We start from the raw sequence: 144,179 nt of genomic DNA on the forward strand, positions 1-144,179 counted from the left end.
ATAGCTTGTTTCAATGTAATTGCTTGGTTCATCAATGCTGTTGATAATTTGTTGCAATGTACAAACGTTGATAGTTTATATTGCTTCAGTAGTAGATACAATGTAGCTTGTTTCAGTGACACACACATTACTTGTTTCAATGTGCCATGCATTATACTATCAGCGGTAGATAGCTTGTTTCAATGACATGCACATTGCTATCAGCAGTAGATAGCTTGTTTCAATGTACTATGCATTGCTATCAGCAGTAGATAGCTTGTTTCAATGACACACACATTGTTATTAGCAGTAGATTTAGAATAGATACATGTAAGTTAGGTTAGCATGGTAAAGTTTAGAGCATCAAGCCTCAAAATTAAGTGAGGCCACAAAAGCATCTTTTTCATTTCAAATTTGGCCTTGGTACCAAACCTGTAATTTATATAGTATTCCCTTTCTTGTAACCTCACCAACTGACCTTTTAACAGAAGTGCTGATATAAGTGTTTATTTCAAGGCCTGGGTTTGGTCATCCAACTGATCACACTATTGTGATATGATATGCTGAACAAAACCATTTGTTACACAGAAGTTCCTGTAAGAGCTCTCCTGAGATATCAAAAGTATCTTGTTACACCATAGCAAAATCTGAAAATCCTCATTTTTGAACCTCTTAAAAGGCAATCAGGAGGGAGTCATGCCAACAAGGCCATACAAGGTTACCTATAGATGTATGTTTCACAAGCAAGTCAATCGATTTGTTGTGGCTGGATAGAGCACTACATACTTGGACCCTAAGGCATAAACTCTCAGTCCGGCCATAGCTTAACCTATCCTTTGAAACCGTAGTCACTGTTCCCCTTCAGAATACTGAAGGGTTTGATTTGGTTGAGATGATACAAGGGGAAGGCAAAAGGTAGTAGTGGACATGGTCATGTGTACCATTAACCGCAGACATGGATAAAGATTTTGTTTGTCAGATTGACCAGATTTCTTTTTAGTATATGGGTACATGGAAGTGTGACTTCATTCAAAATTTCAATTTTATGTAATTAAATATGCGTGCAGTGAGCTAAATTTCTTACTAATTATATCTAGTCTGATAAGCAATTCTTGTTAAATGCTTAATGCTGAGGATTGAAATATAAAAGAAAACCATGTGATAACCTAGATATTATTACACAGATCTTGTACCCAAGACAATAAAGGAGAATGCTCAGGGGGTACATAACAAATGACCATATAAGGATATGCCGTAAGCGTGGGTCACATATTCGTCCATTGGGTATATCAATGACCCCTTTTCTTAAGCAATTTTGGAATATGGATGGGTCATTTTTTTCCGATTTGTTATCCCAATTTTGCCTTAGAACTGTAACCATAATTTTTGCAATTTACAAACTTAGGCAATGTTTTGACACACACATTGCTATCAGCAGTAGATAGCTTGTTTCAATGATACACACATTGCTATCAGCAGTAGATAGCTTGTTTCAATGACACACACATTGCCAAAATCTTTGAATGTTGGTATAACGATGGGTCCAATTGATTTAAAAAATTGGTATATGGATGAGTCCACTTTAAAATTCTCAGTGGCACATTACTACCCAAACTTGAGTACCCCAGGCTGATGGAATGCCATATCAATTTAAGTGATGACTGCTATGCTGACTGCTTACTACAGAGCAATGTGAGTAAATGTACAATTCTGGAAGTGCCCCTTTAACTCTGATGAATATAGGTCAGGCTGCTAGACTACTCACAAATAAAATTGACAATAGATGTACAATATGGCTACCACTCTTTCCCATATCATATTTGTACACATTTCAAGGTATATGAAAAGTCCAATAAAATGGTGTTGAATCTGGTGTTGTATCAACAAAAATCACGGAAATGTCCTCAAAGCCATGACACACTATAATCAAGTTCATGACTAGTACATTAAACAGGTTAGTAAGGGTGCATAGACAGCCAGGCAGTGTTCTGATTGGAACTGGCTACAAAGTCTTGTCAACTGCCCCACAATTTAAATAACAAAGAGAGCAGGTAACACTTCTTTGATATTTGCCTCCACTGGGAGTTGAAACAGGGACCTGTTTGCAATGAATTGGGTTTGAAAAGGCCCCATAGATATATTGTACTAATCTTATAGTCACATAAAGATAACATTAACTATACAGAAATGAGGACATCCATGAGGGAATGTACCTAGCAATATCTCACAACTGAATGACGATGAGATGAGTGCTGTCTGGATTCTAGTAGGGACTACATCGAGTTTCCATGGCAACCACATCTAGCAAGGACATTTTTGACGAAAAATTGCATGCTTCACAAGTTATTGATGAAAGGCTAAGATGTTCTTGATTGATAGTAGAGTGGCCTAGGGTATGTCCATATTGCTGTAAGGACATGATTAGGAAGTGACGTTGATGCTTGAGTTAGCAGGGGGACTAACAATGAGTGTTTATCTAGAATGTTGATGGCTGATCATATTTGGCTATTCCAATTGAAATCCATTCACCCCTGTGGAAGACATAGCCTTAATCTTGCACATAGTGTGAATTTTAAATGGGGTTAACCTGAATGGGAGATTCCAATTGAAATCTATACACCCCGGTGTGGGGAAAATTAAGATCATGTCTTCCATAGAGGGGATATGGATTTCAACGGAAATAGCCCTATTTGTGGTAATCAATGCTGATTTGCTCATTGTGGGCAAAAGTAGAAATGGAAATATGGAAAAAAAGCACAATTTACTATGATTGGGTATATTCTATCCAGTGAAAGTCAGCAATAATAATACTATTTTGTTCATCACATATTATTCTGAGGTCTAAGGTTCAACTTTCATTTATAAATGCATCTTGTTTTCTTGTATGGTGATGGTGAGTAATACAAGTTTTTGTTTGTAAAACAGAGCAGTCTCATTCTATTTTATTTCACCTTTTTGCCCTTCTTCATAACATCTTTATATTTCTTTCATTTTTTATCTTCTTTTTCTTCTCTTAAGCAGGTTCACTTAAGCACATAACACATAATAATTAACACAATTACTCTGTTATGAAAACCCATCTCTTTTATTATTATCTAACCTGAAATGATCATTCTTCTTTTTCAAAATACCTGTGAAAATATCAGTATAAAAGAATTGTTTATCAGCGTACTATAAGACTGAGCTGGCTCTTTACACAGTACTACATCAAATCCACCACCTGCAGGTGATTGGGATATTTATGCAGGAAATAAAAGAAGGTTTTCTTCTTGTTTGCTTGATCCACTTAAAGAGATTTGTTTTTACATGTGAATCATAACACTAGCTTACCTTATATCCAGCAGAATATGAGTTGTCAGAATAGTCATAAATTCATCAATAAGAATATGAGTTGAATGTTCAATATATTGTTTCTGCTATCAGCAATCAGTCCAATCCATAAGTTCATACATGTATATCAATGTCTTGCTTGCTATCAATAGTACTGAAATAGCTTGTTTCAATGTAATTGCTTGGTTCATCAATGCTGAAGATAATTTTTTGCAATGTACAAACGTTGATAGTTTACATTGCTATCAGTAGTAGATAGCTTGTTTCAATGTACTATGCATTGCTATCAGCAGTAGATAGCTTGTTTAAATGACATGCACATTGCTATAATAATAATAATAATAATAATAATAATAATAATAATAATAATAATACTGCTATCAGCAGTAGATAGCTTGTTTCAATGACACACACATTGCTATCAGCAGTAGATAGCTTGTTTCAATGTACTATGCATTGCTATCAGCAGTAGATAGCTTGTTTCAATGACACGCACATTGCTTATTTCAATGTGCCATGCATTACTATCAGCAGTAGATAGCTTGTTTCAATGACATGCACATTGCTATCAGCAGTAGATAGCATGTTTCAATGTACTATGCATTGCTATCAGCAGTAGATAGCTTGTTGCAATGTACCACATATTCCTATTAGCAGTAGATAGCCTGTTTCAATGACACACACATTGTTATTAGCAGTAGATTTAGAATAGATACATGCAAGTTAGGTTAGCATGGTAAAGTTTAGAGCATCAAGCCTCAAAATTAAGTGAGGCCACAAAAGCATCTTTTTCATTTCAAATTTGGCCTTGGTACCAAACCTATAATTTATATAGTATTCCCTTTCTTGTAACCTCACCAACTGACCTTTTAACAGAAGTGCTGATATAAGTGTTTATTTCAAGGCCTGGGTGTTGGTCATCCAACTGATCACACTATTGTGATATGATATGCTGAACAAAACCATTTGTTGCACAGAAGTTCCTGTAAGAGCTCTCCTGAGATATCAAAAGTATCTTGTTACACTATAGGAAAATCAGAAAATCCTCATTTTTGAACCTCTTAAAAGGCAATCAGGAGGGAGTCCTGCCAACAAGGCCATACAAGGTTACCTATAGATGTATGTTTCACAAGCAAGTCAATCGATTTGTTGTGGCTGGATAGAGCACTACATACGCATACCCTAAGGCATAAACTTTCAGTCCGGCCATAGCTAAACCTATCCTTTGAAACCGTAGTCACTTTTCCACTTCAGGATACTGAAGGGTTTGATTTGGTTGAGATGATACAAGGGGAAGGCAAAAGGTAGTAGTGGACATGGTCATGTGTTACATTTATGCAAGGACATGGATAAAGATTTTGTTTGTCAGATTGACCAGATTTCTTTTTAGTATATGGGTACATGGAAGTGTGACTTCATTCAAAATTTCAATTTGATGTAATTAAATATGTGTGTAGTGACCTAAATTTCTTACTAATTATATCTAGTCTGATAAGCAATTCTTGTTAAATGCTTAATGCTGAGGATTGAAATATAAAAGAAAACCATGTGATAACCTAGATATTATTACACAGATATTGTACCCCTAACAATAAAGGAGAATGCCCAAGGTGTACTCAGTACAAATGACCATATGAGGATTTGCCACAAACGTGGTTCACATATTGTCCATTGGGCATATCAATGACCCTTTTCTTGGCCAATTTTGATATATGGATGGGTCATATTTTTCCAAATTTTGCCTAACTGTATATAGCCATAATTTTTCTAATTTACAAACTTTGGCAATGTGCATAAAATTTGGCCAAAATCTTTGAATTTTGGTATAACGATGGGTCCAATTGTTTAAAAAAATTGGTATATGGATGAGTCCACTTAAAATTCTCAGTGGCACTTTAAAATTCTCAGTGGCACATCAATCACCTACTTATATTGCTCAAATGTTCTCTTCATATGTTACTGCTCGCCCACTCAGATCTTCAAATGATCCTTCACGTCTTGCAATTGACAGATTCAACTCTGTTGCTGGAGAACACAGGTTTCCTGTTGTTGCTGCCAAAGCATGGAATGGTCTACCACAACACATCAGGGGAGCCTCATCTACAATCACTTTCAAGAAACTCTTAAAAACACACTTGTTCTGACTTTCTGGTTGTTATTGCTTATGTATTTTGCTCATGTTATTTTTGTAAACGCAATGTTGCTTTGGCGAATTGCGTCCTAAGAACTTTTGTATGTAAGTATATGTATTACTACCCATTATTATGTTTTGATGAATCCAAGTGTGTGAAAATATTGGATCCAAAACATATTAATGATAAAATTGATGCTTTTACGCCTAATATTTATTGAATCTCGCTATGAGTTTTAAATATTGACTCGACTACGCCTCGTCCAACATTTTTAAACTCATAGCTCGACCAATAAATATGGGCTCAATCGATCCAATTTTATATCAAACTTGAGTACCCCCAGGCTGATGGAATGCCACCATATCAATTTAAGTGATGACTGCTATGCTGACTGCTTACTACAGAGCAATGTGAGTAATGTACAATTCTGGAAGTGCCCCTTTAAAACTCTGATGAATATAGGTCAGGCTGCTAGACTACTCACAAATAAAATTGACAATAGATGTACAATATGGCTACCACTCTTTCCCATATCATTCATATTTGTACACATTTCAAGGTATATGAAAAGTCCAATAAAATGGTGTTGAATCTGGTGTTGTATCAACAAAAATCACGGAAATGTCCTCAAAGCCATGACACACTATAATCAAGTTCATGACTAGTACATTTAAGAGCAAGAACAAATTCTGTGGGGATGGGGAGGGCCTTGAGATTATATTGTACACATGCATGACCAATAAATTTATATGCAAGTTATATACTATAATATTATTTGCTTTTCTGGGTTTTTGTTGTTGTTTTGTGGGTTTTTTCTGTGTGTTATGCATTTAGGAGTTGCAAAATACCCATTTACTTTCAAGAAAAGGTAGTTTTCCGATCATACTATACTTGGAGTTTTTCAAAATATGTAAATTGATTTAAAAATGGGTAAATTTTTGTGCACAAACTTGCTCAGACAAAAAATGGTTGAATTAAAAAAATTGTTCATTTGATTTCACCAAGATTATTGAATTCACTTAGACCTATACAGACGAGTTACCAAAATATTGTAGCAATTTACTTCACTGCCTTTTTATTTATGAATAATTACAGGATCACTTACTAGTACTAACTCATTCTTGAAATGATCATTAGCAATGATGAATTATGGCAGATAACATACAGGCCTATAATACTAGGATGACATTAGTTAATGGATGTGTGCATTTTAGTACTAATTATACACTTGTATGGTAAGTGTTACCAAGTATCTTGGTTTCAAATGAACACGAGTATTACTTGCCCTGGGATTGTTTGTTCAAACTTGCACTCAAATTTGTTTTCTATATTGTCCCTCTTTCAGTACAATGTATTTGTCATATCTTCAAGAAGAGTTCATTTATAGTAATTTCAATGCTCATGAATTACATCAAATTAAATCACATATAGGCCTAAATGATAATTGGTATATGTGCATAACACAAGGATGACAAAGTAAAAACTGCAGTACCTATATTAATTATTCACTAATTTGAAGTGACATTAATGCACTTATCAAGTCTTTCCCCGGCCCTGGGGGACCCGGGACATAGCGGGAACATGCCGGACGTAGCCGGGATGTACACAAATCATTGCCCAAGAGGCGGGAAGTTAGCCAGGACTTGGCCGATGTACAGCAGATCGCCCTTGCTATGCGGGGCCAATCATTCATGTTAGCGGGGGCTTTTGCAGGGGTGTACAATTTTTTTCCCCCACACTGCCGAGACATAGCTGGGACTTTCACGAAGAAGTCACACCATTAAAAAACATCAGTATATCAAGAACGGCCAATTTTGAATACTCATCTGTAATGCGCTATTTTCACGATTGTGGCACTACAAAGCAAACAGAGGAGTGGGGTAATTACTTGTTTTAAGTAACCAATATTATATTAAAACCAATTTCGTGCATCTATAAATGAAAGTCTACTTTTTTTAAAACACTTTATTTTGTTGAAATCCTTATGCATGTAAATTAAGGCTCAAACATGTTGATGTCTTAAAATTATCGGCATGCACTATTAAATCGGTCGTGTCTTGTACGATCACTGCTATCCAAATAATCCAATCGATCTTTTTTTATTAGGCCTATATTGTGTCGTTCATTCAATAATCGACACTGGTATACCACGCTGCAAACTTTAGCATGTGCTATTAAATTCGTTGACCCCTCTCCCGCTACTGACGAAATGCAATATTATTGCCCTAAAAAGTTGAATTAACTTTGAACTTTTCTTCTTCTTTTTATCTATGCCCATATACCGTATATCAAACTCTGCAAGATAGGCCAGGGCATATCCGGGATTGTACATTGTTTTAACGCAAGTCCTGGCCCATGGGGTCGGGGATTGTGCCGGGATTGTCACACTGTAGCCCAGCTAGCGGGGGCCGAGTCATAGCGGGGGACGTACAGAAAATTTATGCCCCGTAGGCCGGGACTTTAACAGGGTCAGTGCCGGGGATGTCACGCTGGCAAAATGTACTTCCCCGGCTAAGTCCCCGCTAGTCCCGGGTCCCCCAGGGCCGGGGAAAGACTTGATAAGTGCATAAGATCAAGAGTAGAATTGAGAAATCAAGGATTCAGAACCAGAAAGCCGTAACTTACTATGACCAGCTCTCACAAAATGAGCAAAAAGATGGCTCCTTGCTTTTTGTCTTTAAAAATCAGTATTTCCTTTTGTTTTCTATTGAATTTTGTCATAATTAATTAATAGACCGCATATCTTCTATAGTGCCCTGCCGACTTTATGTTCATTTTGCGGGAGCAGGTGATTGTGAGTTGAGGCTTTCTGGCTCTCAACCCTCAAAATTTCCTTGCAGATCCCCAGTGAAATATTACAGATTTACTATAGCCACCCTAAGATGGGGGTGTCTAATTGACATTTTTGTTTGATTAAAAACAATCAAGAAAATTAACCAAAATGTAGGATTTTTAAATGATTTTGTATGGAAAAGTATGTCTTTTCTGTGAGCCATTGAGGATCTACCCTTTCTAGTCACACATACCCAGATTCCAATGAGAACCCCTCTCCCATGTCTAAGAAATGTCTATTATTTCCATAAGAACCCACCTCCACCCTCAAATAACCTGGGAAAATATTTCCAAAAACTGTTGAAATCATCAACCTGAGCTGTGTTGGTAAATGCCGGGGGTAGCATTTTCGGATTTGGAATATCAATGAGCCCTTTTCTAGGCCACTTTGGTATACAAATGGGGCCTTTTTCAAAATGTTCTCAAATTTGTTTTGGACAATAGGTAAATTTTGCCTCAATGTAGCCAAAATTTTCCCAACATTTGAGGAAAAAGTTGGAAAAACTAAGACAATTTGTGTTAAATTTGGCCAAAATGTTTGAATTGTGGAATATCGATTGGTCCAAATTTCTGTGAAAATTTGTATATATATTGATAGGTTCACTTTCTTATTCACCTACCCCTACCCAAAGCAAACTTAAGTACCCCATTAGATGCTTCAAGTTTAATTTCATCCTCCCATCACAGCCCATAGTGGTGTAGTTGCTATACCCAACTTCCGCTAGTCTTGGATAGAAACTATCTCCATCACATATCTAACTTACTACATTATCTATCAAATTTCAGGTATCATCAATTACCATCTAACCAATTCAAAATCTTAAACAGTGATATCATTCCCAACATGAATACCATTCAAAGAGCACCCTTGAGGAGGCAATTATTCTCCTGGGGTCAATTTCACTGCAATGGTATAAATACTTATCAACCAGATCAAACCTCCTGGGATTTGTTGTCAGTTGTGAAGAATTTTAAGACAGATGGATTAAGCATGGAAGAAAGAGATAAGAAGGAACCACAACGAACACATTCACTTTGTCCACTCCCTTTACCGACATTTAATTGACATTGTTATTCATGAGGATTTACTTTGATCAATACCCCGCGTTAAATAGGTGATTGGTATTGTCCTCTATGTATTTGCATGTCTTCTGGAGCGTGTCTGAAGGATGATTTGAACTAATGACCTTCCGCAAGCACTCTATAGGATTTTCTCTGGTGACGTGATCATCGGTCATTGATGGCCTACATCTTTTTCTTCCATTTCGCCCAATTTTCCTAACTTTGATGACTTTTTTCTCAGAGTTGGCAGTCTTTGGCACTGAAACGAAGTTAGCTAGTTACGATTATACACATATAAACTATTAAATTAAACAGGTTTCATGTACCGGACTCAACCGAACATTGTGCATTATTTAAGAACATTTTGCATCTATTTTTCATCGAAAAGTCACTAAAATCTTACCTTATTTGCTAAAGATGAAACTCAGCAAATAAACGGCCGATTTTGATGACCTTTTCGATGTGTTAAAGGACATTTTCTACACAACACGATCAAGAAAACAGTTTGACTGTAGATCCCAAAACAAAGCTACTATACATGTTCAGAGCATCAGTGAAATTCCATAATCTTACTTCTGGGTAGCGTTTGTTTGTTCTTGGATGGGTTTGTTATAGTTTTTTTCCAGTAATGATTTCACCAAGCATCGATCGCGGTAAATGGATCATACATGAAAGTAAGTACCATTGATGGCTTTTTCTTTTCATGCGCCAATGGATAAGCGGATTAAAACTTGGCCGATCGAAGTCGTTGTGGTTCCTTCTCATCTCTTTCTTCCATGGATTAAGTGTGACATACATTGATCTGGGTATGGCATGAGAACTGAGACAAAAGTATTTGATCTGGGTATGGCATGAGAACTGAGACAAAAATATTTGTGGTTGTATTAAGGGGAATACAGGCCAGGATTTGAACAATTGTATTTTTAGGGGAAGGGAAGTCTAATATTTTGCAGATGGGGGAGGGTGGGAGTGTGCAGGTGCTTCCCCACAGCCACTACTGGTACATATATGTCAGAATGACAGTTGAATTTTCAGTTCCAACCTAATATTTCAAGGGGAGTTATTCCAAATTGTGACAATCTGCTAAATAGGGCCAAAGCAGGCATTTTTTTAAAATTGAATTACTATAATTGTTACCTTATAAAAACATTAGGTTATCATATCTGAAAAAATATACTGAAAGGTCTATTATACTTGATTTTAAAGTGCTGAAGTTTTGTGATGTTTGTTTTCTTATGTGTTTTATTGTTGTTTTACTCCATATTTGTTACTTTTATCCCAATTTCAAAGTTGCCACCTTTGGGCCCCCATGGACCAGATCCAGAGGATGATTTAAGCACTTCCCAGCAAGTCTTATGGTTAGCACAGCTGTGTGAGTGAACATGACACCACTGCCCGCCCACTGCATACACACGTGCATGGTTAAATTTGAATTTGGACAGATATATTTACAATAAAAACACCTTCAAAAAGTTGGTCGATTTCACATTTTATGTTATCTACAGAAGGTGTGAACTATCCTTCATGCATACATCACTTTAAATCTGAAATCGACCAAGTAATAATGACACACGGGCAATTCTAAAACAACATCTTTTGCACAGAGTTCAATGGGATTTGAAAAGTAAAGTGGCAGTTGAAACTCAAGTGATAACACTTTTACAGTGCATGATGGGGCTTCCTTAAATCATCCTCTGGACCAGATCCTGTCACAATTGAGGAAAACTCTAAGTATAACCCCATCCCGAACCCTATCAGTAACCCGTACCACAACCCAAAATTTTGGGAATAACACCCTCTTTGGAATAATGCCTGTTCTTCTAATTATAGTAGGGATGACCAATGAACCATCAACTTGATTAGAACACTCCCATAGACATGCAGGGAGCTCAACTGTGCACTGCTTGCACAGACATTTCTAAATTGAGCTCATTCTTTTATTTTTCATAATTTGTCTGTAAAAATTGGAGATGTTAATGCCAATTATGTTTTGTAACTATCCTGCAAATTACAGCATCATAACTTATTTGGTTTTTCTGTAAGTGTGAGTCAAAATTGGTCCATCGCCACAGTGCGCTTTAATTGCCAGTGGCCCAGTGCAGCACTGCTCAGAATGGCACAAAATATTCAGATGAATAAGATCAGGTGAACACCTTGACCTACTGAGCTGTAATTTGGCAGAGTTGTTGTTATTACCTCTATCATACCCTCTGTAAAAAGGAAAAAAACCCGGACAAGTAGATCTCGAGTTAAAAAATAAATCACCAGCTTCCCTTTGGAATTTCCAAACACCTTTCGAATCATGTTAAATAGACACCTTTCTGAACATAAATGTGAAGTTTCATGCTCATTTGTTGTATTAATCACCTGATCTCAACCCTAAACATTTTCTTATATTTATACCATCTGCACTGACTTGTTGCTATACACGCACAGGAGCTGTACTTTTAAAATACGCTACCTAATCAATAATGAGTCTTTCACTCCATTGTTAAAGTACTGTGCTCCTGTAGCATATGGAGTGACCGGGCCCTGGAGTGTGATGGTTTTGTAGCACATGACAGTATTCATTCAAGCCTATCAAGGTCAGTTATTAGCCACTTGCTGAATGGCTGGGCATTATCAGCTATCAAAGAGATACCTTATGCTGCTGCCAATCACAATAGAGGTTAAACATTTTGTTAAAACCCCAGAAGTGATATCAGGACAAAGCTGTGCATGTTGGTACTTGATTGTTTGGATTCCTACATTATGTTGAAAATCCCTTGTAGTACATTAGTATTTTTCTTATGTGTAGTGTATATTGTTGTGGAAAAAAAGTTCACCTGGACTTTTGATTTTGTGCCACTTTGGCCATTATGGATGATTTTTGGCAAATGTTTTCTAAAAGCATGATTTCAGTGCCTGGTTTGAAGAAATACTTCATGCTATTGACTAGTAAAGTGCCATTTCATAAGAAACCCTTTGATACTTTCACAATATGCTTGTTTCATGTTTGCATATATATTAAAATAAAGAAATATAAAAAGGTAAATATATGCTTATAATACCAATTTTGCTCACATTGCTATATTTAGACTTTGTCAATTTATTTCGTTCCAATGACCGGTCAGAATGGGAAACTTTGAAAATTCATAATTCAAAAAGTTGTTGACCGATTTTGACCATTTAACCACCAAAATACTTCTGTTGATGAGTTCTTTCCAGCAAACAATCTTTTGTAGCAAAAGGGGCAACATGAAATTATGATGGTCATCCCTAATATAGGTTAATAAATTTGATCACTTGCTGGGAGTGAAAAAGTACAAAATAACGCACACGTACTGAGATGTTGATGATGCATCTAATGCACTCCCTCCTGCGGGGCTCAGTACAATGTGTGTTATTTTGTACAATTTCTGAAGCAACAATATACATTTCCTTTGGAGGCCTGCGGATCGAGGATTACGTAATGGTCAATTCAGCGGTATGCATGAATTGTGTACAGCATGGTGTGATCAAGGCATTGATTGTTGCCAGCACCGAGGACTACGTACGTCTAATTTCCAGCGCTGGACTTTGTGTACACCTTTTGGTCAAATTCTATAAGGATGGCGATTTAGTTCAGATAAAACAGATATGAGCCTAGTAAAAATATTACTATCAAGCTTGTTGTAGGCCAAGTTGGAATCGGGGTTTGAAAAGTACCTATGGTATGTATGGCGGTTGCCTGGGAGACCTGGTAAGATGTTTTTGATTGACAAGAAGCAACAGATGTAAGGAGGTAGGTGATTTATTCCTCAAAATACATAGGCCTTGGAGGCCTATGGGGCTATGGATAGGCCTTACTGAAATGACTCATGGCCAGTACATTGGATGTGAATTGCATAGGAGTTGGTATCAACATTTAGGATGGTATCAAACATAAATGGTGGTTATACACCATGTCATCAGTATAGTAATTGTCGCCATCCCTGGGTCGCCAATTTCCCGCATGAACGGTTTTCTGTGGTCTCCGTCACAGCCGGATTTTCTGTCGTTATCTTTACGATGGGCTACATTTAGTCTGGGTACAAGACTGCTTAGGGAACGCATTGAGATTGTATATTGATTGATCAGATAAATTAATAGGCATCATTATCATATCGTGTGATCGATGCGGGTACTTAATATGGTTTTGCTTTCATTTGATTTTGGGGGTTAAGGTTCTAACCCGGGGTTCTAATTGTACGCGACTCGCTTGACGAGGTCTAAAAATCAATATGGATAAAGTATAAAACCATAGATAATACCTGTGTACGTTTTTAATAAAATCTTGTTATACGGTATCTTCTAATAATTGTTATATCATATTATGACATAAATGCGGTTGTGCTGTCAGGCAGAGAGGTTGTTCTCGCTACCCTTTTATCATGATCATGTACATAGGTTTCAATCTCGACTGCGATAGAGTAGTAGTCATAATAGAGATTGTAGATTGGTTTAATGGTATTGACATCTCGATTTCTTGGAAGCTTTTGTCATACTTTTAGTACGTTACATGATTAATTTTGCCGTTGGAAACGCACCGATATATTTTTCTTGCGCAAGTATTGATTTTCGCATGTATTAATTTATTCAAAAATTTCTAAATTAAATTTGATCCAGAATAACACCTGGCTTACGATTGATTAGTTTCATACCAGTTTGAAGCTCGATGGATTGCGAGATTGAGATCAAGAAGGGCCGTTATTCAGAACGCTGCACATGTCAGGGAACGCTGCTTTATCATGTCAGCTTGCATGGCTGTGTTCAGTTTGGCCTTTCGTTGGTCTTGGGCCTCAAAGCGGGAACTTTAATATAAGAACGTTAATTTGAAGCTTTTGTGCAGAAGTAGAATGCAAATTCATACTGATTATGCTTATGGTAATGTCGCATAAGAATGTAGGTACTTATTAAGCCTATATGCTTCAGGATGTTTTTCAACATTTTCGTCATTTTCGGTTTTGCTTAGGTTAGACGATTACCAGTGTTGTTAGGCGGAATTTAGGAGGAATTCCATATTGGCCTTTATGAGATCATTCCTCTCACGTGGATTCATTGAGGCATATAGGATCTTTTCCATGGGCGTGAGCATTGTCGCCTTTTACCACCTAACGTGGTCTTAAAAATTTCGAGTAAATAAGAAATTAATGAGCTTGGCATGAATATGTTTGTTATGTGGGCAATATGAATATATGGATTTGTATTACCATGGGAGTATTCCTACAGGAAAATGTAGATTCGCATAATTTCTGAGGTTTGCAGAGGCTAGAGCTTTCTGATCTTGGGAGCATTCCCGTGGATGAGTAAAGTACTTACTGTGGGTAAAGGCAGCTTCCCAGGGACGTATTGGAGATTTCTCACGGAATGTATGTGAGGATGTGCATGCTTGGTAGCAGACGCATGATTATATATGGGAGATTTCCCATGAACGTACATGAGTGTGTATGGGAGCATTCCATGGACGTGGATGGGAGCATTCACATGATTGTGTATGGGAGCATTCCCTTGAATGAGTTTGGGAGCAATTTATGTTTATCATGAATGTGCGGTGTCTCGGTTTGGCATCTGATAAGCTCTATCTGGAACATCACGCAGAGTGTATGTGAGCATTTCTATAAATGTATATGGGAGCTTTTGAATATTAAGTGTATGGGAGAATTCACATGAATGTGTCTGGGAACATTCCATGAATGTCTATAGGAGCATTCCCATGAATTTGGTATACATAGGAGCATTCTCATGGGAGAGTTTATGGAGAGCATTCCAATGAACGAGTACATTGTATGGGAGCATTCCCATGAACGTGCATGGGAGCATTTACATAATGCGTACGGGAGTTTTTCATGTGTATTGGAGCATTGGAGCTCATTGGGATGAATGTGTATGGGATCGAGTATCTCGTGGATGGGAGCATCCCATGGGTGCATATATGGGAGCATCACATGGGTTTGTATGGGAGTTTTCCCCATGGATGTGGATGGGAGTATTCTCATGGATCCTGGCTGTAGATGTGTATGGGAGCAAGGTCCCAAAGGTTGCGTATAACATAACATTATTTTATAGGAGCATTCCCATATGGATGTGTCTAGGCCTTTTTAGGAGCAGTATCATCGATGTGTATGGAATTTCCTATTGAGGTGTATGGAGCAAAGGAGGATGTATAGGCATATCTGGGTTCATACATACAGAGGATGTGTTTAATGGAATTTGATCATTCCCATTAAAGTTCCGGTTGGTTTGGTTTTTTCTGTGCATAATGGATGAGGACATTCGGAATGAGCAGAATGGATGATAGAGTATAGAAGGAAGCATTCCTTCAGATTTATACGGGAGCTTTCCATTGATAAAGCTTAGGACAGTCTCGTGGATATGAAAGATCTCTGTTGGAGCTTTTCCATGGACGTGGCAATGCAAGAGTATTTACATGACATGGATCGTGGACTTGGAAGATTGTGACAATAGTAAATGTAGGTTCTAATAGACCATAGACTAAATCAATTGATTTGTCCCTCAGCCGGTTAAACTAGGGCTAATATCTCGATATTTGGGTGACTGTTAATGAACTTTACTCCGTAGCGGGTAGTCTTGGGTACACCTCATCATGATCATAATAGACGAGCCCCGGAGATGAGCAAGCTAAGCATTTATAGCAATATGTTTTATACCATCATTGTGTCGTCATGAAAGATTTTGGAAGTGCATCACTTGTAGGGGTAAACGGATGAAATGGATTATACTGTATTACCAGCGGCATGGATTGGGATATGGATACGCATTTCCACAGCATTACCTTCATGATTAGGATATATACATGCATGTTGTATTGTTAGCAGTGAATGTGTGTCTTCGATGACATGCTGGGTTTCTGCTTATTATTATCAAAGATCATGAAGATCATGGAAGGTAGAAATTCGTAAGTTTCGTGCATGGGTTAAGTGAGTGTATTGGAGATGGATATTCGAGTCTGTTCATGTTTTTGACGCTTATGATATGTACAGCTTCACCAAGTTGGTTTTTTTTGAGATTTCTATATAGGCGTTCTCCATGTTCACGAGGTATTCCTAGCTGAGTAGATGTTAACGTATTCCTTAAAGAATACATTATAGGTACGGTGTTTTGGTTTGTTTTTCAAGATTCAGTAATTGGATTATTCCTGAAGACAGATGTGAGCATTTCGGAGAGTATTCTCATTATATTATTCATGGATGTCCATTTTTGTTTGCTTATGTATAGTTATAGTACATGTAGTATGCACGACTGAGCTAGATTTACGTTTACTATATAGGTCTACATAATATTTTTCTATATAGGCCTATATCTTAAGGATATCGTATGTGACAAGGGCAGTGTTTTGTGAAAGTAAAATGTCAGAAGAATTATTTTATTCATAGAAGCACTTGGATCTGAATATCCACATATTTAGTTGCGGTTCTGCTCTTCATATTAGGCATATATGTGTTCATGTTTCACCAGTAACTAGTATTTTAGTAAGTAAATTTGTGAGATGCGCCAAAATTCATCAGACGTTGCATCTGCCTTTGTGACTACACTCAAGGCAGTATAAATAAAGCTGCAATAGCTTCTTGTACTGAGTTATAGACCTTCTGCTGTTACACAAGTATCTGTGGCGTCGGAGTTCATGAACCTGTTGATTGTCAGTTTGGCAGAAGCGTTTGAGTTTCTTCGGTAGTGGTTCTTATTAAATGAGACCATAGGGTCTTTGATTAGTCGAGATATTTACACAGAGAGTCAAAGTGACTTTATTGGTCCAAGCTCTGTACATTAGTGCAATGTTGTATGTTATAAATATGTTGTATGCTTACACCACAGATCTGTGCTTACACTAAACATGCTAAACGCTGGTGATTTTCATGTATATAGTTAATATATATATAGGCATCTTTTACTTTAGCTAAAAGAGCATTGGTTTTTACAGTCTCAGTACTGAGGTGGCAATTTATTTGGCGATTCAGGGCCGAGGGGGCCCGAGGTCCTGGGATCAGGACTAAGGGCAATGTGATTTGTTTTTGTTTTGACAATGTTTGAGGGCTGGTGCGGGGGAAATAAGAACTAGTAGCATAATGTCTATATATAGGCCTATAGGAGTATCACATTCATCGAGGGGCTTTGTAGCTCGGAATAAATTTTTCCAGATTAGTTTGAGTTTGAGCTCTGCATGGCAATTATTCAGTGTGGACCGCTTGCCGCCTGCTTCTTTATATCTTGATAAGGGGTAGTTCGCGGCTGACTAACAATATTCCCTGGTAAGATAAACTGTATCATTGTGTGTTTGTTTTGCAGGTTGATAGATCCTAGAGAAGTAGGCTAATTGGAAATGATTTATTTCCCATTGAGCTTTCATGCGAATTAGGAAATAATATACATTTCCTTTGGAGGCCTGCGGATCGAGGATTACGTAATGGACAATTCAGAGGTATGCACGAATTGTGTACAGCGTGGTGTGATCAAGGCATTGATTGTTGCCAGCACCGAGGACTACGGACGCCTAATTTTCCGTAGGCTTATTAAAACTTATGTTCAGTTATCTCTTTTTGGATTGTGTCCAACATGTCCAATGGCGTATGGCCTAGGCCCTATGGGACCTGCTTGATGATATTTGTGATAGCTTGGGTTGTGTCTGATCCGTGTCACAGTCCGTCCAGTAATTTGGGTAGATGGGAGATGTTTGATGCTCAGAATTCATATTATTCGAATCTTCTGATTGTTAGGACTTTGGTTCCTTAGGGCTAAAGAATTGTGATTCTTATTCGCATGGCATAGATTGATTTGTTTAACAATGTTTAAGTTCATGTTATAATAAATACATGTGACGTAAACGTTTTCTGCTTTCTGCATAGAAATAGTATCTATGTTGACAGGCGTTATATGGTTTAAGGCTATGCCTATATTAGGCCTTCAATGAAGAAACGATTTCTTGAGCAGAGCATAGTGAAGGATAATTGGACCTAGCATATAGGTCTTGTTATACTATTCTTTATGAATCGCAGACCTATCAGTAGGTCTTCTAGCTTCTCACGGTTACACCCGTTATAGGCGGGTCTGACCGCCTCGATGTCCGTCTCGTAGTTCGCAGCTGACGAACAATATTCCCTGGTAAGATAAACTGTATCATTGTGTGTTTGTTTTGCAGGTTGATAGATCCTAGAGAAGTAGGCGCAATTGGAAATGATTTATTTCCGATTGAGCTTGCGAATTAGGAAATAAGTGATACCCATTACATACACAAGAAAACAATTCCTTGATTTTGCTATTTTTAAACAAAATTGTCACTAAAAATTTTGCAAAGTACAAGCAAGGGACGTGTGCGTTCATATATACATAATAAATGCATGATTCGCACATTTGATAACATTTGTGACATGATCAAGGGGAATGAGTCGCATGTCCACCCTGGTTGAAAATGAGTTTTACATAGGTTCCTAAAGAGGACATTTAGAACTTTCAGAAACTGAAAACCCCATGTTGATGTGACTTTGTTTTGCAAAGTTACGTCAATTTAACAATCGCTGAAAACAATGTAAAACAAAAGAATTTGAACACTTTCTTTGCCAATATCTCAAAATCAATATTAGCGACATGCGACTCATTTCCCTTGATCGTGTCACATTTGCTCTGATTATGATTGGTTCTCGCTATCTAAGACTGTATGAAATTTGGAATAACACCTCTTCGGAATAACAGTCGGTCCCAAATTTTGCGATATCACCACGATTATTGCAGACCACAGAACATCCAGGGCTGTGTTTTATTTGCACCACAGCCAGTGCTCAATATGAAGGTCATTGTGAAGTTGTCTTAATGCGGCTGTCCATATGAAAAAGTTGTGTGTGTTTGCTCTTTAAACTGAGATAAGTACCCCAGTATACTTACAGAGATAAAAGCACCACTCCAACCTTTTAGAGTGTTTTCCCATGTCTGGTTCCTTAATAATATCCCTGTTCCCAATGCCATTTCTATGATTCCATTACATGACCCAGTAATCATCATTCAATCCAATATGTCTAAACTCAGCAGGCTATTTTGACATCAAAATTGCTCCATCATGCAGGGGCATAAACCAGGATTTATTTTTCAGGGTGCATATTTTTGGAAAATGGACTTTTTCAAGCAATTACAACAACTGAAGGAGGTTCTCGAAGCATGAGTCTTGCCTGCTTTCGCGACCGCTTACTTTCGAGATTACTTTTGGCAGAAGTAAATGAACCTACAACAACCAATAGTGATTTGCCTGTTCAATTTGAGCTTGATTGGACCAATATTGAAATTTGACCTTTGACCTCTAAATTTTGGCGAAAGATTTTTAGTGTAACAGCATAGAAATACAAGATTCGTAATTAAGTTGGATCAACCCACAAAGGATTGTAAATACAAAGAATATGCAAATAAATTCATTAATATTCAAAAATATGCAAATAACCTGATACAAAACTATACAACACAAGAAGTGATCATAGCCTATCATCCTACCAAGTAAGAAGTTTAAGCCATATTGTGCAACATTTTCATAAAAATAGATTACAGTATTTTTCTTTTCCACAAATGTTAGCTTTTACAGTCATATAATATGTCCCCTGTTAATTTTGAACCTACATGACCATAACAAAGTTTAGTAACATAAGTTTTATACAGACCGCAGAATACCTTTTTAATAATACGGTTTACATCAGAAGAATTGGTGCAATTATGTATCTTACGACTGAAATGGCTCTGGATAAGCTACATGTAGGATCAACATGTCTGTTAGTTCTGGTTCTTTTTATTTTAATCCTATCAAAAACTGAAAGAGCTTGCCGGAAGATATTAGATCTGTTTCACTGAAATATAAGTTTACAAAAGATGGCAAAGCTCACCTTTTAAATCAAATGAATGTCTAGTTTGTTGTTTTTGCTCCAATGCTTTGTTTTTTTGGTTTTTCTATTTTGGTGTTTTTTACCAGTCTTAACTTTTAATATCTTTTTTCTGTAATATAAGGACCCCTTTGGAAATAGGTTTTTAAGCTTAAAGGGCTATGGTGTTATGGATTATGTATGTAAAAAATTGTATGTTTTTAATAAGTATTTTACCTGTAAGTGCAATATAATATTTGTAATGTGTATCCATTTTATCATGCTGAATAAAATAAAATCAAGCAATGTTTCATATTCTCATTTGGACCATGGAAAAGGATCTACTTTAATACTTTTACATGTTCATACACTTTCCGTACCCCTCAAATCAAAGTAAAAAGTCCAACGTGTACAAAATCTTGAAAATGTACGTGTTCACATATTCAATGAAAAACCCGATATTTTCATCTGGTCATGACAGACGAAGAAAATATAGCTTATAATTTAGTAGTGAAACTTTTGGTTTGCACCCACCCACTTTTTAGATTTCGAGTGTATCCTGGCCAAAACAAATTTGGGTCAACAATTCAGTGAATTAGAGACACACATTGTTAAAATAAAAAAATACCCCCTGGGCAATGTTTTATACCCCTTCAGAGGAAAAATTCACAATAGAAAGGGTCCAAAAAAAACCAGGAAAATACCTATCCCTGCAGTGGGACATTTTTGTAATCTATAAAATAAGAATTTCTTGGTGAAAATATAGATTTGATTTTAAGTATTCTTCAAAATTTAGCTTATGTCTTCAGAAAATACAGGATGTGAGAGGTGGAAATATGGATTTATCCTGCATAAATAAGTCATGAAATCAATCACAAATTGGATAAATTGCCTGTTTTTGAGAAACCTAATTCATCTGAACCTTTAAGTAGTTCCTAGCACCACCATTGGCACAATCAATGAACTGCTACAGCATGACATGGTTTAATACAATTTACATGCAACAATTTATCATGGATTTGATTTCATATATCTTTTAAAGGTCTATGCTCTACAAACTATAACACTTTTTTCTGCTCTCACTTATTTTAAAGAAACAATCATATAAAAGGAGTATTTATTAAAATTATTTTGTCTTTGGGCCTATAAAGAAGCATTTACAAGCATGAAGCACTCTACCAAGAGCACAGCCCTTTACAATGAAAATTGTTCTTTTCTGCTGTCTAAAAAATCACCCCGAGTGATTAAAGGCTAAAATCGCCAAAAACGGCTGATTTTACATGATTTTTAACAAAGTGTGGGGGCTTCAGGCCCCAAAGGCCCCCCCCCCCCCTGCACACCACTGCAGATTGTCCAAACTTGTAGTTTTGTATCAGTGGTTTTGTACATGTTCAACAGACATCTAATACTTGTATTAAAGTAGCAGAAAGCAGGCCTCACAGCTTTCCTAGATATTAAACAAATGACATCAGCTTTTAATTATGATTGTCTAATTAAGTGGGATTGTGATTTTAAAAGATCTACCAGATCCTACTATTTTGCACTGGAGTCACCATGACAATATAATGCACACATATTAAATAGAATACCGGTACTAAGAGTAATCATATGAACAATTTCATTTCACAGCCCTCCCCTTCCCTCACAAAACTCAATTGGGATAGACATAGAGGGCACATGTCAAAATGCAGACTCAACAGCTTTGCTTTCCTTGAGTTAAAGTCTAGCAATTTCTTCAGTTCATAGCCTTTCATTCCTCGCCCACACTTCCAAACTGTTTCAAGTTGACAATTTTGCAATATCTATACATCTATAAAAAGGCATCGTTTTCCAAATCTGAAGAAGGGAGAAACGTTAATGGATCCGACACTCAAGAAAATTGCACGACTGTCTGAGAATCATGCAACCTGGTGAAACAGAGTCTAAAGACTAATGCATTCATCTATATACATGTATGGTGTCCATTTTATGTATGTTGAAACCTATAAATATACATGGATATCCTGACAGCACTATGTAAGATTTGAATTGACATTAAATAATATTAGACCATTACTCATCATAGTATCATGTCTTGCAGTTACAGATCCACATAGATTGGAACATGCTGGCATTTCTGGTAAAGGGCGGCCAAAGTTCCATTACCATAATTTCATAGGTTTGTGATTTCAAATTATATGTAGGCAGAGCATAGATTTGTTGTAGAAAGTGGATGAGGGATGAAGCTGGGGGAGTATGGGAAAAGTTGAAATGCAGGTATCATGGCATGGGGGTCAAGTGGGAATGCCCCAGAGTATCTACAGAATTGAAGATGCAGAAATAATGCCAAACACAAAATACAATCATTGTTATGATTTTTATAACCAAGCATGTCAATATTAATAATGAAATGAAAGAGAATCTCTTAATCATGTGATTCAATGATTGGTTAAAAATAGCCCCTAATGATGAGGGGATAAATTACATCATTAGTCATCACCAGGTCAAAATTTGGGAGGACCCCCCTCCCCCATGATTTAAAGTGGCATGATTTTGAAAGCTAAATGAATGATTTACAGAAAAAAAGTCATGGCAAATTTTGAAATATCACGCCACAAGAATTAGCACTACAAACTTCAGATTATGGGCCAATCATGCCATCACCCTCAAACAAACATAAACATATCCGATGTTGCCAGAGAATCATGATCTATACGAGTAATAAAAAGTGTAATCAGTGCATCAACTCCTGTTTATATCTTGTATATCTGCATTTATGTATGATGTTCTCTACATTGCCAGCCCATGCAAGTTATAAATTGACAACACATATATACATGATAAATGATGTTAGATTTCTCACAGTACCAGATAGTATCACATCACACAGGAGAATGTTTTGCAGCCTTCCTCAGTATAGAGCTGAATTGTGTGGGCGTTTCTGAGAAAGAAGCTATACAAAAGTTACATGACACCATATATAGTGGTTTTTAATATCATCAATTTCCAAGATTTCAAAGAATAGATATTTCAGTATCCATCAAGTCATATTTCTTAAGGCCAATTAGAGTAGTTAGCTGTTGTGATTGGTCAAAGCATGGTATTCTGTGAATAGTAATGACATCTGGGAAAAATTGCTGTGGTTATTTTAACAAAGAATTCAAATATCAGTTACACTTTCATAGGTAACATATCTCAAGAACAATAATACATTATGCAATGTTTGAAAGCGCATGTTTTGCATTCCATTCCAGTTCAAATCTTCAAGGTGTAACTTTTCATTAATCCCCTAATCTAGATTATTTTTATTTGAATGACTATGATTACTCAGACACTCCTTAAAAGTAACTTAATGGATTTATAACACGCGCATACCATCAAAACAAGATCAGAAAGTGACTTTTTAAAAGTAGTGAAATACTTAGTAAAATGCAGTACTGCCAAGAGCCATTACAGGCCCGGGGGCAATGTGAACGCGCGGACCCCCTTTGATCAGTGATGATGGTGCAGGACTTCTTAAGTGTGTGTGTGTGGGGAGGGGGCATCTTAATAAGCAAAAAAATGATACTTTACTGGAATCATAAAAGAAAACAGAGACCTCGGAGGGCCCGTAAAAAGCAAAGAAAAGATACCTTAGGCCTAATGGACAAGAACAGAGACCTTTGTTGGCCCGTATAGTAAAGCAAAGAAAATATGCCTTAATTACAAGGTATCTTTTCTTTACCTTTTACAGGCCATATGGTCCCTTTTCTTTGCTTTTACTGCCCCATAGTGAAGTGTTTTCTTCAATTTTTACCCCCCTTGTCGGCGGCACTGGTAAATTGTTTTTTCTTAGCGCCTGTGTCTTTCTGTTTACCATGAAACCCATACCCAGATTTGGTGCAGTTCAGGTTAATAAAAAGAATTCATTGTTTGTGAATATGGTTTGAAATTTCCAACAGAATGAAATTTGCTGGAATTTTAGGAAATAGAGATTGCACTCATTTTGGTTTTCAAAAACTTGAAAATAACCTTTCTTATCTGTAACAATTGCACAGGTTTGTGGTTGTGGTGGAAGGGCCAAGAGGGGTGGGGTGTCAGGTAAATACCTGAAAAGTAGCAGCTGGGAGAAGCGCTCATACATTCTGTGATCTGTTTTTCAGGAGAAAAGATTTTCATTCAACTGCATAACACCCCAATGTGAGCAGATCTAACAAATGTGTTGATTAGATCCAACAAATATGTTAATTTGGTAAAGAACTGTTTTGATTTGGTTGAAGTTGTATAAATACTTAAATGTTTTTATATTTATTTGAGATAAAAAAAATACCTGGTTGTTATTTACTGCAGACCAAAGAACATCCCTTGACATTATAAATTTTCACAATTCCCTGTATCAAAACCCGTATCAAAGGTCGATGACGGTCAAATTAATTTATATTGCCGGTTTATTAGTTATCATTTGAAATCGCTTTTATGTGTGTTTGCTTATATTTTATTACATCATTGTACAAGAACAGACCATCATGAAGGTGATCACTGTTAAAACTCCCCAATTTTCATGTACTAACTTTTTCTGTTGTCACATAAAATGATATGATTACCAAATGGCAGACTTAGACATTCACACACAGCTATGATCACTTATGTGAGGTTTTGACTCAGTGATTCTTGTATAATGAAAGACAAAGATAAGAAGACTAGTTTGCGTCTGACGTCACTGTCAATCAAATTCTCTACGATCCTTGATTGGCTAATAGCGCGTATAAGGAAGGTCGATTCATGGCTGGTGACGATCGGAGAAAAGGAATAGCAGTGAATGGCGAAAAATACGTACTCTTACAAGGCAAAAAGCAACTTTTCTAGGCATTGTGGACATGGTGCCTTCGCCAAAAGTTTCTTACTATTAAGACCTAACTTTTGAGATGGTTTGTATGTTAAAAGGTGCAAAATTAACAATAAGGCGCCCAGTTTAACCGCCGTGTTCAGCAACTCATATCATCACGACACTTGTAAACAAACCGTGCTCGGAGTTTGATTGACAGATGACGTCAGACGCAAACTAGTCTTTTTATCTTTGTCTATCATTATACCTCTGACAAATTGATGCCAATGATCTTGATGGTCACATGATTTCATGGTCACATGACATCATGCAACAGTCTCATAACTCATGCCATTGGTGATGTTATGTGACAAAATGGGTTGATACACTGGTGCAAGTTCATTGTGATCATTCTTGGTCTATTCAGTGAGCTAATACATACTTGTCTGCCTTCTACAACACAGAGGTCAAGAAGTGATCCAATGTAACTTTTGGATTACCAGTAAACCAGTACCAGATGCCAAATTGTGCAATGAAGGTATGGCAAAGCTAAAATTAGTGTCCAGTTTAAAAGGATCAACAAAGAAATGTTACATCTCATTAAAACACTAGGTAATTATGATCCAATGGACGGACGAGGACACAAAAATCATCAAGGATCAATAAATGATACAAGAGGGTGCCTTGAATATGCGAACAAATGAAAAGAGAGCAACAATCTTGGAAATAAGTCTTGGAACACCCCCTCTCCCCATGCAATGTTGCAACAAATTCAAGTAAAAACTAGTTGCAAGTTCAAATTGAACAAGCAAACAAGATAACAAGCTCAGAGCAAAATAGGCTGTGTCTTCACTCAATGAAAGTTAGTTCACTGCATAGTGTGTTATTTGTTTATGTAGAGAATATCTTTAGCACATTCACACTATTTTTCTCCTTCTTTGGAGATTACCATATATTATAAAGCAAAATAAAGACCAGCTCTATAAGAGACATTGAAATCAAACATCACATTAATCTTCCAAACTGTACTTTCAAGTTATTTATTTTCTATCACATGTTCAGTTTTGATTTCCAACTGACAAACCTTTCACTTAATTAAGTTTACTGTGAAACTATTATATTACCTCCCAAGAGTATGGGATTTGTGTTCATGAGTAAATGTTTCAAAATAATTTCACCTTTTATTTTTATAGAAACAATGCACAATGACCTTTTTACAATTAAGTTATTTTTATCATTGTCATCACTAGCTTGATTCACTTTAAGGCTTCCTTGTTTCACAGAAAGGTTGATATAAATGGTTACCCTTTTTGATTGTTAAAAAATATTATGACAGCTTCCAGAAAAAGCAACATCAATCATCCTTCTTGCTTAAAATAGCTGAAAAAGATGAAATTGCATCAAAGCCCACAATTTGCTGAAGCTGCATCAAATTAGACTTACTGTTGACTAAAACAATATCTAAAATATAGATGTGACTTGTCCCACAAAACCAAGAACATTGCTAAAATAAGTATTTGTGGTATGGCGTACACAATAGGATGGCACTGCACGAAGTGCTAAAGTCTTTTGAATTTGCCGGGTTTTACCCAGATTGAAGACTGCCCTCAAATGGGGTACGCCATGCTTTGAAAAGGCTAAAGAGATTGAATTGAATACTTTGGAAGATATGATAGCATTTGCCATAAAATACTTCAAATACTTGTGTTAAGAAGGGTACTACACCCCTCGATAAATTTGTGTCTATTTTTGCATTTTCTTAAAACTAATAACACAGTGGTAACAAAAGTTATGTATATTATTGGGGCAGGGTATCCAATTACTACACTGGAATTCCAGTGACCCAAGACAAGCGGTTCGTTATTTATGATAAGAAATAGGGTACCGTTAGGATGTACCTCATTTCCTATCATATATACTGAACCGCTTGTCTTGGGTCACTGAAATTTCAGTGTAGTAATTGGATTCCTTGCCCCAATAATAATATACATAAATTTTGTTACCATTGTGTTATTATTTTTTGAGAAAAATGCAAAAATAGTCACAAATTTACCACAGGGGTGTAGTACCCCCTTAATAGAAGCCCTGCATGCTTTAAATATGATTTCAAACTTGTGTCCCAAATCATAATGCTGTTTATCCAATATATGTGACACAATCTGGTCCATGGGGGCCAAGGGAGGCATTTTTTGAAAATTGATAGGCTATCATTTACTGAAAATTTATTGTTTTTTTACTCCATATTTTTACCTTTATCTCAGTTTCAAATTTGCCAGCTTTGGCCCTATGGACCAGATCGTGTCACATATAAACTAATGAATGAAGGGAGTAAAGAAAACTTGGCTGAAGCGGGATTTGAACCACCGACCTCTGGTTTGTGTAATAAACTGTTATGTATATTAGAGCTATTAGCATGCACCTGTTGAACAAAGATGAGCATTCAGCCATAATTGCCGGTAAATATGTCACATGCCAGGCTTCTATGTAGTTCTGAGAAATAAGGCAATTCATTTTTCTAATTGTACAAAATTGGATAGGGGTTAACAAACATCAACATGCATTTAATGATTAAATAATCATCATTTTTTTTTAAACTGCTTTGAAATGTAACATGTATTATCGCAACTAAAAACTTTACCAACTCAATTTTAAAACATGGCAAACTTTTAGAGAATGTTTTATCTTATAAATGAGGTCTACTGACATGTCCTTGGTTTTGTGAGAACTGATCACATATAGGGCTATTACAATTGAAATCCAAACGCCCCCTATGGAAGACATGACCTTAATTTCCCACACAGGGAGTGTGAACTTCAAATGGGGTTACCTGAATGGATAGCTCCATTTGAAATCTACACCCCTGTGTGGGAGATTAAGGTCATGTCTTCCATAACAGGTGTATGGATTTCAACTAGAATAGTCCATTTGGACCATATCTTTAAATAATCTACACAACAAACTGCTTGGTTATTTGGCCTGTCACATTCCAATATATTAGGATACACTTTAACAACATAATATATTGTAATCCTGTGAAGTTCATCACTTAACACATATTCGTTCTGTTCTAACTAAAAAGAATATTTCAAAATAGAACATAAGCTGGCAAGCACATAATTCCTTTGTATAAAACTATATTTCATGTTTACAAGATAAAGTACAATTTTTAAATTGTTTCAATACACAATTAAAACAGGGTGGTTCCGAGTCTCAACTCAGCTTCAGTTCCAGCTTCTTTGTAAGTAAAATGCACAGACAGAAAATTTACACATGTGCAAATTTTGAAAACTAAATATTCACAGTTACTTTGTTGTCTAGCCAACCAATACAAAGCAGTTTTGTTTTTGAATAGGGTTAATATCAGTTGATGCACTGCAATTGTAAATCCTTAAACCAGACCTCAATTACAGGGCCCAGGTATTCCAGGGGTACCTGACATATGAGAGAAGAAAATTAGTAGACGAAGGAAACCAAAAGAAAGAGGGTGAGGCCACCTGATGCATCAGCCACTATTTGATGCAAGAGCCTCCTTGGAAACCCATGTAAACCAATTGATGGTAGATTTCACTTACATCACATGGTACATTGCATGCAGGAATCGTAACTCAAATATACCGTTATGATTTGGTGGGTTGATTTTGCAAAGAAAATTTATGATTGCATCACAAGTTATAGTGATTTATAATAAAAACTCCTGATAGTTACAACAGGTAGTGAAATCCATCTCTACATCCATAAAACATTTGTTCAGGTGACACATAATGGTTTACATTCTTAAAGGGGTGTGGTCCAATCATTTCATGTTCTCTTTTCTATAACTATGCCCCATTGGGAAGTCACATACTTCTGGTGTGGTAACCAGAATTCACTACGTTTCTGTTTCTGTTCACACCAGTGGCGTAGCGATTGGGGGGGTGGGGGGTGGGGGCCACGTGCCCTGGGCGCCGAAGTGACCAATTCAGTATCAATTTTGCACCCTCTTCAAGCGATAAAAGTCAACATTTTTCTCAGCACAAATACTCATTTGAAAGATCAATTTAAAACAGAAATTCACTGCACTTCATTATAACCAAAATATTTGCGCGCTCCGTGCGTAATTGCTTCAAGAATGGGGCACCATTATGTATCCTTGGCCCTGGGCGCCACAACCCCTAGCTCACACCATCTAAATGAAACATATCTTGGATATACTGGGGTAATGAGAAAAATGTGCACTTTCTTCCGATACCAAATCATAATTTTGATGATGATATATGCAAGATATGCATGACTCTTTGCATGCACAGAATATGTCTTCGTGCACTCTTTATACAGGACATGCAATGGCAAACATACATACACCTGAAGATAATGTACATACTTTGTTGTGCTGTTGACTTATCAATGTATCTCTCTTATAAAAGGTTGACAGGTCTCTTGATGAATCACTGTATACTTTGTCATGTTTAACAATTGCGTCCGATTTCAGGCAAAGAATTGCAATATTAATAAAATACAATAATATTATCATAATTATTTTTATCTTACTTATAAATTTAATATAATTATTTAAATGTAGACTATAAGCACAAGTGTATGAAATTATATATTAATGATATATAATGATGACATAACAAGTAATTACAAGCAATTCCAGTTCACATATGTGATGCGATCAAACAAAATCAGTCGAAACTCGGAAATATTAAATTTTCTTTTTCTTATAGGGAAGCAAAAACATTTACAAAGTTCTATTTTGCAGAAAACCCCATTGAAATTGAACAACCAGTTCCAATGATATGACCAATTAAAGATTTTCCAAAACAACAGGAAACAAAAGGAAATGTTTCCTTTGTTTCGCCATATCTCAAAATCAAAATTTCACAGTTCCGACTGATTTTGCTTGATCGCATCACATATTATTCTTCCCTTTTGTAAACCTGACAAAGTTCTAATGCAAACACTGAAATTTTGCCAACACTGAAATTTTGCCAATGTTCATAACATCGGTAGACCTGTTTACAAGTATATTTCTTTGGTTGCATTCTGCTTATAAACATAACATTTCCTACCCTCAAAGACCAGGCCTCAACTTTTGATGTGAACAAGAGTAATCACTTCCTTACCTCTCTCCGTAACTACTAAACAAGGAGAATAGTGTCCAGCTCACATTATACCTTTAATACTAGGGTGGTCACATGAAAATTTCAATCCCTTTTGAAATTCACACTTTTTGTGTGGAAGATTAAAGTCATGTCTTCCACAAAGGGTGTATCATGGATTTAGTTACTGAAATAATTCAATCCAACCACTACCTTCCCATCCCCGTTATCATTTGGTTCATATAACTAATGAAACCACACACAGGATACAAATCAGTCAATTTTAGGCATACCAGACATAAGCCCTTGCACATGGGGGATGATTTCCATGATCAAGGGTAGAACTATGCTCTTTGCATGTTAAAATTACTGAGTATATCTGTGTATTTTTGATGACAAAATAAGACATTTTGTTGTAATTGCCAAGTGACGGTCATATATTACCATTACAACTCTTGAAGATATACGATATGTGTGTGTGTGTGTGATGTGTCAAAGAACAAAAATCATGATATTTAGTTTAGTGTTTAATTTATCCTAAAATACAACATAATTTGCATTTCAGCTTACTCATAATTTTTATATACAGTAATATAAGATTTTGTCACTTTACATAATACAGTTATGGAATCAACTGCTGAATACCCCAGACACCACAATATTTTAATAAAACTTTTAACCTAAACTACAGGGTGCCTGCGATATTCACCAATTAAGCCCATTCATAAAGCTCAGTACTACGCTACTGAAAGCTATAATTGCACACTTATTGGGAAGTCAATCCTCGTTGTTCAGCATCTGTTGTCAAGGTGACAGTTGACCAGGTTACTGCGTTGTGGTACCAACATGCCATCCTAATACTTGTCTGTCAAAGCCACAGCTAAAGAGATTGCAGTTAGTTGAGGCATCATTCCAGGCTGTGCAGCACACCATGCGGTGATGACCCTGCAATGCAAAATTATACACAGCATAATATTTAGACAATCAATACATTTTCTCTGCAATAATTCCAATAAGGAATGTCATTTATGTACACCAACACCTGTTTAATACAAGGGCAAGTGGATTTTGGTGTAACAAGGGTGTATATTATCACACCTTCCCACTTAACATTTGTACGTGCCACATTCAGCATAACTTGGGTTATTCCTTCATGTAATTTTACACGAAATTAGGCTTGCAAAATATAGTTTGGATCAAAAGTGCAGCAACAACTCCTCCCACCTTGCTTAAGTGGAGGTACCCTAAGGGCATGATCACATCAGGCACTTTTGATGTAGGGACGTGGAGTCGACCCTACATCGAAACCACTTCCCCGTGTAGTGTGAACACAAAGTAAGTGGATTCGACCCTACATCAACAATGTGGATCGAAACTACCTGGTTGAGGTAGTTTCGACCCTAGGAGGTGGGTTAAATTTCCGTAATGTGAACGCGATAATGTGGAGTCGATCCAGATCGACTCCACTTATACCGGAAGTGGCCGTGGTCGTACTGGCCGAAATGGTGAATGTCAATGGAACAAAACGAACTGTATTCACTGGGAATTGACTTCATGACATTTAGCACCCAAACGCAAATACCGGCGCCCGGCCAGCGCGATCAACTTTATGCCACGCTAGGCGCCCTGCAGCGGAATTGCCAGCTCGCAGTACGCGTTTAGTTCCTCACGGTGTAAAAAGTAAACAAAAATGTGAAACAAAACAAAGATTAATTTTCAAATAGCATGACGGTTTTTCCGTATCTTTTGTATTTTGTGGTATCAAAACAATCTGAAACAAAGGTAAGCAGTATACGGTTCCCTTTAAAATATTATTTTATGGAAGCTAATGTGAAAGATGACAAAACAGGGGAGAAAATATGCAGTATTTGGTGTTTTCACACAGTGGGCATGTGGGACATCCGAGACCCCAATATCGATTAGGTGACGTCATCAGAAAAAGGTCTATTCGGCGCTTTAGCCATACAATGTTACCGCTAATCGCTTCTCTGGGGTGATGGCTTTACTAAATTTGGTATCTATGCTGCGTGGTAACGGCACTTTACTTCTGGGTTGTTCTAACATCCGTGTATGTGGATTCGCTCCACTTACGTCATAACCCACTTTCGATGTAGATTAGCTTGGTAGTGTGAACGCGAACTCAATGTGGATTCGATGTGGATCGACACCACTTCACTACCTAGGTACGAACCCACATTGTGTAATGTGAACACGCCCTAAGTGATCTTTTCTTATATTTCATAGGGTAAGGGCTGCGTATTACCTTTTCAGAAATGTATGATTACTATATCAATAATTTCACTTCAATCAAATTAGAACTCTATATTGCATTTGAATAACAATTATTTTGTTCTTTCACCATCATGAATATCATCTTCACTATAGTAAATGAAACAATTTGCCAGTGTTTTCGGCTATAGAAATTACGAAGGAGATCAAGGCCTTGAACAAAGATTACATGACTTGCTCAAGGACTCAAATCATTGGCCATGATGTGACTCGAACCCACAACCTTGTGATCATTAGTCTGATCACTTAACTGCTGGGCCTCCACCCTGCTTGCTGTAAGGTACACTGGCCATGATGTGACTCGAACCCACAACCTTGTGATCATTAGTCTGATCACTTAACTGCTGGGCCTCCACCCTGCTTGCTGTAAGGTACCAGAGCCAAATTTGTTTCATCTTTGGATCAAGCATTGTTATTAAGGAACTATCCATTAACTGATCAGCATTATTGGTAAATTTGTATTGCTTAAAATCATTACATGCAAATATTCAAATGCTACTATCATTAACAATAGTCACTTAATTGATTTCATATGTAACAAAGATCGCCCACCCATCTATGTTCGATCGAAATAAAAAACTCATTTTTGCCAGGCAAGAACTGCCAGGCAAGCACTGTAGTTGATAATCAAAACTTACCATTCTATTAGTTCTCGGTACTCTTCCAATGCGCATACCATTGAGATCAAATAACCTGATGTGTCTATTGTCATGTGGTATGGCTATGATGTTTTTGGTTTGAGACACTGATAACCTGAAAAGATACAGAAATTAATTATATATATTACTTTTTATATCAACAATTCTTCACGTTACTACATATCTACCAATATCCTGTCTTTATGTACAATTCTATTACCCCCACGACCCATTATTCAAAATCGCGCACTGTGATTTGTTGAAACACGTCACGTGAATGACCATTAATTAGCAATAAAGTGGCCAGGGCAACAAACTTTATGTTCTTCTCGCATCTCAGCGCACAGGAAAGCGTGATGCAGTATATTAGCGTCGTTACGCATTCTATGCAAAGCATTACGCTTGGTTTCACGGTTGTTTGATGTATATAGAATTAGCTTCATTATTAAGTAAATGCAAACTATAGATGGCGCTTTTTATCCTAAATCATATTTCTTTATTTGCAAGGGGCAGGTGATTAATGCTGCCATTAAAACAGCAGGAATAGGTGAAACAGGTAACAAGGAAATTTTATAAACATATTTTATCAAACAATAAAAGGAGTTATTTGTATTAAAAGCTTGAAAGAGTAATTTCCGGTAACTAAATAGCGCCACAAATTTTGTCATTAATAGATACATTTTATATCCGAAAAAGCTAAACAAATGATATAAAAGTGAATAATTGTGTAAAAGAGGGGAAATTAAAGTTGAGAATGACTCAAAAGCATCTGTATACATTAGCATGATATCACATTTAGCTGTTTAAGCCTAAAATTTGGTTGTACATGATGTTTTGATTGAAAAACTAATAAATGATCCCATCAAACAACCGTGGTTTCACTTTCTGCAATACTCGCTATCACTTACGCTTTGGCTACGTGTAGGCCCTCCACTTTCAGGTAAACAACTTGAAATATTTGGGCAAAAAATGTGACATTTTCTCTTTAAATCGCACTATTTTGTGGTAATAGAATAGAAATAAAGGGTGCAGCATTATCTTTTACACGCAAATAATGTGTCCTCGGCAGTAAAAACGTTTAATGGGTTCTGCTGCGACTCACCCATTATTTACGTTTTTACTCACTCGGACACATTATTTGCGTGTGTCAAGGATAATGCATTACCCTTTATTTCTTAAGTAAACACATGCTAATGCAAGGGATTCATTCCTGTGTTTAGCCGGAAAAAACAATTCCATCACTCGCTTCCAGGAAATGAAAAAAATATATCCATTTGACCACCATACAGATCTACAGCAGATGATTATGTGCAATGTGAATATTTACACTCCACTTATTTTTCTAATTCATTCTCAGTGAGACTACTACACAGAGCCGAGAAGAAATGAACTCCTTACCTGTTTACCCCGGAGTCTGTACGTATCATGGTGATTGGGGTACGCATGTTTTTCAGATCCCAGACTTTGACAGATCTATCATCTGATCCACTTACTACTTTGTCGCCTGATGCAAACATGGCCGATGTTACAGAACTGCAATCAAAAAATCAGTATTTCACTTTAATTTAAATGGGATGACCTTGTAACTGAATTAAGCTGTACACATATACAAATCTTTGTAACACTAATGTTTTAACCCTAACAGCCCCTATGCTATTTGGCAAAGGGAAATGAAAGGAAGGAAGAAAGAAAGAAGCAAAGATTTTTAACCGGTCCGGTTTTGAACCAGGGATCCTCAGGTGCGGAACACAAGATTGGGGATAGCAAGCCATGAGTGTTTACGCTGCCCATGCAGTGTTTTTGCATATATAAGTCCATTCGAATGATTGCACAATCCAATCATGTGGGATGCTTTAGGCTTGCAATCACTTTGTAGAGTAGTATTGAGGGCTGTTGGGTTAGATTTCAGGCCTTTTCCAAAAATACACAAGGTACACTATTTTGGTCTTGTATAACAATCCAATGTGGCATAATGCTATGCAGAGGTCAGTTTCTCCTTATCTAATCTCTATGGCTATACCGATAGAAACTGGAGTTGATTTTGACCTAGTTTTACTTTTCTTAGTTAGTTCTAGGCATCATGCACAACTTACTCTGTATGTCCCTGGAACACATTAACAGAATGGATACTTGGATCACGGAAATCCCATAGCCTGAATGTAGTGTCTGATGATGATGTTACTACCAGCTTCTGAGTTGGGTGTGTACACAGATGATTTAACTCTTGATCGTGACCTGGATTAATAAGCAAAAAGTATGAAAGAACATCATGGTAAGTACTGAAACAATGCTGTATTCTAACCCTATACATTACATGTACTGCTGTTGTTGAGATGAATTTTTTATGCTGACATGTCAGACTAATTACACACAGGGAGTGTAGATTTCAAATGGAGTCCACCCATTCTGGTAACCCAACTTGAAATAATATTTGGCAGATTTGAAACATGACGGCAACTTAGTCAGTGATAGCACAAAGAAGGCAGAGATCCTGAACCAACAATTTGCCAGTGTATTTACCGTGGAAAAACAGGTGATCTTCCTGATCTTGGGGATAGCCCGTATGAAAACATCAGTCGGCTAACAATATCCAAGGAAGGTGTTTTGAAACAGTTACGTGAACTTGATGGCTCCAAGGCTCAAGGACCAGATGAAATACCACCTTGGTATTTGAAGCTTGATGCGGAAGACATCGCTCCATACCTCACTGACATTTTCCAAACATCCGTTGACTCTGGTAAAATCCCTGCTGTCTGGAAAGAAGCAAATGTTGCTCCGGTTTTTAAAAAAGGTAACAGGAGTGAGGCAGCCAACTATCGCCCTGTTTCGCTGACTGTAGTTGCATGTAAGATTCTTGAACACATCGTTGCCAGCCATGTTATGAAGCATGCAGAAGCTAATTCCATTCTGAACAACAACCAGCACAGCTTCAGAGCACGTAGGTCCACAGAAACACAGCTAATCCTAACGGTTGATGACATAGCTAAACAGATGGATGGAGGCAAAATTGTTGATATGGCTATTTCAGATTTCACAAAAGCCTTCGACAAGGTGCCACATAAGAGACTCATCCAAAAGCTTTACTGGACTCAAGATTTTCTGACTGGCAGATCTCAGCGAGTGGTGGTGGATAGTAAATTCTCTAACCAAGCTCCAGTTCTTTATGGTGTTCCACAGGGAACAGTGCTGGGTCCCATCGCATTTTTATTTTACATCAATGATTTGTCCTCTAACATCACTTCACAAGTACGTTTGTTTGCGGACGACTGTTTGTTGTACACAGCTACAGAGGTGGATAAGATTTCGCCCTCTCTTCAAAGAGATCTGAAGCAGCTTGAAAAATGGCAGGATGACTGGTTAATGTCATTTAACCCAACCAAGTGTGTCACCATGACGATTGGGACCAGACATCCTCCGAAGCACACTTACAATTTCTGTGGACAACAACTTCAGTCTGTTGACTCGCACCCGCATCTTTGAGTTTGTTTTAACAGCACTCTCACCTAGAATGATCACATACAAGAAATCTCTAAAAAAGCTCAGCGTGTTTTGGGTCTAGTCCGGCGTAACCTGTGGGGATGCAACGAGAAGGTTAAATCATCTGCCTATACCACCCTCATTAGACCATTGCTTGAATATGGAAGTTGTGTTTGGGATTCATCCAACCAGTCAAACAACACCAAACTTAACGGAGTTCAACGCCAGGCAGCCCGCTTTTGCAAGAATAACTACATCAGGGAAGAAGGCACAGTCACCAGATTGATAGGAGAGTAGAATTGGCAATCCTTAGAAGCTCGTAGGAAGGTGAAAAAGTGTACCATGATGTACAAAATCCATCATGGGCTGGTAGACATCTCACTTCCCAACCATCTTGTGTACCAAATCAGGGAGTCGCGGTCATAACAAGAAACTGCGGCAGATCCGCTACAAGACCAACCGTTATGGAGACTCATTCTTTCCTTCCACAATCCCCATCTGGAACAACCTGCCTGCATCAGCTGTCAACGCCGTTACTTCAGAAGCCTTCAAGAACCAAGTCACCAAAGTCTATGTAAACTAAACTAAAATTCACATGAAAAGCATCCATCCAAGTTGTGCTCGTTAAGTCTAGGTTGGTGATGTTACCCGATGAAGGACACTCTACCGACATGACAGATACAGATACAGAATTTTCACACTCTGTGTGGAAAATTAAGTTAATGTCTTCCATAGGGGTGTATGGATTTCAACTGGAATAATAACCCAATGTACGTACTATTAGATCTTCTTGTATCCACACCATAGAAGTTATTGTTCCACCTCCCTAAAAGTATTGGGTTTTAACATGACGTATGTCAATGTATGTACCATATTCTTGTCTTTATTACCTCACTACAGAACTATCTTACTATTGTGAAAGGATATAGGGCAGCTGTCAATATCTGTACAATAGCCTTTATCTCTTCGTCATACAAGTTACTCATTTCATCTTACTACAGCCTTGATTTCAGTTTTTAAATTGACATAGGGCAGCTTTCTAACTGAATTGTCAATGTATGTACAATAGTTCTTGTATCCACATCATACAAGTTTATTGTTCCACCTCCCTAAAACAAGTCAGGTTTGAACATGACGTAGGGCAGCATGCTAACTCACTTGTCAATGTATGTACAATTATCTCTATATCATACAAGTTACTCATTTCATCTCACTACAGCCTTGATTTCAGTTTTTATACTGACATCATACAAGTTACTTAGTTAGTCATTTTATCTCACTACAGACTTTGTTCCTGTTTTTACACTGACATAGAGCAGTTTTGTAACTGACCTGTTAATGTATGTACAATAGCCCTTGTCTCTACATCATACAGGTTAGCTGTTCTATCCCATGATGCTGTTACTATCTGCTTCCCATCAGCTAACCAATCAGCAGCATTGATTACAGATGCATGGCCTTCTAGCTGACACTGCGGTGATTTCACATAGATTATATTCTCATTTTCTGCTCCTATATAGACAATAAGAAGGTATAATTTGTAGAGTTATGTAATTTACAAAAATACAATGTACATTTGGGTGAAGTGAAGGTTAAGTTTGCACTTGTTCTCTAAACTCAAAAAGTAGATTTATCTTCTTACACCATTTCACCAGGGCTCATGAGCACTTCACCTCATATTTTCTAAAATAGGGTCTCTAAAATGAGCAACTCCACGGACAGGGCGATTTATCTGAAGAAATTTGATAAAATAGCCCTCATAAAAATATAAATTCTTTGAGTATAAGTATTCTAAGTATAGCTTGCCCATGTGTGCAAGGATATCAGCATTTAAACCCTTGAAACTACTTGCCCTTAAAAGACCCATATTTGTTGCTTATACCCTAAGATGAATTGTGTTTTTTGAACAAAACTATGGACCTTTTCAAACACCATTCAGAAATCATCAGAAATTGCTTGGAAATGAGAGCACATGGAGCTTGAGCAACCAATTACATATAAGGTCAGGCTAAAAACTCCTCAGTGAGCCGTATATGTTCAGTAAGGTCAAATTGGTGGACAGGAAGTGTCATGAATCATGGTACAGTACCTGTTTGAGTGAAAATACATGGGGGCATCAGGTAACATTATTTCCTAGGTATGAAAAGCCTGTCAATAGTGTTATACAAACAAAGTTATTTCTTTCTTGCTACATATAAGTTAAGTATTTATAATAATCATGAAACCAGGTATCTACTGAGATAGATAAGATCTATTGGGAAGACAAGCTCAATGACAACCCACTCTCATGGTTCAATTACCCTACTATAATTGTATAAATGTATCAAATGGGAGTGCAACTCTAAACTGAATGCTTCCAACAAAATTCTGTATTTATTTTCCCCAGTCATTATCACGCAAGTGGTCATACTGTGGAGTGAACTGAGTGCAGCAGAAAGCAGTGCATGGTACCATGCTCTAACAATCATATAGCTTAAAACAACCTGTAACCTGCCAATAAATGTTGAACCAGTTAGTAATCAACTTTTATTTACCTGGAGATTGAAATGATTAGTAACCTATATTTATTTATAAAAAAACCACTAATATATTCAAAGTAGTTTAATTATCATCATTATTTAGAGTATTTAAAACAGACTAGATTAGTCTAAAACAATGCCACAATATGGAATTACACATTATTTTCTAATAATAATCTTCTAATTACTGGACAATATTTCATTATAAAACACAATGGGTATACTTTGATGCACACTTTACAACAGGGCATAGTGCTTGATGAAACTTCATGCAGTAACAGATATATAAAATAAAAGAGAAACAGTATGATGTAGTAATGGATAGGGGAAGAAATCATTTTTACTAGTCATTCCATGTGAAAACATGCTAAAGTCCTGATAGGAATATATAGCCTACAATACCACAGGCCTTCTGGCCAAGAACAGTGGAGATTAGAAGCAAAATTGACTGCAGATAGATTGCAGGAAAGAATGACAACCCTTAAACTACACAAATTACAGTTAGTTTTTGGGTAAAGAAAGAACCAAAATATTAAATCTCAACAGTAACGTTCACAACAGTATATATGTAGGACCTAAAATTAACATGGTTTATGAAAATTTCTGATGATACCTTATACCCACAGTAATGTGATTATTATTCTCAGTATTATTTCCCTATATATAACTCAAGAAAAGCATGTCCACCACCATTCTTGCAAACAAAAGCATCAAAATAAAGTGTATCATGCATCAAATGTAGCCTGTGTATGATAACGTAATATAATTATACTGATGAATATGCAGCATACATGGAGTGAAGTCATGCAGGAATTTGTGCAATGATATATTAGAGACATTAATAACCCCCATTCTCAACTAGACTGCTACTATTCCATTATTGCCAAGGCAAAATGTTAAACTGTTTCTTTTACCAGCCAAAGTTTGCTTCATATTAATGGATCAGCGGCACAAAGATGAATCTCCATCAGCTGCTGTATGTATGATTGGCAGTACATGCCCTGTAAAGGAGTTAGGCCTGTTATCGATACAGTTTTTTGAAGTCGATATATCAGAAGCAAATTATGCGACATATCGATACAGTATCGATATATTGACACATTTTCAAGATGCAATTTACGCTTCTTCAATGTTTATTATACAACAGAATAGGGCCCCAATATAACAAAACAACCGTGCAGGCTCTTTTGGGGGATCTTCAGGAGGGGTTTGAGACGACATGATGGCTCAGCTTGGAATTGGGAGACGACAATTTGTGATAATCTAAGCATATGTGCCATATCGTTTGTGTATCGATACTACCATTGAGTGTACCAACATGTCGGAAGTCTATGAATTTTCTGACTATCGATACTTTCGACAATCGATAACGGGCCTAAAAGGAGTGCATGAGTACATACATATCACAGGAAATCACACATACATTAGCTAATGGAAATATGTCTTTGTGCCGCTAGATTTGGACCAATTTTCAAGCAGGTCAACCAAATTTCCCTGAATATTTGAGAAAATTGTTTTCATCTTGTGACTAATGCAGTATAATGCCATTATTCCAAATGTAAGCTAACAACTATCTATGATCTGTATTAAAGTTAATGAAAATGTGCATCCTTGGTTTAGACTACTGAATAACTAACTCTATACAGATCCTATAAGTATAAGCAGAATTCTTTAATCAAATGATAATGAATATGCAAATTTATGTTAATTTAGAATATCAGGTCAAATGTTAGTCCTCTTTTCAGTACAAATGCAATTATTTTTAGTTGATTTGATTTTGTTTGGTTTTACTAAATATCACCTCTTTTGGGCCTGTCCCAATCTGTTGATACTTGTAGTATGGCCATATAGCCATCTGCTTGAGTTGAGTTGAGCGATGGCGGGGACCTCATATCATAATCGGCAGCACCTAGGAGACATACAGGAGGAATGAACATGTGTGTATGTGTGGTGTGGTCAATGGGTGAAGCAAGCAATAAACAAACAAACAAAAAGTGTGGTAAAAACAACATAATAATCAAAAAGGTTGGGGAGAGTGACATCCAATTTATAAGTGTTTTCATCCAGTGTTACCGTTAAGCAGAAAAGAAACCGTTTCTACTAATCTTAAGGATATATTTTTATACTACTCTTGATGTTGTGAATTTTTGATTGGAAACCAAACATATTACTGGTTCAGACACAGGGGAAATGGATCAAGTGATTAATAGGAAAAAAAGAGGGTAGGGGAAGTTGGAATAAATATAAATCAACAAATAAACAAAAAAATGAATAAATAAATAAACAAACATTGAAAAATATATTAAAACTGTTTGCTGCCTCTAGTACACCCAACTTGACTACATAACCAGGTGCTTTTTCCATGGGTTACTGATTACATGACCACATACACATCTGTGTTGATAGAGTACATAATTACACTTAGAAATACCTTTCCAGATTACCTTGGAGAGTACAATTTGTGTATTAAGTAGGCACTTACTTAAAAAAATATAATTAAAGCTGACCAACCGAAAAGCCAGTGCGAAAAGCACAAGATAGATTTACTTTAATTTATACAGGCCAACACAACTTCTTCTTCTTTTTTTTTTTGCCTAGCATTGGGCCATGATATAAAAGAGATAATTGATGCACTGCCAAAAGGAACAAAAAGGTACCCATAGGACATACCATAAAAACTCGATAGTTATCGTATGTGCTTACTATCAAGCGGTTTTGAAAACATGAAATTGCAGGTTCACTTGTTCGTATATAACTAGATGTGTATGGATGATTTGCTCAAAACCCTTTACACTTTTGTAGATGGGGCTCTTCAAGTTTGCATGTTTTAAAAGCACTGGATAGTAAGCACATATGTTAACTATCGAGTTTTTATGGTATAGGCCTACAGGTTGGTATTTGGTAGGTGTGTAATAGGCAACCCAAATATGAAGCATTCTGGCCACATAGAACATATATGATTAATGCACAAGTTTTGGATCTTTCCCCAGATGGTCCTGTGCGTTGAAAACATTGAAAAACAAACAACGACACATGAGAACTCAACTGGAATTCAAATCGACTCCCTTTGGATCTCTTGACCGATACTTTAACCACTAAGCAACTAGTACTGAGTTGACATTGGAAGGACTAAATTACATCTATATGGCTTAGTGGTTTAAGTGTCAGTCTACAGACCCAAAGGTTGCCAGTTCAAACCCGGCAGAGTAACATGTTTTTTTTAAAAATTTGTATGTGTTGACCAACCTGAGGAAACTTGTACATCCCAATCACCCAGATTACCACTATATTGTCTGTAATAAACATTCCTCTAATCAATGCCTCCCTGCTATTGTCTGTAATAAACAACCCCTCTAATCAATGCCACCCTGCAATTTTTCAATGAATAAATACGGTAAATGCAAAAGCTTCCATGCCATCTCTTGTGAGTAGGCTGAAAACTTACATCGGTGCTGGCTGTCACGGTCGCTAAATTACATAGACAAACTTACTCTGGTTGACTTCTACCCAGTTCACTGCGCCAAATTAAGGTAAAATTTCACAAAGTACATCACATTCATGCAATGCACTTACAGATGTAATTTTGTAGTATTTACTGGGCACTGCCATATTGGATTTGAAATCGGAAATAAACCGGAGGTAAATCATACTTTTTGATTTTCGACCTGATTTATAAGTTTTCACTGAAAATTTGCTTGTAATAAATGCTTTCCTTTTGAAAAATTTATTTACATTTACATATTTACAATGCATTTATTACAGACAATATGGTATGTAATGTCTTTATATAATTATTAATGTACAAAAAACCATATGATGGTATCAGGAAGGAAAGGTAGTAAGCTCCGCATGGAATGTGCCTACTGAAAATACGCCTAATTTGCATAGAAAATCTAACACTGTCATCAAAAAGGAGATACTAATATAATCAACATCTTTGGCCTTCAGTAAGTTTGCAACATATATTAGTGTGTGCAATACAACTAATAAACTTGACTCTACAGTATTACCAACAAAGTCATCACAATGGTTGACTAGGGCTATCTTGCTTACAAGGTTTTACAATATTATATGAAAGGTTTTGAGAAACCAATTACTCTATAGTGTTTTATCAGATGGTGAACATCAACCTTACCGGTATCAACATCATCTTCTGCTGATCCATCAACTCCTTCTTCACCAGAGGATGGAGCAGATTTCTGGAAGGTGAGTGGATAAAACAAAAGAAACATGATAATATCTATATATAAAGATGGCCTCAAATACAGCAACAGAATTGACCAAAACAATTTTCATACACTTCCCTAGTAAACTCACTTTACACATTTTGAATCTCTTGGACATTATCCTTGATACAGGCTGTTGCTAGGTTTTAACCTTTGGAAATATGTATTTGCTAACTCACATCTCACCAAGAGGAAACTAGCTGGGTGCCTTTAACAGGGTAGGAACACTTCCTACCTACAATGGAAAGGTTCTCACCTTTTTTGGCCTTTTTATAAAAACATGACATTTTCTAAAAGGCCATATTCAATAATTATGAATGGGAAAGACTTGCAACTTGAGGTCACACAACGCAGAGATGAAAACCTCACATTGACCTATCAATGGTATAATCAGTGCTAGAGATAAAGAAACTGATTTGCATCTAACGATAAACTTCCCAATAAGGTATATTGCTGATAGCAATTGATAGGCAAAAGTGATGCATACTGGGAATGAAAAGTCTCAAATTGGCCGTTGTGGGTGATGAATTCAATAACTTTTGACCCCTTTTCATTCCCAGCATGCATTATGTTTGTCTATTGATTGCTATCAGCAATATACCTTATACACAGGACTTGTTAATAGTATAGAAAATGGTGCAACTTTTACAAGTAACTTTTGTATGTATAGAAGGTGCAAAATGAAGTACAGACATGATGTTTTTCTGCTACATTCAGAAATTTCAATCATCACAACAAATCGTGAATAAATTGTTTCTGAGTTTGAAACAATATCCCATTTTTAGAACTTTTTAGCTTTGATAAAGATAACTTGTGAGAAAGTGTTCAACTTACATTAGATTCTGCTATGACCTGCGATGGTGGAGGTAAGGTAACAGTGGACTTCCAAACATGTGCTGTCTTGTCACCAGACGCTGTCAGTCATATAAATGAAACACACATAATGGTCAATAGTTTAAGAAAAGCTAAGTAAAAATATGCATCTTGGTATAACCTTTAGAATACAACTCTCTATCTAAATCTAACAACCTTTCTGTGCATTTCAACACTAAAAATCTGACACTTTTTTACTTTTTTGCCGTAAAATCATGAAATTCTGAGACAAATTTAGAAGAAAAGTTACTTGATTTGATACTCGCATTATTTAGGTATAAAACAATTGATATTTGTACTTCAATTGTGTAAATCAACCACAATTTTATGCTGTGAACTTTCAAACACTTGAAAATGACATCTCAATTCAAAATTTTGTTTTAAAAAAAATCTTGAAAAAAACCCCCTCATTCCGCATACGTTTTTGAAACGGCCATGGGCTTTGAGACATATCATTATTTTTTAGCCTTACCATGCTAAATCCCACCTCCTAGAGAGGTGATGTGGACAAGTAAACGATATGTTTTTGCCTTACCTGTGAGCACAAGAGGTTCAGTGGGATGGAAGCGTAGAGAATTAACAGAACCAAGGTGACCAACATATTCCAATACACAAGCACCTGTTTCTATACACCATAGTCTGGCTGTACGATCTGTAATAACAAAGACAATGAATACACAGACACTGTTACTGATACACCAACAGGTGTACATAAGACTAGAATCACTGCATCCATTCTTGTTAAAAGGGGTATTGTGTGATTTAACTTCCTCTTTTTAGGGTATAGTCCATCCACAAAAATAGCTTATTTCCCAAATTTGATTTGATTAGGATTGAATTTGGGAGTTACGCATAATTGCATGTATTGTAAATTACATACTGATCAATGTCTTTGCAAACAACTGAATCTGCAAGACAGATTATGAACACAAACACCATGTAGTCCTAGGTTTCTGTTGCTATGAAAAAAATCTCAATATTTTGGGGGTAGTGTGTGGATGAGGCTGTCAATCAGAGTGCCCCTTTAAAACTGTTACCTGATATGCAAAAAACAGGTATTTCATTACCTGATAATTATACGCAAATTTACATATTTCATACATACTAATAATGGCACATGCAGTAAAAATTGATAAAGTTTTGCATATTATGCTAGCACATGATTCTCAACACAAATGAGAGCAAATGGCTATATTCTCAAGAAGTTAAGTTTCAAAAATCTGACCAGAACCCTGCAAATGGAACTTGCAATTTTACAAAATGAAACACCCCATGTACTGTAATGATATCACTGGGAAGAATTGATTTTCTAAAGTAAGTTATAAAATGTAGTGGCAAATTATCTTAAATTTTCAAACATTTTCCTTGGTTGAAAAAAATATTGGGATAAAAAATCTTACCTGCACTAGCTGTTCCTAAAAGTGGCATATCCCCTCTGGAAACACATACTTCCCATACACCATCTCTATGCCCTCTATAATGTCTAACAAACTGACATGGAGAATTTCCGGTACCTTTGAAACTAAATACATTCTGTACCAAAATAAAAGAAAGATTGTTTCAATTGTAATATTTCACCACTTATTCACAAATCAACTAATTCCATAGTTATTGTACAGTACGGGCTCTGTAACCCACTTTGCACAGTATTTTTTGCTGGACCTGAGAGCACATCAGACACACCAAATTGAATTCTGAATACGAAGAATGTCCTTCTGATAGCAAATAATTTCGATATAATACACATTTTATGGCCAATTATTAAAAATTTACATTTTTGACATTTAACAGTCCTCAAAGTAAACTTTATAAATCTAATGATATGTACTTAAAGTATAGCTGGGATGAAAAACCGACCATCATATAGTCTTGTTCAAGATGGTCTATATATACTAATGGCCAGCTAATCTCCTCAGGCCCCAGCCGCTTTATATGGCCAACAAAATCAAATGTTTTTACAAACCATCGCTAGAGAATTTATCACCGTCTTCAGCTGTTACTTCCACGCAATAACTTACGCACAACACAGCACAGCATGCTGCAGTAACCGGTGCAATAACATACAGTATGTGGCCTCGGGTGGATATGAACAGGCTTGAATCAAGACTAACCATCATATGAAATATGAGCATTTTGTCCTTTCGTATCGAAGATATGGGAGTACATGAAGTTTCCCAAAAGACCTAAAAATGTCCATTTTACTAATTTCTTACTAGATTTGTATTATATTGCAAATTAAAAAAGATATCAAAATTATTTGATATCAGAAGGACATTCCTCGTATTGAGAATGCAATTTGGTGTGTCTGATGTGCTCCCAGGTCCAACAAAAAATACTGTGCAAGGGTGGGTTACAGAGTCCGTAATTTAGCAAGCAAATGAATTGAACATTTAACACAGGACTCCATCCATCTTGCTTTATATAAATAGAATAATTTTATAAAAAATTTGTACATTGCAAATATATTGTATCCTGGATTCAAACAATGTTGCACATAACACCACAGTGCATACACTAGCAGTGGTAGGGCATTTTTGACATACCTAAATCAGTAAAAGTAATATGCATTGCAAAAAAATGGGCTATTCCAGTTGTATTCCATACACCTGTTATGGAAGACATGATATTAATCTTACATACAGGGGGTGTAGATTTCAAATGGAGTCATACATTCAGGTAACCCAACTTGGAATTCACACTCCCTGTGTGGAAGGTTAAGGTTATGTCTTTGGCGTTACCTGAATGAGTGACTCCTCTTGAAATCTACACTCCCTGTGTGGGAGATTACAGTAATGTCTTCCATAGGGGTTATATGGATTCAATTGGAATACCCCACGGACTTACCTTACTAGCTGCTGATTTATACTTTGGTTTCAGAATTAAATTGGTTATCTGACTTGATGTAGAAACTGCTGAAAAATTGAACAATGGAAAATATAACTTTATGAACATGAAAGTACTTCTGAAATTGAGTGTGTCAGTTTGATGCTACAAACTGGAAATAAGTGATTCTGTTACACAGATGTAACACAGGTACTTGTGTTGTTGCTAAAATAACATCAATTCCAGAATTGTTTTTAAAAAAAAGCAAAATGTGTTTTTTTTCTGGTTTTTTTTCTTTTGTACAAAAATATGTGGATGGTAAATTTCTTTTCATCTCTCTGACATTGTTAGTAAATTGAATTCAACTACAACAACTAGCATTGACATTAATAAACATCCAACATATTTTTGTGGAGAAAGTGTCAGGTGGAGTTAGAGTTGATGACTTTTGAGTGGATTCTGAATTTCTATTTTCAGACTAAATTATAAAGGTAGAGCTTGTAAATGAAAATGGTACCAATGTCATGTATAAACCTTTGTAACATTCATGCTTTGAGGTGCAGATTATAGTTCTACTTCAGGGGTCCATTTCACTAAACTTTACGAAGCTTCTTATGTCTTGAAATAATTTTCACTAAACTTACTTACGAACGGTACCATTCGTAAGTAATAGGGCTTTTCTACAGGGACCTTTCGTAAAGTTATGTCTAGTATTGGGTATTTGTAACTTTACAAGTGTTTATTTGAGTTAAGAGGAGTTAAAGGTTTAGTGAAATAGACCCCAGGTCTTTGTCAAAAAAGTTGAGTTACACTATTTTGGTCCTCATGAGTTACAATCCAATGACAGAATTACACAGAGTCTGGACTCTCCATGTCTAACATCTTTGAGTTGACAATAAATCATTATTTTAAGTTTACACCATACCTTTACTCTTTATACTGCCTGATTTGACAGAACCATCCACTGCATCTGTTCCCTCGGGAATGGCTTTACCACTCTGAATAGCATCTAGCTTTACTGTCAATGCTTCAACTTTGTCTTGTACTGTGTGCAAAATAACATGAAACAGTTTATCATATCAGTCATAGGTTCATAAAAGTTACTACTAAGGCCTAAAAATATTGTTTGATTGGCGTAACATAAAAAAAGGTAGGGATCTTTTTTTAAAAGTATATTCAAGGACATTCTTTGTGATAAAAAGTTAGCAAAGTTACCAATGCCAACTTTTAAAGCTGTAAATTGCATTTGATATAAAAGCCTAGGATCTTTTTTATTTTTTTATTTTTTTTTTGTAATTAAATTTTTCATGTCCTTTTTTTTTTATTAATTAATTAATTTTTTTGCAAAAAAAGAAAAAAAAGTCTAGGGTCTGGCCTAATTTTAGGATAGGTCGGGTTACGCTAATCAAACAATTTTTTTCGGCCTAACTAAGCAGCATTTGAGTGCTTGTCCAGTTGCTTAGGACATCTAAAGTTGGGCTACTCCAGTTGAAATCTATACAACCTCTATGCCACTCAATTTGAAACCTACACCCCCTGTGAATGAGATTAATATCATGTCTTCCATTAGGGGGTGTATGGATTTCAACTGGAATAGCCCATTGATTGTCTGCATATATGTGCCTGGTATTGTGATGTGATGCACTAAAGTTAATTTTTTATTACTTCCAATTCAGACAATTGCGACACAGGAAATTCAAATTTAACTGTGCTAAAACTGCAATTTGCCAACAAGTTAGCAACATCAACCACTATCTGCATCTTTGGTCAGTGTAAGGTCTTGAGGGACCAGAGTTACATGGTATAATTGAAATCAAGGTTGTAATCAATCTTACACCATATTAGCTTTGATTACAGGGTAACGAAGGTAGCTTAACAACTGTGTATTACTTTTATTACCTGCGCATGTTTTACCTGCGCATCAACATTTCAGTGCAACCACTTTTCTGATTGGGATATTCTAGGAGTGTACAAAATGTACTTACATGCCATGTTTTCAGCATACATTCCCTCCAGCTCTTGCTCGATCTGACCAAACAACTTCCACAGTCGTGAACGTACATCACCTGGCAAGTTGCTGTCACTCCCTTCACACGAGCGAGACCGCTGATGACCAACAGCAGCGGCACGCTCAGCATCGCGAGCACGTCTGACAGATAGTCTCTCCTTGCTCGACTTCTTTAAAATTCTTTCTGTTGGCATCATCTAGATGGCGTTTTCTGTTTTTCCTATTTGGTAAGAATTCTAGTAAGTTTATTCTGAAATGGAAAATAGGTACAGACTTTGTTGAGAATTGATGAGAAATTTAGAGGTTAATGTTAACACCATGTGCACATACTATGGATAAGTACACATAAATGCACATGACATAAACACACACAAGTGTACCTCAGCACCCCAATAAACACCCATACAATGGATTGTATACCTGTGCAAATAAAAGGAAATACATATATGGAACACATAACATTGCTTTTAGTAGCCAAAATACCATGAAAGAATTAAGTCCTGAGGCTACCTTTAGACTTCCCAGATACTGCATGAGTCATGATAGCCATTACTAAACAATATGAAAATTTAATAACTCTGAATCACAAACACCTTGTCCATTCCTCATATATAGGCCTAAAGGTTAACTGTTTAAAAATACACATGCAAAATGCTCAAGAAACCACACATGTATGTAGACCTTGAGGCATGCTATTCTTTCAAAGCCACTCAAATGTATGCACTGAACATAATATACATTCCAAAGACTGACTTTGTATATACAAGGCGGTTCTCGAACCACGAGTCTCGCCTGCTTTCGCAACCGCCTGCTTTCGCAACCGCCTGCTTTTGTGATTACTTTTGGTACAGGTAAATGAATTTGGCGGTTATCGGCTAGGCACGATTATCTGGCTGATGGTGACTGTGCCCACCAAGTTTCATGCCCATGCAACAGTTTCTACTAATTTGACCCCTGGTGACCCTGAAATGACCTTCCAAAACTTTGGCTCTAAATGTTGACTGTATCCACTAAGTTTCATACCCACACAACAGTTTTTACTAATTTGACCTCAGATGACCCCTGGTGGCCTCGAAAATGATCTTCCAAAATTTGGCTTTAAATGTTGACTGTACCCACCAAGTTTCATGTCCATCAACAGTTTTTACTAATTTGACCTCAGATGACCCCTGGTGACCTCGAAATGACCTTCCAAAAATTTGGCTTTAAATGTTGACTGTACCCACCAAGTTTCATGCACATCCGATAGTTTTTACTAATTTGACCTCAGATGACCCCTGGTGACCCCGAAATGACCTTCCAAAAATTTGGCTTTAAATGTTGACTGTACCCACCAAGTGTCATGCCCATCCGACAGTTTTACTAATTTGACCTCAGATGACCCTGGTGACCTTGAAATGACCTTCAAAAATTTGGCTTGAAATGTTGACTGTACCTACCAAGTTTCATGCCCATACGACAGTTTTTACTAATTTGACCTCAGATGACCTCTAGAGGTCCTCGGTGACCTTGACCCACTAACCAATACAAACCGGTTTTGTCTCGGGTCAAGATGCACCCACCCACCAAGTTTGAGAAACGTGCGACTCCTAGTCTCCGAGAAAATAGGCGAAAACCAAAACTTTAATCAAATTTGTCACACACGCACACACACCCCCACCCACCCCCACATACATACGGAAAAGTGATTATATAGTCTCCTGCCTTATCAGGCGAGACAAAAAGGAATACTGTATTGTCTATAATAAATGCCCTGGGGCATTGCATTTTTCCAAAAGGGGGGCATTTATTGAACGTGAACCATGAGTGAAAAAAAACCACCCGTAAGTGCATCAGTAAGCAAGAATCTGGTGAAATTCTACCATAATTAGGCAATGCAATGGATGGAAGTTTGAGTTATAATAGGTTTTGTCCATACAATTTAGCGATCGTCGCTGACAAGTCTGACATGACTGATGCAAGTTTTTTTAAAGCTTTCTCACACGATATAGCATGGAAATGTTTGCATTTTTGTCAATTTTTCACATTGGAGGGAGCATTTATTACAGACAATACGGTAAACCTTATACATTGGTCTAAAATAAAATATGTTCAACTTATCAAGCATCCAGTGGTTATACTGTAATAATAGTTAGCAGCTTTGAAATCTTCAAAAAATGTTATGAAGAAAAAAAAACCCATGCACTTTCAAATGAACCCTGTGTACATCTACCATGTTTGGTCCACTAACCGCCCAGGGTGCTTTATAACAAATTCATTTTGGGTGGGGGTTATATTTTATATTGTTTACATAATTGCATATATGTAAACAATGGACAAAATATGGATTTTATGTATAGATGGTTGAAGATGTTCCATGTTTGATACATGCTTGTGTAGTTAGATCCTGCACAAGATGATGGAGGATCATTTGTAGTTGGATACTGAACATAAAATGATGGACGATCATGTGTAGTAAAGTCACTGGCTGGGTGCTTATAGGGGCATAGGCAGAAAATGGTATAAATATGGTACATGTTAACCTTGAAACCAGGAACCACAATATGAAAACATTTCCTTAGTTTCACATGAACTTCCTATCAGATATAGTCTGGTGATTGTGAAAAACCTTTTTTAGAAGATGGCTGTGCATGTATATTGTATAAGATGCCTTTTCATGTTACTAAAATTTGTTGATAACAAGAAGTCACTTTTGCCTTTGGCAAAAAAGACCAGCTGTTACTACTACCGTACAATAAAATATTCAGACATTTTATTTCTAACCTACCACAAGAGAAAGTAAATAGTAGAAGGCTTTCAACCAGGTTCAATGATTTAGCATCACCATCACAGTGAAGGGAGCAAAATTATAAGACATAGGGTGACAATTTACCTTTTAATAATCCGGACTGTCCGATCCTGTTCAGCGTATCTTTGTTTGCAGATTCAGAGGTGTTCAGACTTATCTTCTTACAGATTGGAGATTCTCTTCATATTCTGAGGCAAAAATAAATACACAAATGATTATTGAGTCATAATATGGTCATACACTGCTAGCCTGTAATCATTCCAATTGCGTACAGTACAACCAGCCATTATCGTTGGGCTATTCCATTTGAAATCAATATACCCCCATAGAAGATGTAGGGAGTGAGAGTTTCAAATGGGGTTACTATAATAAGTAATTCCATTTGAAATCGACCTCCCCCTGTGTAGGAGACTAAGGTCATGTCTCCCATATGGGGTGTATGCATTTCAATTGGAATAGCGCATTTGGTGAAGAAGCAAGGAGATGCATTTAGTTATTATCATCATTAATCAAGGGCTGTTGTGAATATGAGAACACCTGTTCTCTATCACCGACTAAATGACGGCAGGTGGATACAAGTCTTCCCATAAGTCACTGGGCACAGAACATCTAATGAAGAGATACCAGAGGTATGGTTTCTTAGGATGGAGGGGGGGGGATGCGGCCGCACCAAATGTGCAAAAGTATACAAAAAGTCCCAAAATATGACAATTTGCGAACGTAGTGAGCAAAAAAATTGGGGTTTTTACGCTTTTTTGGTCAACAAAGGTCCAATTTTTTGAGGAAAAGTCCACTTTTACAAAATTGCCCCCCACCCTTAGAAAAAAGGTCCACTTTTTCAAAATCAGCACCCCCCCAAAAAAATCCTGCGTACGGGCCTGCACTGATGGGAGCCTACTTATATACAGATAGGGTCGCATGTCACAAATAGGTCACCCAAAAATGGAGGAGCCGTAACATGAAAATGCTTTCTTCCCACTTCAAGTTTAGTTTATTCTAAAAGTATGATACCTATTTTAGAAAGTTTGGTGTCATTTTGTAGATAATTATGTTCTTTGTCAAATACAAAAAACCCCAAGTCAATTGGACAACTACTTTGAGATTTATACTTCAATATGTAAGATGTGTCAATGGAGGAGCTGGGGCGGGTGAGCCGGGGCGGGTGAGCCGGGGCGGGTGAGCCCCATAGGGTTGTACACAAAATTGTGAAAATATGGCAAACTTCAAACCTTTGTATCTTAAAAAGTACAACTAGCATGGGCACCAAATTGCACATGTATCATCCTGGATTGTTAATCTACCTCATAGTAGATCAACTGTAACAAAAGATGTAACTAATTAATTGCCTAATTAAATACTAATTAAGACAGTTTTCCCTATATGTTACTGTACAAAGTGTGCATGTAATGCTCCGACATTTCTAAATGGCCTATCTCTTGCCCAAGTCACCCTGCTTATTCAAAAGTACACATATTTTTAAGGAAATTTGATGAGGAATTCAATTATGCTATTAGTTTTAGTGTCAGACATGGAGGAAAAAAGTTTTGATTGATAATGTCATACGAATTGTAAAATTATTTTACAATTTTTGACCACCCTGTATGTTTAACGCAAGGGATACCAAACTCTTTCTTCCTAATTTGTTGGAAGGGCCCATGCAATGTCTTTCTGAATCCATATTTATTTTGAGCTACATAGCTTTCAGAAAAAAAAAATATGGGGTTTACCATGACACAAAAGATGTTAAATTTGTTGATGTTCCACCCTGTATATTTCTTACCCACCCTGTATTATGATATTATACTTTGTTGATTTGGCCTCCTTGTAATATAAGCTTTCCAGAAATGTATACTTTTAATGGTCTAAAATGTATTCGTTAAAAGTTGTGTTGAAGTGAATCAAAATTGGTGATATTTTTATCATAAAACATTATGTTACACAAAAGATGACCAATTCATGACATGCGACCATAGGACTATCTTACAATCACATGAAAAAATGCTGGAAGTTGCATTGAATTGTGGGATTGCAGCAGCAATTATGCTATAACACAGACTTGGTAACTATATACTGTAAGGGATGTATCAGATGTATTGGGTTATGTACCTGGATAAAATGGTGAAAACACTGCACATACACAATGAATATGCCCACGCTTGACATGTATCTCTTGACACAAAGTCAATACAATTTAGCCGCTACTAGAAATATACACTGACATTAAATAAACCTTGTTGCTATTTTTGTAGATGTAGTGATGACATTATATTTTAATACTGTACCACTTGAAATTGACACTGGTGGATGATAAACACAGTCAAGTGAACTCAAAATGATTTGTTTACAAAGAGCATATACATGTGACAAATAAATTGTGTTTGATTACTTTGCAGTTTTAATCATTGCACAAATTATTCTCCTGTTTTTTATCTCCAGTGATCATGGACAAATAATATGTGACATGATCTGGTCCATGGATGGGGGCTAAAGGCGGCAAATTTGAAACTGAGATATAAAGGTAAAAATATGGAGTAAAAAACAATAAAATACATAAGAAAATAGACATCAAAAAACTTTAGAAACAAGTATGCTAGACCTTTGGTGTTTTCAGTATATGATAGCCTATTGTATGTAGAATGTAGTAATTACAGTAACTCAATTTTCAAAAATGCCTCCTTTGGCCCCCATGGTCCAGATCGTGTCACATAATGTCAAAAATTCAAATATGGAATGCAGTTCTCCTTATCATTTGTCCAAGATCAAGAATTCTGTGCACATGTACCCAAGTTCTTATATAAATAACCACTATTTGGAATTAATCCATCCATTATGATTCCATTTAGGTGTCAGTTGGGACATGTGTAAACAATACAAATATGCCAAAAAATCAGGTTTGAAACTAGAATTACACGGTTCGTAATTAAGGTGCCCCCCAAGTTGTGTAAATACCATAGGTTTGTAAATACAAATAATATGCAAATAACATGACAAAACTATATGCACATCAGGCCACCATATACTATCACCATACCAAGTTTGATATAATATTGGATGGCTGAGCATGATACCATAACATATCGGATGAGTCATAAAAATATCGGATGAGCCAACGGCGAGTTTGATATTTGTATGACGAATCCGATATGTTATGGTATCATGCTAAGCCATCAATATTATCATTATTAAACTTTCTTAACTCCTAATAACCCTGAAAACATAATAATGAAGTTGAATTTGCTTCCGCCCAGACAACCAGGCAGGCAGCCATCCAAACAGACATTTGGATGATAATAAGCCCCACACATGTGTGGGGGCCAAAAAACCAACCAATTTCATATTATATTTTATATAACATCGTACATTATGGCTTTAATGAAGCGAAAACAAGTGCATGAAACCTTACCTCAATGCATTTAAGTAAAAACAGATCCTGAGACAATGCTGACAAAACACATTTGATACCGTAGACCAAAGTTTCAATTCTGAAAACAAAATACGGAAGACAAACAAATAGATGAGTTAAAGCTGCATGAACATTGTATACAGGGCAAAGCAGGAAAGTCACAATGATCCAACATGTTCCACTTGATGATTACATATAAAAGTGTTAACAGTACGTTACTCCATAGATAAGCCCTGGTACTGTGTGCATGACCTTTCTTGGAAAATTTCCTTTTCAGCTCAACAATATTTTGGTGTAAATTTATTTTATCACTGAAGAGGCCCATTAAAGGAAAAGCAAACATATAGGCCTATTATTGAGGTTTAGAATCTAGAATATAGTGCTATCTTGTATATAGCCCAGCTACCTATACTTAATAGCTCTGGACCAAAGTCCACTTTCTTGCATCTGTACATGCAGGGTATCAAAAAACAAATCTATCTGACATGTAATAATAGTGACTTTAAAAGGGATCGGATAGCAACGTATGCACAGTATTTTTTGTGGGACCAAGAGCACACCAGACCAGGGGTAGCGCTAGAACTAAACACTCCAGTGTCCGCAGGGACCCCCGAACTTGCAGAAAATTAAAAAGTAGGGGGTCCGGAGTAGGCCTGGCATTTTCGGGTAATTTTGTACCAGGCGCATTTTTCAGGCGGGTAACGGGTACCGAAATTGCAAAAGAAAAAAAGTTAAGTTTTTATTTTTTCGGTTTTGTAGTGTCCCTGGACCTAGACCTAAATGCTAGGATTATTCATGTTTTTTTGTTTTTGTTTTTTTTTAATTTGGTACCGGGCAGGGTATTTCCTGCCGGGTAATGTAATCTCGGCGGTAATAATATTACTAAAGATGAAAATATGATTTTAATTTTGCTATGGTGACGTCCGTCCAAATAATTTGGTAACTATATCACTTTTTGTTTCTAGCGAGAAATGTAACCAGTTGCAAGATTTGAAACAAGACGGTCTTTTCCAACATGGCGTGAGGTAGAACAAACAAAATGTCAAGGGAAGGCAGCCAAGATATGTACACTCTTTGCAGAGTATATACTCAAATATGTCTGTTAATATTTTTATAAGTTATAATTTCACTTGTAACAATAGCACAAACCGGTGCAATGTTTAGGGTTGAAATATGTGAAACTGGTGAAAAAATCTGGTCAAAAAGTTAAGTGATCACATGTGACTGATATCAGTATTTATTAATGTACACATGGAATGGTGTACCTGCATTCAGGGGTAGCGTTAACTCCCGATCGGGGGGTGAATGACCCCCTAAATTTAAAAAGTATTAATTTTTCACCCCCTAAATTGGGAATATGTGCAAGCTCGGGGGTGAACTCTGACCCTCTACTTTTGGACCTTACTCCTACCCCTGACTACACTGCAAAATATTTTTCACCCCAGAGATTTAATTTTCATCCCATGTATTTGGATTTTCTGCAAGCTCGGGAGTGAAAAACACGGGAAAACAACCCCTGACTTTCGGACCTTAATGCTACCCCTGCCTGCATTTCACTTAAAAACGACAAAGGGTGACTGAATACAAAATTCATGCGCACGTGACTAATGTTAGGACAGTAACTGACCAAAACAGTGCTATCATTACATCTCTTTTGGACATGTATTTATGTTAATGTGACAATTCCTTTGACAGAAACTGTTCAATGGTGACATTTTTTTGGACAGCATTTTGTCTGCATTGATTAATCTGTCCAGTCATAAGTCTGATGATGTGAATGGATATTAAAATTGCTTATTGTTCTTGTCAATAATAACGATTCTTACTAAAAATCAGATTGAAAAGGTCTATTTTGTACTTGAAAGTTAAATCAGCATGTCCAAGACCTTGTCACCATAACACAAATTTGGGAATTGTAGGCAGCCAAATTAATGAAATGCATTAAAATCAAAGAATATCCATTCATGCTAATATACACAGTTGCAATAAATTTTAAAGACATTAATTTGAAAGATAAATAAATAAGAATTCTGCATGATATTAATATAAATAGTGATGATAGATTCATACAAATAATGAGAAATATGTCCAAAACTCTCAAAATGAAGACCTATTTGAAGCGATTTGGTGGACCATTTTAGCACTATTAGTGAGAAAAGTTTAGTTTGAAAAAGCCGAAAATTTGTGAAATGACGGTCTATGAAGCCTTTCGTGGACAAGTAGTTTTCCCTATTATTGTAGGCAAGGTCTTAGCCAGCCATGCGTCCACCCGTCTTTAAGACGGGCTAATCTAATTTTAGACGGGTGGATTTAATGGATTTTACAGATGTGATAGGTCTAAAACAGATGATTTTAAGGTTATATGAACTTGAGAGTAATTCAGAGTGACATGTAAAGGCCAAATCAGGACATATTTGACCCCAATGTCCCTTCCATGGGTAAAGACAAGTTGTTATATAATTGAGGGTCAAATTTTGGTATCTGCTTGGACGGGTGGTTTCTGATTTCTGGCTAAGACTCTGATTGTAGGCCTATAAATTCTGTTAAACATAGGGCCTAAACTGGCAATGTTGAAAGCAGAAGCGAAAATGGGCACTTGTTTACCCACTATGCAGGGGGTGTTTGAGGGGATGTTCCCCCCTTCAGAACTTGGGAAATTTTGCAAAATGAAGGGCCAATTGAAGCCATTTTGGTGCCTCATTTTTACGCTATTTAAGTTAAGACTCAGCATGGAGTCCGTCTTAATAATGCCGACATTGTTGACAAAATGTGAAGGGCCCTGCAAATCGGGCTGGCAGTAATTTTCACATGCTTTTATGACAAGGACTCGCGCACCTCCCAGTTCTGGCACTCCGTGTATCCGCACCGGTTGCACTAAAAGAAACGCGATTCGCGAAATACATTAAGAAAAAAGGGGTCATTTTTCATACACTTGTTCACAAAATTGAAAAAAGGGCACCAATCACATGTAAAAATAGTTTCATTATTCAATTCATTTACGAATTTCAGTTTCATTACGGTATTCCGTTTAGTGCACATTACATTAGGTCACATAAATTATACGATGCATATACAACCGCGGGTGCCGGATGCCGTACATTCATTAACGCGTTTCCATCAAAAAGGGGTATATTAGAAATATTATTCGTGATTTAGCAAAAAAAAGTGGCATTGTGGCAAAAAATTTGCGAAATTGCTTTTTTATCCTGAAAAGTTCGCAAAATGAGATTCAAAAGGGGGTGTTTTCAAAGTTTGCCGATGAGTATGAGTGACCCGGTGTATACACGCAGGGCTATATCATAAGACCTACTTCCGATCGCCCTGACTGCGCGGTTTTTTAGGCCTACTATCACGACTATACGCGCAACTTTTTTCTCTCCTCCTTTTTTCCCTTCTCTTTTTCTCCTTTCTTTTTCTCTTCTCTTCTTTTTTTTTTTTTTTATTTTGTACTCCCATGGCCAAGCCGGCGCGTTAAAAAGTACACAACAAAATAATTTTAGAATTTCAAGAATACGACATCAAAAAGTCTTAAAAGGCTCCAATGGCGGGTTAAAAGCGAGAATCAATGAAGAAGCAAGTAAAAATCCAATATGGCAGTCATACCTAGAAAGGATAAAATTCAAATTGAGAAAATATTCTAGGTATGACTTATTGTACTATATTTTACTTGTCAAAGCTTTGAATTAATTCATCACTGAAAATTAATGATCAATGATTGAAAAAATGGGTAATGGTGAATCCAACGGACGAGGACACAAAACACATCAAGGATCAATAAATGATACAAGAGGATACCTTGAATATAAACAACAGAAAGGAAAACGAGCAAGGTACACCAACTTGATGTGGGGAAACAAGTAAAATACAGACTATTAATTATGCAGGGGGGGCAAAACCAGCAAATGTAGGCATAGGAAGTACCGGTAAGCAAAGTTCGATAGCCAAAAATTACCAGTTCCAAGGCTCACAAAAGTGCTAAACCTGCAAAAACAACAAGGATCAATGGCAATACAAAACTGCACTAGAACAAGTGATGAAAGTCACTGTGCATATAAACAGACACGCTAAACATTTGTTGGTTTTGCCCCCCCCTGCATATGGTCTAGTCTGTACATCAAGTTGGTGTACCTTGCTCGTTTTCCTTTCTGATCAATGATTGGTTGATGCATTCACGAAACTTGAGATTTCTTCAATTCGCAAAAGCGACATTTTGCTTGGCGATTTGTATCGCGTATCGATTGATCATGTGATCGGCTTGAACGCTCTGAAAACGGAAGTAAACATCAATGATCAAGTTGAGCATGCATGAGATTGAGAATCGCTTTTCAGCTCTCAGTATAAATTCAGCTGGGGAACCCTGGGCCTGAATATAAATTGTATACAATTTTAATACCACTGATTTACAATACAGTAGTCATGTCAGCATCAGTACATGCATGCACATACACATGAGTATTAATTTGACAGTGCAGTGTCACACCGTACACATGCACAATGCAATACATTGACTGTCAACAGTGACTGAACAGTGCAGTGAATGATGGTCGATTGCCAATATTTACAGCAGACTGCATTTGCGATCATGTTACTATAATCATTCTTGTCAGTATATGCACAATTGAAGAAAAACATAACGTACACTATGAGCATATTACCTTATACCGATTACCTTGTCTTGAAGTTCAATACGAAGCTTTAAAACAATATTTTCCACCCAAAACCATTACGGCCATTGAAAATCTCATGTCTTGTCGTGTGTTATGATGACCTGTTACATTATTTATTAACCTTATGAATATTCATATTTGAACCCAAAGGTCAACCAATCGTACTTTGAGAAATCCAATTAATTATCTCAGCTGACCAATCACTGATTGGAATGTTCCAACTTATTAGCATCCGGACGCAATAAAGGTCAACTTGTGGTAGTGTGTCATCGCCCGGCCTTAGAAATATCAAAATACCAGCAAAGAAACAAGAATCTAATGAAAATGATTAATTGCAGTACATAACAAAATATATTTTGTACACCAACATTTCATGTCAACACTTTTAAATCAGAGGCATGTAAGCAATAGAGTGTTTTTCGGACGCACACAGACACTACCCATACCATTGCACTGTAGACTTTCGTGGGCTGTGATGGCGTTTCAATAGGGGTGTTCCAAAATAAATATATTTTATTGTGTTTTAATATTTTCATGTGTTCATGTAATTTGATGAATTGACGCATTTAAAATATCTAACAATGTCAGCACAGTTTGTTTATAAGGTACAGCAAATACTGGTAAAGCAAATATGAATGAATAACAAGGGGACATTGAAAAGTAAACGACAACAACCCTTGCACCACTTGCTCATGTCGGTATATGAAATATTGTTTCACCCTGTATAGTTTTTATTTGGCCCAAAATAAACCTATTTGTAGGATTCGACAAGCCAAAAAAGAGCTCAAAAGACTTGGAGAAGTAACATATCTACATTTTTGTAAAGATCCCAATGCATGAAATGTTTTTGCTTTCGTGTAAAACGGAATTTACATGCAAAGTACAACTAACTACAGTCCACATAGGGAGGTTGTAGTAGTCTATTGTCTGATGCGATCCCCATCCGCAAGCGAAATTATGCATAAACCCTGTACGCAAACGCATGAAGACGTCCGCCATTTTGAAAGCTAAAACTGGACAAATATTTCGTGATTTTTCGACACTGTTTACACCACGAAAATCACATCGTATTTACGGTAGGTTATCCATGATGTTTTAAAAATATATTGGATCGGTTATGAGTTGGAAATCTTGGATAATAATTCGTAAAAAATGGAGAATACGGGACGAACTTTCGCTACGATTTCGTCGTTCATTTCCGGAAAAACGTGCCTGTCGTCAGGGAGTTGCCTCAAAGAAATTACCAAAATTACATCGTTATGTCACCTGTGAACAATTTTACAATTTTCAATGTCTTAAATCGTTGGTAAAAACATTGAAATGTGATAAAAAGCATCCGAGGTTCCTAAGGGCGACTTCCGCGTGGCAGTATGGCGACCGCCGACTTTAAAAATGGGGGCGGGTGTGATCTGATCGGATTCGTAGGCACGAAATGTTTGTTTATTCGGGTCTTTATTGCATTATCACCGGCATTAAAGACCGATTTCGGCCAAAATATCTCATTATGGAATTTTAGGGATCAATAAAAGTAAATATAAATGCTAAAACGCCCTCGAGTTTGCATTTTAGGCCTTAAGTAATGTTTTCCGCGAACTTCATTTTTTTCTGGACCAGCGCATATTTTTTTTAGGGTAGGCCTTGTTTATTTTTCAAGAAGTGCGACGTATAAAGTACGATTATCGTATATCCAAATATGTCCAAAATGAAAGAAACTACTGTGGAAAATAAAGTTTCGATTTCGTGTTTAAAAATCCTTCTGTGTCCTGATCAACGATTTTTATTTTTAGTGTCAACAAAAAATTGATGTGCACCCCTCGTGTCCTTTGACCAATGGCAATGAAAAAATGTGGACAAACTATTGTATTGCTTTGTCTGATCAAATGGGTCTGGCTGGACAAATGCACAACACATGCAAATATAATATATAGATACAGATTCGTGTAAAACTGACCTTATTTGAATTATTTCAATTATAAATCATCTTGTAAAGTTGTAATTTGTTTGCAGTCAGTGACAGTCCTGACACCTCCAGCTATTGCATCACAGTGCACTGCCACTGCCCTTTGTTTTGTGACATGACCTTTGTTATGTTCTGTTTTAAAAAGTACTCTGTAGTGAATGTACCAAATTATAGTCAAAGTCTGACCAATAAAATGTGTAGGGTATATTTCAATAACTTGTGTAGGCCAAAGGCGTACGTAGGAAATTTTGGTGATCCAAATCATTCAGCTGGGCGCTGGTTCAGAACCCGAAAATATTTTGTACACCAGGAGGGTCTGGAGTTATGGAGTATCGAGTACTGGCTACCGGACCAGACTGATGTAGACTACATTGGTCCATACATGTAGATGGTATATTAATCGAATCATAATCAAAGATCCCTACTGTATTTTATACGGTATAGATATGTCATAAACATTAATATTTGAGCTCGAGTACAGTGAGGCTTGTAGACTACCGGTCCATACCTAGATATGTTCCAGCTAGCCTACATGTACATGTACTTCGATCCCCTGTGATGTCACGCTGGACCAGGCTGGGAAATAGAAGTGCCAGACCAGGGGCTACTTTGTAAAAAAAAGCCCCTGGTTCACAGGGTTTTACAGGGAACCAGGGGTTATTTTAAATGAACCAGGGGCTATTTTTTGTTGTGTACATTTTGATACCTCACTCATGGCCCCACTTATAGTCCTAACTCCTAAACATATCTACCTCTGGCAGCGGCACTAGCTTTGAAGTTCAGCCTGTTCTATGTGAGCTTTGCGTTACTTGGTGCGTGTACATAGGAGCATGATCAAAGTGGCCCGTAGGTACATGGAAGAAACAATGCTAAGTTAAAGGGGGGTAACCCTATTGGTTTTGGATATGGATTGTCTTTAAAATTACATAATAATATCAAATATCGCCCCCTTTATGCTGCTTTGTGAAAAAACGAGAGCATTTTTAGCGTAATGTGAATAAATAGCCAAATTTGCAATCCAATACCTTGCTATACGTGAATTGCATTCTGGGTAGGCAAGTAACAACAACCATTTCCGTTCGTATGACAAATTTTAAATGCTGACATGCTGTACAATCAATGCCCGGCCCGTATTGAACGAAAAATATTTGTTTTTTTTCGTACCGTTTCAGAAAAAAAGGAAACAAAATATATTTCCCCTTGCAATATGTACATTTCGAATGAATATAAAAAAAGTTTGGGTTAAAAATGGAGAGGAAAAACACATTCCGATACGGATTTTGAACCGGTACCTCTCGGTAGAAACATGAAGCGCTAACCGACTAAGCTAATCGGCCCGCTGCCTCCATCGTGGAAATTTTATAATTAAATACGGCACACCGTCTAGACGCGTCTCCTCAGCAGTTAGTGTGGTTCGCTTTTTTCACAGAATGTGTATGACGTGAAACCAAAGTAGCTGTTGAGGAGACTGATATTTCGAGCTATTTCGTTCATAATTCCCGCCCCAGAAATCCAAAGTATTTACCATTGTTTACAAACCGGTAGCCTGTAAAAGCCGCTGTGTTTCATGATTTCTCCGGAAATACATCGACTTGGAGCGTCAAATTTCAGGATAGTAATGAGAAAAATAGTATCTATTATGTGATACCAAAACCTCATCAACAATGAAAAAAATCGGGGGATGATGCTGTCGATCGGGTTACGGACCTTTAATGCAGCACACGCTGAACTTCAAAGCTAGTGCCGCTGACTGGCGGTAGATAAAGACTATAACTTTGAACATCTTTTAAACATAAACATAAGATATGTATACCGGTACCGGTACTGCAAATGTAGACTGATCTTACTAAGCTGAGAAGCTAGAACTGTATCAGGCCACGCAAAATAAATAACATGTATCGTCCCCGCCCTCACCGATTTTTGAAAGCGCTCGATAATAAGCACATATGCTTCTATCAAGTTTTTATGGTATGGTATTTATTTTACTTGGCCGTATCGGACTATCTGCATTGATAGTCCTACTGTATTTAACAAGTTTACAATTATGTGTATGAAATCTAATCTCAAGTTAGTCCAAATATATTAAATTTTAGAACAATTCCAGGATGATTTTTTCAACCTATTTTTGACAGGTCTGATACATAATTATGCACAAGTATGCAAAGGAAAATGTGTGTGTTTTTGAGCTCAATTTTGGTCATATTTTAATAGTCAATGTCATTTAAGCCAATTCTGCTCAGTATTCACTTAAGGTGGTACTACACCCCTTGATAAATTTGTGACTATTTTTTGCATTTTATTGAAAAAATAATATTAAACACACTGGTAACAAAAGTTATGTATAAAAAATAGGGGCAAAGAATCCAGTTACTACACTGGAATTTCAGTGACTCAAGGCAAGTGGTACATGTATGTTATTTATGATAAGAAAAGAGGTACCGCTAGAATGTACCTCATTTCTAATAACATAAATATATAATGAACCACTTGTCTTATATCACTGAAATTTCAGTGAAGTAATTGGATTCCTTGCCCCTATAATATACATAACTTTTGAGAAAAATGCAAAATTAGTCACAAAATATATCTGGGGGTGTAGTACCACCTTAAAGTTTGATACAAGTTTGTGTTACTTGATACTTTTTATTTATCACGTTAATGTGCTACCGGTACCGGTACCTGAAAAATGTGGTAGACACCGTACACGATTATGTTTACTCTTGTCATATCTCGGACATGGGTGTACATGCCTGGGGTTGTGCATTGCACATGTGCGTACAGACCCTCCAACCTTGTCACAGCGCGATCGATTGCAGGCCTTGTCTTTTGAAAATTGCTGGCGAGTGACAAATCACTCTCCTCATCATTTCAAAACTTGCCAGGTTGAGCTGTAGGCAAGTGATTTTAATCACTTGTATTATTATTACACCAAATGTAGGCGAATGATAAAAAGCTCTCCTCAGCTTCATTTTAGGCGAATGATCACTCTCACTCACCTCAAAAGACAAGGCCTGCGATTGTTTAAATTTCTTTGAGTTTTGTGTAATTTACAATGTCATACACTAACACACTTGTTACTTATGTTGTGTCCAAGAATTAAAAAGACAGTTTACTGTTTTTACAATTATTTTCTATATTGAGAACATTTTAAAAGAGAATGCCATTATACAATATGTGTCAACTATCAGGCCCCCAGCCTCTGAAACTTGCTCAGTAGAGCCATTTTAGGTGTATATCAGTACCTTTTTCATTATGGCATTAATTTCAACAGTCCAGTAATTACCTAAATACCAGATAATGTAGTCATACCGTAAACGTTCGCCTAATGGCGCTATGGGCTCCATTGACATAACTGGAATTTTATACACAAACCAAAAGTGCACTCCCATAAAAATCCCACCAGCAAATAAGGGCACATACCCTTAATTCTTGAACAGAGCTCTCTATTTGTACATGAAATTTACCCCAATGCAAAGGAGCCCAGGTGCGCCATTAGGCGAACGTTTACGGTATGCAACAAATATTGATTGAATAACCTTAAATGCCCTGATCTTTTCCATTCATTCCTGTAGCCAATGTTGGCAGCCAAGTGATGTATGAAGGCAAAAACATACACTTCTCGGAGTTCGACAACAAACCATTATGCTCCTTCAGCACCAAGCTATGCAAGCAGAGGCGGCTCAATGGCTACGCATTCTGCATCAGGCACGTTTTGGAAGACAAATCAGCACCATTCAGGCAGTGCAACTTTGTGGCCAAATATAATAGGCTACGATGTACTAACCCCATCCCCGAAGATGAAGACAGAACGTAAGCATGATGTCATTATCACTAATTATGATAATATTTTAGATCTACAATGTATTGAAAAAAAGATTTTATGGTTTTAATATTATATTATAGAGGGAAAAGAGATCTTATCCACAGTTATATAGTATTGTTCATGTAGTTCATACAGTATTTATTCCTGAGCATTAATTTAAAGACCAACAAGGCAATTTTAGCCAGAGTCAGGAATACCTACAAAATACATTCAAAGTATTCCTGACTGCTGACTCAGGGCATGAACATTTATTTCTAAAAGCTATTTTGCATTTTAGAAAACAGGCATATACATATATCAGGCAGGTCAATCCTATTGTGTTCACTAATTGGTCATTCTTTGTTGGATTACCCAATGGGTTAAACCCCTTCCCCCTTCCGTTATAGCCCCATCTGGCCAATGGTTTTGCGCTATGGTACACCAATTTTGGCGATTTTTGGCCAAATTGGCTGTGGCTGCAAATTTTCAAATGACAATATCTCTGTAAGCGGCGGGCCAAATTTTTTTGGAATTAGTGTCTTTAGAAAGTTAATTAAAAACAAAGTGAAAAGTAAAATTGCCAAAAATTGTTGTGCCATATACCGTAGAGACTCTACGGCCAGAGCAAAAAGACATTGGCCTGATGGGGCTAAAACTTGAGATATCTGCTTTTGCAATCTAAATTTGAGCCAATTTGAAAGGGGTCAAGTTTAAAGTTCCAATTTCTTCTTTCGGTGATTTAAAAAGACAGAAAGGAACAAACTCATGGTTTGGTCCTTTTGATCATAATATAGACATTGTTCATGGAAGAGTCCCAAATTCCATTGCAAAAAACAAACAGTGTGGGTTTTTTTTCACTTAGTAAATAATAACATTCAGTTCAAACTATACGAGGAAATCGTGAATTTAGGTAATAATACTTGTGACTGTACCGGTACTCTTTGTTTCTGCCTGAGCATATCAAAATTGTATAATTTCTTTCTTTTTTAAACATGTTAAATGTTTCATGAGTTTATTTGTGTGCCTGGTTTTCATTGCATGTGTTTAGAAAACTCTGTCACTTTTTATTTGTAGGCTCATAATTTTCCCTAATGTGTTGCAAAGCTATCTCAAAATCCTACTCTTCCTAATTTTCTACTTCACAGTCCTTCTCTGAGGCAGACAGGTGTCCCATCTAACAACAAATAAATTGTAATTCTTATTCTGTTTTGTTCACTCTACAGATATTGTAATAGTCACCTTCAAGTTCTTGGGCTGGTCCCAAAGAAGGTCAAGAAAGTTAGGAAACCTACACCATCATTACCACCTGGAGAACGGGGTGATACTCCAGAGTCATCAAGGGACGATTTGTCGCTTGAAAAGTTACACAAAAAAGGCAGCAAAGGACAAGAAAAAGAAGAAAAAGAAAGACAAAGACAGAGATAGAGATAGAGACAAGCATAATAAACATGCAAAGAACAAGTCAAAATCAAAAAAACATAATCATATATCACAGTTACTAAATTCATCCCCTTCAGAACATGTTGATCTCAATGCCTTGTCATCATTATTATTACATCAAACGCCGCCGTCTGCACTGAACCATCATGGCACAAACTTTGATGCAGACGGCAAACTTACCAAACAAAATCACAATGGGGACAAGGCAAGAACTAAATCCAAATCTGACAAAGGGTCTTTACTGCAAGACCGGCTACAACATAAACTTGAAAAAAAATAAGCAGAGGATAAGACTGCAGAGAGATAAAGAGATTGAGGCTAGGGCAGTACAGGGGAGACTGGCCTCACCAACGAGACATTCACCTACTCCTATGCAGCCCTCGTTTAGTGGATTATTATCCAGTTTATTACATCACCAATCAAATTTATATTCTGGATACCACCTACCTGTGTTACCGTCATCATCATCAACAATGCCAGGGGTACCTCATTCTTTAACACACTTAGGATTTCCCAGCATGCCATTTCATTTACCACCTCCCCTTGTGCCTCCTAGTGCAACTGTGGTACTATCGAACACTAGAAAACCAAGGGAACTATACAAGCATAAATTGAAAATACCTGCTGTGGATAGACTTAGAGATGCATTTCAGAAAGAAGAGAAAAGGAGACCAGATTTATTTCCATTAGGTAAGTAGTCATTTTTGTGTGTCGCTACTTGTACAGTGTATTTTTAGTTGCCGTCAAATTTTCTGTACATGTCAACAAATTTGTTGTGCAAAATACAACTTGCATTTAACAAAGAGTGTTTTCCAATTAAATACATTCATGGCACTTTATGTTTTGCCCATTTAGATACAGAGACGTTGAAAAGGAAAAACCTTGCAAAAAATGCAAGTTACAAATCCAAGACAGATCATCCAATTTTGAATTAATGTTTGATGCATTATAATTTCAAGAACTTGAAGGTATAAGAATTATGTAGTTAGATTTCGCAAGCTGTAACCTTACATTTTATCAAGATCGGTGAACTCCAAATATGCATGAGTTTGGCAGCTCGATTGAATTAATGTAGCATGAGGAAAAAAATGAGCATACTGTAATTGGAAACATGTACAGATATGCGTGATATTTAACATCAATATTCATACATATTTATGTAACTTCATATGTGTATCAAAATGCTCTGCAAATTCCAGTGTCATTGCCCTTCAGTTATGCACGTTGAATGTAAAGCTGAAAGGATCTAATATCCTTTTGGTAATATTAATTATTTTAACTATTCTTGTTATTGAAAAACAAAACATGGCGGGTAGTAAAACACCCTTGAGCATTTCTCCTCTAGAGGAAAAAAAAAAGAAATCACAAAATAAAAATCCAGTATTTTAGGCAAAAAAAATGCAAAATGTAAACTAATTTTCTGATTCTTGCCACCCCCTCCAAATTCCTCCCCAAATGACCCCAATGCTCCCCCAGCCGGTATATGACACACGTTATGTGACATACAAGGCTGGCGAAACTAAGGCTGAATGCAAAATTAGCACAATTTTGCAAATTGAAAACAACATGTATACGGTACTTTACTTACATTTACAGTTGAGTTTGTTGTTGAACTCCAATGGTTTTAGAATAAAATACTCATAATTTTCCTCGTGACAAATTACAACATGCAACACTTAGAATTGTTTTTGAAGATTTCATGATTACATGTTTAAATCTAATGGCGACGTAAAAAATGACAATATCACATCCAACCCCGGGTCCAACCCCGGGTCCAACCCCACCCTCCCAATAAAGTGGTGCTGCCACCATTAATTTAATGAACTGTGCGAATTTAGCCAATTGCAAATATTACACAGTTCATCCTTCCCAGACAGAGTTCAATTGTGTACAATGCAGCAATTTAAATTTTTAGCAAAAACATTATTTAGGTGATGTTTTGTTTACATTGTAAAAAATTGCTATGCAAGCTGAAATTTGTGAAGCATATTTTCCAAAATGGGGAGCATAAATGGAACACTGGCACTCCTAAACATCAGTCTAGTTATTAAAAAGATGTGCTTTGCTATTTAAAAGCGACAGAAAAAATGCTACAGATGAATAGACTCAAAGCCAAGTTGGTTGGTCTGCATTTTTTTCTGCAAAAAGGCTAATTAACCTAAAAATCCGAAAGCTTGACAAATCAGGCAATTTTTTGTAAACATATTCAGGGACTGTCTTTTGAGGAAAGCGAGAGCAATCGCTCACTACTGCTCTCCTTAAATCTGATATATAGGAGAGTGATTTTTAGCTCTCCTTAGTTCAAGTTAGTTGACCATTCTCTCCATACATTCTATTGTAAATGCTCTAAACAGCTCTCCTTGAAGGCTCCACAAGAGCTACAGTAAGCCAAAAAATTAAGGTACCAGTTGTGTTCACCCCAGTATATCCTAAATAAAGACAAATGTGTCAAAATTAAAGCTCTGATTTAAGACCTTATTTGTTGAAATTGGTTGAGAATTAAAGAAACGGTAGTCCAAAACCTGATGAAGATACGAAATAAAAAGTTGCACTTTTGTGTTCTAATCAATGAAAGCACAACGCCAGTTTTTCGTGCTAATCAATGAAAGCACAGCGCTAGTTTTCTTGTTCGCGAACGCTTTGTGTACAAATCAATAGGACATGCAATGTGGCAAACTGCAACTTTTAAATTAGCATCTTCCTTGGGGTTTTGGATCGTCGTGTCTTTATTTTTTAAACAATGTCAACGAATGAGGTCTTAAATTTGAACTAAAAGATGCAGCTATTGGCTGTTGGTTCCAATTATTACATACCTGCCTTTGTTTAGGATATACAGGGGGTGAACGTAACTGGTACCTTAATTTTTTGGCTTACTGTATTTAATGCTCTTCTGCAAATTCCATAAGACAGTCCCTGCATGATATTTTCTGTCAAAATTAATGCACTTCGGCCACTAAAAAATACAAGTACCGTATCACTATGATGGTTTTACCAAATAGCAAAATTTTGTGAAAAAGCAGGCGTGCCAGATAGATTTTGAAAATTTGTTGATGTCTGGTGAAAACTGAATATAGAGGAAAATTTGTGTTGACCAGACTTGACTACAATTTCTACAAATAAACTAATAATACATTGTACATGTACTGTACAGTTTTAAAAAAATGAAAAAAAAACACATAAAAACAAAAAATATGTATGTTAAATGTCAAACTGTGTAGACTTTCTTTCATCGGGGTATGTTAAAATTAAGATTTAATTTAAATCTGGTCAACCAGACATACCTATTTTGGATGGATGAACTAACGTTACGACTGAAATCCTCAGGCTTCAGCTGGGTTGTGATGCAAAATGTCCCTTCGTCCCTAATCAATGTGATTGACATGTTTTCTGTATGGTACTTGTTATTTTCCTTACCTTACATGTTCTTGCTACATCATCAAACATGTAACTTGAAATACATGTAGAGCATCAATGTGTTTTGAAGAAAGTATTGATTTGACATTTGGGTTAGTCCATGTCGAAACAGATTGAGTGTACACCCACCCTCTTGGATTTTGCTCTCCTTTGGCTCAGGGGTACCTTTCATGGATCCCTAGGTGAGGTCACAAGAAAAAATTCAAATTCCATTTCGTTTATGCGAATGGCGGGCAATCAAAGTTTGGCGACCTCGACCAAAATTGTGAATTTAAAGGGGTCCAAATGACAAAGTGCTCTCTTTGAGGGCACTTTCTTCTTAATTGAATCAGTTGTGATCCTCTTTTGAATGTGGTCACTCACTGGCTGTGTCTGAAATACCTAATGCCAAAAAAGATAGATTTCGGATTTTCGTTGGGATTTCAGAGGGGGTCAAAATCAGCACTTCGTACTGTTCAATCAAATTATCTTGATTTTGAAGGACCCATGATAATGTCACAGTGCACTTATAGGTCCTAATTATGTTCAGAATGGATTAACCATATGCCAATGTCTATGAGCAATTCAAAAAAAAGAGAAATTTCTGGACCCCTACAGAATTTTAGGCCACCCCTAAAGTGGTTCAGCCACAAATGGCACTTAAAGTCGGCAAATTTTGACCCCTAACTTTAGGTGTACACCAGATATGAATTTCTAGTCTTTTGCATCTGAAAGAATGTAGTTTAATGTTACTAGGAACATAACATTTGTTTTGTATTTTTGTGTTTTAGTATTAAGTTGGCGCTTTCAAAAATAGTCATTTTGCCTAACATACCATGCATACAGGATACGGTACAAAATGCCAATTTTAGTATGATATTTTTTTATATTTTTGATCACTTTATAGCCATTTGTATTATTTATCCTGATATTTCAAGTTGCTCTTGAGTCGAGTAATAAGAAAAAACTACTTTCTAATCCTCTGTATGGATTTTTAAGGGCGTCAAAAATGCACTTCCTGGCAACGATGCACATGCAAAGTACAGGTTATGGGGTCAAATTGTCAGAATGCTCCCAATTATGTCAAGTAATATATCAAATTACTCGTATGGTCATGAGGATTCCAAAATGTATAGTTTGTTATGTGTCAGACCTTTCAGGAGGGCGCTATGACGAAAAATGTTCATAGGTCAACGACCTTTTTTGAAAGTATCAAAACACAAAAATACAAAACAAATCTTATGTTCCTAGTAACATTAGACTACATTCTTTCAGATGCAAAAGACTAGAAATTCATATCTGGTGTACACCTAAAGTTATTAGGTGTCAAAATTTGCCGATTTTAAGCGCCATTTGTGGCTGAACCACTTTAGGGGGGCCTAAAATTCTGTAGGGGGTCTAGAAATTTCTCTTTTTTTGAATTGCTCATAGACATTGGCACATGGTTAATCCATTCTGAACATAATTAGGACCTATAAGTGCACTGTGGCATTATCATGGGTCCTTCAAAATCAAAGATAATTTGATTGAACAGTATGAAGTGCTGATTTTGACCCCCTCTGAAATCCCAACGAAATTCCGAAATCAATCTTTTTTGGCATTAGGCATTTCAGACACAGCCAGTGAGTTACCACATTCAAAAAGAGGGTCACAACTGATTTAATTAAGAAGAAAATGCCTCTCAAAGAGAGCGCTTTGTCATTTGGACACCTTAAATTCCCAATTTTGGTCAAGGTCGCCAAACTTAGATGGCCCGCCATTCGAAACGAAATTGAATTTGAATTTTTTCTTGTGATCTCACCTAGGGGTCCATGAAAGGTACCCCTGAGCCAAAGGAGAGCATAATCCAAGAGGGTGGGTGTACACTCAGTCTGTTTTGACATGGACTGACCCATTTATATTTCTTTACCATTGTGTATGTATTTCATTTACCATGTTTTCCCATACATGATACATACTATGATACTAGCATACACATAGTCTTGCACCTGCGGAGTATGGAATAATGCAATTAATGTGAAGTGAAGACTGGAGAAAACATTCTTGGTTAATTTAAGCCCTGATTTTGCCCAAAGTTAACCCAATTTTGGGAAATTTTAGCATTAAAGTTGCGCATAGTTACTTACATGCCTCGCAAATTTGCAAACATATGTCCTAGTATAAAAACCTTCAAGGAGTCAGAAATAGAGGATTTTGCCATTTTGGCCCCCTATAATACATGCTGGCAAGTGGCTATGTATAAAACAAAATTAGAGTCTGCAATTCTATTAGAGTTGTCATGAGTTATAAGAGAAGTGATAAAAAATTATAGAAAAAGTACCATACAGTGTCACTTTAATTTTAAATTTACATTCCTGTAATATCAGTCTTCATATTATTAATACTGTTTTTTTTAAAAGAAGCTGTTGATGTCTAGTGAAATTTAATAAACCCAAGTCAATCACCTTTGTCATGTCCAATACATGTCTTTAATGGACAATTTTAAGCGCTGCCATAAATTTTCTCTGGAGACTAAGCAACAGCTCTTTACTCATGAATGTGAGAAAAAAGAAATTGTGTTTCACTTCTAATGAGGAAATGTAATGTCGTCTCCAAACAAAGGATTTATGATGTACATCTGATATACCTGTGGGGCTTAATAACTGTTTGTTACAAAAATGAGTAGAAAAATGATATTCCTCGTTGCCCTTATCTGCAGGTGGTTCAACCCAACGAATTTGTCACAAGTGAATGGGGGAAAAGAAGACAAATGTCTAGGGAGTGATGATTAATCTTGCGCTAAAAGCTGTTTGGATAAGGTGCAAAAATTAATCACAAACATTGTGAAGAATCAGATGAAGTATTACATTGTGTAGTATTTTATACAATTTAATTTTGCACACAAATTTAATGATGACAAAATGGGAAAAGAAAAGAGGCTTTGTGATTTTAAACTTGTGGCATATTTTCACGTACTGGTACAGAGAAAATAAAATTGAGAAATTAGAAAAAATAATTTTGATAAAATATATAACATCTTGGTAAAAAAAAAAAATATCCTTAATTCAATACTGATAGAAAACTGATTGATTAATCTTGCACTAAAAGCTGTTTTAATACGGTGCACAAATTAATCACAAACATTGTGAAGAATCAGTTGAAGTATTACATTGTGTAGTATTTTACTCAAATTAATTCTGTGCACAAATTTAATGATGGCAAAATGCAGACGTGTAAAAAGAGACTATGAATTTAAAGTGACTTTTAAAATCTGTCCAGAGAAAATGAAATTACAAAAAAAAAATGAATGCTGAAAAAATATTGAATATCTTGGTTTAAAAACATAATATTTTTTTATTCAATAACAGATAGTGATAAAAAAATTACTTTGACAGCACATGTATCAGCTTGATTTTTCCTTTCACTATTGATAAATTGAATGATTGAGCCAAATAGGGGGAAAGTAATTGGGATGTTTTCCTTTTTGTCTGTATTCATTTCAATTTCTGCTATCAAGGGGTTTTCAAGAACAATTTGACATTTACAAATTTATGGCTTTATGGGAGCAATTTGTACAAATTGACATTTGTAAATTCAGGCTTAAAAGATACTTTGTGGTGGTACATCGCTCGGCGCTCAAGACAGTAAATGTGTGGGTGGGGGAAAATGATGGGAAATCATCAAAAACACAATTGTTATTTTGATGTGTCTAATAATAGGACCTAAGCTTTGAGTAAAAATATCATGAACAAAGTCAGATTGAATGCAAGTAAAATATTTATTTTTATTTATTCTAGAGCTGATGTCAAACATAAATTTATTTGTAAAATATTCATACAAGAACTGGGTAGGTACATAAATTGGTTAAAAAGATAAATATATAACTTGAGAATTAATAGAACTAATCAATACAATCATAATAGGAAGAAGTACTACACTCAACAGTGCACTCAAGTGAAAGGCTTGGTCTTCAATTTTGTCTAATTTTAAGTGTTTACAGCTTAATTATATTATTAGTACTATCATTCATATTTCAAATTTTAAAAGGAGGGTGCCAGTAGTATAGCCAGCGGGGGACAAAAATGAAAGAAAAAAGTGCCCCTCTGACAAAAAGTGAAAGAGAAAATCTGGAAGGCAAGGAGGGGCAAAGAGCCCTTTTTCCACCAAAATTCAACCCGAAGATAGAGGGATGATGACGCTGTGCAGTGTTCAGTTAAATTATAACACAGGTTTATTGCCATTATTATTTCCTCTCACTTTTAAAATGGAAACAAACATTAGAATTAAAAATCTACCTGGGTTCAAACCCACCACAATCTCTGGATCCATAGTCCAGAGGCTGTCAGTATGCTAGGGGTAGTTCTGTCAGAAAGACATTCGTTTTTTATACTTATCAATAAGCGCATACACACGAATGCCACGATATACTTAGTATAATACGTATATAATCTCTGATCAATAATGAACCTTTCCTCAGACTATGTGGTTCCTATACAAATGTTAACTACAGAAATAAATATTGCCCCCTGGCCCTGCTGGATTCAAGACACTGACTTAACTTTGTAGTGTCATTAAAAAGTCAACAAAAACAAATATTTGTGTTAGCTTTAACACATATTTACCTGCAGTTGAGATGCATTTAACCATTATTTCCTCTGTTGTGTTGCAGGCTTGGAGTATTCTGAAGATGAGAGGTCAAGTGAAGATGAGGCATTAACTGAATACAACATGTAGACACACATACCTTGATTTTACTGATTCATCGAGTTGTAGGTAAGTAATAAAGTTATCTACAGGTAGACACCTAGAATCTTTCATTACCGGTACTGTACTTACAATATATTTTTATTAAAACACCATTTATTTGGTACTAACAATTGACAGTTTAATTTATTTATATTTTGCGATCCCGTGTTCCGAGCAGCAAACTGACTTGAAAGACAGATGAAAAAATGCTGTAACTTTGGTAATATTTATCAGAATTAACCGGGGTAAAAATATTTTGTAGAGTAGAGCTCGGCTCACATGTAAGAAAAGACAACACCGGAATCTGGTTTGCATTGGCAATCAATGTTTTCCAATTGGGAGATTGATTGATTTACCCAACACTTGGATTTTTCTTGGATTTTCCCAAACATCGATGACGTCATTTAATGAGCGGCGCTTTAAAAAAAAAATATGATCTGCCTTATTTGGATAATGATCTGCCAAGCTATTTGGATAAGATCTGCCTTAATTTGGCATAATTTATGTTCATGAAATTCTGTACACAGTTTTGTGCAAAATTGCCGCAAAAGTGGAAATTTATGTGATTTTGGTATTTTTGCCTCAAAAGTGTGTGGGGGGGACAAGAAAAATATTTGGGGGTGGCAGTGGTGCAATGAAGCAGTCATGGTTGAGAGGGGCAGAAGTTGAGAGTGAGGATAGAAAAGAAATAACTACACACTGGCAAACTTTGCTTTCAAATATTTATAATAGAATAATTATTGGATTAAATCCTACATGTAGTTGAAACTTAGTCTAAAACAAACCACAGTAACTAAGTACTTCCTATTAGATTGTTTCCGGAAGAAACTCAAGACACTTTGTAAACATCTGCTTGTACTCTTGGGTATTGTACATGAATTAATGAATGGATACATCACCCACTTTTTTAAACTTTAAATTATTATGCAAGAATCTGTCAGTGCTTTTCAAGTGCTCCACATCTTATAACTTGCTTAGTCTTGCTCAAGACGCTATCTTATATTATGTCCAGCCGATCACCCCGGCCGGTACAAAACAACATTTGAGACATGATCAAGGGAATGAGTCACATGTCAGCAATTTTCAATTAGAAGTTTTTACTCCATTTTCGGCAGTTCTTGAATGCTACATTTTGATTCAAACCCCATCAAAATCGGACATCTGATTAGTGCTGTAATCGATTGTCGTAAGTATCGATAGACGGAAAATACATAGACTTCCGACATGTCGAAACACTCAATGTCAGTATCGATACACAAACGACATGGCACACATTGCCAAAGTCATGTAAAATTGCGGATTTGCAATACCACTTTCGCTTGTTTGATGCATGATCCATGTAGTTTTAGCTGTTAGGCTTCAATACACTTGTTGTTAACTTGTTTCTGGAACTTACTGATAATAAAATTGGTAAACTCAAATCCGTGTTTCAAACTGCGTGAGTATCGATAATAGTATCGACATGTCGGATGTTTGCCTCCCGACATATCGATACCCAGAAAGCTTATCGATTACAGCACTACATCTGATTACCGAGTTATGACTATGAGCAATTTATCAATGCCTGAAAACATTTTAAAAACAAAAGAATTTGAACACTGTTTTTACCGATATCTCAAACTAAATATTAGCAATTTATATCTGACTCGTTCCCTTGATCATGTCACATTTGGCCTCCTTCTCTTTTCTATTCCACAAAACGTTCATGTACGGTATTTCATTATGTCCACTACATGTGATCTGGTTTCAAAATAAATATGGCAAAATAATTGTTTAAATGAAACCGTAATAAAGAAATCAGTTACAGGCATCTAGCAACATACATGTACACAAACAAAATTATGGGTGCTGAGGATTGGTGTTATACAGAAATACTAATAAAAATAAAATGTATGCTGACCATTGAGTGTGCCAATTAAGAAAAAAAGCAGGTCATCCTGCAGATGACCAGGTCATGAAATCTGGTCATTCGCCAAAGTTTTTGGTAATCCATATATCCGCCAAAAATAAGATTTAATATAAAATATCATCCGACGGTAAATCTGGGCATCAGGATGCCAGGATTACATGTACCACTTACGGAGAGTAATGGAAGAGTTCTAACATGGACCTTTGCTACAGTATATAAAAACTCTACATTTTTGGAAAGGAAATGGGTCAAGGAATCATAATTATCATATGGTAACGTCAGATTTACACAAAAATGTTCGGTTTTTGCAAAAATACCTCCTTTTACCTCAAACCTAAATTGTGATGTGCACCCCCCTACAAAAAAATCAGTCCCGAATAGGATTTTTTCAGCTATAAATAGATCCGAATAAGCTTAAATTTTGCCTGTTGTTGCAAAATGCCATTTTCCGTTTTCTACTTCAAATTCCGTGAAATTTCTCTGTTTTCCGTAAAACGGAACACTTCGAGCTCTAGGCTATTGCATGATCATACAATATTTGTGTAACTACAATGTAATTTGTAAATTCATTTTTAAATTCAGTGAACCTATTTACATCAATCATATATTATTACAAATGATGATGATATTTAAAAGGAGTGATCGGTCCCTGATAGTATTATAACCTGCAGGTACCAGTATAGTTTTCCAAAACCTATGTAAAGCCAGGTACAGCTCATTATCGCTTTTTTACCACATTTTTAAAACTTCTGTAGGAACATTTCACTTTTTATCTGTGCCCCCCCCACACACAGCCTATCACATGTTACCCTCAATAAAGATTCAAGTAACTGAAGTTGTTGTTTGATCAGAGATGAGACTTATCCCTGGTTTGTAGAAAGTTCAATTTCTCTGTGATGTGCAGACAATCAAAACATGCAAATTAAAATTTTTATTATTTGCAATATTGCAGGTGTAGTGAAATTTTATTGACTACATGATGCAAAGAAATAAAGGTCAGATCATGAATTAAATTCTGTAATTGAACAAGACCACCTGAGTACCAAAACTATTGCCTGAAAGGAACACATTTATTGCCTGGGAATTTTTTTTATCAGCACATAATAATTCAAATAACATGAAATATGTATAATTATGCAGACTGTACTGTGGTACTTCTAAATTATTTTACATAAACTACGAAATGTAGAAGAAATTGATTAGACTACGGTTTTTTTCCATTATATTAATCATGCATGTAATTTGTTATCCTCTTTTGATAGTGAGCTGTATTTAGCATTTTATGTTTTTAAAGCGAGATGATAAATTAAATTTAATAAATAAGAGTCTCTTTTTTGATGAATTACAGGTTTTTAAATTTTGTGAAATTTCTGTGTGTTGGTGTGATAATCATGTTTTGGATCTTACGAGAGATGAGAATCAATTTAAGAATAAATTTAAATATCAAATGATTGATTTTGAACATTTTATTTTGTAAAAGATCAATCACATTCAACAGGTGCTTAACAAAAATTTCAAAAGTTAAATTTCAAAATTTTATGCATGCCTGGCATTTTCGGGTAATTTTGTACCCGGGTACCCGCCGCAATTTTCGGGCGGGTAACCGGCACCAAATTGCAAAAAAAAAAAAAAAAAAAAAAAATGTATTCATTTTAAAATCATTAATAGACTATGACATGAATACAAATTATCAATTTTCATATTAAAAATAACAAAATATCTTGAAATTTTTATTTTTTTAAATTTTTTTTTAGGTCAACCAATAAATGATCCTAGCATTTAGGTCTAGGTCCAGGGACACTACAAAACCGAAAAAATAAAAAACTTTAAAAAATTGAATTTGGTACCGGGAGGGTATTTCCTACCGGGTAATGTAATCTCGGCGGGTACCGTTTACCCGACCGAAAATGCCAGCCTTAATGCATGATAATATTTTTAGTCACAAAAATTATAATTTATTAGTGTTATGTTGCAACTCAATGTACCTGCACAATTTCCAAATATCTTTATAATCAAGGAAACTACTTAATTTTCATTCTGCAAAAAGTATGTGATGATTGGTAATATGATGACGTAAAAAAGCTGAGATGCAAATTTACGTACAATCTACATGCTAAAAATTGTTATAAATGCAAACAAAATTAAGGCACAGAAAATGACAATATTGTTCCAACAATTTGCAACTATATCCTAGCCTTTTACACATGGTGACGGGTCAAGCAAGTAATATATGCCGCAGCAACCGCACTTCTGCGAAATATAGTATTATATAATACATGTCATTTGCTGTTTGTTTTTGTGAGTTTTTTATGTCAAAACTTGTCAGAGCATGCATCTAGGATTAATCGAAGATACACTGATCGATGCTAGAATAATAAATATCAAACCAATATTGTTTCCAAATATTATCCTAGCTTTGTGGGTAAGATAGGTTTCATTTATTTGTCTAATGCTGATGTAAAAATAATAAATTGACAAGAGAACACTGCCGTTGTTATCCAAAAAAGGGCATTTCGTGATCCACAACATCATCCCCCCACTTTTCTTTTAAAAAGTTGAGATTTTTATACCACTGGAAACCTCTGGCTACATTGTACAAAAATTTTCTTGCAGATTATACGTTTAGCAAAAATATTGTGAAATTTGAATTACATTCTGGCACACCAGAAAGAAATTACAACACATTGTATATGGACTGGTGAAAATAAACATAATCATGCATAAATCGCAAAGGCAAAACTCGGAATCAACTGAAATTTTGGAAATTAAGCTTAAATTCCACAAATGCCCATTATTTTCACCAAAACAGTGTGTCCAAAATTTGACCCTGAAAATGTAAACCAGACCTCTGCACCTTCCTGGCAGAGACAGTCAGTTCAATTCTTATATCGTTTGTTTTGAGGATTTATTATGCCGATTAATACTCCCAAAAAAGCGGCCCACACTTGTTTTCATGTTGGAGTCTCAATTCCTGGTTTGCGATTTCGCTACTGTATACCTGGTCTAGAGATTAACACAGAGTGCGAATGTGCTCTCTCGCACCCACACAGGTGTGGTATTTAAAAGAGATCGAAAAAAGTAGAAGATCGTTACTTGCAAGTTATTCGATGCACAACACGGCGCATGCATCACTAATATTTACACTGATTGCGCAGGGGTTCTCTGTTGAATATTAGTAACCACATTTGCATTTTGGCAAATAAATACAAATAATTAGATTGCATGTGTCACATTTATTCACGAAGTTATGAATTAATGTTGATAAGGGGTGGTGCAATAATTATGTGTACCGGGGGGGTGAATTATTGGGGGGGGGGCAAAGATTTTTTGGCAGGCCAAAAGGGGGGCAAGCATTTTTGGCAGGTCGAAGGGGGGGTCAAGCGATTTTGGCAGGTCGAAGGGGGGGCAAGCAATTTTGGCAGACCATTTTGAGAATTCACCCCCCCTGGGTACACATAATTATTGCACCACCCCTAAGTCTGTGATCAATGTTCAAAAGTATGGGTACTGTATGTTATTTTTTTATGGAACAGTTTGGTTGAAAAAATATAGTGGGGCATTCAAGGGAGGATTTCTAAATGACAAAAGTTTGAAAACTGATAGAAATAAAATAGACTAGAGGCAAATGGTGGTCATAGACCACAAACCTAGCTGGGGCATGTTGGTGTTGTGGAGGTATCTGACCCCTGCAAAATGTTCCAAAAATGTTCCCCTGTCATGAGGCTTGTTGTCACCGAGTTTTGAGCCCGGTACTCCTCACAGATGTCCAGAAAATGCAATTCTAAGATTTGACCCAGATGACCTTTGACCAGACCCCTGCAAGATGTTCCATAATTCACCCCTGGTCATGAGTTGTCACCGAAGTTTGAGCCCTGTACCTCTTACAGATGTCCAGATAACGCAATTCTAAGATTTGGCCCCAGAATGATGTCTTTTGAGCTGACCTGTGCAAAATGTTCCAATATGTTCCACAGGTCATGAGGTTGTCACCGAGATTGAGCCCATGCACTTTACAGATGTCCAGATATTGAAATTCAAGATTTGACCCCAGCTGACCTTTGACCTGCCCCCTGCAAAATGTTCCAATATGTTCCCCTGGTCATGAGGTTGTCGCCGAGATTGAGCCCGCACTTACAGATGTCCAGATATTGAAATTCAAGATTTGACCCCAGCTGACCTTTGACCTGATCCATGCAAAATATTCCAAAATGTTACTCTTCTCATCAAATTTATTGTCACTGAGTTTGACCAAAAAATTCGGAAAAAAAAATTTCGAAAAAAAAAAAATTCGAAAAAAAAATTTTCGGAAAAAAAAAATTTCAAAAAAAAAAAATTTAACAAAAAAAAATTTCAATAAAAAAATTTCGCAAAAAAAAAATTCGGAAAAAAAATTTCGAAAAAAAAAAAAAATTTCGAAAAAAAAAATTCACAAAAAAAAAAATTTCGAAAAAAAAATTTCAAAAAAAATTTCGAAAAAAAAAAAAATTTCGAAAAAAAAAATTCACAAAAAAAAAAATTTCGAAAAAAAAATTTCAAAAAAAAAATTTTGGAAAAAAAAAAATTCGCAAAAACAATTTCAAAAAAAAAAAAATTCGCCAAAAAAAAGAACAAAAATTTCTATTTCCTTCATTCTCTTCAAAAAAATCCCAATTTCCCTTAATTCTCTTCAATTTCCCTTAACTTCCTCAATTTCCCCTCATTTTCCCAAATTTCGGACTAAACTCTTTTCCAGTATGGGGCGGTATAGGCCCTCCCCTCACCAAGTATCATAGCCATGCGACAAACAATGTAGACGTAACAGCATTTTTTAGCGTTTGTTACTAACGGACTAACGGACGGACGGACGGACTAACAGACGGAGAGACATGGTGACTTATTAATAGAGCTGCTACCCGCAGCTAACACCCGCAGCTAAAAACAATGATTCAAAAAGGCCAAACCATATCTTCACAAGTCAAATAATTCTTACATAGCATCAAGTCAGGGTTTCACAGTGGTTTGTTTCCAGCGGAAGAACCCGAACGATTACAATACCTAGCTGGGGGTGAAAACCCCCAGCTAGGTAAAAAACATGTGCAATTTCACTTTGTTGCCAGCGGAAGAAAACGGGAAGATTACAGTGGTTTGTTGCCAGCGGAAGAACCCGAACGATTACAATACCTAGCTGGGGGGTGTAAACCCCCCAGCTAGGTAATTACTTTTGGACAGTATGGTATTTTTCAAGAGGATTCTCAGTTGCAATTATATGCATGTTATATTTTATCTTATCATTATTCATAGGCCAGCCAACATAAAATGGTGAATGAAGCATATAAATCGGGATACAAATAAATTTTCTCTTGAGAAAAAAGAATTAGTAGAGTCAGGAGATCGACCCACCTGTCCATATTTGAGATTTTTCCTTTTCTTAATTGTGATTTGTTCTGGGTTGGTTCAATTTGTGCGTTCTACTTGAACTCCTTGACTACAATGGAAGCTTTAGTTTTCGGCTGAATTGGTCCATGATTTTAGTGGGCGGTGGCTACATGTGTTGGTATGCACTGGTCTGAAAAAAGCAATTTTTTCAAGTTGGTATATTTTCACAATTATCCTGATTTTAATAGTTGATAAGTGTTCGCTGTTTGCCCAAACATGTTAGATCAGTCTGTGGTCTATGCTCTAACAGCTGTCCAAAAATGTTTTTGTACATGACATAATATTCTATTCAATACGAAATAGGTAATAAATGAAAATTAATCTTGCATAAAATGAAACTTTTCAGTGAAGATTACACGTAGGTGCAATATTGAGCGTCCCTGCTATTTTGGTGGCTGTCACTTTTTTAAGATCCATTATCTATTTGAAATTGAAGTGTCTACCCAAACAAAAAAAATCAAAATGTATAGTGAGTGAACTATAATTCATCTTTCTCCGACACAAACAGTTGGAATTAAATTTGAGTGAAAATTGTCTGTGTTGAATGCCAAATAAACGTTTGAGTGAATATTGCATTCAGTATTCAATATTATATTCAGACTACCCTGGAGACAAAATTTTAACAGGGCATAAAGGTCATTACTACTTTAGTAGTAAACAACATGCGTGTTTGTCACGCTAGCAAGCACTGATGTGCAAAAATATTGCTCTGCAAGTGCAAGGTGTGCTTGGTCCTTTTGATTCAAGTAAAAGTATAAATAAATGGAAACCTTTTGTTCTGATTTTAAAATAGAATTATACCTTTGACACCTCAAAACTATGTCAGTATTATCTTAAAACTAAATTACGTAAATAGTCTGCAACTCCTCATCAAATCAGGAAAGGAACAATTTTGATATTTGTGAGAATTTTCAAAAAATGGCTGGGTTACACCAGTACCACAGATATTGGAACTGGTTACACTTAGTGGCAGAAAAGAACAACATTTGTTAACATTTTGAGAGCGTACACAGCGTAAACTCACAAAGGTTCTGATTGGCTAATTCAATTGTCTCCCAACCATAACAACAGTCCGGTAATCTGATTGGCCGATTGTGATATAAAATTGAATCGATTGAACCCATATTTATTGGTCGAGCTATGAGTTTAAAAATATTGGCGAGACGTAGTCGAGTCCAAAATTTTAAAACTCATAGCGAGACCAATAAATATTTGGCGTAAAGCATCCAATTTTATCATTATTATGTTTTGGATCCAATATTTTCACACACTTGGATCCATCAAAACATAATGTGTCAAAGTGGTGGTTGGTGCCGCATATGATTGTCGCTCATTAGGCTGTATAAAATTAATGTTTTGGTTCTCGTCCAGAGGATTTTCATGGAGGGAGGTGTTTTTTTTTTTTTTCAATGTTAAATTAGCATTGTCAGTAGTTTTCGGTCTTCTCCAACAGTGCTCGAGGAAACGATGAGGCCCTTTTTTTTTTTTTTTTCAAATGTGAGATTCTGAGGATAAACCCCTAGAGTACCACAAAAAGACTTGGAAGTGATGCTTGTTCTCTAATAAACTTATTTATATGTATGAAGATTTCATAAATCATTCCAAAGTCTAAACAAATTGAAAAATCTATAAAAATAAAAAAATTCTGACAAATCCCAGAAATTGAGGAGGGAGGGGACGAGAACCAAAATATTAATTTTTAAAAATTGATGACATACAAACCTGTTTTGTTGGTTTTTGTTTGTTTGTTTGTTTTTATGTTTGTTGTTGTTTTTTGCCTTATAATGACTGGTTTTTGTGAACAAAATTAATACTTTTAATTTTAAATATATTGAGGCCTGGTGGTTTAAAATACAGGTAGACCTTAGATTTAGGAATAAATTTTATATTTGTATGTTTCTCTAAATCAACAAGGACTTCACTGTCATTAAGCTGATTGTCTCATGAATTTTCAAACACATGTTGGATCTAAATATGCTCCAATTCCGGGCTCCAATTAGCACATAATCGTGTTGGCTCCGATTTTATTATCATTGTGATTATGAAATTCAGAATCGTTTCAAAATTGAAACTAATACATTTTCAGTAATTTGGTACATGTTGCAGATTTTATGAAGGGATGTAATTAATTAAATCCCAATCATATTAAATTTTTAATGTATTTTAAATTTAATGAGCACATAAATTACATGTACCAAGCATAGTTGTCACATGACTAATTTGTAACAAAAAAGCTTGGGGTGATATTACAATCAGGGTGAAAAAAATATGCATTCTTACAGTGTACTCAGTTTACATGTACATAATGTGCATGTACACGTATTATTTACTTGTGTGTTGAAGCACTTGTTTCATTAAATTAGCAAATCACAGAGTACAGGCTTAATATTTTATTCAAATCAAATTTTCTACTTTGAAATATAGTTCAACACAACATGTGGTAAAATCAAAATCCAGTGCATATTGAAAATCATAAAACTTTCTGGGCAAGTGATCAAAGATCAATGCAGAAATTTAAGTTCCTACATGTTTACTATATTTTAAGAACTGCACCCACTGATTAACTTTTGTCGCCAGAAAATTACAATGAAAGAAAACACACACATTTGTAGAGGTATCATCAGTATTTTGTTTTCAAAGGGTATTTTGTGATCCACAGCCTCATCGCCCACTTTTCTCAAAAGAAATTGAGATTTTTATACCACTGGAAACCTCTGGCTACATGTTTATGTACAAAAAATTTCTTGCAGAGTAATTCATTTTAGCAAATATCATCAAATTTGTATTTAATGATTCAAATTACAGAGTGGCCTAGGCTATGGAGCAGTGTAATACACATTTAATCATGCAATAACTTGCAAAATTTATGCAAAATCTGAATCAACTGAAATTTTGGGAATAATTTTTTTTCAGGGATATCTACTAAAAAATGTCATAAAAAGAGGATGCTATGATCACAAAATACTTTCAGAAGAAAAACAAATCTTGTATACAGCGCATCCATGTATGCATTTGTATGCTATTAACCATCGGCATACAATGTATTTGAATGTAGTTGGCTGACTTAAAAGACCCATTCAGTGATCCCAGTGCAAGTGTGACAAAATTCAAATTGTTTATAAATTGCTTAAAAGTGAAGGATAAGTCATTCAAATTGTCATTTGGTATTTTTGAAATGACAAATTTGGAAAAAAACGAAGAAAACAGCAGTACTGATGAAGTTGAAGCCCCATTCAAATACATGTAGCTAATACTGTCAGTATCTAAATTACAGATTCGTGTAAAATGTCTTATTTTGTCTTAAATACACGGCTTTCGACTGAACCACTCGCTGGCTATGTTAGCACATCTATGACAATGACAAAGGTACCAAAATCTGAATTTTGATGATTTTTATGATCGTCCGGATGAGCAAATCACTGAATGGGCCTTTAATTCATATCTTGAAAATTATGGAATAAAGTATGAAGCTGAATGTGTAACAACTATAAACAAACATATGTTTATTGTTCCTCTATGGCACAAGAGGTGATGATATTATTTTCTTTGCTGTTATGAATATTTGGTGCAAATTGTTAATATGTATGCCTGCAGGAATAACACCTGCAACACGTTTCCTTTCAAGCCAGTGACCTCATTTTTTTTCACATAGGCATCTAGATGCTAGTCATTTGCATAGAAATAGAATTGAAAACTTTACAAAATCTGTTAGACCAAATTTGTATAGAATTGTAAACATCTCAACTCGGCTGTTGTAAGCGTTGGGATTATTTTTATACTGTCGTAGCAAGCAGTCAAATATGTCAACTTGATACTAATCAGTGTAGAAGTGTGTGATCTGTCAATCATGAATCTGTCTAAATGTTATTTTCAACAATTACATTTATACACAAACTTTAATGTTATCATGCGATACAGATTGAGCAAAATGAATCTGATGTCAATCAAATTCTATTTTGAATTGTTCAGTTGTTACCCTCATTAAAGAAAGATTAAACTGGATCTAGGCTTTAAAATATTAAATATTGTGAAAGAATATATCCGTATATATATAGTCCACATAAAAAAGCAAGCAACTGTATGCTAATTTTACCCATATCCCAACATCAAATTGATTTTCACTCTATCTAACTCATTTTGCTTAATTTCATTACAAATGTGAATTTTCTTCTGCATATATGTTGTGGATGCAAGTTTATACACCTGAGATTTTTTTCAAAACTGAGATTACCATTCCAAATGTAAGAATATAGAATATATTTATACATATTTTTTTAATGTGTCATTCAAATGTATGTGTTATGCTGGAGAGGATATACATTTAAAGAAAACATTCATTTAAAGAAAACATTCATTATATGAAGCATTGATATATTTTACTGTATGTGTTACATGAATGTTGAAATCCTTAAAAACTTTATGTAACCTATATCCAGCCATGTATACATGTGACAACAAAATAGAATGGGGCGAGCATCATCAATGATAATATATACAGTTTATTCACCATGTATTTTCTCTTTATATTGTTTATCACCAACAGTTCTGATGAAAGTCCTGCATTTAGACCAGGCAAAATTGAGCAGCTGAGAGCAGGCTTACGGAGAACATACTGAGCAGTCATTACACTCCAACAAGTCAGAGAAACCAAGGAGGAAAAGAGCAAAGGACATGTGCTTAAAACTGTGTAAGGCTGCCAGAGATCATGCATTTGGGACAGTGGTGTCATTACTTGGTAGACGCAATCAACCGCTACATAGGTACGGTCTTAAATTTTCATAAAGCTTTCAATAGTTTATGTAGTGATGCAAAAAATGTACATCTCTCAAAGCTTCATGTTTATGAATGACACAATTAATATTACTGTAAATTAATAGGTTTGATTACCAATATCCTTGTAGATTATTCATCCAGTAGTTTAAAACATTAATTTGTAAATTAATCTAATAAAATTAATGAACTAAAATTGCAATAAATGTTACATCATCAATCATATGCCAGATGAAGTATGATGCTATCACACGCAACGTAGCAAAGTGAGGTGCAAATTTTACAGTGCCAGATTAATTTACAAAATAATATCTTGTATTGATGCAGTGGAAGATGGCCATGAAGTTTAATTCAACATCCAACATGCACTTTGCATGTTTTTGCAATTTGGTACTTTAATATTTGGTATTGAAAAAATAGCCACTACCCATTGAAAGTAATGTCAAGTCATGGTGAATTAAAGATCCTCTTGAAAATAAGCTTTGGAAAAAACATGCCCCTCTGTTAACATATATATCCCTGCTTAGCTGAGACATTTTATGACATCTCTATAAATGAAAACCTAATAAAACTTTGCTCTTGATGAAAGTGTGTCAACACAAGCAAAGGGTGAGTCGCAAAGGATGTTTGTGATGATTATTTCCACTTTCCAGGTGTGTTACATAGGCAATTATGCACCTGTCATGTGTTTGAAAAGTTCTGAAGACTATATATTTTTGATTTTGTCATAAACACAGCTCCATATAGCAACCATCAGTTGAATACAAGTCCCAAGATTGATAAAGATGTTGCAACTGTCATACAGAGTACGGTAAAGTGGACAGTAAATACAAGTGCAAATCTTAACATATTGATATTTTCATTGCAGACCAAATATTCAGCCCCCACCAGAGAAGATATGCTGCAGTAAAGAAGAATCCGGAGACTGTTGCCAAGAAGAAACAATGCCATACTCAAAGCATTGCTTCAGACGTATCCTTACTTGTTACAAACCAAAACAGTTTGGTTTGGTATAGAGGGGGACGACATAATGTTTAGGGGTGGGTTGACAAAATTAAGTAGCCTTTATTCAGTGTCAACTTAGGATAGCAAATCAGTGATGTGATGGAGTAGTTTAATTATTCCCATCACATGCAATTCGAAATTGATATTGAAATCTGAAAAATTGCTTCAAGCAACAACTGGCTGAGAACATGAAAATGCATGTATTACATTGCAAAACTTCCAAAAGATGGTAAAAAATTACAAACTATACATAAAAGAAATAAATCCAATTAAATCCAATTTAATTGCACATTTATGTTCCAAATGATTTCAAATGCTAGTTATGTAAAACCCAGAATGGCTCAAGATAATGCATTATTCCCATTGTTCTAATGACTGAGAATATGAAATATAAACAAGGCTACTAACAGGTTTTAAAACAAAAATAATTTCATCTGGAAGGAAATAACTAGTTCACTAGTTCTCACCGATATAATATATGAATCATCCTTTCACAATATTTTTAAATGGAAATGAGAAGCACTTGGCATGATCTGTAGAAGATTATATTCATCTTTTGATCACAATCTTAATAAACGATCCAATTGCAAACACCTGGGAACTCATCTTCAATCTGTTTGACATACATATCTACTCAGCATAACATTTCACAAATAACATCCGGTTGTGCATGCAAACAGAAGAATTATGAAATAATATCCAATAAATTATGCATTACATAAAAAAGAGTTTGAAGTGATTGTTAATTTCATCTGTGAAAATATTGATGTCATCAATAAGTGTAGTTGATGATATTTATGCATGATTTAAAATGAACTATAATAAATATGGTGAGAAGTGCTTGTAAGGATGAGAAAACAACATGTTTAGTTATAGGATTGATAGGATAAGTCTTAATTTCCTACATCTGACACAATTTAAATGCTAGATCAATTTCTGGTACAAAAATCTAGTTTAAATATTCATGACTGAGATGCATACAAAGATCATTCTCTCTCATATTGATGAAATTCCATGCATTGCTTCTTGATCAAGAATATTTTGCATTAATTTTTTTTGTATTTGCCTTAGACAGAGTTTAATAAAGAATTCACCAAGATGGCATGAACAAATGTCATGTATTGCTTCTTGATCAAGAATATTATGCATTAATTTTTTTTTGCCTTAGACAGAGTTTAATAAAGAATTCAACAAGATGGTATGAAAAAAACCCGTTTTATCAGATTGATGCAGAAACTGTTTAACTTAAGTGCAGTGCCCTATCAACATTTGTTTGTTTTACACAAAAATGTTTATGATTGTTTTTTCTAGGCCTAGAGAAAAAATGTGTAATACCGACCCAATTTTTATTCAGCCTGTTAAATAATACAAAATTTCTTTAAAGCCTTGGTTTTGATATAAAAACAGTACTCTTGATCTTAAGATAGCGGTGAATCCCCCCGGTGATACTTTGCAACATATTATAATGTACAATGTAACACTCAGTCATCACCCACTCATTTATCATATCCATAGGAAATTACCTTAACTTACACTTATCTAGATATTCTGGAAGATGAGAACCAGATGATATACTTTCAGTGCTCAGCAGAGTTTCCTGGTGGTTTACGGTGCATAGAGCCAGCCTTTGATGTCCTCAATGAATTGCCTTTATGTCTTGAACATGCCAAGAGACAGGTAAGATTTTTACTCAATTGTAGCCCTGTTAATGAAAAATTACTTTTATTTTGTGATTTGTCCAGTTTTGTGAATTTTGAAGGGAGTCCAAATGACCAATGAATTCATAGGCTCTATGTTTTGACAGGTTTGGGAAATAATTTTGGAATTTCTCAGTAGTATGTCTAATATGAGTCAGTCTGTCTGAGTTTGTATATTTATGTTTGTTTATAACCACATATTCCATACAGTCTGTCTGCTCTGAAGTACAAAGTACCGACGAGAACGCACACATTGTACCGACTTTGAAGGCATGCATACCTGCAGCAGAGACGCATCACTGCGCACTGTTTACGCGCTGTATACGTGCGCGTTTTCACTTTGTACTTCAGAGTAGACAAACTGTACTTTGTTTGCTATTGGATGAAATCGTTTATTTGTATGAATTAATTAATTATTTTGTATATACATTATTAGAGATTATCATTATCAGGTTGAAGATTTTTTTAAAGATAAACATTCTAACAGTAAAAGATGAGAGCATGCTCTGAGGGAAATCTGGTCCCCCCTCCTTCCAAAAAAATTCTGACAAACGAAAATTTATATCAAAAGGGGTGATGTCTTTTAATAAATTACCTCAAATAGGAAAAAATCCCCTTCCAGTAAGTCTCGGTGTATTTAAGCAAGTTTTATATTCATAACACCATTTTTTGTTCATTACTTTTCCTCATGCAATTTTGTTATTTAAAATGCTCCTTCGCAGTATGTGCATCTAATGTAATCCCAGCTGGCATGGGTATTTAAATGTAGTTTTACATAGTGTTTTTATAAAGTATATTGCATGTGCAATTTTATGTTATTATCTGTATTTCTCATGTTTTTATTTTAATGTACATGTTTTAAAAGGATTTTGAAAAACAGTGCTTGCACTGATGGGGTTTCCCCAGGCAAAATAAGAACTAATCAATAAATAAATAAATAAATAAATAAAGACCTTTGTTAAAAATATGTGTTTTGATTTTTTTTACAGAGGTTACAACCTAGGAAGAAACAGCGGAAGAAAACAAAGCCGTCAGCTCTAACTAAACCTAACAAGAGGAAAAACAAGAAGCAGAGGAGACAAGTCAGACCTCAGAAGCCCATCCCACCTGCTTGTATGTATACAAAGGATTATTTCTTCTTTACAGATCCATATCACTATTTTCCAATACTTTGTCTCTATCTGTTATCAAAGACAGAGTTAAAAAGACTTGTTTGCATCTGAAGTCACTGTCAATCAAACTCCCCATGACTCTTGATTGGTTAATAGTGCGTAAAAGGGAGGTTGATTCATTATGTGGTGCTGATTGGAGAAGAGGAATCACAGAAATTTACGAAAAATTGGGTACTTTTACAAGGCAAAAAGCAACTTTTCTAAGCATTTTTGACAGTTTTAACTTTTGAGACAGTTTGTATATTTGAAGGTGCATAAGGCACGCTGTTTAAACGCCACGTTCACAAACTAGTCTTTTTAATTCTATCTTTGATTACATCTTTCTGTCTATTGGCTTCCAGCAAAGATCCAATACACATTGTCCACATTTTCTCTGTGTGTCAGGATCTTTTCCTGATGTGTAACAAAAAGTCTCTGTTATTTTTCAATACTAAAATGTTAGATTATAAATTGTCAAATTTGTCAAAGTTTTGGAAATGTGCATATCTGATCATGAGGGTGGGAAGTGTCTAGCAATATTATTTTGTATCATCACATTATGAACCAAATTTAACTGAATTTCACTTTCTCTTTTTCTTGTAGACCCACAACCAAACAACGAATTGAACTTCTACACATCTCAACTGAGCCCAGGACCAGACAACATTGACACAGAAGATATCACAGCTCATCTGGGTATTGAGCTGAATGACAATGACCTCACACTTGATTCTGATGGTGATCATGGCGACCTCATGGCATTCAATGATGAGGCTAATGAGTTGTCAGATCTCTTGCCTAAGCTACCCATGGATATTAATGCATTATTTGGTATGTTGATGTTTTATTTCTTTTCACAATCCTGTGGAGGGGCAATAATAATTAGGGCTCAACTGATTATCGGATCGGATATCGTATCGGCCTGATATTTGCAATATTGGTATCGGATTGGATTTCGGTAAAAAAAGGTTTCGACGACTTAAGAGAACCACTGGACCTATTTTGAAGTGCTAGGATCACTTACAGCGGGTAATTGAAAAAAACTACAGTTTGTTATCCTTTATATGCAAACCACAAACTGATATTTACCTCCTCATCTATCACATATTATAAATGCATGGAAAACCAATGCATTTATAATATGTAGACATTACTTTGTGGTTTACATATTAATGATATTAACAAACTGTTATTTTTTCATATTTTTTTTCCAATTTTTTTTTCATATTAACTGTGAATGATCCTAATGATCTGAGTACTTCAGAATTGGTCCAGTGGTTTTCTAAAGTCGCTTTAAAACAAAGTTGATAGCAATGAGTGATTTTTTTTGGCTCTAGTGGAGGCATTATGTTTTCTTGTTTTAAATCAGTGTATTCATCTGAAGTTGTGAACGTGATTTTCAGAACTGGTTAAGGCATATATTATGTGATGTTTCTTGATAGAGGGGGTGGAGTGTCAATTGGTGGTCTACAAATTCTGTTAGATGATAGTCACAAAAATGCTATTTAGGTACCTCATTTGCATAATTCAAAACTTGTGAGCATGATTCTCAGAATTTTAAAGGTGTATGGTACCGAAACCTGGTAGAACAAAGTATATGGGCCACCTCCTCACCCTCCCCATTGGTCCTCTCTCTTACTCACCATACAGCTCTATTGTAACTTTGTAAATCTCACTTTTTTACTTCTTCTTTTTTCTTCATGTGACATCCACTGTAAAATAGCGCACATCAACGTGGAAACATTGCAACCGATTCTTTGTGTGGATAACCATGAAATCTCTAGTTATCAATTAATTAAATCAGTTGATGATGATCAGTATTTGTATCAGTAAACAACCTAACCATCCATGTCTTGACCATAAGCCAATTTTAGAGGAAGGGAAAAAAGGGAAATCTAGACATGACATTAAGGGCTCTGGTATGAATGTTTTGACAGTATTTTTTGTGGGACATAAGAGCACATCAGACATATCGAATTGCATTCTGAAATATACGAGGAATGTCATTCTGATATCAAATAATTTTTATTTTGTGAAATTTGCGGTATAATACAAATTTTATAACACATTAGGCCAAAAAAAAAAAATTGTTGTGTTGCCCTCAACCGTCCTACCCTAAATCTGGAAAAATCAGGGGCGCATTTTTTTTTTTTTTTTTTTTTAGAATGATGATTTTTACAGATTTGTTCAAAAACTCAATGTTTTTCACTTTAAATTAATATTTTATTGTAAGACTAGTCTTTAATTGTTGTCTAACAGATATCCAGAAGTCAAAATTGACAAATGTCCCTAAATTGAACAAGCATTATTTAATATTTGAGGGGATTTTTTAAAAACTAAAGGTTTAAAAAAATTAAAAAAAGATAAAAAAATAATAATCCGACCGTCCTACCCAAATTTCTCATTTTTCCACTTGAGGGCAACACAACAATATTTTTTTTTTTTTGCCTTATTAAAATTTGGTAATTTTTAAATTTTTGATATTTAATAGTCCTCAAAGTAAACTTTTTAAAGCCAATGATATGCAGTTAAAGTGTATGTAGCCTGGATGAAAAGTAATTGAAATTTTGACCTTTCATATTTTCATCCCAGCTACATACATTTTTGGCTGATGTGCTCTCATGTCCCACAAAAAATACTGTCCATACGTTTATACCCCAGTCGTTAAGTCAGGACAGTCAATTTTGGGATATTCAGTTTTGTTTGTTGACTTTACTTTTCCTGATATCCATTCAAAGTTTTCTTAAATTTCAATCCTGCATTCAATTTTGTTTATTGATTGAGTTTACTTTTTTCAACCTATATTAATATTCTGATTCTCATTTTACAGGTAAGAATGGTGATAGTTTTATGTCTACAAAGGAGGAGCAGGAAGAATTTGAGAGAACTTTATTGTCTGAAGTCTCTAAAGATGTCAAAGATGTTGATGTTGAGGCATCTTTAGAACAGATATCAAAAGAAACTATGGAACATTTGACATCTTCCCAAAACCTCTTTGGCGATTCAGATAATGAGGACAATGGGTCAGGGTTGCCAAGTGATGTCGGGGACTACGTTCCTAACATGGATGGGGCAGATGGCCTTCCTAGTGACTTACAAGGAGCCGCTAATCGGCTACTTGCCGATACAATGCGTCAGAACTCAATAGACGCTTTGAGTAACTCACTCCATCCAACTGTAGACCTTGCCAGTACTGTGCCTTCAAATACCCTTGCTGCAACCGCAATCGCAATCGGCCACCTTTACAAGCCCTGGCTCAAAGTTTATCGACCCAGGATTATAACGGCGGACATTTTGCAGCCCATGGTGCTACTATACATAATCCAATGACTGCCGGGCAGGTTGCACCCAATCATGGGACTAATGGAATGCAAATGTCACCCGGTCATCCGCAGCAGGCCAACCCGACCAATGGAATGGTGCCTATGAATGCTAGTGCAATGTTGAATCAACTTCGTAGACAATACAGTAATGATCAGGCGCTCTCGCCGCACGGAGGCGCCTTATCACCGCATACACATCCAATGATGGCGCAATTCTCAAATCCTTTATTACCAACTCAACCTATTGCGTCCAACAATCCACTTCTCAGTGCTGCCCTCACGGCGCCACAAACAACGCAGCAGCCAATGGCTCCTCTGCCGAGCTTCAGTCAAACCTGGAGTGCATTTCCTCCACATCTCCCGAATCACCATAACATGATGGGCAATCAATCCAATGGACCATCCATGAATCTTATGGGATTTCATTCTGGTACATTCCCACAAAAAGTCAACTTTAATACAGGACCAACAGAAGCAAACCTTGCCAAAAACCCATTATTGTTTAATCAGACTGCAGTAGCACCAGCTACTCCAAGCCCACCAACTCATGGAATCCAGGGAGCATTTTTAGCGCAACCACAAACACCGAGCCCAGGGCACCCTGTGTTTACGACAGCAAGTACGGTAGTTCCAGTTGCAAAGGCGTCCCCTGCACAGACTGGCAGCAGCTCATGATGGGTGATATATGCTTGCTTAGAATACTTGATTGGATATTTGATTAGATTGGCTCATCCTATGTATAACCTTGTGTCATCAGTTAATGTCTGTTTGTAGGTATTGTTGTACTGCAAGACCTTGTACTTGAATAGGTGTACATGTATTGTCATCAACCAGCATCAGTTAGTGTAACATTTGACCTTATTATCACTGTAATTGACAGAGAGGTTAGACTGTACTGCTTCTCATGTCGAGATTGATAGTGATGTCAAAATGCATCTCTGTGTTTAAGGGGTACTACACCCATTGCATTTTTTGTGGTTTTTTTTTTGCATTTTGTGAAGAAATGAGAAAAAAATTTAACAAAGTGGTATGCAAAATAAAGGGGCAAATCTTCTGGTTCTATTGGTGGCATCGGTATCAATGTAGCTTACATACTTTTAAAGGTAGAAGCCAAAAAGTGGTACATCACTTGTCCAATTTTTTTTTTTTTTTCTTCACAAAATGCAAAAAAAAAAAGCAAAAATAATGCAATGGGTGTTGTACCCCTTAAGCAAGCATTATGATTGTGCCATCTTTACACATGAGTGTATTATGCTGCAATTTCGTGAACAGCCCATTTTAATGTTACGCAACCTAAAACATGCAGTGACCTCACTACCAATCACAAGGTGAGGAGTAGTATACACCAGGCACAAAAAGAAACTTCGTCAGTTATATTCATCCTTGCTGTTCAATAACTTGATAATTTTGGATTATTCTGAAATATACATTTTGTTAATTGATCTTTTCTTTCTCATTTGACACCCTGTTCGTGAACATTGAGCAAGAATTGACAAAAATATGCGCATCCAAACTCTCAAACCCCAAAATGAAAAGTTGCAATTTTAACGATTCAATTGTGCCTGTTACACTGTGTACTTTATTGATTGGCCCGTGGTGCTTGTGTGCAATACAACGATGCGTTCCCATTGAAAATCGTTGAAAATGCAACTTTTGATTTTGGGGTTTGAGACTTTGGAGGCGCATATCTTGATCAATTCTTGTTCGTTCTTCACAAACAGGGTGTCAAATAAGAAAGCAAAGTCCAATTAACAAAATGTATATTTCAGAATAATCCAAACTTATCAAGTTTTTGAACAGCAAGGATGAATATAACTGACGAGTTTCTTTTTGTGCCTGGTGTAGTCTTGAATATTATATCGATTTGGAAAATTCACTATATTTGAGTGTCATGCATGAGGATGAAAAAGTGTACCTCCAGCACATCAGCAATGGCCACTAATTGGCATATATCTCAAAGACAATTGTTTAAGGTTTGTGCTTGTGGTACTTCGTGTACGCTCGTATAATGCGCACAATACATTATAATTATGTAGATAGTAAACAAACACACACTCTAAATTGAAGTTTTTGTTGGAGCATATCGTTAAATAACGTGGAGATACACTATTTTTTCCTTACAAGTGATACACAAGAGTCCAAGCTTTCATAGTCTAACTACTTTGGTATTTCTTCTCTGGTAATGACATCAACACTTATGTGCAACTTTATAGCAATGTCCCATGGGAGGAAAACAGTGTAAATGTGAGCTAATTAACTTTGTTTGATATGGTTTTGTGACCACTTGATATTAATGTCACTACCAAGGAAGGTAGAGAAATACAGTACAGGGGCAAAATTCTCATTACAATTATATCCTAAAATAAGATATGTCTTCAATGAGCTGCATCAACCTTCCTGAACTGTGTGGCTGCTTGCCACAGTGTAACCGTAAGGCTTTGACCACTACCACCTAGAGATGCAGTTAGCTACACTGACCATGGAGGTAGCAGAAGCTCTTAAATCCATGACACCTTGATAGCTGTCTTAATCTTATGATGTAACTCATCTGCCTAGTGGCCAAGCATATAGTTGCACACAATGGCATCACAGTACATGGAGGTTGCTACACAGCTATCTATACACACCTTCTGAGATATATATTGTTACGAGAATCTCCCCAGAATGTCAATCTTGTGTCTGGGTATGATGTAGGCACTGAGTAATATGAATTCATTGGAGTAATGATTGCCAAATTTATTTCCACTTTTTACACTACATAACAATAAACAGCAAGTGGGAAGTTAAGCCAATGCTTCATTGAACCTGTCTAAAAAACATGCACTGTGTGTGTATTAGTAATCTAAATCTAGTCAGAAATGTGACTAATTGCACAACAACTCATCTATTAGCCTTTTCAAAGTTAAGCGTACAGTACACAAAAGGAGGGCAGTCTTCAAAAGACTTTACTTCGTGCAGTGCCATCCTATTGTGTCCGCCATATCTTGAAAAGGCTAATGGATGTGTTGACTTTTGGTAGCATAATTAACAGTTTTGTGGCTGAATAGTATACCTCAGGAATACATCAGTGAAGGCCCAATATCAAATCTGTAATTGGCATCTTATAGTTATCATTGTTACAAAGGTTATGTATGCGTCACTCAACACATTAAATCAGCACATAGCAATGTACACAGGTACATGGTGACCAATCACACACTTAAAATCAGTTTGCTGGGTGCATAGGGAAACAATAGGTACAGTATTTTTCCCTCCATTGTGAAGTCTGTTACTCTCACCTCTAGATACAAATCATAATGTTAGAGGGTGATGTTAGACTACAGACCCAAAATCCCAGTCATATTATTACTTATCCTTTATAAAAATGGCAAGTACAGCTGTTGACTGGTGAGACAGATTGCATACAAGCTTCAAACTGATATTCTAATCTCATACACAATCCAAACATTATTTTTGAGGTATAATCCTACATAGTATAATAGTATGCCTACAGTGTCAATATCAAGTCGCAGTTGTGGTAAAGTAAGGCAGTACAAAATGAATATTAAACAAAACATGTAGTTGTGCTATCGTGACACAGATAATATACCTTATATAATCAGAAATATTTAGTTTGCTAAATTTAAAGAGAGAAAAAATAATATGCCTTTCCATTATGATATCATTGACTTGGGGTAAAAAGATATTTGAGATTATTTTTGTACTTGAAATTGTATTTTTGAGAAAGGGCTACCCCAGCATGATCGAGTATGATAGGACTCCATAAAAAGTAAAAATGAACAAATATATGTTTCACATAAAGAATTTCTAAAGAGTAAAGATTCCTTTAGGATGCATACCCTACCTATTTTATGATGATTGTATACACCCCAACTATAGTCCATTTGGATTCCTTGAGAGAGTGATGTCAGTGCATGCTCAAAGTAGCTAAATGGATTATAGCTGTGATTCACAACACATCAGTTACAGAAGTAAATGCTCAGTAGATAAATAAGCTTCAAAGAGATTTTGCAGTCCAGTAAGCAAATTCATGGTACCAAAAGAATACCAGATGATCTTGGTGGTTCGTATTAATTTTTCTTCTCAGAAGTCAAGAATTAGTTACGACCACGCAGGTATTTGTATTGTGACGTTAAAGAAATCCATTTTATCATGCTTAATGTGTATTGTGTACCTTACAGTAGAGAGGTGCAGTGATTTACCTATTTTGTTTTAATAATGTCACATTTGGTCAGATATATATTTCTGCAAGTGTGTCCCTTACTCTTGTATTGAAAAGGTAGAATGTGTTGTTAGATGGTGGCAAGTTCACTCTTGAGGGACATTGCCACCCGTCTCCGTCTGATTACACTACTATATGTGTAATCGGTAAATTTTGTTCCCTAGTTTAAGAATGAAGTTGATTCTTTTATACAAACCACAAATGACTTTACACAGAGCTTAGTTTTTGCTGTATTCTAGAATACACATGATATCAGCAGGGTAAATTTTCTCTGGTACGTACACAACTTCAAATTCATTATGCTCAGGTAAAGGATGGGTAAGTCCTATAATGTGTCAAAAAGTGAATAAATTCTGGCTGACAATCGAGGAATTACTTTTGAGTGTTTCTCCAACAAAGCAGCTATAAAGGAATGTTATATGTGCCAACCAGACTGAATGGCCCAACTGAAACAAAAAGATGAGGTAGTTTGTTTGAAGAGTTCAGATGCAAAAACTGATAATTTATATTCTTTTGCTCAATTTGAAATACATGCAAATATAACTTGTTACGAAAATTTGTGATACTTTTGATCAGTCATAGTTTTTAGTCAAATTTTTAAGTAGGGTGTCTCTCTAAAGTTAAGGCAGATGTTTGGTGGCCTTAACTCGAAAAGTTTGAAAATAGCATTTATCGGCTTTTGCATGTGAACTCTTCTTATCCAGGCTTTGCTTCATTGCACCATGTGTGTCATACATGCAAGGAAGATGGGGCTATTCCAGTTGAAATCCATATACCCCCTATGGCTGTGGACTAGAATTTACATTGTTGAACAAATTTACATTGTCGACAATCGTCAAACTGATGCAGTTTTTTCATGGTAAATAATGGTGATGTTAAGCATATCTTAAGCTTTCCTCTATTTTTTCTAATAAATATATTTTGTTGACAATTGGTCCATGCTTGTCGACAATCGGGAAATTACTTTATCGACAATATTGTCGACAATAGCCTTGTCGACAACAGCCCTAACACCCCATATGGATGACATTACTTTAATCTTCCACACAGTGAGTGTGAATTACAAATGGTATTACTTGTATGAAGGGCTCTATTTGGAAAATCACACTGCCTGTGTGGGAGATTAAGGTGGGGATTAAGGTCATGTGTTCCATAGGGGGTATTTATAGATATCAACTGGAATATCTCATTCTAAAACTTGGTAAGTCCACTCCATGTTAGACTCATTCACTTAGGCCATTTAGGCAAAATGCCAAAATTTCATCAAAAAATATGTGAAATTGATAAGATGATACCTTAAGGGCAGAGTAATGGGAGAGAACATGGACCTTTTCGAGCTTCATTATTTCTGAATTGTAAGTCCAAAGTATATAAAACTATACATTTTTGGAAAGGAAATGAGTCAAGGAACCCCATGGTGACGTCAGATTTGTTCAAAAATCTCAAGTTTTTGAAAAAATCACAAAAATTCACTTTTTTACCCCAATTTTTTTGTGACAACTTAGAAAAAAATCCGTTCGGAGTAAAAAAAAATCAGTTAGCTTTTCATGAAGAAGAGACATGAACTTGGGGAAGGTTTTTTTATTTTTTTTTTATTTTTCTCTTTTTTCGTAATTTTTTTATTTACATGTGAAAAAAGCCATTTTGTCACTCTATTAAGCTATAAATTGCACATAATGGTGTATATTTTTGTTTAAAACAAATATTTTGAAAAAATGAAAAAACCTTCCCTAGACTTTGATGAACTGTAAAGGATAGTGCAAAAAGTTTACCCTTTGCTTGCATATTTTTCGAGTTATCTTGTCACAAAACTCGCACAATATTGTCAAAAGTGAACTCTGAGAAATCGATGTTTTAGTAAAAAAATGTCAAAATTATGTACAAAACGTCCTTAAATTTTAAAACGGTAAGACTTTCACACTTGTAAAAGCTGTATATGGTGCATGGTCTAAATATGCATCTTTTTGCACCAATGAATCTATAATATCTGCTTTCAGTGCGCCAAAATTCAAAATAATTAAAAAATCTAAGTGGCATTTTGACTGACAACATACCGAATGCGCCTTTGATGCGTTTGACATACGCCAAGAGACTTGCGCCACAATCACGCGACACGAATCGCTAAGCTGCCGTAATCACAATATTTCGCATTCGCGCATTTCTGACTCATTATTTCCCGCCAATTTACTAAGCTGTCTTGAGCCATGTGACTTTTTAGAGTTGAAAAGAGTGAAATAAATCAAGCAAAAATACGAATAAATAATAGCAAGTTGTATTTTATCAGTTTCAAGTGAAAGAATACATCTTAGTGTTGATAAATATCAAGAAATCTCAAATTCGGTCGTGGATGAATGTGTTTTCCATTACTCTGGCCTTAAAGCAACCACTGAATGGAATAAAAGACACAAACAAATAGAATTTTGCCATTTCAAAACTTGCATCACATGCACTTTTCTTTTCATGGGAAAAATGGATGTATAATCATGACTGAACATTAGTGAGTGTTGAACCTGGTAGTGGAGGTGCACGAAGTGAGTTGTGGAAATGGGGCATTCATTTGACCAAGTACAACTTTGACATATTATTCACTGTAGCATATATTTGCAGTTATAGTACCAGTGCCATTGTAACATGCAGCTTAACTAACTCAAAGCTGAAAGTTGAAAGAACAAACTGTTGTGTATGATCTTGTTTCATTTTGTATACAAACCGTTCTTATGCTCATTTTCGATGAATATATCTCTCTCCTTCCGTTAGCGCTCATCTCTCTCAAGTTTCCAGTGTAGCACTTGTAATCCATAACTATATTTGGCAAGAATTTGTAGAAGAATATATCACATGAACAGGTACCAAATCTCAGAAAAAAGAAAGTAAACTTACTTTTCTATGCATTTTAAATTTCAACTTTGCACTACTAGTCAGATATTATGCTCATCAAGTTTTCCAATTTTGCTAGAAATCTGGCAATTTTAGACAGTATGCTTAGTACTGGTTACTTTCATTTGTTGAAAGCGAGCATTAATTTGTTATCACGGTGTCTATATGATGAGTAACTGAGTTTTCTATGTTTAACAGATAGTGATTATTGTTTTGTATTCTTCCGTATATTGCACTATTTTTCACAAACACAAATAGACATTTGGTATTAATATGTTGTGATTTTTGAATTTGTGGGATTTTTTTTTTGGAAAAATTAGTGATGACTATGTTTGTTTTTCAATCTTTGGACAAGAAACCAGCTATATAATAGCAAAGTATTACCGTACTAGCAAGATCAATTGTCTGTTATGTGGTACAACTCAAATAGCATACATGTATATTAGAAAACAAAGAAACAAAATTATCAAAATGTTGTTACTGATTCAGTGGTATGTGCATAATATTTCTGTGCTTTCATCTTGGTACGAAAAAAGGATTAAAAGTGTTTAGAATTGGTACTTCGGCCAGATCAGTTTGTATAATAGAATATATTCTGAACATGGTAGCCAAGTTGTTGTACTAGTGTAAACCTAAAGTTCTTGTCCGATTTAAATTGGAGTGTGATATAATATGACAGATTTGTTTCAAAAAGGGATATATGTTTAGTAAGGAATAGAGATTTGTATCAGGTATTTTCAGGACACAACATAAAATGGGTATAGGCTACTCAAAACTTTATGATGAGTACTTAAGGTTAGCAACTATATTGAACTGTTGCGATTTGGTAGTTCACAGCATCTTGCGAATAGTAGTGAGCTTTGACAAAAATTGCATTGATCATTTCATAGCAGTGTGTAGAAGAATCCAAATTTCACAGATATACTTTTGTAGGTCCTGTGATGCTTGAGTTATGTTGTAAAGAGGGGCTGAAACAACACTTTTGTAAAGCGTGAAATGAATAACTCATGTAAACAACAATAAATTAAGCAAGTTTTCAAAGTATGATTTGTAGAATGGACTTTTGCAAAACTTCAAAGTGTTATTTTTCAATAACATATTGATTTAGATAATGAAAATAGATTTTTTTGTCTGCTTCGACCAACAATACTTTGTCTACCCTTAACGATACAATGTGTTTCAAACTGGTTTTTGGAAACCCCTGTAATTTGCATATGCTTCAACCATCTTAAGTTTGGGGATGGAAAAATGAAAATTAGTACCCATTAGGACCGCATTTTTCATTAACTTGTGGAATACATTAAGAGAGATGTATTCCACAAGGTAATGAAGAATGCAGCTGGAAATTTGATTAATTGTGAGTTTATTACTGAGAAAATCAAAATTGAAAATGAGAAACACGTAATAATGACTTGGGCAGTTTTGTTATGAGGGCGACGACAGTATAGATCACTTCTCTGGAATGCTAGGCTTATGTGTCTAATAAGTAATATCACAATGGGTTTAACAACAATTCAGATTTGCTGCCATGTTATGAGTACAATTTATTAAAATACCAGAGTGTTACATGTGGTAGCAAATTGTAAGGTTGCCCTTATTTTTCATCACCCACTTAGGGTAAATATGAACTGTGTTCATCAAGAATATTTTTTAGATAAAACAGATATTACTGTACAAAAATCACACATGCTGAAGAGGAATTATTATTATATCTAATTTATCAATGCTATCAATATTGAAGATTGATTTTTCACTAAGTTAAGATCTGGCATCATTGTTTTACAACTTTATAATTAACTGTGGCAACTATGTTAGTAGAAAATAGTAATGGAATGGAAGAGTCACTCCAAAAATGGTCATTTCTGTATTCATCTGTGCAAGAATCAAACATGGATTTATGTGACAGTAGATGAAACTAGATGAATTTTCTTGATTTCAATGTAGTTTTTATGGCAGGTGCTTGGTTTGGCCTGCTTTGACTAATGTTTGCAACACACAAGCTTGAATCAATCACAAGTGTCCAATAAGTGTTTATTATTATATTCTTTTAAATACAACACTTGTGATACAGGAAATTGAAGAATACCTTTCATGTAATCTTTTTACTCATTCTAAGACGATTATAAGAATTTCAGTCTATTAAGTTTAAAAAAAGTTGTATTGCCCTTAGAGCTTCAAACTCAGGGTCAGTTTCAATAATATATCTTGGAATTTAGGGCAGAGTTTTTGCCACTGATGATATTTATTTAAAAAAAGGTTCCCGCAAAATATGATGATAAACAATGATTTATATTGTTTTTAATATCAGACTTATACGGTACCAATTATAAACATGAAAACATTTGACAAATTTTATACCCAAAAATATGAACATTAAAATATGAAGGGGCATGTTGGTGCAGCGGTACGGGCTCTGCCTTGTAATAGGTGGATTGCGAGTTCGAGCCCCGGCATTGCCATCGTGTTGTGCTCTTGGGCAAGGCGCTTTACCTTACTTGCCTCTCTCTACCCAGGGGTGAAATGGGGAGCTGTTATGAATATCGTCCATGAGCGCCTTTGGGCATTGTATGGCAGCTGACATATTCTAACGACAGCGAATAAATGTAAAGCGCTTTGGTACATGTACACATGTGAAAGGCGCTGTATAAATACCAACATTTATTTTTTATTTTTTATTTATGAAGAAAAAAATGTGACCCTAGATTTGCACATGGGTTGGTTGGAAAAGGGCAATACAATTGTTGGCTATACATGTAGCTTGACTGAAGGGAAGTATTTGCATTACATACTTTTGCTTTAATTGTACATGAATATGGGACTTAAAATGAAATGAGTTACGTACATACTTTCTATGTGTTGCAAATTTTGTCAAAGCAAACCAGGCAGGGAGCGATATTTTTTTTCCTAGTCAACATTTGCATCACATAATACATTTACATGATATACGCCTATATGAGGCTGGATTGAGCTGTGTTCAGTTTTATACGGCGGATTTATTGCCATAATTATTACCTCTTAACAAAAGAAAAACAAATTTATTCCAATTAAAATTCTACCAGGGTTCGAACCCTCAACCTTTTGATTAACAGTCGAGATCGAATACCACTACGCTGTGAGTGCTTCTGCCAGAAATGCGTTTGTTCATCATACTTATTGATTACGGAATAAATCGCAAACACACGATATATATATTACTTGTTATACGTATATAATCTCCAATCAATAATGAACCTTGCCTCCGACTATGCGGTTCCTATGCAAATGTTGACTAGTAAATTAATATAGGCAGGCAGGGACTTCATCAACTTTGGGCTTACAAATCACACACTCCCATCAACAAGACGGGTCAACTAATCAATTAGGATTAGGGCCGTATTCTTAATCAATTTATGCTCTCTTGTGTTGTTCAACAATAATGCACAAAGCCCAAAGTTAATGAATGTCTAATATTTTCAGGAAATAGATCAGTTTTAAATTACAGGAAATTAGGTACACTATAAACTTAGAAATATCTGGCTGTATTAGATTGATTTGTAGTGTAGCAGAGCAGGAGTCCTTAAGTGGGTAGTGTCAATTATTACATGAAGATACAAACAACAAGTCTTTGAATATGCATTAACTGTGTCTGGTGATTTCAAAACTAGTGTACAAAAAATCTGTAGCTTATCTCTGTTGAAATCTATCAAAGCTGAAGAAAAAAAATAACTCTGGTGTGTTATTAACAAGTGGTAAATATTTTGTAACTATAGGTGCAACTATTTTTGCTGTTTGGGCTCTTGCAATTTCCAAAAGGCACATTTTTATAAATAAGGGAGTAGAAAATGAGAATAAAAAAGTACATGTACACTTGTACAGGAATAGTCAGTCATCAGTCACATCATGTCATGACATAAATAGTTCACTGGTTATAGCTGTGGGTAGGTACTTTTTTCAGTGAGAAAATCCCAACCATATTTTTGTTAACAAAGAAAAAATAATATTGCTGCATATGTTTTAAGCTTCATACATAAAGAGCAGTTGTATTATATGTACTTGTATATTTGTAGATTTCCGAGACCACATTGACAAAGTTGTTTTTTATTCCATTGCATCTTCATTACACTAGGAGGATATATGTAAATATTTATTCACGATCTGCAATTGGAATTCAAACAAAATTGTCTTTCTGGTGTCAACATTTTTCTAGCAATAATGTTTATTTTCTCATGAGTAAAGAAATAATGTACAGTCAATCTTCTTGGAGTAATGAAATGTATTCAATTATTGTTTAGTCTATGTTCTTGTATAATTGCTATAAAAAGAAGTAAGAAAAGGTACAGTTTACATGCTGGTTTATGAAAAAAATACCTCTTGTATTATTTTTGTCCATGTATTGTTGTGGTTTTGTACTTAGTACAAGACCCTGAAGTGAAACAAATTCTATATCTCTTCATGTGATTTTTGTATTTGTTTGAGATTTGTCATGTGCAAATCTTTCTTTATTGATTTTGTTTTTTGTTTTGTTTTTCTATATATAATTTTGGCCTTGAATCTGGAATCAAGGTCAGAGGAATATTAATCATTAAAAAAATGGAAAAAAATGGAACAATGGTAGTTCAACTGATATGCTGTCTCTTGTGCCTTTTTTATTTTGTGAAACTAACATAAGATAAATATTAAAAAACACAGACAAATAACAAATTAGCAAAACAAACATTTGTTCAAAATTTGCATATTTGAACATTTCTGTACTGTTTTCCTATTTAAAGCCCTTCTAGAGGTCTTTATCACCCCATAAATGTGCAGCCAAAATTGCTTCCCCCTCCCCTCTTGCCTAAACTTGCATGCTCCCTCTTGCCAATTTTACCCTGCCTCAGGGGTCATAATTGTTGCACAGACATTATCTTACCCACCTATGGCTTATTGGAAGAGGTATGATTTATAGGCTAATGGAAATGGATCATTAGTTCCCAACTGGAGACTCCCAATTGGACACCTAAAAATAAAAGACGAGGTTACTTCACTCATTATTAGGTAAAACATCACATTGCGTACCTTACGGCAGTTTATAGAAATCATTTACGATAATTTTATGCAATATGCAAATGAAAATATTTGCTATGCAATTTTTAGTAAATATGTGGTTTGACACCAAATATTTTGCTTGGACTAAACATATCACAAACTCTCAAAATTTCGTCATAACATCATAAAATAAAACTGTACCAATAAACCTAAATAATTATATGACTTTATTAAGTGTTGTGTGAAAATGAAATATGTCCATGGCTGTATGAGCCCAAATTGAAGACAAAAACTGCACTTTCACAAAGTAGGCCTGTGCTTGTTAACTGCAAGGTGGGGACTGGCCATCTTATAACTCACTGTACTGAACTCTGCACCAAGAAGGGGATTTGTATGGCTGAATGATCAACAAATGATCAAGAATCAATGTTCACTTGGTGAGGATTCTAAACTGCACTCACCCACATGGGTTTTTCCATTAGTAACAAGCCATGAATCAACTTTTGTGACGAAGCATAGGCCCACTTAGTGACTTTTGAAAAGGGCAGTTTTTTTCAGGCTTTTTTCTTCAATTTGGGCTCACTCAGTCCTGAAGTCATGGACATCTTTCACACAGCACTTAGTAAGGGCTGTGCAATAATTATGAGCCCTGGGGAGGGTAAAATTTCCAAATGGCTCGCCAAAAATCGCTTGCCCCCCCCCCCCTCTCGGCCCGCCAAAAATTCTTTGCCCCCCCCCTCGGCCCGCCAAAAATTCTTTGCCCCCACCCTTATGCATGCCAAATTTTTGGGATCCCAATTTACAAACCTTAAATGGTCTAGATACACATTGCGAGCGAAGCGAGCAGGAAAATTTGCATATTTAAGCATTTCCGTACTGTTTTCATAGCCGTTTTATTTAAAAGGCGCCCCATGAATGTGTGCCAAAAATCTCATATGAACTCAATTTTCCCAGGAAAATTTGTGGTCATTTTTTCAGGGCCCCCCTTAGGAGGGTCAAAACTTTTTTTTGGTCCCCATTTCGCATCAGAATCGTTTTGGCTTTTTTTTTTTCAACTTTGGTTTTCAGTGTGTGGGGGGGAATTAAATTTTACCATTTTCCATACTTTCCATGGAATTGGAAATCCAAGCTCAAAGTAAAATACAACTGAAATCTTTTTAGTCGATCCCTAAACTAGACAAATCCGGACAATAGGTGGCGAAATTACCCACAACTCTGTGCGGCTCGAGCTGCAACGTATCACTTCCGGTCTTTTAATCCGTAGGAAAAAATAGGGAGCAGTAAGCTTAACGTCTCGCCAGCAAGTTTTGAAGGTAAGAGATCACTTTTAGGTAATTTATACCAAGGAAAAATATTCTCAATACAAAGGCAAAGACTCTGGCGTTGTTTTGTCGTATATAGGATTTTAATTGTACTTAAAAATCGTCCAACAATGCAACATTTGATTTTCATGACTCGGTTTTTTGTATCATGTCATAATTTTCATGTCACTGTATGGCGATCTTTTCCTATAGACCACCCTCGTTATATAGGAACTAAATTATTACTTTTGCATCAAGGTTAAACAGTTGCCAAACACTTTGAAGTCATCAATTTGAAGGAGAGGAGGGCAGGGCTTCGATAAATGAGGGAAATTATGGGGTAAAAAACAAGGTTAAATAAAACAACTTTTTGTCAAACAAGTGAAAACGCCTATTCCTGCTCTGACTGAAGTTTTTGTCTCAAATAACATTCAATTTGAAAATTATCGGAAAAACAAACGTACATAACATAAAATCAGCATCACTTCTGTTACATGATCAGATGATCAGATGATGGAAAGTGGCAAAGGATTTGTGAAATGAGGGACGTTTTAAAAGAAAAATACATCCCGTTTTTCGTGAATGTTGCCATCTTTAATAAATTCAGAATTGCGTCCACGCAGTAAAAAACTGTCAAACGTGTTTGAAAATGCTTGATACGCGAGTGTAAATCACCATCAAAACGAGCGTACATCAAGCGCTCATGCTACGCGAAGGTTTTGGAGTTTGCATCACCGGTTTTGCATTTAGCTCCTTTATTATATCCAAAATTGCGATAAAAACATTGATTTTGGAACAAAATAAAGCTTGTTCAACTAAGTAAACTAAAAGGTATTGAATTGAAATTTAATTAAATTTCAAAAAAGGGAGAAAAAAGTTACAAGGTTTTTATCAAACACAATTTACAGCTTCAAAGGTAAAAAAAAAAACAGTTTCCGACCTACCCTAATTTTTTTTATGTTAAAATGCCAATCAAACATGATTAAGTTTTGAAAATTGTATGTAGTTTATGACATTATACTCTCGTTCAGTGCTTGTGGGATACACTTGTTGCTTTCAAATGTATACATGTTGTGTCCGAGAATAAATATTGGGAAGTAGTGAAATATAATAAAGTGTACACATGTATGATGTATACATGAGAGATTAAACTTTGATTTCTTTTCTCTATTACATTGTAGGTACAAAGAGCTGCAAAATTCACCCAACATCATGGATCAGATTCAGCAATTGGTAGAACCAGCAAAGAACTTTGCCAAAGATTCAATAAGATTAGTCAAAAGATGCACAAAGCCAGATAGAAAAGGTGAGACCATTGAACAATATTATAGACAGTATGTTTGGCTTTAGTTGTCAGTTTTGAGCTTGTAATGAGTATTCAGATTGGGTGTTTAAAAACTGGATTCCACTAAATCTTGATTCAATCATGGCTTGATCATTTAGTTTCATGTCATAGAACTAGAACTTAAAAAGGAATGTTCACTGTACAGGGTACTCCTAGTCAGGCCCACAAAATCCACGGGACCGCGGGACCGGCGGTCCCAGAAAGAAATTAACAGCTGCAGAAAATTTTTTAAGCCAATTAAAAAAATGAAAAAATGAAAAAAAAAAAAAAAAAAAAAAAAAATCGCAAAAATTGTAAGTTTCAAACTCTCAAACTCAACTTCAAGATTTATTATTTATTGTTTTCCACCTTATTATATGCCTCTTTGTCCATTTTCCCCTTCCCGCTCCCTATCTCCATGTTCAATTTCAGTCATTATTATCCATAAAATAAACTCCGTGCGTCGCGGCCGCCGTCAGCGACTCGGTGCTCATTAAAATTCTGCAAGGACAACGTTAGTCTTTGTACAGTCTTTGTGAGCCTACTTACCCACGTGCTCCAAGTACCCGGATTGACACAATACGATGCATGCGGAAGAGACCAGTATTAAATGACAGACACCCAACACGCTATTTTTAGACATAATTATCTTGCTTAATTTAATTATTGTTTGGTATGAGTTTCGTATGAAAATGGTATTCCCAGCATCAAGAAATATTTCTCATTTTGTTTCTGCCTTAGTATCAACTTTTAAGTCCTGTTTGAAAAAAAAAGGGTTTTATTGTCAAGCTATTTTACGAACGAGGCAATGCTGACTCGTGAAGCGAAGCAAAACGTAAACACAGCCGGAAGGCATGCTGTCAGTGTCATATTATATTGTCACGGATCGAATGATTGATCACGTACCAAGGTGAGTCAAGGGTCGCGCTTAGGCTGCGTTTTTGCGTCCCGACCCACCAAAACCCGAATCTCACGCATGAATATTGCAAAAGCAGTGAGTTATTGCGTCCCGTCAGACGCAACAAAAATTCCCACATGTTTTTTTCTATATCCAGGTTTCATAAAGCTAGGCTCAAAAGTTTCCTCAACTTGCATTATGCACATCATTTTCAAGCAACTGAACCCCTGAAATACCAAATTATGGCCTAATTTACTTCAATAATTAATATTATACACAGTAATACTGCTTTATGAGTGAAAATTTTGACAGCAAAACAGCTGTGATATCGCGAAAATATGGCGAGATCTCTGGCAGCCATTGTATGTTTACTGGTAACAACAGAAAATAGAGGGCAGTATAAAAAAGTATTATTGGGCAGCCAGTGTCGGGCGGTAAATATTAGGTAATTATACTAATTTGATTGAAATAAAAAAGAAAAGAAAAAAAAAAGAAAAAGAAAAAAAAAAAAAGAAAAAAAAAAGAAAGAAGAAAAGAAAAGAAAAAAGAAAAGAAAAGAAAAGAAAAGAAAAGAAAAGAAAAGAAAAGAAAAAAAGAAAAGAAAAGAAAAGAAAAGAAAAGAAAAAAAGAATGAAAGAAAAACAAAAAAATACAATAATATTTAATAAACCACCTCCCCCCCCCACCCCCAAAAAAAATAGTATGGTATTACACAAATAGATTGAATTGGCTAGACAATTATGAATAGTTGGGACCCCCGATATTTCTTTAAGGACCCCCCATTTTTGCATTTTTTGTTAGCTCGGGGTCCCATCATTTTCTGGATATTACTGAACTTGATTCCATCAAATAACAACTTTCAAACTGGCCGTATTCAACAATATTCAACGATGGGACCGGGCCTGTATGCATTGGTATGGCTGGCATGGCTGCCGAATTTTGCAGAAACTCATGAAGAAATCAGATGCAAATGATAAATAGTTTTGTTGTAGTATGATTTATTATTTTCATTGTAATGTGACAAGAAGATGGGTGATTAAGGTGTAGCATCTTCGTATTCTTTGACTTCTTTGACACAGGATTGATACTGTTCACACAATAACTATGCTACTAATGCTAGACGGGTAATAAATACACATTTTACACACAGGATTGATACTACTTGCCAGTTGGCATGTTTTATTTATTGCCTCAATCAGTCAATTGACTGACAAATTTTATAAGTTATTAACATAGGAGGACATAATCACACAAATTGTGACACAATGTCTGAATGTCATTACAGTGTGATGGTGACCATCCATTCATGTATAATTTATATAAAATTCTGACCTTTCACCCCCTAAACCTGAATCAACCCCTTCAAAACTGGCACAGTTCTGAAAAATTATGATCACACGACGTGACTATGTTTATGTGTATTTTTAATGTAAAAAGGTGCAGAATTCAACACCCCAAATCTTACCATGTGCCGCTAATTCACTGCAATTTTATCCTATATTGCCATCAATAAAGAATACAAAGTTGACTTTTTTGTGTTGAGGAAACTCCATTTTTACTTAGCATGACATGAAAATTAGTTAAATGATGATTTACTATGGTATAAAACTCCCGATAAAACGATCATCAGTAGTAAACATTTGTGCATGCATGATCGGGGGAATCCCCCACTGACAGTTTATACAAGGGAGAGATTCTTTCGCAAGTGGAGTCAATTGTCACACTATTTCATTCGCAGAGCCTTGACTTGCACAATGTTTAAACAGATTGGTATTCAGAGTGAACGATCTGATATAGTCCTTTTATTTTTGACATTTTGTCTGAAATGAACCCGGAAATGATCGCATTTGTTTTGTGCCCTGTCCATAAGGTTTTACATGCCTGATTTTCTGTGCGTCTGAGATATTCTTGTCTAACGCATTAGGTAAGCTTAAGGTTAATTTTATTGCGTCCCAACAACAGTTCCACGCGTCCCTGACGCACAGACGCGCACCAGCGCGACCCTTGGGAAGTGGACACCCTGGTTTTATAGAATAAGGTATTTTTGACCATTTGGACCCTCTAAAGACACCACTAAGACTAATGCCTTGGTTTTAGTTACTAATATGATAATGATAAATGTACCTTTCTCTATTTACAGAATTCCAGAAAATTGCCATGGCCACTCTGATAGGATTCTGCATAATGGGTTTCATTGGATTCTTTGTCAAACTCATCCACATTCCAATCAACAATATCATTGTGTAAGTAGTCACAAATTGACAAAGCTTTGTTTTTTTCTTTGAAGTAGAATTTTTACACGCTCGCAATGAACTTTTAATAATGAACTTAAGGGGGTACTACACCCTCGATAAATGTGTGTATATTTTTGCATTTTTCTCAAAAACTAATAACACAGTGGTAACAAAAGTTACGTATATTATAGGGGCAAGAAATCCAATTACTACACTGGAATTTCAGTGACCCAAGACAAGCGGTTTGTTATTTATGATCAGAAATAAGGTACCGCTAGGATGTACCTCGCTTCCTATCATATATACTGAACCGCTTGTCTTGAGTCACTGAAATTTCAGTGTAGTAATTGGATTCCTTGCCCCAATAATATACATAACTTTTGTTACCAGTGTGTAATTATTTTTGGAGAAAAATGCAAAAATAGTCACAAATTTACCACATGGGTGTAGTACCCCCTTAAGAAAGTACTTCTAGGAATGTGAGTGTTGACTTCTTGCACACCCTTGAAGTCTGACTCTGCCTTCTGGTACTTCACTCAATGCTCAGTAATAAACCTGGAATGGAAGGTGTATTTGCAGTCAAGATCTGAATGATCTTAAGGGGGTACTACACCCCTGTGGTAAATTTGTGACTATTTTTGCATTTTTCTCAAAAAGTAAATACACTGGTAACAAAGTTATGTATATTATTGGGGCAAGGAATCCAATTACTACACTGGAATTTCAGTGATTCAAGACAAGTGGTTCACTATATATGATCGGAAATGAGGTACATTCTTGCGGTACCTCTTTTCTTCTCATAAATACCGAACCGCTTGTCTTGGGTCACTGAAATTCCAGTGTAGTAATTAGATTCCTTGCCCCTATAATATACATAACTTTTGTTACCATTGTGTTATTAGTTTTTGAGAAAAATGCAAAAATAGACACAAATTTATCGAGGGGTGTAGTACCCCCTTAAGAATGGCCAAATTACATAAAGGTGAATGCAAAATAAGAAGCCATCAAACAAGAGAAAAAATAAAAAATGAATCTTTTAAAAACAATTGTGTGGTACAGGGACAAAATGATTTTCAAATTATTAATCACACTGTATATTTTTTTTTTTTTTTTTTACAGAGGATCATAGTATTTGATATTGCTGTGTACAGCTGCTATTGTAAATACCTTGGACTTTTATCTTCTGGACAGAAACTGTGCTCAGCTGCAAACTGGAAAGCATTGGACTTATAAAATGGCTTAAATAATAATGAGAATGCATCAATGAAAATAGGCATCGACCTGTTTGCTTATTCTTATGTTAGTTTTATGAAGTACAGCTGGCTGTTGCGTAGTTTTTATTGTTCTACATCTGATTGCAAAAAGGTGATATCTACTACTGCGAACATGTGGGTATTATATGTATTCAAGATCCATCTTAATATAGATCTGTACTCCAGATCCTCACCAGTGTTGATGTAGATATCACATTGTTGCAATGCATCCAAACATAATTTATAATATAAGAGTTGGCAGTCCATTTCTAGATCATGTTATAAACCTAAATAATTGTACAAAATTAAATAACATGACAATGAGAGGTCCTACTGTTCTTAGATTCTGAACCAGTTTGCTAAATGGGAAATAACTTTAGTGCTTAAAACTCAATGTGTTTCCCAATGTGCTTTGAAGAAAATGATGATCACCAGTGATCAAAAAATACAACATGCTTCAAGAATTTCTGATTTATATAGTGAGATTTTGTTTTATTCCAATTCATTTCACAAAAGTGTTGCACTGCCAATATTAAAATAATAGTAACAATTATCATTAACAATAAGTATAACATTCATAATGCTCAAATGGTAATACCCTTTATATTAAATATTGGTTAAAAAATGGTCTATTGACATTTTTAGAATTTTCACAAATCAGTCAAGCTGTAGTATCCTTATCCTACATCTGTAGTACACCTTGCCCAGGACGGGCACAGTCAATTGCTCGGAGGATTTGTGTAAGCAATGAACAAAGATTTGCATCAGGATTTAAGATTGAGTATGCAGATGACAGGATGACTACAACTCAATTTCTTATGTACAGTATGTACTAGGTTTGTAATTCATTATTCATATGCATACTTGGGATTTCCCAGACAATAGACAAACAAAACTTGTAAAATGTGTAAAAACATGTAGAACGTGGAACAAGTCCTTAAATTAAAAAGTTTTGAATAAATAGTACAAAACACACACTGATGACTCATGTTTTAATTTATGTGTCCAACATTAATCATTTACTGGCCCCAAAACAATTAGTGTTATTATACCTCGTAAATATTCACAAGCTAATCATACCAATTCAAGCAATTACAAACGACACTGACCAGTGTTATTTTTGACTATGTTCCTAGAACCTCATCCCCACACTCCAGTCAAAGTATAGTTTAACAAATGCTACATGTATGGTTTCAATCGGAGAAATAGGGCAATTATGTTTCCCTCGGTACTGGCTAAGGGCTTATTACCTCTCACCCTCGAGAGTTCAGGGTGATATGCCCTTAACCAGTACCTCTTTGGTAAAATAGTGTGCCCTATTTCCCCTTTAACCATGCATTATTTGTAAACTACCTTAAATACATTACCACTATGTCCTTATTCATTGCCAAATTCATACTGTGGGGATCAGTTTATACGGAATAGTTGAAATTTCACTTTCGTATTGGATGTAAATAAGTGCATTTGTGACATTTGTCAAAGCTTATGGGAAGGGATGTTGAATGTTCTCCCTTGCAATATCCCTTGAGTTGTGCCCCTCTGATAAATCAAGAGTACCTATACCCAATGATTCTGGCTGTACTCTAAATGAATGGTTAGTATATCCTGAAGTGATGTAATATATCAGATTAACTACTATAGCAATAGGTGAAAACAATTTTGAATATATCGCGCTGCACTACAAGCAGGTTGCACTCATCACCTGTGTATGTCTGCAATACAATAACGGTCTTCAAAGATACTCATCTTACTAATCCGTGTGAACGTACCAGTGCAGCGTGGTATATTCAAAAATTGTTTTCACCTATTGCTATGGTATTTAATATTGTTATTTCACTTCAGAAAATTGATTTCAATTCTATTCAAATTCAATTCTTTCTACACCTGGAGTGTTGATTCAATTCCAATTCAATCCACCTTGCTTTAGAATTAATTCGATTCCAATTCAATTTCAAATTCATTTCATTTCAATTCCAATCCAATGCAGTGAAATTAACAGCTAATCCATTTCAATTCAATTCTGAGCATTCATTTCAATTCCAATACAGTTGCAGTTAGTGTTAATTGACCAAAGGCACACTGCAAAAACTGTCTAGAGATTTAACACTTTTTTGTCCTTGATTTGTAAACATGTAAAATCTAAACAAAAATGGTCAAGTGTTTATATCTAAACACAAGGCATCAAATTACTAAACATGTTTAGCATTTAGACAGTTTTACAAATCGAGGACAAAATGGTGTCTAGAATGGTGTTTAATATCTAAACACTGTTTTTGCAATGCATGTTTTGAAATTTAACTACCAATTTTATAACACTTCGAGTTGGCAACACAAAGTCAAAATCAAGTACACTACTTGTTACAAAAGCATTTCAACAGTACAGAAGATACTTTATTGTTATGTTAACTCACTTTTCACATTCAAACAATGCGAGTGATCCTTGACCTCGAGGTCCTATTTTATGAAACTTTGGAACTTCTTAGTTCTTAGGTGACTGGCTTCCTAATATTTGCCTTAACTTCTTGTCCACCATGCACATTATTTTCTAACCTTAAGGTATGTGGTACGATCGATAATGGGACTCTGTTCCCACACTGACCTCAAAGATGTCAAAAATCAAGGCTTTGATACTATTAGATAGGAGCAGGAGACAACATTTTACACCAAAAATCCTTGTACTTTTGAAAAAGTGTGAAAAAAGCTGTCAAAGATAAGCATTTTCTTTACTGGTTTTCTCACAATAAGTTCAAATGTACAATGACTTTTGAGCATAAAAATTAGGAGCTTGAGAAAAATAGGGGCTTTATGATTAGTGCCAAAAGTTTGAGATCTTTGGCAAGATGGGGGGGATATCATACTCACATTATCGACCATATCAAGCAATTTAAAACACTGGAAATGCTAAGAATCAATTTGCATCATATTAGAAGATATTAGTGTATTTTTGCTAAATTTTTAATGCGTGTCTCTTGTTTGAATAGACCTGTAAGTATCAGAATTCAGAACGGGGGAAGGGCACTTTTTACAGGTGGAATGATCTGGAATCACAAACATCTGCTTGTGAATTGAAATGCTGAATTGTTTTCAAAGCTGAACTTCATTTTAATTCCACTTCATTCTTCATCACTCAACATGATTTCAATTCCAATCCAATTCAATTCATGCCCAAGTCCACTCATTTTGATTCCAATTCAATTCCAATGCATTGAAATGAAAATCGCCCAAATTTAATTTCAATTCAATTCGATTTCAATGCCTTGAATTAACATTAAAACCAACCTCCCATGAAAGTGGATCAGATCATACCTGATGAAGTCCTCCGTTGTGAAGGACAAAATATTGTAGTGGGTTAAAAGTCACTTGGTTTTGGCAAATTAAAATGTCTTTTTGTTTGCTTATAATTGTGTTTTCTGTTGATTTTTATTTTCTATTCCAAAATCATTTTTAAAATTTTAAAGGAACCCTTTTCATGGGGAAGAAGAGAGACTCAAATGTCATTGTTTTGAGTGAGCTCTGCAATTGTTTTCCAAGTGTTTTTCAAGTACAGCCTTTAACTCATTTGGGAAATATATTAAAATATGAAAGGGTTTAAAGAAAATATTCAATGACCATGGTGAAGTGGGAGTTGAGAAGACCAGAGTTTGGTACATATTTGGAACCAGATACAATACATTGTATCAGAGATACTTTCCACAACAATGTTGGAGTTTGAAGGATATACCTGTAGTTAGGAAAATGGGATGGGATGGGGAAACATATTATCCTGAGACAAAAAATACCTGATTTTCGACATAAGAATACATTTGTAAGATATTATATCAGTGCATGATTAAGCTTTTTTGATCTTGGCAACTGTTCAAATCTGTTCTATTAACATAAAAGAGTGTCCTCCCTGTATGGATATTTTGTATAGAACAAAAGACAGAATATACACATGTATAAAATTCTGGTAATAGCCATTTTAATTATCCATAAAACAAAGATAATGACATGAAGTAAGCTACTAATTAATTTATAAATACATAAAATTAATGCTGTACACAAAGTAAAAATGTCTTGCTGTTAGCTGTTAAGGAATCGGATAGCAATGTTTGCACAGTATTTTTTGTGGGACCTGAGAGAGCACATCAGATACCTTTGATATCAAATAATTTTTGATTTTTTAAAATAAAAATATGCGATGATATAATGCAATTAAAAATTAATACTTTTTATATACTTGATTTTTAACAGTACTCAAAGTAAACTTTATAAATCTTATGATTTGTACCCAAAACACCTAAACATTTTAGGTCTTTTTGGAAAAATGTATATATCTTCAATATGAAAGATCAACATTTTCAATGATAGATGGCTTTTCTTCCCAGCTACATACACTTTAAATACATATCATTCGATTATAAGTTTACTTCTAGGACAGTTTTAATTTTTGACATTTAAAAATGTCAAAAAAATTTTCAATAATTGGCCAATTCACCCATTACAAAAAATCAAAATTATTTGATATCATATTAACATTCCTCATATTCAGAATGCAATTTGTTGTGTCTTGTGTACTCTCATGTCCCACAAAAATACTGTGCAAACATTGCTATCCGAACCCTTAAGATAGAGTTGTTTGCACTTTCCAATACACAATAAGTACCAAGTTATATGCATGCAGAACTTAACATTCACTGGAAGACAATTTGATTCAAGATGCAGCAGTTGTGCACATTTGGCACTTACAAAAATATGTTCACATAAATTAGTTTGCATCATAGTACTTCTGTTATAAAATACCACAAAAACTTAATTTGAGAATAGAGTCATCATTACATTAATTACACGCTGAAACCAACAACAGCCAGAATAATTTTAAACAATGAGTTGCTATTTGATCATATTTATTCACGTAAAGGGGCATTTTGTGATCCACAGCATCCTCTTTTTGTGGTGTGTTTGAGTAGGTATTCACAAAAAAAGCTTATTCCCAAAATTGCGAGTTGTGCATGCATTCACAGCCTCATCCCCATTTGATACCACTGGAAGCCTCTGGCTATAAATGTGCATAATGTTTGTATTTAAAACATTTCTTGCAGATTCATTATAGCTTAGCAAAATTACGTCAAATTTATATTCCGTTGACAGAACAAAATTACAGCACAGTGGCCTATGGCGCAATGTAATGTACGGAATGCATGCACAACAATTTTGGGAATAAGCTTTTTTGTGAATACCTACTCAAACACACCATAAAAAGAGGATGCTAGAATCACAAAATACTCCTTTTTATTTAAAGTTACAAGCACACTCTTAAGGGATGGGGTATGAACGTTTGGACAGTATTTATTGTGGGACATTAGAGCACATCAAATTTTAATAATTTGTCATAAAATTTGTATTATATCGTGAATTTCACAAAATGAAAATTATTTTATATCAGAAAGACATTCTTCATATTCAGAATGCAATTTGATATGTCTAATGTGCTCTCATGTCCCACAAATATACTGTCAAAACGCTCATTCCAGATCCCTTAAGTTATAAATACAATTTAAGTTATAAGTATGCTCCTTTTAATAGTCCATTATGTTGTAGTATACTCCTTTTAAAAGTACATTTTGACTCAAATTTTCTTAATAATGTAACTTAACCCGAAGTTCACGTGAAGGAATAGTACTTGGCATGAGATGAACACTATACATAATCATATATACATCAAATAATTGGTAAAATATAGTTTGACTCACTTTACATCCTTTAAAAGAAGTGGTAAAAAGACCATACCACAAAATATTTTCAATAATAAACACATTAAAACGTTAAAACTTCTTCAATCAATCTGAAGTTTGAGTTGTACGGCAAGAATGCTTTGTGGCACAACATGTTACACACAAAATGCAAACAACCACAAAATTTGAATCCAGTTTACAAGGTCCATAGGAACATAATCTCCATAAGAGATTCTACCTCATTGGTTTTATATATAACCAAGTCATACTCACTATTGAGTGACCAAATATGGAGTCTTTTAATGAGAGCCAGAGCAGCTACTGACCTGCAGATCCCTTAAGCTCCGTAATGTGAGAGTGCTTTTTAGGCTCTTCATGAATTACTTGGTCTTTATTTTGTCTTAGTCATTTTGTCTTAACAACTCTCTGCCCATTCCAATTATCATAGTAATTGTTAAAGGGAAGTTTTGTAGCACATTAATTTTCTATGCAAAAGACATTTGAATCCACTCGACAAAACCATTTCAACCCCAAAATCCAGACAATTTTCTTGTGATTTTGTTTTGATCTTGACCAAATTCAATGGAAAAAGTATATATTGGAGCAAGAAGCCACTAAGGTTGAAAATGTCACAAATGTTGTTTATGCCTATGTAAGAATTCATAATATACATACATTTCTATCCAGAATTAAAAGCATTCTTCCTATTTATGGTTCTTTTGACATTGGGTTATTCCAGTTGAAAGACATACCCCCATGGAAGACATGGGGATTTCAAATGGGGTTACCTGAGTGGATGACTCCATTTGAAATCTACATACATGGGGAGATCAACCCTATAAACTCTGTTAAAACCTTAAAAAACAAAACCACCAGCAAGCATACATCTCATGATGCGATCACCCAAAGTCATATAATGCACAATTTCATTGGCTAGGCCAACAAAATACCTGTGGCTACCGGTCTGTGATGAGAGTGCTTGGTACGCGAGGGGTCTGGGGTTTGAATCCCAATGGGAACAAACAACTTCTTTATTTATCTTCTCTTTTTTTGGTCCTTCCTTTCCTATACGCTGCGAAGTTACGTAATAATCGGATTAACTACCATAGCAATAGGTGAAAACAATTTTTGAATATACCGCTGCACTGATATGTTCACGCGGTACCTCTGCATTGAACCATATCATGCTGATCACTTGCACCTGTAAGATTAGTATCTTTGGAAATACCAGTATTGTATTCAATCTATGATTGCAGACATACACAGGTGATATGTGTAACCTGCTTGTAGTACAGCGCGATAAGTTCAAAATTGTTTTTACCTATTGCTATAGTAATTAATCCGATTAATTACGTAACTTCACCAGCGTATAGCCAAAAACTACTTTTAGCATTAGGGTTACGGTCATGTCTTACATAGGGGTTGTATGGATTTCAAGTGGATAACCCATTCAGCCAAATATAAACACACAATGACATTACATTGAAGTCATGTCTTTTAAAATTAGAAACACTCTGTTGGATACTGATGTGGATTTTTTACTGCCTTTTCAGTTAGGGATTGCACAGCAATGGCGTGTTTTTGAAACACTGAATGAATTGGTTTTGAAAAATTCAAATTTCAAGACCATTATACTTAAGTGTTTGCAGTTATAAAAAATGTCAACACTTGATGAAATTGTGGATAAATTATTGTTGTTTTATCCTTCGGTTTTGATTTTTGCTTCTTCTCAATATTGTTGAGGCTAACCCGGGATAGGGAACAGAAACTGCTGCATGATTAGCCAATAACTAAGCAAAATATTGGAACTGAAAAATTCCCCCACCCAACTACTTTCTACAGTCTACCAAACCAAGTCCAATCCACAAAAAAAACCCAAATATTTTGTAGTACTTACTATATGTGAGAGCCATACGTGAAAGCACCACTTGCTCAGAAAATAGATACTCTTACTAATGAAAACAAGAAGGTCCAAAGAAAGTACAAAAGATGTAAGGTTGAAAATAAGCACTTAATTGCCATAAAAGACAAATATAAACAAAGAGTACAACATTTGTCTAATTGCCTTTGGAAGAAAGAAATAGAGAGTATGCAATAGGCCAGTTAATCCAATTTAGTCGTTACGCAACACATAGTTACGGTTACTCACCAAAACACACCCCATGCTGGAGGACAACTTGGAGGATAAACAAAGCGACGATCACTCATACATGCACACAACACGATGGCTATACGTCCGCGCTATTTTCTGATTATTATAATAAGTTAGAAAGTGCTGAAATCAAGCAGAGATACGTTCAAAAGATAGCTGAAATTGATGGCATAGATCCATACACCTTCAAGAAGTCGGAATGGATAGCAAAATTGGGAAACTACCCCCGGAAACTACCTCAAATAACTTGGCCAGACCTTGTAATGTATCTGGTGTTTGGTGTCAACGAATTCACCATCAACAAGGACTCCTTCAAGAACTTCAAAAGTTTAGAAGCTTACAACCAGTTTGTGTGCGGCTGGGTTTGAGATATTGTGGTAAAGGAATTTCCAGACAAATCCCTATGCCTTCTGAGTTGTCGGGTAAGTGTCATTTATGTTTATTTTCCATTCTTCATTGTTTTTTTATCTGTTTAAAAATGTTGAATATTTCGAATCGGCGTAAATTTATTCCGTAAAACAGCTGATCGAGTTGGTAATATTTTAGGGGAAGATACTTTTTAAAACACACAGCAAATTGTTGGTGTATCATATCGCTATTTTAGAAGCAGGATCTCAATGAGCCAAAGCTTTATAGCAAGCCATTCAGAGAAATAAAGGAACATTGTAATAAACTTAGCCCTATCAGTGTCACACCAGCGCAGGTCTCAATGCGCCATTGCTTTATAGCAAGCCATTCAGAGAAATAAAGGAACATTGTAATAAACTTAGCCCTATCAGTGTCACACCAGAGCAGGTCAGAGAAGTTGAGGCTGACACCAGCAGGATGCCACTAAACTCTGGTTAAATCAGAGAGCTGGACAAATTACAGTATCCAGAATAAAAAGTGTGTGCCATACAAATCCAAGGATGCCATTGCAGAGCCTTGTCCATTCTATATGCTACCCAGATCTCTACAGATTTTCCTCATCAGCAACTAGTTGGGGTTGTGAGCATGAGAAAGTTGCTCACGATGAGTCAAAAGTTCTGCATGGAAAAGAAAAGTTGATTATTCAGAACAACATGCTCATAGGCTAAAGAAGAATATTAAGGAAAAATGTTAGGATAGATTACAATTCTTAGAGGTAAAGACAGTAACAGTGAAATACAAAAATTCAAAGAAAGTAGACACTATTCAGTTTGTTGACAATAATGATTTAGAAGAAATAATTGAATGGAGCTGCTCCAGCGACCGAACTTGTTTAATTAACTATTTGGAATTTAATATGTCTTAATTAATGTTGTAGCTCTGTTTATCATTGATTTCAAAATTACATGCTGATCCATCACCAGCCATGTTAATTCCATCATTAGTCAGGTAAATTGGATTTGAGGATTCAGATGTCTTTTAAGCATATTTTGTGTTTCCATCAGGTGTAAAAACCACACCCTCTTAAGTAGACATTGACTTCCAATTTCAACATGTTTAAAGGGCTACTTATGATTCATCTGTGCAAAGTGTGCATGTAGGTTTAAGATTAAATGTGTTGTGATGCTCAAGTTGAAGTGACATTTCCAAGTAGATTAGTTTCACTTGAAAATCTGTTAAGTTTGGTTTATTGATCGAACGTCAATAATAGGGCTTGATGAGTTTAAAGTGTTTTGTAATTTGTAGGACTGAATCATACAATTAGTAAGTCTCAGGTGGAGTAATTGAAAAGGGGTGGAGTTAAATAAGTTTAGGCCTTTGTATCACTTGTGTTTTCTGTTCAAGTATATGATTATAATTAACTGTAAAGTGTAAGTTTAAAGTTTGCTAAAGAGATGGTCAGTGACAGCTGATCTGGTTATTAAAATATTTTTGGGTTCTGGAGCACTTCCATCACAGCCTCCATCAAGGCAACATCTATCTTATCCATCTAGCTGACATCTAGCAATTGCAATCCATCATAAATTAAAGGACTAATAGTATCTGCATTATCGTGTGTTTACTGTGCTTCTTGCGTCATATTTCTTTACTTGTGGGACTTCGCCAGAATAACGCCCCAACGACCAATTGTTGATTTTATTTTCAAAACTTGAACTTCACCGACAAACTAGTACCACTTAAGTGATCGGAATTAAGTTTGTTACATGTCTCTGTGATGTCACGCTAATCAGTTAATATTAATGTAAATCAACCTGCCTGGATTCAAACTTACAGATGCACCAAACGACAAAGTTGATGAGGAAGTAAAAATCAACTTACAGGGCAACAGTCATGGCAGTGGCAACCATCAATAGAACCATGAAGACACAGCGATGGTGAGTCAGAATTTATTTAGTACTATGGACTAAGCCTTAGGATATGTTCAGGTTAACTTGAATAAGATTAAAAAATGTACAGAGCATTTTGCACAGGTAGTGAGCTTTACAAATTTGAAGTTTTGCCTCAAGGTTGAATTAGGCCTTACTGAACTTGAACAAAAGTTGACTTAGGCCTACCTATATACTACCCCACCAATGACTGATTCTGATCAATTAGATTCAGACGCTGGGGTGAAAGACAAACAAGATATTTACAAGGCACCTGCTTGTGTACCAACAGATACACCACCATCACATTCTAACACTTCTTACATGAACAAACAACAGGGTGATTTACTCATTAGTCAGAACAAAGATATATCAAAATATCAAAAAGTTACTGCTACAAAATCAGTATCAAGGCAGTTCCAGATGATTTATGGACACAAACTTTGTACAAGCATTTAACTATTAAGCATGAGTTACTTCTAAACAAAGACGATGGGTTATATACTAATCCATCTTCAAATAGCAACCATACCAAAACAACGAATCACATATATCATGTTTCAGTTGCATGGTGCTCCCCTCATGGGTCACCCTCCACATTAGGTTGCATGCAAATTAGCTAAACAATTTTGCTTCTGGCCTCAAATGGCTACAGATATAGAAACTAGCTGCAAATCATGTTTACAATGTCAACGACATACTGATCTCCAAATTAAAGGCACCTTTACTTCCTATAGAAGCTGATCGTCCACTTGAAAAAGTCTCGATGGACATAACTCAATTGCCGTATACAAAGGATGGGAATAGATACGTTGTCACTATTAATTATTTGAATTATATAAAGTATATAAAACTGTATCCAACTAAACACCAGACAGTAGATACAGTAGCTGATTGTTAAGAGAGATTTGTTGAAATCTATGGGCCACATTCCGATCAAGGTGGTCAATTTGAATCACAACAATTTCAGAATCTTTGCAAAGAATATGGTATCAAAAAGACACAGACCATGCACTATCACCCTTCGGGCAATGGTCAAGCTGAACGCATTAATCGGTCCATCCAGTCACAGTTAGCCAAACGTTTAGAAGGTAAAGAGAGCTCTACTTGGGATAAGGAAATATGCAAAGTTGAATTTGCATATAACACTAAACTTCATAGCACTACTCAACACACTCCATACACTGCTATGTTTGGTAGAGAGCCTCGATTACCAATTCATAACTACCTAAACATACCATCACCACTTTCTAAGGACTACAACATCACACAGCATATAAATGCTGAAGTACCACGTACGTATAAAAAATCAAACAAAATATCACTCATGCTCAACGCCAAAGTGCCAAATACCATGACCGTAAAACTAGGTTTAAAGTGTACAGTATAGGTACTAAAGTGTTTCTTAGCAATCAAAGACGGACAAGTAAACTTGACGCCAAATGGCTGGGTCCGTACACAATTTTAAGTCGCAGCGTTAATGAACACACTTATCAATTAAAGGACATTCCTAACAAACACTCGAGCACTTTAACTGTACATCATGACAGACTAAAACCCACATATGCAGTCAAGGGGCGTACTATGCCCTCAGGGTATACTGTGTTAGGGGAAGTACCACCCCTAGATAGACCGCACCATGCAACTAAACATTTTCCGTTCAGCAATCAATTTTCTTGCATCTTATTAACTAATTAAGTTTCATGCATTGCTGACTTTTAATATAATGCTTGTACCTTTTACTCATGCTACATACTTATCTACACGTATAATATATTTCATTTTTACTCTCATTGTCATCACCTTGCTATTACACCTTGTCATTACCATTCCTTCTCTTTTCTCTATCTTCTTTCAGCTAACGGCCTAAAAACAGATCATATACATATTCTCCTACGACCTTTGGCACCACGACGAACAAATATTCCCGTGGGCGTCGTGCACCCCTCCAATGCTGTTGAGCTAAGGCTCAAATTCCTCGAGGCAGAGCGACGACGTCGACGTGAGGAAGAACGAGAGCGTCGGGAACTTGCACTCATGGCGGCTTATCAACAGCAACAACAGCAGCGCAGAAGTCAGGGTCTGCTCCGGAACACCACCCCACGCAGCCCTAGACCAATGCCAGATGGTCCAGTAAGGGTCCCCAACACACAATTCCCTCAACCAAGGACTATTACCCCCAACACACCACACCCAATGCGACGAGGGGGCATCTCATTTACATCATCGCGCCCCCCTACAGTAGAGAATGGATTACGAATGCCATTTAGGCCACGCCCAGCCTCGTTGCCGGAAGGAGCATTGACATCAGACAGAGGACGCTGGAGGCAGACAACAAATCAACGCAACCATCCACAACCTGCTGCCCGTCTCCCTAACTCTGTACCTCTTCACACCCCCCCTACAGTAGAGAATGGATTGCGAATGCCATTTAGGCCACGCCCAGCCTCGTTGCCGGAAGGTGCGTTGACATCAGGCAGAGGACGCTGGAGGCAGACAACAAATCAACGCAACCATCCACAACCTGCTGCCCGTCTCCCTAACTCTGTACCTCTTCACACGGCCAACACGGTGGCGCTGGGTGTAGGCCGAGGCCGACAAGCCGCCCCTACATTTATTACACCCACAGCGCCACACACAGGCCGTGTGGCACAAGGCAGTTCTCATCAAATTTTTCGCGTCCCTTAAGAAACGAACCGGTGACATTCGCGCGAAATTCATTATGACAGACGATGCCCTCAGTACTTCGGCGCCTGGACAGCGGTATTCGGCACAGGTCCCCAAAAACTACTATGTATCTGGCACGTTGACCGAAGCTGGAGGAATCAACCAGAAGATAGTGGATAAAGAAGTCAGAGCGGATACGTATAAGAGCCTAAGAGTAGTACTCGAAGCGCTACACACAGGCCGTGTGGCACAAGCTTTTAAAGCGGAAGCCAGATCCCGCACTACAAAGAATACCAATAACTTTCATAAACATTTTCTGAACATTAATTAAAACAAACATTTACTTTACATAAGTTTAAATCATTTTACATCTTTCAAACTTCCTATTAAAAAACAATGATTAATTTTGCACTCATTGGGATTCAGACATGACTCCGCCTACTAGTAATTTATTGTTACATTCATCAGCCAGTAGAACAAGTTCACAAAAAGCCATGGCTATTAGAAAAAGAGCAGCAGGTGAACTCCTACCCTAGCCTTTGGCTTTTTGCACATCCATTTGTACTAGACACCAAGAAACACAAAGTTTTTGGCGATGACACTCTACTGCTTAATAGAGACAAAAGTAAGACATGCACCTGTATTACTCAAGGTTGTGTTGTACAAATTCAGTTATACAAACACAGCCTCATGACTTAGCTCATCTCCTTTGTACTTATTGCGATCATGTTTGGACAACACAATCGGGTTGTCAAAATATGATCCTCATTTCTATTGTATTCTCCCTTAAAAATTACTAAAAATACCAAAAGCCCCCAAGACATTTCACACCCGCATCCTGACCAGAACAATAGGTTCTGGAAAGGAATGCGGGCAAAAACTATATACGGGGAGTTTTCTCCCCAGATCTTGGTCAGTACTTGTACAGAACAACATTTGTCAACCAGTGTAGAACCACCATATAAATGGTTTGCTAGAAGAATAAACGATGGCCGTTTGGCTGTCCGAGGATTGGAAACTGTATTAAATGTCTGTGTAAATTGCTCACGCTATTATCTACTAACCATGTTAATCTAACTCGTCGTAAATCAACCTACAGGGAACACAATTTACACACCGACCACATTTGATCAGAACATTGCAATTGCTAAGGGTTTAGACTTTCTACTTTTACGAGTAGCAGATATGGTATTTAAAGTGCAGCAGAAGACAACGCAAGACTGAAGACATAGTCAAATGCAATGGTCATCTGCTGCAGGAGGAGGTTAAGCATGCAAACATGTATACTAGAGACTTGATTGCAACATTTCAAGGGAACATTCTGAATAAATGAAAATATGTATGACTTTAAAATCAAGTTACCCCCGCAAACCTACACCGTAAAGAGCAGCAGGTGAACTCATGCCCCTACCCCACCCTGACGCTTTTCACACATCCATTCGTCCTAGACACCAAGAGAAACACAAAGTTGAGGAGCTGCCATCACCAAAGCGGCGACAACACTCTACTGCTTAATAGAGACCAAAGTAAGACATGCACCTGTATTACTCAAGGTTCTGTTTGTATAAACGAATTTAGTTATACAAACACAGCCTCATGACTTAGCTCATCTCCTTTGTACTTATTACGATCATGTTTGGACAACACAATCGGGTTGTCAAAACATGATCCTCATTTCTATTGTATTCTCCCCAGATCTTGGTCAGTACTTGTACAGAACAACATTTGTCAACCAGTGTAGAACCACCATATAAATGGTTTGCTAGAAGAATAAACGACGGCCGTTTGGCTGTCCGAGGATTGGAAACTGTATTAAATGTCTGTAAATTCGTCTGCGTCTATTATCTACTAACCATGTTAATCTAACTCGTCGTAAATCAACCTACAGGGAACACAATTTACACACCGACCACATTTGATCAGAACATTGCAATTGCTAAGGGTTTAGACTTTCTACTTGAATGAGTAGCAGATATGGAGTTTAAAATGCAGCAGAAGACAACGCAAGACTGAAGACATAGTCAAATGCAATGGTCATCTGCTGCAGGAGGAGGTTAAGCATGTAAACATGTATACTAGAGACTTGATTGCAACATTTCAATGGAACATTCTGAGTTTTGATTAGACTATTCATCATATCAAAGTGGATTTTGTTCTGGCAGCATTTGTCAGATAATGAAGAAAGAAACAAGAGCACCAAGGGTGCTGTAGCTCAATTGTTATTTGAAATTTTAAAAATAAATATAATGTTCAGATATATGTATAACTGTTGAATATGTGACACGATCTGGTCCACGGGGGCCAAAGGCGGCAAATTTGAAACTGAGATAAAGGTAAAAATGTGGAGTAAAAAAACAATAAAATACATCAAAAAATAAACATCAAAAAACTTCATAACTTTAGAACCAAGTATGCTAGACCTTTGGTTTTTTCAATAAATGATAGCCTATTGTATGTATAATGTGATAATTATAGTAACTCAATTTTCAAAAATGCCTCCTTTGGCCCCCATGGACCAGATCGTGTCACATATATCAAATTGTTGTTTTTTTAATACACTGGTATTTAATTGTGTTTATAACATTTCTTTATTTATTTATGTCAAGAATATTGCTAGTTGGTTTTATAAAAACGAGTTAACTCTCAACATTAACAATAAAACTAAATAATATAGTATTTGGTGCATCTCACATTCTTACCAAGTTCAACAATATGACATGCTTGATCATACAAATGAATCCAATTATCTTGGTGTTACATTAGATCCACTTCTCATGGTGGGGATGTGAAACAAAATTTTAATTTTATGTGGCATAATGTACATGTATATAAAGGTCATTTATGTGCAACAGGGCCCTCCACCTTTGTTCCATAACCAGTAAGGTATAGGAATTTTTTTTTTGCTATAGCCCCCAAATGAAATGTATTTAATTATGCTTGTACTCACTAAGGTAGCATTGTGTGTGAATTTTAGAGCCGAACTAAGTGCTATTCTTTTTTATGGTCATTTTAGTGACTAAAATGGCCAAAAATAAGGGTTTTCAATATTGCTGTCCATTTCTAATCCCATAGACTTTACATGTAAAATAAAAAGGCCCATAAAAATTAAATAGCACTTAGTTTGGATGTAAAATTCTCACAAAATGCTTTTGAGCGATTACAAAAATAATTAAATACTTGTAAGGGCTGGGGTATGAGCGTTTGGACAGTATTTATTTTGGGACATTAGAGCACATCAGACATATCGAATTGCATTCTGAATACGAAGAATGTCATTCTGATATCAAATAATTTTGATTTTTTGAAATTAATTTAATACAAATTTTATGGCAAATCATTAAAAATTGATATTTTTGATATTTAACAGTACTTTATAAATCTGATGATTTATACTTAAAGTGTATGTAGGTGGGATGAAAAGTCGACGATCAATTGAAAATTTTGACTTTTCATTATTGAAGATATGGATTTTTTCCCCAAAACACCAAAAACAATTTGGTCTTTTTGGGAAAAAAATCCATATCTTCAATATGAAAGGTCAAAATTTTCAATTGACCATCAGCTTTTCCTCCCTGCTACATACACTTTAAGAATATCTCATTAGATTTATATAATTTACTTCGAGGACTGTTATATATCAAAAATTTGAAAAATATCAAATTTTTATAATTTGTCATAAAATGTGTATTATATTGTGATTTTAAAAAATGAAAATTATTTGATATCAGAAAGACGTGCTTCAGTATTCAGAATGCAATTGATAGGTCTGAGGTGCTCTCATGTCCCACAAAAAATACTGTCGAAAACGCAATAAACGCTCATTTTGGATCCCTTAATTCAGGGGCTATGTGGAAATTTTTTATTGTATTTCTTCATTTTCTTGTGCAATGACATATAGGTCCTTTCACAATAAAATGTCCATCTGAAACAAAGGTGGCCATAGGAACAACAGCATAGCCAGCATTTTAGTGTGCGGGAGTAAAGCCAAACTCTGTCCCCATTTGTCAATTTTTGACCTTTTCAGTCATTTTAATGACACTTTAATCCGATCCTCATCCCATTTTCATCACTGGAAATTTCTGTGTTGGGGATGCAACTTTCCCCCTAGCTCCCAATGCCACTGCTCAGGAGGGAGGCAAGGTGCTGAGGTTATTCTGCATATAAATTGTTAATGAATAATAAATAAATGAATGGGCACCAAATATCTTCAGGTATAAACTGACAGGAATATTAGCAGTAATAAATATTTGTCTTTAGGCATGTCCACACAGCTAAAGGAATTTTTGCTTGAGCAAAGCGGTTCTCGAACAAAAACTTGGGAGAAATCTACCATGTGAACGCTCTCAAGGATTCCAATTACTAAGTTTACCCCAAATTTATCTGTGTCTGTTAATTAGTTGAATAAATGTAGGCTTTCAAGACATCCAAATTGCACCTGCATTGCTGAAAAGCCACCCAATTTTTTTCTTAACCATCTGTTTCTGTGGGACAGGAAATTGTTGAAAGTCTCAAGGAAAATCTTCAAAGTTACCCATTTGGGCTACCGAACTATGAGTTTGGCAACCCTGATTACTTTGTCCTTGTCAAGCACTTGAACTAATTCTTAAACAAACACTCTGTTAACAATAGGTTTTAGTGGTTTATGCATATTTAAGAGCTTTAGAATTTTACAATCTCACAGAAAATAATTACTATGTAAAACTATCCTCACAAATATCTGAGAGGTCTCTGCAAAAATACACATGCTCCAAATCTAAACCCATAAAACACAGTAACATCATTGGCAAAGCTAAAATGTAAACATGTAACAGATGACTTATATTGCTTAAAACACCTAGTTTAAACCTGGTGTAGCATGTAAGAAATCTAGGAATGAGATTATTCTTGTGAAACTGCACAATTTTTTGTGACAAATTGCTCGAAAAAGCACACTTCCTGTCCATTTTTTCCCAGCAAAATAAGTAACTTTCATGAACAAACTTGCAAAGATCGCCACCTCAAATTACCAGCTCCATTACTCAAATGATGTAGCAAGAGAAAGTAAAAAACATAGAGAAATCCGGATCATGCCTATAGTCTCAATTTGCCTTGCAAATTGAGCTAAAAAGAAAATGAGACGATAAGTTCCTTTTTTAATGTTTTATTCCAGAAGAAATACCAATCATGGGACTGAACTGCAACACGGTTACATACAAGATTTTGGAGGCCAAATATGGCATAATGAGAGTGGCGACTGTGGTGAGGATGGGTACTGATAAAAAAAATACTAGAGATCCACTAGACTGGTTTTAGATCCAAATACACTAAGCCAAAAAAGAAACTTATAATTTTTCACAAGGTCGTATCTTAAAATCCTGTCCATCAAAATTAACCAAAATGACACACAGGATTGCCTCAATACTCCACTCTCAACACATGTCAATAACTAAGCAGTTGTCCAACTGACACAATAGCAAAATGCACTGATATGGAACAGCTTCCTGGACCACATTCACAGCCCTATTGGCACTCAGCAAACGAAATCTGTGAGAACGGCATCTTGAATCACAGGTCACAAACTTACCAGGATCATCATGTCACATGTCCAAGCAAATAATGAAGTCCTTTAGTAACGGGTATGTCCACTGTGCGCTTCCAACCAAGTTCCTGATGATATCCTGGGAAGATTGGCCCATGCTTCCCTTACTAAAGGACTTCATTATTTGTTTGGACATGTGACATGATGATCCTGGTAAGTTTGTTTTGACTCTCTTTAATGTTTTTAACTTAAAAAATTGTTGGCTGTGACCTGTGATTCAAGATCATTCTCACAGATTTCTTTTGCTGGGTGCCAATAGGGCTGTGAATGTGGTCCAGGAAGTTGTTCCATATCAGTGCATTTTATGCGGTTGTGTCAGTTGGCCAACTGATTGGTTGCTGACATGTGTTTTGAGTAGAGTATTGAGGCAATCCTGTGTGTAATTTTAGTTAATTTTGATAGACAGGATTTTAAGATATGACCTTGTGAAAAATTATAAGTTTCTTTTTTGGCTTAGTGTATAATGAAGAAGTTGATGTAAAACTTGTTAGAAAAGTCAAAACCAATTGAAAAGCAAATCGGTGGCAAAAAACACTTGCATCCTGCACTACCTTCTGATGCCATAAAGAATAGGAAGGCAGAGACCCTTGTAGAAGGGGAGGAGGTGTATCTAGAGAATGATAAACTGACCGTCAACTACAATGACCCTTTTTGTAGGACACTGTACTTTAAAAATAAGCAAATGATGACCTATGACAAAGTATATGTAGAGAAAGCCATATCTAGTATATCCATATCTAGTAATAGGCATGTCCACTAAAAATTGAAGTACTTTTAAATTAATTCAGACCTAACTTATTGGCTGGGAATTGATGAAAGAAACATTTTGGCGTTTAAATAATCTTAATCGGACGTTTCATGCCAGAGATATGGCCTTTCGAGTGTCACAGTTTTATATAGGGCTGCTATAACATGTTAAAAAGTTAAAGTCCAAAAAGGAATACTAACAGAAAGTGCAACTTTAAGGTACTTTTTCTTAATGTATTTATTAACTAGCGTTATCTGGAACATTATATTTGCTTATAACAACATGAAAATAAGATCATCCTGAAAATTTAATCGATTTTGTTGACATACAACAAAAATATAAGACCTCAAAACCGATGGTTTGTTTGGTGAAACCTCAAGCATGATCATAGATGGCCGCCATGGAAAATATCTCCATAGAGGAGATTTCAAATGAATAGCGGTAGTCTTAAACATTGTTCAATCTTTTTAAGGTCAGCACATTTTATCTTCAAAAATTATTATATTTCATCATGGCATAAGTTTGGTAACATTAATCACTACCAATTTTGAGAAATTTGCTCCAACTCAAAGGTTATCTTTACTACATTGAGCAATACATTGTGTGTGCATGGAAGCCATGATGGATAGCATATGAAATGGACATGGTAGTGAGAAGTGCACGGGGAAGTAAAAGATTTGAGATGGGCATGGTAGGCTTAAACATTCTTAAATTTCTTAACATCCTGCACATTTTGTCTTCAAAAATAATTAAATTTTATGAGTATGTAAGTTTGCTTGTCTGATTCACTCCAAATTCGGAGATAATTGCGTTTGAACACCTGATGCACGGAATGGTGTCACTTCAACCTGTTGTAGTTCTCATCTCATTAAATTTTTCATTAAAAAAGTTGATCTCTTCATGAAGGAAGGTCCTCTCTATTTACTGACCAAACAGGAAAAAGTTTGGTTAATGTTTTCTGGTGGAATCAGGAATTTCTTGAAACACCCTGATATAGGCCTACATTTGGATCAAAACAAGTATGTACGCCATTTAACAGGCCTGGGATTTCTTGTATCGATCAGTTTCTCCATAGACAATACGTGTGTGAGTGCACGCACACAGTAAATGAAAAATCGTTCTAGTGGAAACTGTATTGACAGTGGTCATCCCTACTATTATAAACTCTGCAGGGTTTTTGACCCATGGCAAGTTAGCACAATTACTAATGACATAACAAAATACGCAAGTATGCATGGACTACAAAACCCATCTGAAAGTTTGCAAGAAGAATGGGATATCTACATGACAGCGGCCAAAGAAGAGCTTCCTGAAGAAGGATTTGACTTAGCAAAATTTTGGCAAGGATTGGGCCTGCGGATTCCTACTCTTGCTAAAATTGTGACGGAGCACATATGGACCAAGGTCACCAGTGTTTATGCCGAACGATCATTCAGCAAGTACAAGCACATGCTTGATGATCGACGAGAGAGCCTCACAGAAAAACATACCAAGGAATTACTTATGTTATACTTCAATGGCGATGTTGAAGGTCGGCTTCAGTAAGGTAGGACAAATAACTAACAAGTTCATGTTGTCATTTTGCTTTGTAAGGTGTTTTTATAGGGATTTATGAGTAAAACAGAAAATCACGGAAAATGGCAAAATTGCAAAACGGAATTTTGATTTTGTAAAACGGAGAAATGGAGGCTTTAGAGTAGACATCCAAAGCCGGTACTAATTACTAATAGATGAAGAGATGTTATTATTAAAGTCTGTAATGAACATATATCTTGTGTGTCATATCGCGTTCTTTAAGACTGAGGAAAGGAACCTATGCAACAAGTTGAAGCTAGTATGGACCCTTCAACAAGTGGTGGCCAATATGGGGCAATAAGTACATCTCCTCACTCAGAAGAATTGCAAGCTAACAGCCTAACCCCGGCTAAATTACTAAACTTACTTCGGCCTTTGGCTCCAAGAAGAACAGAAGGGATAGTCATTCCCGTGGGTGTCGTGCACCCCTCCCATGTGGTCGAGTTAAAGTTAAAACTCCTTGATGAAGAGCGACAACGTATACGAGAAGCAGAGCAGGAACGTCGGGAGCAGGAAATCATGTTGGCCTATCACACCAACTACCAACAGCAACAACGAAATATTACGCCACGCAGCCCTAGCCCATTACCAGAAGATCCAGTTCGGATTCCCAACACCCCTTTACCTCAACCAAGAACTATTATACCCAACACCCCACACCCAATGCGTCGAGGGGGTTATCTCATTCTCCTCATCGCGCCCACCTATAGTAGACAATGGATTGAGGATGCCATTTACTCCACGTCCAGCCTCATTGCCGGAGGGAGCGCTGACATCAGGCAGGGGACGCTGGAGACAAACATCTACACATGCATGCATAGGCCTATACTTTATATAATTGACATTAGCTATCGTTTATGCATTTCATATTTGTCACATATTGTTTAGTATAAGTACATACAATGTTCTTTTGCAGGTGGTAAGTTGTGAATAAGTAATAAGTGTTTTTCCAATATTGGTTGCTTACATGCTATAGGATTTTGTTGATATTGTATTAAGTTGAAGGGTCGATTCATAACACTTATAGACATTTATATAGTAGGCCTACATGATATTTGACTGACATCGATTGACTATTTGTGTTCAATTTAGAGGTACTCATTACCAAAGATAAGTATAATCAGACACGCTAATTGACCACTATGGCTAACTTGGGAAATAATTGGCAGTTTCATGTAGATTTACCAGAGAGATTTGAGGGCAAAGATGGGGATATCATCAAAGAATGGTTAGAAAGATTAGAAGACAGTGTACGTACTGTCTTTAATGGCGATGATGCGGCAGCGTTTAATGCCAAGTTAAAGTCCATTTTACCGAATCGATTAAGCGCCAACGCTTACAAGGTATACACTGGCTTTTCGCCCGAAATAAAGGCAAATTACGCATTGACCAAGGCCGAGCTAAGCCAGGTCTTTCACAATGATGACTTTCTTACCATTTTTAGGGACACTTTAAATGCTAGGGTAAGACAGCCAAAGGAAAACATTCAGGTATATTTGGCTGATTTAAGAAGTCTTACAAAACAAGCCTTCAGTTCTTATGAAATTAATGCAGAAGTGTTACGCAGATTTTTGGCAGGTTTAAGTCCAATTTTAAGAGCTAAAGCACGCGAACTTGACGTTCTTTCTATCGATGATACGGTGCATTTAGTGAAAAATGTAGAAAGGGCACAACAGGAATTACAAAAATCAGACAAACCTATAGATACGCTGTATGGCACGTTCACTCCCACCAACAACACACCTGTGATAGCAAGTATTTCAAAGGTGGATAAGGTGGAGGAAACAGACACAACATTAAAACCAAAGCCAAAACCAAAACCGTCAACTAACGAGGGCATGACAGAACTTTTGGAAGGATTTAAACAGCTCCAAATTCAATTAGCAGCCGCTACGGCTGCAAACCAAAAGCGCGACAATAATGATGATTATCACGATAGATCTAGAGATAATTATAGACGTCGTGATTTTGCTAGTAGAGATCGATATCATGACTCTCGGTCAGACTCGCGTTCATTAAGTAGGGGTGGACAGAGTCAATCAGGCAATGCCTTTGCACGGTATCAATCGCCGGCACCTTACAGGGTTCATCAGGTTAGCAGTGGTCAATATAGGTCTAACAATTGGGACGGACAAGACAGAGGACATTATTATAATCGATCCAATAGTAGAGGTCGCTATTACGATAGGTCTAATAGTAGGGATTCACGTTACAGAGGTCGTTCTTATGATAGGTCAAATACCAGGGACAGTAGAGACAGACGTCGTTATTATGACCGTTCTTATAGTAGAGACAGACAAAGTAGAGGACGACGTTATGACCGATCAATTAGTGGTAATCGATCGTACAGCCCATACCCCGGGCATAACCGATATGACAATTATTCAAGATCAAGTTCAAACTATACAAATAGATCTGATTTCTCACCACATAGTCGTCAGCAAAATACAGGGGATCAAAAATTTTATTATGATCGTCAAGGTAGAGCTACTCAGAGGAATACTAGTCCTCACTCAATTCTTCGTAGGCCTAATACACCATCTCCTAGCAGGGCACACGAAAATAATGTATCTTTTCAACATAGTGACAATTTAAACGGGTAGAAGCTCTCAGTCATACTGACCTGGGGGACACAACTCCCAGGCGTAGTTGTCTGGGGGCTGCAGGTAATCAAACTGATATAATTTCATCTATATATGAAGAGCTTTGTTTCAAAACCCCTTACATCCACTTTTGGCCAAATTGAGTTATTGGCATAATATTATAGTGTGGGTAAAAATACACATTTTGGTGGTTGTTTGACCTTCATACTACCTTCCCTTACGGAGTTATCGCATATTTCCCGTTTGGGAAATCTTAGGAATTTCCGAAATCTGAACTTAAAATGAATATAGAATTGTTTTGTTTTAAATTTTTTTTTGTATTTTGGTAGCCTGGAATGTTCTTTACCTATTAAAACCAAAAGGAACTGTTTTTGGGTCACTATGTTTGAAAAAATCATTTTTAATTAACAAAAGGTGTAGCTTCGAAATACCCAAAAATGCCATTTTCCCAATTTAATTAAAAATTCATAATTAAAAAGTAAATGAGATATTTCAATTTTTCTTTTTGATTTTCAAAGCATTAGTCAAGTTACATAATGTAGTGCAAAGAAATGGGCTCAAATTTGATTGCAAAGGTGGTTTCTAGAAAAGGGTAAATTTATTTTGTTGCAAAACCCTTACATCCACAAAAGGTGCGATATAAAAGAAATAATAAAATAAATAGGAAGCCTTGAAAATTGTCCCAAACCTATTCTTTTAGTTTCTATTCATCAACACTTTATCCAATCCCAAATTGAATCAAATCGAACAAGTAATACTTGCACAATTAAAAAAAGCTGTTTTTCTCAAAAAGTCAAAAGTGGATGTAAGGGGTTTTGCAACAAAGCTCTTCATATATATATCGAACATGCTCGTATCACAAAAATACATCACAAGGTGATGAAACATGTATGCCCACACAATATATTCTAGTGAAATTAGGACAGTTTACAATTCAAGCATATATTGATACAGGGGCAGATGTTTCATTAATTAGAGAAGATATTTGGGAACAATTGGATGGCAATATAAGATCCTCAATTTATCCAGTAGACAGAGATTTACTCACTATAAATGGGCAACCCAATGCCTTGCAAAGGGGTTACCCCATTAACCATCAAGACAGGCAAATTGGACTTAGACCATGGGTATCGAGTTATACCCGCTGACACTGCAATTCGACCTTTATTGTTAGGATTAGACTTTGTAATACATCATGGAATGGACTTACATCTTAGCAAAGGGTATATTGTAATGTATGGCAAACGTATTCCAGTGTTATGTAAATCAGAGATACAACCTACCCCACATCAAGTTTTTGCACTTGAATCTGTTACTATTCAACCTTACGCGCAAATTTACTTGCCAGCCAAGGTAACTAGTACAGATTCAATTGTCAGACCTGATTACAGTGGTACGTTTTATCCTAACCAATTAAATAGTCCAATACTTATCAGTGATGCAGCGGTAACCATTGATCATCAACATTCGATACCAGTTGTTCTTACCAATTTTACTCAAAATGCACTTATGATTGAAGCTAACACAAATTTAGGCACTATTCAACCATTAGACAGTGAATGTTCAGAAATCTATGAATTACACCTAAGTGAGGACAATTTAGAAGATACTATTGATCCTACCAATGTTGATACACTTGAAGACCTACCAGTTAAATCAATTACTAGTGAAGCAAAACACTCCATTGATTTGTCTACTTCTGATTTAACACCTGAGCAAACAAAGTTGGTAGATTATCTTATGCAGGAATATACAGATATCTTTTCAACTCCTGAACGACCATTTGGCAGGTCTAATAAAATTAAACATCGTATTGACACAGGCGGTAAGAAACCATTTCGACAAAGGGCTTATCATACATCTCCTGCTATGAAAAAAGTAAACTTGATGCCAAATGGCTAGGTCCGTATACAATTTTAAGTCGCAGCGTTAATGAACGCACTTATCAATTAGGGGATATTCCTAACAAACACTCAAGCACTTTAACTGTACATCACGATAGACTAAAACCTGCATATGCGGTAAAAGGGCGAACTACGCCCTCAGGGTATACAGTGATAGGGGAAGTACCACCCCTCGATAGACCGCACCATGCAACTAAAGAGGCGGTCCCACCAGCACCACCACGTCCTCCGGATGCTGGTAACATGACACTCACGGTGTCCACAACAAATTTAAATGGCACCCCACCCCCTTCACCAACCCCCAGCCCGTTACCTTCCCCTTCTCCATCTACACCTACCTCTCAGCTATCTGATGCTCATTCTTCAGCATCCAACTTTCCATTTGATTTTGATTTCAGTGATTCAGAAGTAGCAGATACCAGCACAACTTTATCTTCTTTTGCATCTTATTAACTAATTAAGTTTCATGCTTTGCTGACTTTTAATATAATGCTTGTACCTTTTACTCATGCTACATACTTATCTACACGTATAATATATTTCATTTTTACTCTCATTGTCATCACCTTGCTATTACACCTTGTCATTACCATTCCTTCTCTTTTCTCTATCTTCTTTCAGCTAACGGCCTAAAAACAGATCATATACATATTCTACTACGACCTTTGGCACCACAACGAACAAATATTCCTGTGGGCGTCGTGCACCCCTCCAATGCAGTTGAGCTAAGGCTCAAATTCCTCGAGGAAGAGCGACGAAAAAACGATGTGAGGCAGAACGAGAGCGTCAGGAACTCGCACTCATGGTGGCTTATCATACCGCCTATCAACATCAACAACAGCAGCGCCGAAGTCAGGGTCTGCTCCGGAACACCACCCCACGCAGCCCTAGACCAATGCCAGATGGTCCAGTAAGGGTCCCCAAAACACAGTTCCCTCAACCAAGGACAATTACCACCAACACACCACACCCAATGCGACGAGGGGGCATCTCATATACATCATCGCACCCCCTACAGTAGAGAATGGATTACGAATGCCATTTAGGCCACGCCCAGCCTCGTTGCCGGAAGGTGCGTTGACATCAGGCAGAGGACGTTGGAGGCAGAAAACAAATCAACGCAACCATCCACAACCTGCTGCCCGTCTCCCTAACTCTGTACCTCTTCACACGGCCAACACGGTGGCGCTGGGTGTAGGCCGAGGCCGACAAGCCGCCCCTACATATATTACACCCACAGCGCCACACACAGGCCGTGTGGCACAAGGCAGTTCTCATCAAATTTTTCGCGTCCCTTAAGAAACGAACCGGTGACATTCGCGCGAAATTCATTATGACAGACGATGCCCCTCAGTACTTCGGCGCCTGGACAGCGGTATTCGGCACAGGTCCCCAAAAACTACTATGTATCTGGCACGTTGACCGAAGCTGGAGGAATCAACCAGAAGATAGTGGATAAAGAAGTCAGAGCGGATATGTATAAGAGCCTAAGAGTAGTACTCGAAGAGGAAAGAAAAGACATGGCGAACCTCTATTACAAGAAAGTTATACAAGAGCTTACCAGCAAGGAAGAAACCAAAGCATTCGGGGAATCGTTTGCAAAGACATACGGGGCAGGATTGAAGAGTGGGCATTTCCATACCGGATTGGAGCCGGTATAAATACCAATATGTACCTGGAGGCCTTTTTCAACCTGCTGAAGACGGCGTATCTCGAGCGACGCAGCAACAAGAGAATAGATAAGCTTATTGCAACCCTTCTGTGTGTAGCTCGAGACAAGGTTTTCCAACGAATCACCAAGCTGACTGAAGCAAAAAAATACATACAAGGGTTCAAACATCAACAAGCGTCATCGAAGGAGTCTTCAGCTTAAATGTACACAAGCTCATTGCAGCAAAGTGGTTAAGAAGCTAACCAATTCATTGGTCGGGATATTATGACGAGAGTTTATATCTTGGAAGTCATTGATATTGGTCACCAATGACTTGAACAGATGGTGAATAGCTCTAAGAATCACCCAGAATTTTCCTCAATTCTTTCTACGTAAAGAATCATTTGATTATCAATGATTCAAACACAATTAGATTTGAAAACGCATTAAGTTTCGAAACTGAGGCAGTTGTCAACTCTATGATCTTATCGAAACATCAGAATTGCTATGCGATGACATTCGATAATGCCGATAGTAAAAATGCACTCAAGACAGTAGGTTTATTTAACCACACCAATGACCAAATTTGCAATAGGATTACGGATGCCTTATTGAAACTGGTCTTAATGAATGGGACACTTGCATTAGATCATTCAAAAAGCTTATCACCATACATCTTGCAACTGGCTGAAGATATATCTACTAATTCTTTTAGCTTTTTCGACGAGTCAAAGATGGAATGGTTAGATACAATACCGATAACTGATTTGGATGAAGCAAAGGATAAGCTTTGGTTAAGAAGGAAATTTCTGACCTTTGGAGTGTACATAAATGAAATGTTTCTTTCGACTGCAATTGGATATTTTGGAAGCCGAAAAAGGATAATGTGATTTCCATAAACAGGCTTCCAAAATGATATATGGTGTAGATGTAAGAGGCCAGATATATGATACATACTAATTGGTATTGTCATTCCTATTGTCTTAGGAATCATGATACTAATTGCCAATTAATTATCTTATCAAAACATATTTAGTAATTCATAAGCTTGCTAGGTGGCACCAACACCTGGGTGTACCAAATCATGGTAACTAGTAAGTGTCAACCACTTACATTATCATCATAATGATCACTTAAGTATCGATAAGTGCAGTCCAAACGCACCATCGTGATCTCTCATGTTATGATATCTCAAGGGTTCAGTAGTACCAAAAACACCTTTTGTGATCATCAAGAGATCTGGTTGAGTTAATGAGATGGTAATGACAAATCTTTACAAAGTGAGTTTGGACCCACCCAGGGGTTGGGGCCTCCCTAAGCAAGCCTAGGGACTTCTCTAGTCACTCGTTATTTTGAACTCATGAAGAGAAGACCTATTCTGCCGCTACAACTACTAACTACCTAACCGAAGAAGAGAAGCAATAATTAAAGTCTAGTGAAATAGCAATATATCTTGTGTGTTACAACTCGCATTATTTACTGTAAGAGGAAAGGACCCATGCAAGTCGTCGAGACAAGAATGGACACTCCGACAAGTGGTGCGCCAGTATGGGGCAATAGTTCCTCAGAAATGCAAGGTGAGCAATAGATGACTTAAAGTAAAATTTGGTTATGTGATGGCATAAAAATCAAAAATTGACACAGTAAACTCCCTGAAATTTTTTTTCCGATATCAAACTCTTGTAACTGTAGAATTTTGTTTTGTTTTGTATCTATCTAATTTTGAAAGTGCTGAAGTCATTTTATATTAATATGTTTCAGTCTGGGTAGTTAAAATGATAACTGTTTTATTGCCAACGCCTTGGCCATTACAATTACCATTCCTTCTCTTTTCTCTATCTTCTTTCAGCTAACGGCCTAAAAACAGATCATATACATATTCTACTACGGCCTTTGGCACCACGACGAACAAATATTCCCGTGCAAAGGCCGTGGCACCCTCCAATGCAGTTGAGCCAAGGCTCAAATTCCTCGAGGAAGAGCGACGACGCCGACGTGAGGCAGAACGAGAGCGCCGAACTTGCACTCATGGTGGCTTATCATACCACCTATCAACATCAACAACAGCAACAACAGCAGCGCAGAAGTCAGGGTCTGCTACGAACACCACCCCACGCAGCCCTAGACCAATGCCAGATGGTCCAGTAAGGGTCCCTAACACACAGTTCCCTCAACCAAGAACTATTACCAGGGGTTGGGGCCTGCCTAAGCAAGCCTAGGGACTTCTCTAGTCACTTGTTATTTTGAACTCATGAAGAGAAGACCTATTCTGCCGCTACAACTACTAACTACCTAACCAAGAAGAGAAGCAATAATTAAAGTCTAGTGAAATAGCAATATATCTTGTGTGTTACAACTCGCATTATTTACTGTAAGAGGAAAGGACCCATGCAAGTCGTCGAGACAAGAATGGACACTCCGACAAGTGGTGCGCCAGTATGGGGCAATAGTTCCTCAGAAATGCAAGGTGAGCAATAGATGACTTAAAGTAAAATTTGGTTATGTGATGGCATAAAAATCAAAAATTGACACAGTAAACTCCCTGAAATTTTTTTTCCGATATCAAACTCTTGTAACTGTAGAATTTTGTTTTGTTTTGTATCTATCTAATTTTGAAAGTGTTGAAGTCATTTTATATTAATATGTTTCAGTCTGGGTAGTTAAAATGATAACTGTTTTATTGCCAACGCCTTGGCCATTACAATTACCATTCCTTCTCTTTTCTCTATCTTCTTTCAGCTAACGGCCTAAAAACTGATCATATACATATTCTACTACGGCCTTTGGCACCACGACGAACAAATATTCCCGTGTGCGTCATGCACCCCTCCAATGCAGTTGAGCCAAGGCTCAAATTCCTCGAGGAAGAGCGACGACGTCAACGTGAGGCAGAACGAGAGCGTCGGGAACTTGCACTCATGGTGGCTTATCATACCACCTATCAACATCAACAACAGCAACAACAGCAGCGCAGAAGTCAGGGTCTGCTACGGAACACCACCCCACGCAGCCCTAGACCAATGCCAGATGGTCCAGTAAGGGTCCCTAACACACAGTTCCCTCAACCAAGAACTATTACCAGGGGTTGGGGCCTGCCTAAGCAAGCCTAGGGACTTCTCTAGTCACTTGTTATTTTGAACTCATGAAGAGAAGACCTATTCTGCCGCTACAACTACTAACTACCTAACCGAAGAAGAGAAGCAATAATTAAAGTCTAGTGAAATAGCAATATATCTTGTGTGTTACAACTCGCATTATTTACTGCAAGAGGAAAGGACCCATGCAAGTCGTCGAGCCAAGAATGGACACTCCGACATAGATGCTGGCTTATTATTGCCACGAATAATCGCCTGGTAAGAATGCCAGCGCATGTAGCAATATTGGCAGGGTCCATTTCACAAGTTTGTGATTTTAAACAGATTTTAATGATCGCTGTCCTCAAACACGGTATATTTCACTTATTATAAAGACGTATACAAAATGTGTGTGGAACTGATGGCCGCCGCTGGGTACAGGAGGACACACACTGAAATACAAACAAAAATTAATAACCTAAAATAGTGGTACAAATGGCAGACGAACAGGGTAGCAAAACCAGCGCCCAGTGGGTCAGGACGGCAGGTTCGACCTCCCTATTTTTATCAGCTAGATGAATATCTATCAGACAAACCAACAACCCAGCTGCTAGCTATAATTGACCCAAGAATGGACCTCGAGGCACAGAATGACGATGATCATGAAGATGAGGAAGATGAGGACGGCAGAGGCGTAGCAAGCGGGGGGGGTGGACAAAGTCCATGGGCCCGAAGGTTCAGGGGCCCGAGCACAAAAGCGAAAAAAGATGGGCCCCG

The 144,179-nt window shown here is 36.2% G+C and overlaps 2 protein-coding genes and 1 long non-coding RNA gene across 6 annotated transcripts; 2 read left to right on the plus strand and 1 right to left on the minus strand.

Moving 5' to 3' along the window:
* Positions 1–28,882: 28,882 nt before the first annotated feature.
* On the minus strand, positions 28,883–59,857 carry LOC140155668 (WD repeat-containing protein 37-like). 4 transcript variants are annotated; one of them, XM_072178609.1, is made up of 16 exons: positions 59,749–59,857; positions 55,094–55,172; positions 51,775–51,878; positions 48,880–49,152; positions 47,820–47,939; positions 46,916–46,980; positions 45,472–45,604; positions 44,607–44,723; positions 44,033–44,112; positions 43,108–43,171; positions 40,774–40,881; positions 37,786–37,965; positions 35,070–35,211; positions 34,375–34,509; positions 32,977–33,091; positions 28,883–30,994 (listed from the first exon to the last, which is right to left on the minus strand). In XM_072178609.1, exons 4-16 carry the CDS (start codon positions 49,097–49,099, stop codon positions 30,875–30,877), a joined length of 1,599 nt encoding a protein of 532 aa, XP_072034710.1. In that variant the 5' UTR covers positions 49,100–49,152; positions 51,775–51,878; positions 55,094–55,172; positions 59,749–59,857; the 3' UTR covers positions 28,883–30,874. The 4 variants fall into 4 exon arrangements, with proteins under 4 accessions (XP_072034710.1, XP_072034695.1, XP_072034701.1 ...); XM_072178594.1 differs by having other exon boundaries at positions 46,916–46,983; XM_072178600.1 differs by having other exon boundaries at positions 46,916–46,983; positions 59,763–59,850.
* Positions 59,858–60,530: 673 nt separating this feature from the next.
* On the plus strand, positions 60,531–95,245 carry LOC140163881 (INO80 complex subunit D-like). Its single transcript, XM_072187199.1, is given in 13 exon segments — positions 60,531–60,836; positions 65,293–65,530; positions 66,746–66,875; positions 66,877–67,233; positions 67,235–67,652; positions 75,004–75,044; positions 87,001–87,164; positions 88,043–88,146; positions 89,723–89,856; positions 90,866–90,989; positions 91,631–91,858; positions 93,858–94,273; positions 94,276–95,245. Coding segments are annotated over 13 exon segments (3,198 nt in total). The 5' UTR covers positions 60,531–60,742; the 3' UTR covers positions 95,026–95,245.
* Positions 95,246–103,388: 8,143 nt separating this feature from the next.
* LOC140155693 (uncharacterized) lies at positions 103,389–106,052 on the plus strand. The gene is made up of 2 exons (XR_011859419.1): positions 103,389–104,331; positions 104,739–106,052. It is a non-coding gene; the product is annotated as an uncharacterized lncRNA (long non-coding RNA).
* Positions 106,053–144,179: the final 38,127 nt, after the last annotated feature.

The sequence above is a fragment of the Amphiura filiformis genome, chromosome 1 (assembly GCF_039555335.1).
Source record: "Amphiura filiformis chromosome 1, Afil_fr2py, whole genome shotgun sequence".
Lineage (NCBI taxonomy): Eukaryota > Metazoa > Echinodermata > Ophiuroidea > Amphilepidida > Amphiuridae > Amphiura > Amphiura filiformis.

Excerpts from the sequence above, each read along its gene's own strand:
- LOC140155668 (XM_072178594.1), bottom strand. The coding sequence starts at position 49,099 with ATGATGCCAACAGAAAGAATTTTAAAGAAGTCGAGCAAGGAGAGACTA. Across the intron at positions 44,724-45,471 it reads TTTAGGAACAGCTAGTGCAG|ATCGTACAGCCAGACTATGG; the intron begins GTAAGATTTTTT and ends TTGTTATTACAG. Across the intron at positions 40,882-43,107 it reads AGAAGATGATGTTGATACCG|GTGCTGCCGATTATGATATG; the intron begins GTAAGGTTGATG and ends TATGTCTCCTAG.